This window comes from Panthera onca, chromosome D3, assembly GCF_046562875.1.
Source record: "Panthera onca isolate mPanOnc1 chromosome D3, mPanOnc1 haplotype 2, whole genome shotgun sequence".
Taxonomy (NCBI): Eukaryota; Metazoa; Chordata; class Mammalia; order Carnivora; family Felidae; genus Panthera; species Panthera onca.
In genome coordinates, this window is record NC_138350.1 from 16216364 (window position 1) to 16359548 (window position 143185).

The 143185-nt window shown below is 51.5% G+C and overlaps 1 protein-coding gene and 1 long non-coding RNA gene across 7 annotated transcripts; one reads left to right on the forward strand and one right to left on the reverse strand.

Moving 5' to 3' along the window:
* Positions 1 to 13173: 13173 nt before the first annotated feature.
* Positions 13174 to 63136, reverse strand: CMKLR1 (chemerin chemokine-like receptor 1). 5 transcript variants are annotated; one of them, XM_060612473.3, is made up of 5 exons: positions 63044 to 63136; positions 62068 to 62219; positions 60430 to 60484; positions 16930 to 17004; positions 13174 to 16401 (listed from the first exon to the last, which is right to left on the reverse strand). In XM_060612473.3, exon 5 carries the CDS (start codon positions 16396 to 16398, stop codon positions 15301 to 15303), a length of 1098 nt encoding a protein of 365 aa, XP_060468456.1. In that variant the 5' UTR covers positions 16399 to 16401; positions 16930 to 17004; positions 60430 to 60484; positions 62068 to 62219; positions 63044 to 63136; the 3' UTR covers positions 13174 to 15300. The 5 variants fall into 5 exon arrangements, with proteins under 5 accessions (XP_060468456.1, XP_060468455.1, XP_060468461.1 ...); XM_060612472.2 differs by lacking the exons at positions 62068 to 62219; positions 63044 to 63136 and adding an exon at positions 60742 to 61385; XM_060612478.2 differs by lacking the exons at positions 60430 to 60484; positions 62068 to 62219; positions 63044 to 63136 and adding an exon at positions 60214 to 60234.
* On the forward strand, positions 36297 to 48192 carry LOC132665458 (uncharacterized). 2 transcript variants are annotated; one of them, XR_009604156.3, is made up of 3 exons: positions 36297 to 36535; positions 46575 to 46649; positions 47114 to 48192. It is a non-coding gene; the product is annotated as an uncharacterized LOC132665458 (long non-coding RNA). The 2 variants fall into 2 exon arrangements; XR_014135855.1 differs by having other exon boundaries at positions 46575 to 48192.
* Positions 63137 to 143185: the final 80049 nt, after the last annotated feature.

Here is a 143185-nt window from a genome sequence, read left to right on the forward strand (position 1 = left end):
CAGAATTCTTTGTAAACAACTTACACAGAAACACACGTTCCCTTTTATCTTTCAGAAACCTTGACTTTTATTTTGCAAGTGGTAGGGGTGGGAGGGACACTATTTGGGTTGGTACTCAAATCTGTGTTCCTCGAATTGTAACTCCGAGACCCCAAATAAATGCTTTTGGTTTTGTTTCAGCTTCTGCCTCTTTTCTCCGTCGACAAAGCTGTCTCCTGGGTCCTCTTGGCTGGGTTAGTTGACCCTCTACTTACCAAATATCATACCCTCTGGCTCCTTTACTTGGCTGGGACCCGCCCTCATCCTGACTCTGGCTATCAGTGGCTGCCACCTTGGGGAACCTTTTAAGTAGTAGGCAATTGACCAGCATGTAATTGTCACGCTAACCCTACAGGATAAACACCACCACGATCCCCTTTCACAGCTGAAGAAACTGAGGCTTACAGATTTAAATGAATTGCTCAAGACAAACATGGAAGCGACAGGGATCTGAACTTGGGTGGGTCTGAGACCAAGCCAGAGGGTGGTACCACCTGTCTCGCAGCACACAGCAGCAGGTGGGGAAGCAAGGGAGGTGGTGGGGCGGGTGGTGGTGGTGGGGAGAGACTTCTGTCCGGTGTATGGAACAAGGCACGGACACAAATACCTCAGCACACGGTGCATGAGAAGGGAGTCAGTGCAGAGTGCTCTGGGGACCCCAGGAAGCAGAAAGTCTGAAATCCGAGTCCTTTTTTCTCCAGCTCCTCTGTGGTTTGCCAGCCCCAAGCCAAGGCTTCTCTTAATCCAATTAAAATGGACTTGTTTATGCTTATCAGCTCTTTATTTGGTTTGTTAGAAACGTGCAAATTACCCAGAAGCCTCTTTGTCCCCTGAACCAAAAGGCATCAATGAAACTATTAAGTTAAATCCAATTAAATGCAGCTGCTGGAACTTGAAGGTGGCAGAGCAGAACAGAAGCGAGGGAGGGGCAGGCGGGATTTTGCTGGGAAAGGGAGGAATTCTTCTGGCCTCCTCGCTTAGTGTGGTTCCTCTCAAGCACCCCCTGACTGTAGGCCGGGAAAGAGCAGGAAGAGCCACTCTGTACCATGAGCCTGACAGCGGACCTGTAGCAGATCATTAATTATCTCAGGAAATCTGCAAGACGGATCCGATGGACCCATTTTGCAGATAAAGGAACCGAGGCTCAGATAGGTTGAAGCATTTTGTCCAGAATATCACACAACTGGGGAGCGGCAGAGGAAGGATTTGAACCCTCATCTGCCGAAACCCTCTGCCTGGAGTCTTGGAATGTCAGGGCTTAAAGGGTCCTTAAAGGCTGTCCTGCCAAGGGCAAGCCTCCGCCAACATGCGGACCTGAGTCTCTGCACCCGTAAAATGTGCATGATAATAACCATGCCGACCTGCCAGGGCTTGGGGAGGGTCCCGTGAAATGTTACGTGTCTTAAGTGCCCGACACATGGTTACATGCTAATTGCTGATAACTGACTCTTGGCAAAACCCATCTCCTTCCCCTTCCTATTTTTCAGAAGGGAAGGCTGAGACCCAGAAAGGGAACATGACCTCAGGGTTACACGGAGACCCCATAAGAGAGCTGGGACTCAAGCACGAGTCTCTTGCCCCCTGATTTGGCATCTCATTTCAGCCCCTGAGCTACCCCTCCATTTTGTAGATGAAAACACTGACGCACACCAAGCAGCGGGCACTCAGTGGCCAGGGTCACCCAGGTGGGTGCTGAGTGCCAGAGCCCCGGACTCGGGTCTTGGCACCACTGTTCTTCAGCTGCGTCGCGTGGGCACGTGCCTTGACCTCCCTGAGTACCGTCTCTCCCTGCCCCTCCTCCGCTCACGCTCTCTCTCTCAAAAAAAAAAAAAACTTAAAAAAATGGGGCTCGTCACGCCATCCCGGTGGACACTTGGGGTGGTGTAAGGTCAGCAGGTGGTGTGAAAGCCCCGTGTAAGCCAGAACAACGGCCTGCGGACAGCACCGCAGGGGGAACGTGTGGGGAGCGGCCGCAGCATCTGTTCTCGTTGTCTGCAAAGGCCCAGGGTGGGTTCCTCGTTCCTGGCAACCCTTAGACCCAGGGGATACAGATTGCTCAGGAAGGGAGGGCAGGCCAGGATTCCAGGCAACGCTAATCCCGTTACAGATACATTGTGAACCGTAGGGGATCACACGAGCACCACCCTCCGCATGGAGATTTTCCAACCCCCACCCTCGCTGCTGGCCCATCCCCAGCTTCTCGGAAGTCCGGTAAGCAGCAAGAGGGAAGTGAGCAGAAAACGACGTGGGACTGTGCACTCGAGCCCGCTCATAGCCGCGCCCCCCCCCCCCCCCCCCCCCCCGCCTCCCGGGCCGCACCGAGGCAGCGATCTTCAAGGTGTGACCATAAGAAGCCTGAAGTCAAATGTGGCTCCCAGCCGGCTCACCCGGGGCAGGTGCCTCACCTCTCTGAGCTTCCATTTCCCCACCTGTGAAGTGTGGAACCGTCAGTGGTTCCTGACGTCCTGTGAATAACCGTCTTAATAGTATCGTTCTGACTTTTTCATTCCCACTCTTAAGCCCCAAAGCCTGTTGGGAGCCGCAGAAGGAGTTGAGAAGCAATGGTAATGGGGGGCTTTTCTGGAAGTTATGGAAGCTGTGCTTGATAGTGTTCTGAATACAAGATCTTTGACCCACTGGCCCGGGAGAGCCTGTGCGCACGGGAGGGGGTGGGATCTGTGACACGAGAGGAAGGAGGGGGTGATGCTCCGCTCTGGCGGGCTACAGGGGATGATGCAGCCAGCCGGTGGACTCAAGTCAGGCCACTGTCCCGAGGGGGGATTTTTCCAATTTCCTTTATTCTCTTCCCTTAGCACACAAAAGCTGTGCCTGGAAGCCCAGCTCCCGGGTTCTGCCCGGGGTGAGCAGCAGACCCCCTTTCCTGTACCACCCCGAGGCTTACCACTGGATGATGGAAAGGTAGAGAAGACAGAGGAGAAGAAAAGCTGCTTCTTTTCCAGAACCAGCATTTGTAGAGGAAGCGAAGAGGGGTTCTGGAGAGAGGACTGGCCAGGCATTTGCTTGGTCTCCCCTGTTGCAGATTTGCTCCTGACATACCGCGGGCAGGGGTTTTTCCAGACCACAGCCCCGCCTCGCTGGCCTTGCTGGGCACTCTCAGGTCTCGTGTGGCATGGGTGTGGGTGAAAGCCAGCAGGCAGCCATGGGGCAGGATGGGTGACCTTCAGACAAGCTGGGATGCCTCATCCCTATCCAAGCTGGGAGGACAGCAGACCCAGGGTACCCGGGCTGGGGGGGGGGGGGGGCGGGGGTTAGCCGAGGAGACACTAGTCAGCCACGCCCAGAGCTGGGTTCTCTTTCCATGGGTTTCCACTTGTACGTGCAGGATCAGGGAGAAAGGAGACATCTATCTCTCTGCACTAGGAGGCACAGGGTCCCGGCGAGTTCTACACTTCACCACTGTCTCCTGAGACGTCAGAGCAAACCCTACCCGCCCCCACCCCCCCATGTGCTCCAAGCCACCCCAGGAGAAAGGCAGGGGAGGGCGGCATCTGGGAGAGGGTGAGAATGTTTATCCAAGGGAGACTGAGCTCAGGAACCTGTAAAAACAACATTCGAACAGAAATGTTAAGACTGGTTATATTAGTAGCAAAGCACCGCAGACTGAGTGGCTTAAAGGACAGACATGCACTTTCTCACGGATAATGGCGTCTGGAAGGCCAAGATCAAGGTGCCGGCTGGGCTGGCTCATTCTAAGGCCTCTCTCCTTGGCTTGTCGATGGCTTTCTCCCAGTGTCTCTTCATACCCTCTCTCTCTACGTGTCTGCACTCAAATATCCCCGTTTTAGAAGGACACCACTCATACTGGACTAGGTCCCACCCTGATGACCCGATTCTAACAGGATGATGTCTGTAAAGGGTCTGTCTCCAAAGCAGGTCACATTCTGAGGTCTGGAGAGGTTAGGATGTCACCATGTGAATTTTAGTGGAGGGGGGGGGATGCCCAATTCAACCCATAACATTAGTAAAGCTTAACTTTTTTTGTTTTCGGTTTTGTTCTCTGCCAGTGCGGGGTGACGGAGGGGAGGGGTTTGGAGCCACGGCATAAGCAAGACCACGTGGGCTACAAATAAATTACATTTTCTTCCCATAGCCAAATTGTAGCAAGCACTCGCTGTGCAACCCCAATATATAATTTAGGCAGATTTGTGCAGCCTCCTGAATCACTGGCCTGGATTAGGCATGGCCCCCGGAGATAACAAAGCAAATGCAGTCTCGTGGCTCCAGTAAAAGGGAAAACTGGAATTGAACATGACAACAGCGAGCGCCAGCAACTATTTAAGCACATAATATTTTCCAGGTGCCGTGATAAGCTCTTTACACAGATTATTTTATTGAATCCTCCTGCAACCCTACAAGGCGTTTCTATTCCACCCTGGATCTTACAGATGGGTAAAACCAGGGCTCAGACAGCAACAGTCATTTGCCCAAACTGGCCGGATTCCAGAGCCTAGGTGTGTGATCGCTGCCCATCTAGCCAGCCCCTCCTTCCTGAGCTGGCGGACCTCTTCTTAAAGCCTCTTCCCTCTGCTGCTAGGGATAGAAGAAGGGAGAAGAGATAGAAGGTATCCAGAGGCTGGGCTAGTGGGCAGAAAGCTCCCGTTAGCTCTGTGGGCCACGCAGGGCTTGCGTGCCTGGCGTCAGAATCTCAGCTCTACGGTAGCTTCTCCTGGGCGAACCCATCAGGGAACCACAAGAACAAGAGAAATAATGCTTCTAAAAAGGAAACAGCATAAGTGGCCGTCAATAGGGGGTTGGCTAAATTAACTGTGGTGCTTCTTCCGGGTCAGCCTGGCAATCGCTTGAGTAATCAATGCCTGATTTTTAAAAAATGGATAGAAGCGCCTGGGTGGCTCAGTCAGCTGAGCGCCCGGCTCTTGATCTCGGCTCAGGTCATGATCCCAAGGTCATAGGGTGGAGCCCCGAGTTGGGCTCCACAAGGGGCGTGGAGTCTGCTTAAGATTCTCTCTCTCTCTAAGGGCGCCTGGGTAGCTCAGTGGGGGAAAGCATCCAACTCTTGATCTGGGCTCAGGGACAGAAGGGACGGGGCTGTGCTTTGTGCTTCTGGAGGGTCACGTGCCGCATTCTGGAGCCGCTGGCAAGGCTCCAGGGCCACACGTGCCCCACCCTCGGCCAGGGGTCTCCACACGGCGGGCTGTGTCTGTCTCCCGTGTCCGTGCTTCAGCATCTGTGGGGCTCAGCAGTCGCGTGGGGCCGGAAAGGGAGGTGGGCCTTCACCGCCACCTACCCACGGGCACCGGGCACGATTAGAGGCCCAACGCCCTGCCTCCCTGGGGCAGAGGGGAGCCGAACCCAAGCTCCCCGCTTTAGGTCCAAAAGAGAGAGACATTCAGAATTCAGGTCATTCATTGAGACAAAAAAAAAAAAAAAAAAAAAAAAGAACAAGTCTGAAAGCAGCATGTTTTGGAATGATCTAGAAAATTTTGGATTTTTTTTTTTTTGAAATAAATCCTTAACATTTCATACTGTTAATATCTTGAAAATGTGTCCGATGCTGTCGAAAGCCTTATTACTATTTTCAGATTCTCTCAATAAACAGACTTGTTTAAAAGGTTAAAAAAAAAAGTTGCTGAAAGCATGGAGCTGCTTGGGATTCTGTCTCTCCCTCTCTCTGCCCCTCCCCTGCTCTCTCTCTCTCTCTCTCTCTCAAAATAAATAAATAAACTTAAAAAAAATCTCTTTCTCTCCCTCTGCCCCTCTCCCTCTCTCATGTGCTCTCTCTCTCTAAAATAAAAAATAAATAAAAGATTTTTTTATTTTGGAAATGGATACAAATGTTATGGAACAGAATATATATACATATAAATCTTTTCGCTGGACTGATAGATATTGAAATATAAAGACACACAGACTAGGCTGTAGATCATAAGCTGAAATACTAATAGTGATTATACCTGGGTGATCTCTGGAATTATAAGTGATTTTCCTTTCATTTTGGTCTGGAAAAGGGGACATTTCAGAGCCCATTAAGCTGAAAGACCTACTGATCCTATAATGAGTCTGGAAGGGGACCATGGAACCCACTCCATTCCCCATTTCTTGTTCCGTCCATCTGCCCCAACACCTGCGATTTCACCTTGAAAAGCTCGCTCTTTTGGTTTAAGTGGGACAATCTCCGTGCCGGACTTTCAAAGGAGAGGAAGAGTGGCATCAGCCACTGTCCTATTTTGAGGCGTCAGGGAGGGAAAGCAGTTGCTGCCGGCTGCATCCTGGTTCCCAGAATCCATCCCAACTCCCAGCCAAGATGGGAGTTTTCTCTCTCTGACTCCCAGGAGGTGTGAGGCATTATAACAGAAAGCTCTTCTCTCCATTCTGTACTAATCCCTCTGGACCTAAGTTGTTTAACTCAAGAAGCAGCATATCTAGTGGGAGAGTATAAGGAGTCACAAAGCTAGGGGCCCCTGGGTGGCTCAGTCCGTTAAGCGCATGACTCTTGATTTCGGGTCAGGTCATGATCTCACGGTTTGTGAGATGGAGCCCTGAGTTGGGCTCCATTTGGAATTCTCTCTTTCCATCTGTCCCCTTCCCCCATGCTCTCTCTCTCCAAATAAATAAACTTAAAAAAAAAAAAAAAAGCCAGAAAGCTTTATGGATATGGGTTCAAATCCTATCTCTTTTATGTATTAATGTGTCATAAGATTTCATGAAAGTCAGTGTGGGAGCTGCTGATGTAGCCCCAGAACCCAGCACAGTCCCTGGCACATAGTAGGTGCTCAGTAAAAGTCAATGGGAGGATGTCAGTGTGATCCCGGGAAACATGCTTCCCCCCTTTGAATGTCAACGTCTTCATCTCTAAAGAGAAGGTAGTTTTACCCTGCAAGGATTTTTTTTTTCTGGTTTTTTTTTTTTTTTTAAGTTTCTTTAATTTTGAGAGAGAGAGAAGGTGCTTGCACATGTCCGAGTTGGGGAGAGGCAGAGAGAGAGAGGGAGAGAGAATCCCAAGCGGGCTCCGGGGCTGTCAGCGCAGAGCCCAATGCGGGGCTCGAACTCGCGAGCCGTGAGATCATGGCCTGAGCCGAAATCAAGAGGCAGACGCTTAACCGACTGAGCCACCCAGGCACCCCATACCCTGCAGATTTTTAATGAGGATGAAATGAGGTGATGGATGGACATGGCCTCTGGCTGCTTGTCACCATGCCTCTCGTGCCATCATGAGTCCCTGCTTCCCAGCCAAGCACTGGGGTCTGGGCCGTGGCCTGGGCATAGTAAACTGTCTGAACCAGGAGCTCGCCAGCTACTACCACCCCCCAGCCGTGGCTGAGAGCCCCCTTTCCCACGTCCCCGTGTATGTCCTTACTCCACAGCTCCAACATCTGGGAGCCAACCAGAAACTCATTCGGTCATCCAGATATTTGCTGTATGGGCACCAAACATCTGCACGGTGGAAACCAAGGGAAAGATAATCCTGGGGTCCCCCGTTCCCAGAGCTAGGCATCTGGGCTCCAGGGATACTTGGGCATCAGGCATCTAGCTGTACTTCCTGCCGGAGCGTCGCCCGGTGCCCAACCCAGACCTGGCGCCCAGTTGGTTGTTCCATCCATGATTTCTAAGTGGAAGGATAAACACAGGAAGTTTGTGGTCATGGTTGTACCAGCCAAATCCTTAACAGGGTCCGGGTCCGGAAAGAACTACAAAACAATGCCCGGGGGGGGGGGGGGGGGGAGGGGGGGAGGGGGGGGAGGGTGTGGAGGGTGGGAGGGGAGGCATCTGGTTCCTTTATTTTCCGGCTGCAATTAATCAGACAAAGGGGAAAGGAAAAGGCCAGGGGAGATAAAAGCACTGAATGGAACTCGCCTTCATTTGGGAGCCCTCCTGATGGTGCCAGGGCAAGAACCCTGTGGCGGCCTCTCCATTTCTGATACAAGTGACCTGGGGTCGCCACATCTGGGAAGTGGGAGCTAGCTCCCTCCTGCAAGCTTCACCGGGACAGGAAAAACCGTGAAAACACTTTGGAAATGGAGTATTGTAACAGCGATCGTCTTGAAACTCGATGATGGCGATGATGATAAAAATAACGTCAGCCTGTGGTTATTTCCCCATTTGTCCCACAAAGGATCGTGAGCATACTTCCTGGGCTAAGCCCTGCTCTGGGTGCTGAGGCTACAGAGGTGGGCCAGGCAGACGCGGCCCCGTCTCCCCCCTCTCCCCAGGGCCCTGATGGAGCTCCCCACCCAGGAGGGGGACAGACTCAGCATAAACTTCTTCCAGATGAAAAGGAAGTAGTATGATGAGTAGAAAACAGGGGATCTGATAGACAGAGAATGGGGACGGGGCTGCTTTACCTGCAGGGAGGGGTCTGCAAGGGAGAGGCTGAAACTTGAAAGGAGAGGGGACAGTGGTCTGGGAACAGCCAGTGCAAAGGCAGGGAGAGGCGCTGGGCTGGGGAGCAGCGAGAGGTGAAGGTAGGGGGGTGGTGTGCTACTCCTCTAGGGCTTTGGATGCCACCGTAAGGGACTGGGATTGCTGCGCTCTGTGAGGGGAGCTCACTCAGGCTGTTTCGAGGAAGGTGGGTTGTGGGGGGCAAGGCCGGAAGCGGGGAGACCAGTGGGGAGGCTGATGAGAGTGGGTGCTCCACGCGAGCCCGGCAGCTGCTAAGTGCTTGTGCGCGACATCTCATTTAATCCTCCCAGTGACCCTGGGATGCAGGTTCTTATTAGGCCCATTTTACAGATGACAAAACTGAGGCTTTGGAGGTGTTGAGTGGCTTGTCCAAGTCATAGAGCCTTCACCCTACCCCTAACCCTAGACGCTGTAAATGGTGGAGCTGGGATTCAAGCCCAGGCATTCTGACGCCCGAGCCCCCGTGACCCTGTGTCCTAGCCATCAAGGGCCCTTTGAGTCAGGGGAAAGGGCTGGGGCGACCCCTGGGAAGGCTCAGTCCCTCCTGAGATGCTGCCACCCTGGAGGGACCCTGCCGGGACCGCCTCCCTCTGAGTTGCTCTCTTGAATCAGAGAGAGGCTCCCAGACCCGGTTCCGTCCAGAGTGCCAAAGGAGGGGGGAGGTCACTCCTGCAGACGCCATAGATTAGTTCATTTTCAAATTGTATTTTAAGACGTATTCTTCAAAATACTTCTATGGAGGCCTAACTTCCTACAGTGAAGGGCAGTAATCACCTATGCATAGACAAATGAGGTTTTATGTCTAAGGACGGACGCGTAACTGCTACCTGGATCCGGACAGACAGCATTGTCACCCACATCCAGGACAGCTGTGAGGGATGACGTTTATGTCCCACAGTCTGTCTCTGCCCTGTACAAGGGTTTTGCAAGGCCTCCTGCCTCCCCGTTAGCCAGGATTCCGCTGGAAATGCCCCAGTGACCCCTGGATCCTGGAGACGGGTCCTTCTGGGCAGATGGGCACCAAAGCCCCTATCGACAAACCATGAAGACCGCAGCCCGTGAGTGCCCAGGTCTCCGGAATGCTGGTGTTCAGGAAAGTGGCTCACGCGGGCATTTCCCCACACACCTCACTCACAGCGGCCAGTGAGGTGGGGGGAGAGCTTGGGGGGGGGGGGTGTCCCCATCTCATTTGCAAAGAGGCCTCAGTTTTACCATCTGTAAATGAGGAGGATGGGAAGGGATGTGGTTTTTAAGATTCCCAGGGCTGTGAGGAAACGACAAGCCCACCCAGACACCGGCTCCTTCCTCTGAAAGGAAAAAGCCAGATCCCGCCCCCCCGCCCCCCACTCCCACCTCCTTAAAATCTGACACCGGACAGGGAATGTACCTTCCCCTCCCCCTGGAGGAGTCTCTTGAGAGGACACTTGGCACTTGAAAGTTGCTTTAGAATCGGACACCCTGGGGTTTGCTAGCAAGCTCTGTCGCTTACTGGCTGTGCAACGCTGGGCAAGACACTTCACCTCTCTGAGCCTCCGTTTCCTCGTCTGGACGTGGGAATAGTAATGGTTCCTACCGCAAAGGCTGTTGTTAAGGATTCAATGAGAAAATGAAACCAAAGTGCTTGGAGGAGACCCAGACCTGGGGCATGCTCAACTGACATTACCCACTATTGATGTTGTTGGTATTGCCGTCTTTAAGCTTGGAGCACAAGGGAAGCGTCTCGGATGCCTGCGTTTCTTCCTTCGTTCACCACGGGTCTCCTTGCCCCACACACCCTCACCCCCTGCCCGATGACCAGGATTCTAGAGCGACAGCTGCCCGACTCCCAGGGGGAGCGACTTCCGGAAGATCCCGGGGACAGAGATCAGATGACCTCCAAAGTTAAACCCCAGTCCAAGCACCTAGCGTGTTGTCTGCATAAATCGCCCCCCGGCCGCCGCCCGCAATTGTGGCACTAATGGGCCTCTCTGTTCCTCGTAGGTTAATATATGTATTATTTATAGGGTTTTATTATGTGCTCAGAGGGCTCCCCTGAGAAACGTAATTGTGCACTGGGAGGTAAATTTGAATAATATTTACAATTAATTTCCATCAATAAAAAAACGCACCGAGGCCTCTGTGCAGCTGAAACGGGCCCTGGGTTGGCTTTCCGCTAACCGCTCCCCTGAGAAAGCTCGGGTAGCTGTTAAGCATCTCTAGAATAGTCCACTTGTCTCAAGCTCTACCTCTGCTCCCATTGCACGCATGTGGACGCTGTAGCCGCCTCCTGGCTTTCCCTTCTGCCCTCCTCCAACCTGTCCTCCCCAGCTGGGCCCCGGGCATCGGGCATCATTGCAAATATGCAGGGCTGAGCGTGGCCCTGCCCTGTGCCTGGCCCCCTCTGCCCTGCTCGCCACCCTGTCTGCTCTGTGCTCTCTGCTGCAGCCCCCAGCCTCCTTCAGTCCCCGGCAACCACTCTCTCCTCCCACACTGTTCCCTCCCGCTGAAGCACCCTCTCCCGCACCCCACCCCCAATCAGCGCCCACCCATCCTTCCCGTCTCAACGCCAGCATCTCTTCCCCGAGGAGGTTTCCCCGGTCTTCGGACAGGGTCGGATCTCCCTGTAATGTGTGTGTAGCACTTAGTGTGGCTGTTTTCCGTTGAGGGTGTGGTTTTTAAAAACTCGTTGGCTGTCTCTCCCACTGACCAATGAATGAGCTCATGAGGACGGAGACTGTATATGTCCCGATCACTCTTGCATTCCTGGTGCCTAACACAGGGCCTGGCAAGGAGAAGCTATGAAATAGATTTTCACTGAATGGATGAACGGGTGGCTACAGAAATGGTTATGTAAATGGATGGGTGGGTGGATGTTGGGGGGGATGGGTGAGTGTTATCTTAAGTCCCTGACAATCTCCCGTCCTTGGTTGCTAAGGAACTGAGAGAAGAGGAGGGAATGCTTTTCAAAATGCAGTTTCTTTGAAGTCCTAAATTTAAGGAATGATAGGGAATTTGGGGGTTCCTCCAGCCGCCGCGCAACACTGCTGTGTGGCTTTGGGCAGCGTTCTCCACTTCTCCGAGCCTCACCTGCTCCTCTGGGAGGTGGATGGGGAAGGCATGGGGGTCTTGGGGGCCAGGAACATCCAGCACGGAGCCCACTCTTGCTTCAGTCTCTAATCGAAAGCAACTTTGTCCTCAAAGGGAGAAAGCAATTCTTTCACGGTTGGACAAGTGGCTTCCTGGTTCCTCCTGGTCCTGGAAGGCATCCCCAGCAGGAATTTTCCAAATCCAGGGTTTGGCAACCACGGGCCCGGGGTGCCCCAGCTCCGGCCAGGGCACAGCACGCTAGGGCAGAACGGGAGGGGGAAGAGCTGGGGAATTATAGACCACTTCCAAGAGAGCAAATGCCAGCTCGGTCTGCAGCAAAGGGCGGCTCGCGAAACCTCAACTCCCTTATCTGTAAAATGGGAGAGACCCTGATGGCTCTCACTGTTGGGTTCTTTTTTTTTTTTTTTTTTTAATTTATTTATTATTTATTTTGAGAGAGAGAGAGAGAGAGAGAGGCAGAGAGGGGGGGAGACAGAGAATCCCAAGCAGGCTCTGCACTGTCAGAGCTGAGCGCAACGTGGAGCTCCATTTCACGAAATGTGGGCACGACCTGGGCCGAAATCGAGAGCGGGACGCCCAACTGACAGCCACCCAGGTGTCCCTCACTGTTTGGTTCTATCCTCTCTCACCCGGCCTGGCCCCTAAGCCCTCCGGAGCTGACTCTGCGGGCAGGCTTAAGGCAGACTCCTTCCTCAGCCAGCACAACATCCGGGTCACTGTCCCCTCCTGAGCCCCTCCCCCTCATCCCTTTGCTTACCCCCCTCCTCCGTCCCCTTTCCCCTCCCTCTCTCTCCTTCCTCCCGTAGGCCCAAGACGCTGGGATTTCAGGGCGCAGACCTGGTTCAAAGCCCAGCTCCACCGTTTACCGGCCGCGTGAGCCCGGACAGGTGGGGTCTGCAAGCCCAGCCTCCCGCCCTGCTCACCCAGGCGGCTCTGATGGTCTTCTTCACATTGGACCGTTGTCAGGGTCTGATGAGATTGTGAGCCCGACACCTAGTAGGTGCTAAATAAATGCCGGACCCCTTCCTTTATCTTTGTTCTGCATTTCCTCCGTGCTTCCCTCAGCCCTCCCTCTCAAATACCACCTTCAGCTCCTGTCCCTGTGCCCGCTTCCCGGACCCCCTTGGCCCACCAACCCCACCCAGGAAGCAGCGCTGACCCCCCCCCCCCCCCATCGGCCAAGTCCCGGCCCCAAGAGGAGGCCTAGTCAGACCCAGAGCATGTTGGCTGCCTGCGGAGTCACGCAGGCACGCACGCTGTGTGAGCCGCAGGACCTTTGCATCTGTGAGATCCTTTGAAGAAGCTGTAGGGACAAGATTAAGGAGGATGCCGCGGTTGCATTTAAGTATTTAATGGGGAACAACTGGTGGGGCAGCCAGAAAGAGGCCTAACCCTAAGGAGGAAAACAGCTGGTTTGAATTCTACTCCCGCTCATCAGCTTTTCCAACAAGCTGGTTTCCTGGCTTGTCTCGCGGCCCAGGAGGAGTGAGGGACCCGCCTGAACAAGTATCACCTGGGGGTCAGAGCCTGCGTGGCTGGTGACCGTCTCTGGGGTCTGGAAGACGTCCCATGCCATCTCGTTGCTTCACTTGTGAAGTTGGGGCGGGGGCGGGGGGATGACGAGGGGCACGGGGCAATATTTAAAGTTCCCTGTTTTTGCTCTCAGCCGGTCCAAGTTCAGATTTCTTGCAGCCATTGGGCGCCCTGGCTTAGGGTCACTTCAGAGCTGCCTCATCATAAGCACAATGACCCAAGAAGGGAAGGAACAGTCTGTCTCTTAATGAGGTGTGATTTCCAAACAGCCCGGGGCCTCGGGAACTTGCCCAACGCCGTGTAGACATTACATCTGTTCATTGCATCTTGTCGGAGGATTGGCTTCACGATGATGGCGTTTGGGAGAGAGTGTGGACACTGGGAGGCCAAGGGTCCCCGGCCCACCGACGACTACCTCCTGCCCATCCTCTCTCTCCCCACTGCCTTCCCGGAGGCCTCAGGGGGCGCAGGAGCTGGGAACCACGGCGGGCGCGTGTGGATGGATGTCGAGGGAACTGGAGGCCAAGAGTATTTTCTCTGCCATGTTGGGTCATTTTCAAAAACTATTTGCAAAGCTGATGTATAGGCCGAGGAAATGTTTATATTAATCTGCTGACGAATCAATATTTGTGGTCAAAACCCCAAGCCTCTCTCAAAACCCTGATCCTGCGGCCTTATTTGAGTCAGATAGACCTAGTTTCCAATGCTGGCTCTGGCAGGGACCAGCTGGACGCCCTCAGGGAAGTTACTTAACCTCTCTGAGCTTCAGATACCTCATATGTAAAAGGGAAGTAATAATTGGAAGTCAAGGCTGCTGGGAGGAATAAGTTTAGCATAGGGAGCACTAAATAAATGTAGGCTACCATTATAGTCTAGAATATTCTCAATAGATACATTAGCCATTGAAAACAAACAACAACAAGACAGAGCTTCCGGAGCCAGACAGAGCTGGGTTCACATCTTAACTCTGCCTCTTGCCGGCTGTGTGTCAGTGGGCGAGTTACTCCCCACCCTCCCTGAGCCTCAGCTTTGCCATCTGTAAATGGGACAAGGACACCATGGCACAGGGAGGCGTCAGTCCCAGGTGGGAAAAGACAGCATGGCCGCGCCAGGAGGGGCTCCGCGCCTGCCGTCCCCACAGCCCACATCTCCAGAGCACGGTTCAAGGGGCCAGGCTCCGGGCTCTGCGATCGGTGACCGAGCCCTCGGACATGCCCTTCAACCTGCCAGGCGCCCCCAGCTTGTTTCCTGAAGCCGATTCTGGCAAGGCTTTGAGAAAGCTGAGGAGCAGGGGAAGGTGCCCTCCTTCCCGGGCCCCCTGCCCTCGCGTGTTTTAATCCGAGCACCTGCAGCCAGAGGCGGTGGATAGGGAAAGGAAGGGAAAACCCCCACGATGGGGAAGAAGCTGAGAGTGAAGCCGTTGCCATGGCCCGGCCCCCAGGCAACAAGTGCAAGGTGAGAGCAGGGCCGGGGGTGAGGGGCTGACACCACCCCCACCCCCACCCCCAAAGTAGCTGCGGCCCAAGCGGCCTCCACCTGGGAGGTTCCAGGCCGGGTGCCTTCAGGCCGCATCCTCTGAAAGCCCTTTGCTCCTCTCTCTCCACCCCTTCCCCCAGGCCCCACATGTCCTGCCCTCACAGAGCCCACAGGGCTCCTCAGGACCTGTTCTCTGTCTTCCCACCTGATCTGAAAGCCAAGTGCGTGGTCCTGGCAGTTCGCGAGTGCCTGTGTCACCTTCCTCTCCCAGGTAACCTGTGCATCTCCACTTGCCCTCACCCGGAGGAATGATGTGGGCGGGCGGCAGGATTTCTGGCTGGCCAGTGATACAGGCATGTGGGGCGAGGCGGCGGTTTGCATCACACTGGGTTGGCCCTGACCTCTGCTGCTCAGGCCAGGAACACGCCCCGTGGCGTGTTTGTGATTCCAGGGGAGCGCGGAATAGGTAGCTTAATCCCTCTGTCTTATGCTGATCCCGGTTCATGGCAGCGCTTTTAAGAATGCTCCCTTTTTTGCTTTGGGTCAGCCAAGGCAGGTCTCCCAAGAAGCATGGGATGCCGGTCCACGGCCTGCCCGGTCAGCCACGCCCCTCGACGGACGGAGTTCCGAGCCCTGGACTCCCAGCTCAAAGCGCTGGCCAGCCCCAGGTAAACTCTAGCAGGCGTTGGCGGGTGCTGAAGGGGGTTTCTGCGGTGGTCTTTGGAAGGCACAGCTCTGGGCCTCCGAGGCCGGAGTGCCTGTCCACCGGGGGTTCGCGGATGAGGCTCAAAGCATGCTGGTCTCCTTCTCGTTGATGGATGACATCTTGGTAAAGCTCCTGTGGCTGGGGTAGGAGGAGTGGCCTGTGTCCTCGCTCAGCGCGTTAACCAGGCGGGAGAAGAGGGCCACCTTGAACTTCTTGAAGTCCTGGCCCACGAAGACGTACAGGATGGGGTTCATGCAGCTGTTGGCAATGGCAATGGCGGTGGCCAGGGGCAAACCCAGGCTGAAGACGGAGCCCGGCACGGTGGCGTGGCGGAGCTCCAGCAGGTAGAGGGTGTGGTAGGGACACCAGCAGAGGAAGAAGGTGGTGATGATGGTCACGATGATCTTGAAGGGTTTCTTGGTCCTGGCCAGGCGGTTGCGTCGAAGCTTGCAGACGATGGTGAAGTAGCAGGCCGTGATGATGAGCACGGGGACCAGGAAGCCACAGAGGAAGCGGGTGACCGTCACCACCACGTGGCGGCTGAGGCCCGTGGGGTCCAGCCCGGAGCGAGGGAGCCACGGGGCGGAGCCGGCCGCGGACAGGCTGAAGTTGTTAAAGCAGGACGTTTTCCCGTGCACGTGGGCCGTGTCCCGGAAGACGAGGGACGGAGAGCTCAGGAAGAAAGCCAGGACCCAGATAACCACGCAGGCCACGCAGGCCAGCCTCACGCCGCGGTGGTTCTGGGACCAGACGGGAAGGAGCACGGAGATGCAGCGGTCGAAGCTGATGACGGTCAGCAGGAAGACGCTGGTGTACATGTTGTGGATGAGCAGGAAGTTGCTGATCTTGCACATGGCCGTGCCGAAGACCCAGTGGTAGTCCATGGCGGTGTAGGCAATGTGGATCGGGAGGAAGACGTTGAACAGGAAGTCCGCCACGGCCAGGTTGAGGAACCAGACGGTGTTCACCGTCTTCTTCATCTTGAAGGTGGCGATGACGATCACCAGCCCGTTGCCCAGGATCCCGAGGAAGCAGACAATGCTGTAGACCGCCACCAGGAAGATCCTGGTCACCTTGCCTTCCAGGGGAGAAGACTCCTCCAAAACCATGATGGGTTCAAAATCATCCGAGTACTCCTCGTCGTAGGAGAAGGAGGTGTTGTAATCCTTGTCCCCCATTCTCTGTGAGCAGAGACAGGAGTCGTTAGGGGAACTGGCTCTAAGAGGTTGACCAACACCAGCAAGACCGACAGTGTCCTGCCCGACTCTGAGCCGGGCCGGCGTAGTATCTTGACTGCTTAACTACCTGCTTCACAACAAAGCCCATGTTACAGATGGGAAAACTGAGGTCTAGAGCGCTGAAGTCTCTTACCCAAGGTCATACAGCTGAGAAGAGGCGGGGCCACCAGTCAGACCCCAGCTTCAGGGTCTATCCTCCTGACAACCATGGTCGCTGCCTCTCGGGGACCCTCCCCTTCCCCTTACAGTTCACTGAGGGAGAGAACATTCATCAAGCTCCTCAAATCATGGCAGAACTGCAATGACGCTAAGGGCCATGAAGGAGGGGTGGATAACGCTGTGGACGTGGCTCCAGCCATGTTTCCAAAACCCAGGAGACGGCTGTGCTGGCATCCTCCAGTGCCCCTACCTCGTCACGGGTCCCCCACGGGTGCCCTCTGGACATTTGTTCAGACCGCAAAAGTCCCTCACCGTTCACTGTTAGGGTGTCCAAAGCTCTCCAGTGGGGTCCTTGGCCAATCGGTCCCAGGGCACAGCTAGGAACACCTGCAGGAAAGACGAGGAGGCAGTGGTTGGATCCAGGTCCAAGAGCCAGGGGTTGGGTGCACTCAGAGCCACAGATACAATCTATTGTCATTACTCCCAGTTTACAGAGGAGAAAGCAGAGGTTGGAGGCTGGAAGGCGACACAGCCCCGTGAACCCAGATTAACGGCTGGACCCTTCATCCCAACCCCCACCTCCTCCCCACCCAAGCACATCCACAGATGAGACTCTGAGTCAGGGGTGGGTGCGGGGAAGGCACGGGGGAGAGCGTGTGGATGGTTCGATGCAAATCTTCTGCCAGGGCAGACCCAGAACACTCGAGGCACCCAGAAGACAGAAAAGGAACGGTCCTGAGCACCCACGATGTGCCAAGAACTGTGATTCCCTTAGTTTCTCTTTGCAGGGGCTCTTTGAGGCAGGTGTTGTGATTCTTGTTTGCGATCTGGGAAACTGAGGCCCAGAGGGAGAAGCGTCCTGCTCACTTGGCATTCCCTGGGCCCTATGGGTGTCGTGGATCACACACAGACCTGCTGTCACAACAGCCCGGTGAGGAGACAGATACAAATGCATTCACTGAGCACCTACCATACTTCCCATAACAACGTTGTTGGGTATTTTCCCAACCTAAGGAAGAACAGACTGAGAGTCCGGGGAGTTTGCAAGTTTGGGAGGTCTTGGAGGTGGTCACACGGGCATGGTTCAAACCCAGCTTTGGCCGCCTACCAGCTATGTGGCTTTGGATACACGACTTCTCCTCTCGGAGCCTCAGTTTCGTCATCAATAGAATGGGAATACTCACTACTAAACAGAATGGGTGTAAAAATTACAGGCATCAGAAATACGGCACGTTGCTTCAGTGCTGGCACATGATCAAAAAATATTAGTGATTCAGTTAGGGCCCGGGGTAAACCGTGGGATTGGAACCCAGGGCTCCGACAGCCCAGAGCCCATGCACTTTCCACCACCCAGGCTCTCCCCATCCTGACGAATGGGAACCAAACCAGAAGCTCAGCTGGTGAGACTGCCAATCGATGCTTTGTTATAAATAACGCCGACCTTCCACCATATAAACGCATTACTGGTCCTTAATGGGTTTGAGGTGGTATTTCATTGCAGAAAAGTCATCTTTAGCTTTCATTAAATAAAAGCCACTTGGAAAATCCCGTTGAGGGCCCTGGGCTCAAGGGATTCAGAATTAAAGCACCATCCTGCTTGGGTGTCATGCCATACTGCAGGCTGGGAGAATATTCCAGAGGTGCCCAGTGAGGGGTCCCGGGGGGCTTCCTGTGACCCTGGAATGCAAACAGAAGATGGGCCGAATACGGCTCCCCCCGCCCCCCATAACTGGGGGGAATGTGACTGGTGCTCGTGATAACGATGGAGGCCAGGGACCGTGCTGAGCATTTGCTATGGATGCCCTTGCTTTGGCCCCATGACGGGCACCGACAAGGCTGAGGGAGATGAGAACGCTCGCCCAAGACATCCATCCAGGCAGGGGGTGGGGGAATCAGAATTTGAACGAGGTCTGCAGAACCAGGGCGGTCACCATCTCTACACGCTGCCCCGGAAATCACGGTCTGATGACAGCCACCAAGCGTGTCCTCGAGGAAGAAATGACCATGTCCACATTCCCTGTGCCGGGCTGTGCAGGCCCCGGGGACAAGGAAATGGCTTCCCCCAGGGTCCCGTCCCACAGGAGCTCACGGCCAATCACAGGGCACAAGACAGAGGTGAGCTGGGGCAAGGCCAGGAAGCCCGAAGAAGCCTGGAGGGGGTGCTCCCCAGCCTGGGCACCAGTCCTGTGCTTCTCAGGGCAGGCGGGATCTGAGCTGAGTTTTCTAGGACAGCTAGGAGTTCAGAGAATGAGGGAACGTGCCAGGCCGTCTCTGCACCCCCTCCCCCGCTGCCAACGGGGGAGGCGTCTGAGCCCCAAGAGGAGGGTGGAGAGGAGCAGGGACCCCGCACTTTGCATCACGTCTCCAGAAAGGCACTGGACACAGATAACGTCATGTCTGGCTCTCCGGCTGGGCTGGAGCGGCTCGGGGTCACAGGCCGTGTCTCACCGTCTCCGGGCAGGCATGGGGGTTAGCCGGGCCAAAGCAGCACAGAGTGGTGCTGACAACCTCTGGGCCTGTCTGTCCATCCGCCCCCTCAGTCTACTAGGAATTGAGTTCATCAGTGTCCCCCGTTGACGTGTGCCCTCCCCCTGAGTCCTCCTGGGGGAGTGTTTCATCACAGGTCAGCCCTCGGCCCATCCGGACACACACCCTTCCTGCCCTGAGCCCGTTTCTGTGCCAGCCCAGGCCGTACAGCAGAGGAGCCAAGGACACAGACTCTGGGGCCTGGCCAGGCCGCCAGCTCCCTGATCCTGGGTCTGCATGAACTTCCTGTGACCACGGGCAAGTCAGCTATCGGCTCTGCGCCTCGGTTGTCTTATCTGTAAAATGGGCCGGATCATGCGATGGTGGTGAAGTTTCAACGTCACACGTAAAGTTCTTAGAACAGGGTAAACACTATGCTGTTGTTGTTGTTGTTGTTGTTGTTGTTGTTATTCTGTCCCAGGCTTCCACTCTCTCCTAAAATGGCCTTTGCCTCGAAAGGTAGAAGGGGGCCTGGAAGGCCGCAGGACCCATAGGTCCCCCCCACTGGCCTCCCCAGTCCTGGGTTCAAGGGCGGGTCAAGGGAGACACAGGCGAAGATTTTGTTTCTCTTCGTCTCTCAAATAGGGGTAAGAAAGCCCCCCTCATTTTGTTGGGAGGGTCACATGTAGTGACAATGAACCCTTGGCCAACTGTAAATTCTAAAGAGCCATAAAATTCTAGCTATTTGTAGTCCTTAAACAATCAGGAAGCTTCTGAGAAAAAGTGTGTGTAACTATATATCCACGATAGGCGTATATGCATAACCAACATTTATTTGAACGCTCAGCATGTGTGAAATGTGCTTGGCGAGGCATGTTCCCTACAGCCCTGAAAGGGTAGCTCTGACTTACAAGTGCAAAAACTGAGGTTCAGAGAGGTGAAGCAACCTGCCCAAGGCCACACAGCTGGGAAGTTGGACCTCCAAGGATCCCAAGTGAGAAGTGTCTTGGGCTCCCCCTGTTTCCCCGAGGGATTAGCAGTCCCCAGTCCTGCCACTTACGACTCCCAGCTCTCTAAGCCTTAGCTCTGAATCCTAAGAGTTCAGACCTTCATTACATTCTTTTTTTTTTTTTTTTTTTTAATGTTTATTTATTTTTTGAGAGAGGGAGACAGAGCATGAGTGGGTGAGGGGCAGAGAGAGAGGGAGACACAGGATCCGAAGCAGGCTCCTGGCTCCGAGCTGTCAGCACAGAGCCCGACGCGGGGCTCGAACTCACAGACGGCGAGATCATGACCTGAGCTGAAGTTGGACACTCAACCGACCGAGCCACCCAGGCGCCCCATGTTCTTGACCCTCCTATGGAGCTGCCTTCCCGGAGCCACCTTCCCAGGCTTCCCTTCGCCTTTCCTTCAAGGCCCCTAGAAGTGGCTCCACATGAAAATCACATCTGCAATGCTGTGTATATCCTGGTCCATGACACTGCCCACTGCCTCCCTCGGGTGCCCCTTATGAAGCCCCCTGCTTGGTGAGAAATGCCCAGGAGAATTCAAGGTAAGGAACAACGTTGTTTCCCCCGGGGGAACTGGGCTGTTTCCTCATTCTAGGTCATCCAGGTTCTACAACTGATCATGTTTCCCTTTTCGATGTGGCCACAAGGAAGCTCAGAGTCACATTCGCAGGTCAGAGGCAGCAACCGTATTAACCCAGCTGGTCTGGCTTCTGCGTTGGTTTGGTTACTCTTCATGCCTGCATCTAGTTATACTTTCTATTGGTTTTAGTCCGCGGTGATAAGTGATAGTTGACTGGGTACCTGCAACAGCCCGGAACGCTGTATAAATACTTTCATTGTATCAGCTCACACAACCCCCCAGGTCCCCAGAAGTGGTGCTGCTGTCACTCCCAATGTAAGGGTGAGGAAGTGAGGCTATTGTCCCACAGTCAGCGGGTGGCCAGCTCACATTGCTCAGACTTTGAGCCCTGCTCTTAACCGCTTTGCTTTCCAGAAAGTGGAGCTCATCTCTCCGTGTCTGCACCACCCCTCCTCCTGCCCCCCCCAGGACACCTACTCATTGTTCCCCTTGTCCTAGCCCCTCCAGGGATCTACCTCCCTGCCCTTCTTTTCAGGACATCTGGTTGAGGTCTGGGGCACATGGTTCATCACAGCCCAGGCAGGCAGGTGAGCCTGTGGCCAGTCTGTCCCCCTTTCTGCCCTCGGCTCCCCCAGAGAGCCCAGGAAGCCCAGGGAGCAAATGAACTCCCCTGGCTGGCTCCCAGATTCAGCCTGTGACCCTGAACTTACACCCATTTAGAATAAGGCCTGGAGTTGAGCTGTTCTGAGGCCCCTGGGACAGACTCTCCAGGTCATCGAGACAGTGTCCTGCCTCCAGGCCCCTTCCTCCCTAGCATCCCTGCCTGGACATCTACGGGACACATATGAAGCAAAGGATGCCTTTGTTTCTCTTTATGGCCTTAGCGCACCTTCCCAGCAGTCCTGAGAAGTGGGCAGGGCAGGTATTATCATCCGCATTTTGTAGGTCCTGAAATTGAGGCTCAGAGAGGAGAAGCAAGTTGTTCAGGTGTGACCTTGGACCTCTCAGCCTCCAGAACTGTGAGGACAGATGTCTGTTGCTTAAGCCCCAGAGTCTCCGGCATTCTGTTACAGCAGCCGGAACGGGGACCAAGGCCTCCGGGCCCCATTGCAATCCCAGCGCGATGGGGCTGGTCCGAGGACCTACCCCCAGGCTCTCGTGAGGCTTGAGGAGGCGGTGTTTGTTCCAGGGGCTCTGGGGGCACTGCCTGGGGCATGGAAAGTTCACCACGGATCATTAAACAGTTCCTGTGACTGGACAGCGGGCCACACACATCTTACCCACCTCTTACACGACAGCCTTCCGGGGCCGGGACACGATTGCACCCATTTTCAGATGGGGACGCTGAGGCACAGGGAGGCGAAGTAATGTGCGTGAAGCATTTTACATCCCTGTAGCGCATAAGGCCACTCTTGTCCTTGTCGTTGTTGTTATTGTTTGGGGAGGGAGGGGTGGACGTAATCCGCGTCCACCAGTTTTCTATCAGTACCCGGTTCTGACCCCACTGCTCCCTTCATCTGCGCTCTGGCCAGCTCCCAGGCCTCTCCCTCTGATGCTGACTGTGTCCCACCTGCTGCCCCCAGCACCCCCCAAAAGCCTGCTGGATAACAGACACTCCTCCTTCACCAGTCTCCGGCTCAGTGCCCGGTGCACAGTAAGTGCTCAGTAAGCACGTGTGGCATTAACTGCTGACATCGTGATTTACTGGACACTTCTATGTGGTGGGTGCCAAGCCCATTAGAAGTGTTGTCACAGACGACTTGCAAGGGGGGAGGTGTCGTCCTCCCCCGAGGCTTTGGAAACATGGAGCCTGACGCCTACTGTATCAGTCAGCCCGCATCGCTGTCACCGGGGACCACAGGCCGGGCAGTTTAAACAACAGACGTTGATTTTCTCATGGCTCTGGAGGTTGTAAGCCCAGGATCAAGATGCTGGCAGGCTTCCTCTGAGGGTCGCTCTCCTTGGCTCCTACACAGCCGTCTTCTCCCCGTGTCCTACGTGATCTTGCCTCCGTGTGTGCCTGTGTCCTGATCTCTTCTTACAAGGAGCCCCGTCATGATGGATCAGGGCCCACCCAGATGGCTTCATTTTACCCTAACCGCCTCTTTACAGGCCATATCCCTGAAAATACAGTCCTATTCGGAGGTGTCGGGGGCTTGGGGTTAGATTCATTCGACGTATGAATCTGGGGGGATGCGATTCAATCTCTAACACCCACATGCTGCCATCATTGGTATAACCCAACACGGCTATTTACGGTTCCTCCAGATGGCTCACTCTGGGCTTGGGGGAGTCTTACCCCCAGCTCTCTACCCCATGGCCTCACCCGTGCTGGGACCCAGGCCCTATCCTTACGATGGGTTACTCGGGCACACGCACACACACACACGCCCCGCCTCCAGTGGAGGAAGATATTTACCATCTCCACACCCATCAAGGGAGTGCCATCTGCAATGTACGAGAAATGTACGAGAAATGTACAATGTACAAGAAATACCTTCAAATCCAAACAGGCAGCAACCCCAACAGAACAACCTCAAACCATCCGAACAGGTAATTTACAGGAGGGAAACCTCCAAACATGGGCATGTGACAAGTTCATGCTCCAAGACTTGCAAATGACAACCGCGGCTGGATGAGACTTGGTGCCTACCGGGCTGTGGCAAGAATGCAGCGCTGGCACGGCTACCCCTCAGGCTGGCAGGATGGGGGCACAGGCTCTCAGGCCACCCTGCGGGTACCCGTGAACCCCTGGGCACCCTCCAGCCCCGGAAGGCACCAAGCACCAGGGCACTCGTGTGTGCCGTTTGCGGGGACATGCCTCAGCTTGGGCTCTCCAGAAGCAAACCTCCAATGCGGATCCCTGCAAAAGTGATTTATTAAGGAAGCGTTCCGGGAAAAAATCCTTACGGGAGTGGAGAAATCGGATCAGGAAGGGGAGGAGGCTAGTCAAGGGTGCAGAAGGTGCCCTTGGCCCTTGCTTGCGCTCTGGGAACAATGGAGGTCGTGATCCAGGAGGCCGAGCATTTGTATCCCTCCACCCTGCCCACGTGCATTCCCAGGCACTCCCAGGCACTCCCAGCCCCGGAGGTCCGGAGGTCGATCCTCTAACAAAAGCCAAAGGTGCCGGCCCACAGGGGCAGGAGACCTCGGGGAGATTGTGTGCGCTAAAACAGTCGAGGATCTGGGGTCTAAGGAGGCACACACATGCGTCTGCTGACGGCTGGAAGCTGGAGACCCCTGAAGGTCCACTGTGGGAGAGGGGACCAGGGAATGCCGTAAGCTGCTAGAAGTGACAGATCATGCACAGTACACACGGCATTGGCATTCGGAGCATCTTAAAACCACCTAACCATAGGAGCACTTAAGGGCATCGAAAACACGCACGCACACAAAACGGGAACAAACATCTGGCAAGAACACCACCAGATAACAAGCTACACACTGAACGGATTAGGATAGTCCCGTGGGAGCAGGGGTGGGAGGGAGAAGTATAGAGAAATGAATGCCAGGAAGAAAGGGAGGTCAAGTGCGGGGGGGCTTCGAGCGGCCAGTGATGCAAATGAGAATGGACGGAGGGGTGTCATTATGTGAGCCCTCTTTCCTCTCCTGAGGTCCAGAAAAACCAAGAGCAAACAAACAGACACTCCAAATCCCTGCCTGGTGCTCATGCTCCGACGGTGCTCATGCTCCGACGGTGTTCAGCCCACGCCTGGATCCCTGATGAAGCCACACTCGGCCTGCCAGCCTTGGCCCTGCCCAGGGGACTTCGGTGCCCCCCCCCCCCCGAAGCCTCTTTTCAAACTGGGAATGAACTTGGCTGAGCCAGTGGAAACACTGGCCCAGTTAAGCTGGCTCTGTGGCACCCAAGGCCTCCGACCTCCTCGGCAAGCCCAGCCCTGGCCCAGGACAGGTCGGGGCTCAAGTTCACAAAGGGTTTCTCCTGCCGTCGAGAGCAAAACCCTCAGGTGGATGTCATTCGCTTAATTTTTATTAAGCAAACAGATGGCCCTCACTACAGGCTAGGCACTGTTCTAAGCACTATTACAGATGAGGAAACTGAGGCCCAGAGAAGGTAAGTAATGTGCCCACAGGTAGGTCAGCCAGGCAGGTCAAATGAGTCATTCTGGACAGAGGAGGAAGCTCCAAGCAGGCAGGTGCCATGCAGGGTTTCAAACTCAGAGCCTGCTGAACTGCCCAACCCACTCTCTTTCCTTGTCTACCACCTGGCCTCCTAGGAACATTCTGGAATTCTCTGGTCTTTGCTCCCCGGGAACCTCCCGAGAGCCCCCACGAGATTTATCTGGCGGGGTTCACGGCATGCATTTTGCAGATGGGGCCAGACGAGTTTCCAGGTTCCCTGTGATTTTTCTATGGGGTCCCTCTGTGTCCAGTCAATGGCCCGAATGGGACTGTGTCACGACCCCAGTGCCATGGGGAAAGTCTCCCGGAGATGGGAGCTCATCCATCCATCCTGCGAGGGAGTGCGGAGCCTGCCGCTCCCTGGCCCTGGCTGGGAGGCTGGGTTGCACCACCTGGACCTCCCCCTGTCCCGCTCTGCAAGGGTGTCTGTCCTCCATCCTGCTTTATCAAGGGGACATCTGAGGCCAGAGGGGGCGGGGGCGGGCTTGCTTGCCTGAAGCCACACAGCTGGTTAGTGGCAGTGCAGGGATTTGAATCCGGTCCGTATGAGTCCGAGGCCCCACCTTCTCCAGCTGCTCTCCGCTGGCCCGTGTCCCCGTGGGCTCAGGGGACGGCAGGGCTGAGGGGCATCTGGGCAGCAGCTGTGTGCCTTTCGCTTCCTGTCTGGGTCTCTGTTGCGGGCCCCTTTGCTAAAGGAGGGCCCCAAGTCTGCGAAGGACTCGGCTCCCTTTCTGTCTGTCGTCTGTCTGTCGGGGACTCTTTCTGCTGGCTTCTTCCTCGGCCTCTCTTTCTCCCTGTCCGTGTGTGTAGCAGGGCCCGTGGGTGGGGGAGCCCATCAGGGAAACAGGAAGCTCCTTCCTTTGCGTTTGGCCTGGCTCTTGCCCTCCCCACGGCCTGCTCCCAAGGTCCAGATGGGCGGCCGCAGATGCCTCTCCTCTGGCTCTCTCCAAGCTCTCCCCCAGAGGGCATCCCATTTTGTGGCCGGGGAAACTGAGGTCCAGACAGAGCAAGTGACCCTCCCTAAGCCACAGAGGAGACGGGCTCCGTCTGTCTCGTGTGTGGCGTATCCGCAGGGCCTAGAACTCTGCCTGGCACGTCACCCACCTTAGGGCTCCCCCCTCTGTACCTTCCCTGCACAGATTTGCCAATGGAGGCTCACTCAGGTGAAGTGGCCAGGCCAGGCTCACCCAGACCGTAAGCGTTAGCCTAGGATTTGAACCAAGGACGCTCTGCCCCCCAAAGCTGCTATTTCTGGTTGCCCCAGATCATAGCCTCGGCCACTCTTCCTCCACAAATGTCCCTCCCCGGCCTTATCCTCACCTCCTGCTGGCCCAGACGGCCTCTGCAGGTTCTGAGGTCTTTGCTGCCAGAGTTCCCGGTTGCTCCCACCTACCAGTCCCCCGCCCTTCCGGGCAGAGAGACCGGGCAGATGGCTGTGAGAGACACATTAGGGGTTTCGGTTGCTGGATCCCCAGCTCCGAGGACTCAGGAACCTCGAAACCACCAGCACCGCAGATACTCCAGCCACGGGCTGGCAGCCAGCCCCCGGACGGAATTAGCTCGGTGTTGGGAGAGAATTTCCTCCCTGGTCCCACGCCCACACTTGGAAGCTCACACTGAGTCACTGCAGTGAAGCTAGAAAGTGCTGGCCGCCTGACAGCCTGTCCCATTTTCTTGTGGTTTGGATGGGGCCATGTTTGAGCTTAGGGCTCCGTAGGCGTGGGCAAGAGCCAGGAGCCTATAACCCTGGACCCGGACAACCCACTTGCTCAGAGACCAGAGGCCCCAGGAAACCTCCAACAGCAGACGAGTGCACAGAAGCAGGAGACCCCCCCCAAATATCCATTCTACTGCCTGGTCTCCCCTCCCCCGCATTAGAACACCACTCCTTCCTCCCGGGTGTGCTCTGTCTGTCCCCAGATCCACTCCCCCCAGCTCTGTGTCCTACAGGCGGACCCACAGGAATGACATCACAAGGCTCTTTGAGAGCCCGACAGGGGGGACAGGGCAGGACGAGAGGGAGGTCAGGCTCCCTCCCGGCAGAGTCTCCTGAGTCGGTCACAGCCATGCCACCTGGATCGAAGTACAGACCCCTCCTCTGGCCCCCAGCCTGGGGCACCAAGGTCTCCATGCAGGGCTGGCCCTGGGCTGCTGGAGAGAGAGAGACAGAGAGAGAGAGAGAGAGAGAGTACATCCCCTATACTGTCCACCCCTTTCTGAGCCCTCCGAGCCTAGGCTGTCCTGTCTCCCTGTTTGAGCCAGTCATCGGTTTCTGGCTATGACCCTAACCACACTCCCTACCCTCTACCCCCAAATCTGTCAGATCCTGCCCGTTTTGTCCATCAACAGCTCGCAGACCTGCCCGCCACTTCTGCCCACCCGGATGGTGGTGACAGGCCCCCAACCAGCCACTCGTTTCCATTCGGATTTCATTCCCCACCTGGTAGCCAGAGAGAGCTCTTCAAAGCGCAAACCACATTGCAACGCTCTCTGCTTACGAGCCCTCCTTAGAAGCAGCACCAGCTCCTTACCGAAGTCCCTAAGGCCCCTGCCTCCGCTACGACTGAGCCCAGGATGGATCCCGACCCCAAATGAGACCCTGCCTTGGCCGCAGGCCCTGGGGCCCAGGTAGAGTGTGGACACTTCCTTGCAAACCCGGCCCCCCTATCTGATTGCAGACCCAGCAGTCATTCCCAGCCACCTAGGCCCCTAGCAAGAGTGTTTGGGTGGACGTCTCTCCTTCCAGGCTGAGAAGCCACTCTGGCCCCAACAGTGGGTCTGACGCACAAACACTGCGTGTCTTTGCAACTACTCAGCTTGCATCCAAAGCCGCCAGGCAGATAGCTTGCGCCTTTTCCCACAAACACGGCCCCAGCCCCTGGAGGTGACCTGTAAACAAATTCCCCCATGCTTATATCCCCCTAGACTACGAGGCCCAGCACCCGACTCGCCTAATCCCCTAAAGCCAGCCTTGTGTCCGCTCACGCAAGCAATCCCCGAGCTTATCCGGAAGGCACTGGGCGCGATGACACGAGCTGCTCAGGATGTGGTCTGAGACGGCTGCCAACGGGGGTCGCCGTCCCCCCCCCCCCACCTCCGGCCAGGTGCCGCCCAGGGCATGTGCTCAGGGTCCTGCTCACAGCAGGGGCTCGGAGCCTAGACTCCGAGGCTCTCAGGGTTAAATGTTGTTAAATATCATCATCCAAATAACTATTTTACTGAGCACGATATGCGTCAGGACACTGAGAAGCTCTTCGTGTACGTCCTTCACACGAACCCCATGCGACGGTGGGGTCATTACTACGGCCAATTTAGAGTTGAAGAAGCAGAGGCCTGGGGGGTGGAGTCTCACCCAAGGTCACATGGCCACTGAGAGGCAGAGGTCTTTATACTTTACAGGGTCTACTTGACAACGCCCTTAGGTAAATCCCTGACCCCCTGGGGGCCTGGGTTTCCCCGTCTGTAAAACAAGGTGGTTGGAGTTGACGGTGTCGAAGGCTCCCTTCCAGCTTTAAAAAATGCCACGGTTGAGGGGCACCTGGGTGGCTCAGTCGGTGGAGCGTCCGACTTCGGCTCAGGTCGTGATCTCGCGGTTTGTGAGTTCGATCCTCACGTCGGGCTCTGTGCTGACGGCTCAGAGCCTGGAGCCTGCTTCCGCTTCTGTGTCTCCCTCTCTCTCTGCCCCTAACCCACTCGCATTCTGTCTCTGTCTCTCTCAAAAATAAATAAGCATTAAGAAAGATTTTTTTTAAAAATGCCACGGTTGAATGGGCCAAGCGTCCATCGACTGCCAGCCTCGTGGCACTAAAAAAGACAGTATGGCCCAGCTCCACGCTGTGTGACCCTGAGCAAACTGCTTTACCTCTCTGAGCCGTTGTTGAGTTGCCTATGGAATGGCGATAATAAAATCTTCCTTTGAGAAAATCACGGAGTCTGGATAAAGTGATTTCTTGGGACCCCTTGCAGTTCTAAGATTTCTGGCCCAGTGGCTGAAGGCTGATTTATAAACCTCCCCTTCCTCACCCGGTCAGCAGGTCTGGGGTCCTTACTAACTATGACAAGGTTGTCTCGGGCTCATTCCCCTGCTCCAAGCTGCCCAGTGGCTAAGCCACCAGGTTCAAATGCCCTTCTTAGCTAAGCAACCATGAACAAACTCTCTCCTTTCCAAGACTCAGTGTTCCCATCTGTAAAATGGGGCTGATATTATGACCTCCCTCCTAGAGTTACCATGAGCCTGTCAAGAAGCAATAATGTGGGTCCACAGAGTGCCCCACGCACAGCGGGTGCTCAGCAAACGTTTGTAGAGAAAAATCGGATGGAGATTTACTTGGGAGAACCAGCAGCAGCCCTGTCCCCCGCTGAGGAGAAAGCTGGGCTGAATCCACTTAGCAGATTCTGAACCAAAGCAGAGGGCCTGGCTTCCAGAAACCGACAGAACTTGAAGATGAGCCTGGAATGTGTCTGGAGGCAGCGGAGGGGATGGGAGCCAGGCCGCAGCCAGTGGTTCCTCTGAGCCTCCCCCTCCCAGACCAGACGCCGCCCTGGTCGGATGACGAAGTGTGGCCACTGCGATCCCTGCCCTCAGCTCGGCCCCCTCTCCCTCCCCACATCCTCTGCGAGGGCCTCCGCGAAGCATTTTTCAACTTGGTTGAAACCCTCGGCTGAGACGGAGCTCTTGTGCCCGCTCTGTCCTCACAGACGATCCCGGCGTAACCAGGAGCTGGCCCCGGCTGTGCGGGCTCTACCCCGTTTTCTCCGCATCTCTGACCCCCCGTTTCTGCTCCTGGAACGCGGAGCTCGCCCGACGGGCTGTGAAATGGAAGGAAAACGGCCCACGGGATGCGCCTAGCAAAAGAGGCAGCCCCTCGTGGGGTCTCCCCCAATGCCAATTCCCCCTTATTCCCATTTGGCGGAGAAAACTCAATTTCAAACAAGTTTCATGATCCTTCCCCAGGTTGCCCCACCCCCAACCCCAAGGGAGCAATGGGTAGAATGCGGCTTCTCTTCTGGTTCTTCCTGGAATCAGGTTCGGTAACCCCAGCTCCAGCACTTGCAGGCTGTGTGACCTGGGATGAGTTACCTCACCTCCCTGGGCCTCGGGCTTCTCCTCCCTAGCGTCTACATCCAGGGGCCGCGACCATTCGGTGGAACCCTCGGCGGAGTGCCTGTCGCAATCACGATTACTGGGGAATGTCATAGGAAAGGACCTGGGAAATGCGTCCCCGCGGCTCCCTCAGCAGAGCTACTGTTGGAGGGTCCCAGGAGAAGCTGGCAGGGCACCGGCCTTCTCTGGAACCTCTCGGATTAGGGTCAGAAGTCGGGGCACGTTGGATACATCAGAGGCACCGGCAGGCTGCAGCCTCGGGTCCCAGGCCCCTTTCCAGCCTTCTGACGTCCTCCGCGGCGCTGAGGCTCTGGCACATCTGGCCAAGGACAGCCCCGCCCCGGCCCCGTTCACCCCAGGCCACCTTGTTTCGGAGACTTCCTGCCTCCGGCCTGGAACGTTCTCCTCCGTGGCCCCGTCACGGGAGGAAGTGTGCACAGCATGGGCCTGGGGCTTCAGGAGTGCGGTTTGGCACCTTTGCCTGGAAGAGGTCAGAGAACAGAGGCCCTATTGGAGGACGAGGGAGGGTGGGCCGGGGCCTCGCCCAGACAAGCTGACTCAAACCCTCCGGGAGGCTGAGAAACTTCCGGCAAGATGGCCTTGACATCGGGCTCATGGAAAGCTCCAGAGGCCAGGGATTCTTCCCTCCACGTCTCTGATCCTTGGGTCTCCTTTTCTCCATCCTTCCAAGAAATATTTATCAAACATCCATTAGGCTCCAGGCCTGGGTCTCGGTCCTGGGGATATAGCAGGGAACAGAGACACGGCACTTGCCTCAAGAGGCTGGCATCCTCGGAAGAGGAATGGGAGCAAACAGATAAACGAGTAGGTGCCAAAGAAGGCAAATGCCTCTGGAGCCAGACTGCCTGGGTTTGAGTCCCTGCTCTGCCACCCACCCGCTGTGTGACCTTGGGGGAGTCATTACACCTCTCTGTGCTTCAGTGTCCTCAGCCAAGAAACAGCCCTGGTGAGTAGCGCCTCCCACCACAGGGCGACTCTAAGGATTAAATGAGTTTACACTGGTAACGTTTTAGAAGCATGCCTGGTGCATTGGAAGCATCGTGTAAGTGCTGGAAAAAAAATCAAATGATTATAGTGGCAGACGGTAGTAGGTGCTACAGAGAAAATATAAAGAGGAACAGGGCATGGGGAGGGGGGGGAAGAGCATTATTTTAGGTGGAGTGCCCAGAGGAGGCATCTCTGAGAAGGTGACCTCTGAGCAGAAACCAGAACATAGGAAGAGGGAGACGTGTGACTATCTGATTAAAGGCAGGAGGAACGGCAAGTGCAAAGGCCCTGAGGTAGGAGCACATTCGATGGGTTCAGGAAACAGCACAGACCTGTGCATTCAAGCATCTATTCAGATGGCTGCTAGTGGGCCACGCTCCCCGCTAGAAGCTGTGGGCGTCAGATGGCCCAGTCTCTGCCGTCATGTAGGGGAGGTGGGTGCAGGGGCATGGTAGATGCTCTGAGATGTCACCGAAAGTCCAGGCTTGCAGCGAACTGGTCATACTGCATCACAGACAGGATGGGCTTCTCCGCAGTCTCCACCCCTCCCTTTTATAGTCTTGATCCCCACACTAGTCATTGTGTCTCCCTCCCGGCCCCGTTGGCCACTGAGACTGTGACCCTGGATCTGTACAAAGCAAAGGGAAGTTGGTTGGGGAAATCAGGGGAAACTTCTCGGTGGAGGTGGCATTGGGGCCGAGCCTCGGAGAGTGCAAAGCCTTTGCTATGGGGCGCCAGGGAGGCAGGAGGCATCCGCGAAGACAGATCCGTGCGTGAAGGCACACAGGCTTCATCGAGCATGGTAAGTGCGTGTGTGGAGAGTGGGACGGCAGGAGACCGGGCTGGGAGAAAGACCCTTGCAAGGCACTGACTTTATCGTGGAGGCAATAGGGAGCCACTGATGGCCTTTGAACAGAGGGATGTCCATCATTCTGAAATGAGCCCAGCTCTAACCCACACCGCTGATATGGGGGCCATGCTGGAAGAGGGAAGACTGGAGACAGGAGGCCAGCAAGGGGCCCCGCGAGCTGAGCGAGGACCCTTCCGCCAGCTCTGGGTCCACCCAGAAGTGGCAGTCCTCGGAGGTTCCGGGAGTCGGGGCCCCCTCAGAGCGCCAAGGAGTCTGGCAATCCCCCCATTTTCTTGAGGAATATTTCCTCAGCCCACGTGGGCAGTTTTGCCTCAAGAGCTGTTTCCATGGTAACTGCCAATGCTCTAAGGTCTTAGATGACAGACGAGTGGGGACCACAGACACCCAGATGAGGCTTCACGGGAGAAGCCAGGTCACGGAGAAAGGCCCACGCTGGCCAGTCCTAGGGGCCGAGACTCATCTTCTGCCCCCAGAGGCCCTGAAACCACAGATGAAAATTGGTTGCCATGACAATGCTGACTCCTCATTTCTGGGTCTCACTGGCCTGGGGCCTTTCAACACGGGGGTGTGGGGAGAGGGGGGAGAGAGAAAGGCAATGCCAACAGGCAGCCGGAACCAGCCGCTTCCAAAAGATGCGCATCCTGGGACAGGTGTATGAAGCAGGTAAGTCTGAAGACGACCCTCCCCCCCCCCCAGGAGATAAGCACGGATGCAAATGAAGGAGCAGCCTCTGGGGGGTCTGAACTTTGGATTCCAGAAGGGCATCCTCCGCGCCCCCAGAACCGGTGCCTGGTAAACCCTGCTGCCATGTCTTGAATTCCACCATTAAATCCACTTTCTACTCCCCTCCTCCAATGAACTGCAGTAAAGGAAGTAATGATGATAATGACCTGTTACGAACTGAAGGTCTGTGTCGTCCCCCCTGCCCGCCCCCGCCCAATGTTCATATGTGGAAAGCTCATCCCTAACGTGAGGGTGTTAGAAAGCGGGGCCTTTGGGAAGCAATTAGGTCATGAGGGTGGAGTCCCACGAACGGGGTGAGTGCCTTTATGAGAGACCCCACAGAGAGATCCCTGCCTCCACCATCTGAGGACACGGAGAGAAGATGTGAACCAGGAAGCAGGCCCTCTCCAGCCCGGAACCCTGATTTTGGACGTCCCGGCTTCCGGAACTGTGAGAAGTCAATTGCCGTTTTGGTTACAGCAGCCAAGACGGGCCAAAACCATGACTAACATTTATTGGAAGTTTACAGTGCACCGGGCACTGTTCGAAATACTTTAGCTAATTTGCTAATATAGCATGATCTAGCTAATTAATCTAGACAGGAGCAACATTGGGTATTATCGATCCCATTTGAATATGGGTATTGTTAAGGTGAAGAAGTTGAAGCACAGAGAGGTCAAGCAATCTGCCTAAGGCCACACAGTGAGGAAGTGGCAGAACCAGGATTTGGATGTAGGCGTCCGGTCTGTTCCTCCTCGCTTACCTCTCTGGAGTTTCTTTCCAAAGCCCACGCTTGCTTCTGGCGTCACAAAGCATGCAGAGCTTAGCCCAGTGCGGGGCACCGAGCAGGGGCCTGGCGATGTCCCTTCCCTTCTCCTTCCAGGCGTATGGTCCCAGAAAGGAATCCAAATATAAGTCAAAATTGTGCACCCACCCCCACAACAGCAGAAATGCTGGCCTTCTCTCCAGAAGCACCCCTTCCTCGTAGCCATGAGCAAACCCCAAGCTTTTGGTTAGCAGCCCCTGGAATCCAAAGACACCTTCTGCCCTTCCACGTGCTCCCAGACAGGGCCCATTCGTGCATCCATTTGGGGAGGGGCCTGTCCATTGCTTCTTTGTCAGAAGCCACCCCACCCGACTCGTCAGGCTGCAGGGCTTGGAAGGAGATGACCCCACCCCCTGCTCTGAGCCTGGCCAATGAGAATATCCCACTCCGCTGGCCACCAATGACTGCTTCAGGAATGAGGCACAGGGCTTAGAGTGGGCCAATGAGAGTCTTCCCTGGGACTCTTGCCACCACCTAGGCAGATTCTAACAGAGAACGAGACCGACACAGAAGAAGGCCGACCTCAAAGATGCGGAAACACCAACCACACCCAAACCCTTGCTACACGTAGGGGTTCCCTCAACCAATGGATTTCCTTTACTGCTTTAGCCAGTTGGGTTGGGATTCTGTCACCGGCGACATGCCTGCCTCACACGCAGCTGTTCCAGCTCCGGGATCCCCCAGTTGAGGAGGGACCTCCCTGCAAGAGTGCGCAGCCCCCTAAAGGGGTGGCAGCTTGAGAGAGAGACTGAGGGCCTCGCAGACTTTTTTGCCTGACCCTACAATGTCCCTTGCCCTTGAGGGGCTCCCTCAGGTGCCATAACCTCTCCAGGGAAATCAGGAATGCCAAAGGAATCCCCAAATCAGAGAACTTGCCTTCACTTTGCAAACAACGCCAGCCCCCGAGCCGGGTGTCTGAGGCTCAGAGGAACCGGACGCTGTCCCACCTTGCGGGCAGGTGGAAAGAACAGTCACGGAAACAGACGCATAAATCGGAGCTGACATTTACTGAGGGCAGAGGCTTCGGTCTGTTTGTTCACGGCTGTATCCCCGACCCCTTCAACAGCGTATACGACACCACGGCGCACACGCCATAAAATTCGTTACGTCCATTCCAGGGCTTGTCATGTGTGTGGCGTTTACACATTAACAGACTCGGTCTCCACGTCAGTCTTGAAGTTAGAACTCTTCTTGGCGCCATTTACGGATGAAGAAAGAGAAGCTCGGTGAGGTTAAGTAACTTGCCGCAGGCTGCCCGGCCAGGAAGCTGCAGAAGTGGGTTTGAATGGGGTGTTCGCCCCTTATGGGGCTGTGGCAGGAGCAGGGGAAGAGGGGGGAAGCAGTCTCAGCGGAAGGGGATATCCTGGAGGGGTTGGGGGACAGCAGGGACGAAGGCGCGGAGGTGGGACACAGCGAGAGGGGGAAAGGCGGCACAAAACAGGAGACCCGGTGGAGAACAGCCACAGAGAGAGGAAAAGAGGGCCCCGGTGTGTAAGCAATAGTATCTGTCCCCCTTGGCCAGCCTGGGTGATGTCAGCAACCTAGGGGCACTGACCCAGGACAGGGCTGCAGGGCCCAGGGCTACTGGGGGGAGGGGGTGGAGGGGGGGTACTTCAGAGCCCAAGTCCTTCCAAACCAATCTGCTCCTGCGTGCTCCAGGAGCCCAGTGCCCCCCTAGCATGGTGTTCGAGACCTCTAGGCTCTGACTCTGGCCGATCCCCTCTGCCTGGGGTGCCCCTGTCTTGTTCCCTAAGCTCCTCCCAGCCTCACTGAGCACTCGATGCGGATCCAGGCTGCCCTGTCCCCAGCAGTGACAACGAGAAGAAAGGACACTCGTGCTGGGACGGCCAGGCGTCTGGCTGGGCTTGGCCTTCCTCTTCTCCCCGTAGCCGGACAAAGCCCCCAGAGGAGAGGGAATTATTCTCCCCACGCAACAGATGTCGAAACTAGACTCTGAAAGGAACAGGGTCGGGATGAGCAGCCACGCCTGGAGCTTGGTTCTGTTCTAACGGACCCCAGCGGCAATCCACAAGACTGGTGAGAATGTCCCTCTGTCCCATCACGGTGCGTCCAAGCCCCCGAGGGACTGACGGCCCTTCCACTGCAGGGCTGTGATGAGCCTTCGAGCCTCAGACTTGCCTCGTGTCTCACTAGCAAGCTTCTCCAGGGTGACTCAGAAGCCCTCACCTGTCTCTGGGTCTCTGAGTTCTGCCCTCGGCAGAGAGGGACAGAAAGTGAGAGGCTGGGGTGACGACATTAACCCCCACTTCTCAGGTGCCAACCTCTACTTAGAACAAGCCGTCAACAGGGCAGGCTTTTCATTCCCATTTTGCAGAAGTGGAAACTGAGGCTCAAAGAAGCAAGACCACTAGCCCCAGAGCCCCACAGCTAGGAAGGGGCAGAGATGGGATTCGAGCTTGGGCCGCTCTGACATAGGAGCCGCATCTTCAGTCACGGTGACTGTCCCTGGAGTCCTGTGACTTGCCTGCTGGAGGTCCCTCTGGGCACAGAGCACTGTTTCTTATGCCCGCTGACCCCAACTGTGCCCGGGGCTGGCAGGGTCACCGCGTCCCACACATCCACCGCCCCACCTCCGAGAGCCCTCAGTGACTTGACTCACCCACCTCGGACGGCACAGTTGCCACTCGCTGGGCTCCTGGGCAGGCGGGTGGACCCCGGAGAGATCCGGGAGCCCTGAGCCGCACAGCTGCACCCTGCCAGGCTGCCAGCCCTGGGCACGGGGGTCTTGGGGGCCCCTTGGAACCCCCTGGCTCCAGCCCAGGCGGCTGACAAAAGGGCTGGCCACTGCTGCTAGCAAACCAGGATGGTGGAGTAGGAGACCCCACCCTGTTCCCAGGCGCGGGGGGGAGGAAGCACGGGCTGCCCTCCCCCTCAACCCTGTCACTGCGCGGTCACCTTTCCCAAGGCAGAGCTCCAGCCTTGCCCTACGGAAGGGTCCTGCTGGGAAAACTACCCCTCCACCCTCAACGGAAAAAGCAGCTGGTTGAAGCCCAGAGGAAATTCCAGAATCTTAAAAGCCGTTGCTGGAGAGGCTTCAGGCTCGAGGGGGCTGCCGCCCTCACGTTACAGGAAAAAGAAAGTAACTCAGCGCGCCGAGAGCTTAAGCCTCGCCGGGCAGACGCGGAGCCAGATCCCGGGGCCAGGGAGCAATGTCCTCATCCGCAAGGTGGGTCGACGTAAAGACCCACCTCGGGATCCCCAATGCAGGGAGACCAGTCATCCAGCTTGGGGGTATCCCATGAGGCGGGGCTTCCAGAACGTTCCAGGCAAAGCAGGATGGGCTGGTCAGCTTTTGTAGGTGAAGATCCTGACTCGACAGACGTGCCCCTGGGCTGTTATGTTTACAGACAGCTATTTCTGGAGGGTGACAATATTGAGGTTGCATTCCGGCTCGGCCACCGGAAGCTGTGGCCTTTATTCGATGAATGTGACAAAGCTCGGTGGTGTGCCAGGCGCCCGGCTAGGTGTGGGGATGCCACAGACAGCGAAGCGTGCGAAGACTCGTGTCTGGTGGCGCTTACCTCGTGGGCGGGTGGCGGTGGGGGGTGGGGGGAGACAGGCAGAAGACAGCATCACACGGGCACCACCAAGGGGTGCCCTTCGCCAGCCAGATCGCCTGGCCTTGAAACGGGGGGAGCCCACGCCCGGGCCCTCCGGTCAACGCTCCGGAAAAAGAACCAGAAATAAACTCTCCCTGGGTTCTGCCATGTTCCAGAACAGGTCACTCCTCTTTCTCCTCCCCACCTCCACCGGCGGAACTTCGAGAAAGACCCACGGGGCCGTTAGAAAGCTCTTCCTTTCTGGACTCAGCTGGACTCCGAGTGACCTGACATGGTCACCTGGAGCCCGGTTCAGCCCCCCGGAGTCACACAGGGTCAGCCGGCCACCTCCTGCCCCGGACGAGGGCGGCCGACTTCCTCACTCTCACGTTGGTCACCGCTTCCTCTGCATCGTTCTTAACCTCGCGCCTTCCAGCCCCCCACCCGCTGGGACCCTTGTGTCTCCAAGCAGAAGGAGGAGGGCTACAGGAGGCTTTGGCTTGCGGGTTTGTCTGTTTGTTTGCTCACACTTTGGCGTGGTCCAGAAGGGATGGGGTGGGGTGGGGGGGCGGGTGGGGGAGAAAAGTCTCCCAAGAGGCTCACGTGTACAGGGGAACATAAATTAAAAATGAGAGCGAAAGGAGGAAGGGAACGTGGGTGGAGACAGAAAGCGGAGCCAGGGCTGAGGAGAAAAATGCAGACGATAAGGAATGTCCTAAATACGGAGCTTGGGTCGGCCACCCAGGGGACGCCCAGACTCCTAATCTCGGAAAGGGAAGCCGGCTCCGGCCGTCACGTGCCCCCGGTGAAAAACAAACCCAGCCGGCGGGGAACGGTGAGCCCTCCTGGGGCCGGAGAGCAAGAAGGACTCTCTCCAGCGGTCTGGGCAGAAAGGACGAGGTGTGATGGGGCGATCGGTGTCCTCGTGGACCCGCAGCCTCGAGGTCTGCGTGTTTTTGGACGGGCGTCCGTCAAATGCTCGCTGCCTCGAGACGGCGGCCCCCGCGCCAGGGTGCTGTTCGGCAAGAGCCACTTTGCCCCGCCGTGCCCGGGAAGGAGTGGCTAGACGTTCAGGCCAACGTATTGCTGGCTTAATCGGAAGACGTTTCTAGGATGTTTGGGAGTCTGGACTGCGCGGCCTTCAAGGCCTTCTCGCTGGTCGTGTTTCCCTGACGTCCCGACGTTGTTAGCTAGGGCGAGGGCGACGCCATTCTCTGCGGCAAATGCTAGAACCCAGTCGTGCGGTCTCCCAGCTGGAGGCCAGCCCAGGGCGTGGTTACGCCGGCTCCCCGATGCTCGCTCCCCTGTTACCACGTTCAGGATGCTGATAAAGGCACTCACGACCCCTACATGGTGACCCTACACCTCGGCCTGTGCCTCGGATCTCAACACGCCCCTTTCAGTTTGGACAATAAATCATACGGTTTTCCTATTGACAAATCACCCCCTCCTCCGCCCCAGAGGGAGGGAAGCCAGAAGCTCCTGAGTGCTGGCCTTGCCCGCCCACGTATGCTGGGCCCCGTGCTGAGCACTCGTCTGGGTCATTACATTCCCATGATCCCCATTTGGCAGACAAAGAAACTGAGGTCCAGAGAGGCTGTGGCTACTCTTTGAAAAGGTCCAGCCAGGGGCGCCTGGGTGGCTCGGTCGGTTAAGCAACTGACCACGGCTCAGGTTCGTGGGTTCGAGCCCCGCGTCGGGCTCTGTGCTGACGGCTCGGAGCCTGGAGCCTGCTTCGGGGTCTGTGTCTCCCTCTCTCTCTCTGCCCCTCCCCTGTTCATGCTCTCTCTCTCTCTCTCTCTTTCTCAAAAATAAACATTAAAAAAAAAAAAAAAAGAAAAAAAAAAAGGAAGTACTAAGAATTTCAAGACCAGTAACGGCAGAACGTTAAACCAAGCGCAGGCCCTACTGAGCCCCATGTGGCTGACCCGCCCCTCCACTCTCGGGGAGATTTGGGAGAAGAGTTTCTCCACTGCAGGCCCAGTAGGGCAGGGGTTTGGTGGGGTGGGGGTGGGGGTAATCTCAGTGGGGAGGAGGGAGCAGGGGATCGCAGCAGACACCCAAGGAGTTGCATGGAGGGAAGGGCGGCCAAGCAAACCCCAAGGGAAGAGGACATAGAGGGAAAAGGACATGGAGGAACAGAGAGGAGGGGAGGAGGGGGAGACAGAGAATGACCGAGAAGGTAACAGAAGCCTCTAAACTGTGAGGGCGGGGGAAGAAGGACTAAGGCAGAGCAAATACAGAGATTCAGAGTCAGACACACAGAAGCACACAGAAGGGGAAAAGGTTGAAAGCAACCTTTCTGCCTGACTCCTGAGAAAGTCCGTGAAGTCCTGACGGGCCCACCCCAGAGTGGGCCAAGGAGGGGACCCCACGAATGGCCATCCTTCCGGGGGGTGGTCCACAGCAGCCTTGGAAGTAGAGGGCACGTGGGTGTTTTCTGGTGTATTTGGGTACATGTTTAGGAGCGTAATAAGGGCAGCCTTGGGGTATTTCCAAACTTCCCAAAGACCAGAGAGCTACAGAGCGAGGTGTGAGCCTCGACTCTGGGATAGAAATGTGAGGGGCCTCGGCTTTGGGATGGAAGGCTGGAGCCACATAGAAACACGCTGATCAGAATATGCAGTGGCAGCTCATCAATGTCTTCGGTTAATTTTAACAGGTTGGGATGAGCACTGGGTGTTGTATGGAAACCAATTTGACAATTATATATATATAATTTATTGTCAAATATACATATTGACATATATATGATAATATATATATATTTGACTATATATATAATTTATTGTCATATATATGTGTGTGTGTGTATATATATAAATCTCAACAGGAAGCCGTGTCTGGGGAGGTCCTGGCAGAGAAACCACCGGCTAAAAGCCCTATAAGATTGTTTTCTTGACTGAGCATATGGCTGTTCAGTTATATTCTCTAGAAGGTCTCTCTGCTCATTGGATATGAGGGTCAAAGAGAGCCCACAAGGGCACATTTTTTTCCTACAAACATTTCACCAAGTTTGTTCTCTTGGAAAGAGACACACAAGTCAACTGGCTTGACCACCCGTGTCCACAGGAGGCCAAGGGCACCAGGAACACATCCCAGCATCCAGAATGAAATGGACGCTACAGGGAAGGGCGGGCCCTGCATCAGACACAATTAGGACCCTCTCAGGCTAGGTTCAAAGTAGGCCAGAAGGAACCCTCTCCTTGTGACACTGAGGAAGTTGGAGTCAGGCAAAGCTCGGTTTAAAACCCTACGTGTGTTCATGTGATGGTCAAGGGGATCATGACGGTAAAAGTCACAAGGATTACAGTTTAAAGAATACTTTATAATAACCACTAGCCTAATGGGCAACTGTGCGTGATTGTCCCTTGGCTTTTGTAACTTAAATTTTTGACTACGCAACACAACTCCATCTAATTGGTGATATTCAAAACCATCTAAAATTATTTAAAAGTTGGAATGCGAATGAAGGGCACCTGGCTGGCTCAGTCAGTGGAGCATGTGACTCTTGATCTCGGGGTCATGAGTTTGAGCCCCCTGTTGGGTACAGAGATTACTTAAAAATAAAATCTTGGAAAAAAAAAAAAAGAAGGCAAATCCTCATTCCTACCCTGTCACCATCCACTCAGTCCCCCCTGGACCTATCGTCGGCTTTTATTTGTTTCTCCTATCCCCTTCTGGTTCCTTTAAGCAAATATACATGTGTATTCTAATTTCTCTCCCATTTTGCACGAAAGGCAGTATATTACACACACTATTTTTGCAAGTTGTCTATCCTAGCAGTACACCTTGGAGATCATTTCACATCAGTATAGTGTCTATCCTTTTTGATGGCTGCATAGTACTCCATTGTTGGTCTTGCCATCATTTACTGAACCAGTCTCCTGGATTTGAGCACTTGTTTCCAGTCTCTTTACTACTACGATTCATTGTTGTATATGTGTTACATAGTATTGCAATCAATCGTGTGGGTGTGTGTGTGTGTGTGTGTGTGTGTGTGTGTGTGTATCATTTGCTACTTATTCCCAAAACTGTCTGGGGCTCTCAAGCCCTTCCTCCGTGTCACAAGGAGAGCAAACAACTTTTCAGCCGTCCCTTTGCACTGGCTGTGCTGTGTTTTAGTTCATCAAGAAAATGCTTCAGAGCTACTTAGACTGTTAGTCCCCAGAGAGCCCAAGCCATGTCTGTGGTATGAGAAATCTTGGTTTTTCTCCTAACTGTCCAGCTGTTCCAACTTCTGGTCCTCCATTTCCATGTTTATCAGAGGGAGGGAGAAACCATCCGCAGGGCCGCTGTGGGGATCAGGGATCAGGAATATATTTTGCAGATGTATGAAACGATCTGCAGCGTGAGGGAGACAGATTTGTGCCCAAGGCCCCCCTGCCAACCCCAAAGGATAGATCTGGTTTCCCAGAAAAGAAGCCAGTCAAGCTGGAGGAGGCAGGCTCCTCAGAGAACAGGGTAGTGATGGGCCAGCTGGCACGTTTCTGCTGCTATCCCCAATCTCCGAGGCTGGAGCCTGAGCTTGTGAAGAGTCGTGTTCTAGAACTGGCTAGGCAGCCATGAGCGGCCCCAAGCCACCATCAACTTAAAGTTGTTTTCTGCTTCTATTCTGTTTTAAAATAAAACTGGGATCGCATTCCTGGCGGGTAGAGAGCCCTCTCCCCTCTGTGGACTGGCCCTAGCCTTCCTGCCCCCTCAGGAAAGAATTCAAAGTAATTTTCCACCCATTGCTCATGAAGAACAAATCCTGGCAGGCAACATGGCACCCGCCCCACTCCCAGGCGGGAGTCCTCGTCTCCCCCTACGGGGCTCTCATTTCTTCCTAACTCGCCTCCCAGAGGAAGGGCCCCAGGTGGCTCACAGAGGGGCCTTTGTCTCCCTCCTCCTTACTTTCTCACCCTTCTGACAAGAACCCTGGCAATGTCTCCACTGGTGCAGGTTTCCAAGAGCCCCCGCAGTGTATAACCACCAGCTGGCCGTGGGAACCGTCACCGTCAGCCCTCAGGACCCTTCCCCTCGCTCACTTTGTTCCAGCCTCCCAACAGCCCTGGTTACCACCCCCGTCTCCCAGTTGCGGCAACAGAAGCCCAGAGGGGTCAAGCAACCTGCCCAAGGCCACACAGCTACCGTATGGAGGAGTGAGGACTTGAACCCAAACCCGTGGTCAGCACCTCAGCGTGACGGGAGCAGGCTCTGGAGCCAGAACATCTGAGCTCAAATGCCGGCTCTGCTACCTACTACCTAGGTCGCTTAAATATCGCGTGCCTCAGTTTCCCTCTGCAAAATGGAGCAGTAAGAGTACATACCAAATAGAGTCGGTACTAGAATTAGATAAGAGGAGTACGTTATTGAATACGATTACGATTCTTAGGCTATATTGAATTATATTGCCCCAGACACGAATGTGGGACAGTCATGAGGGAGTAGGATCATAAAACAAACAAAAAACTCCTCTCGGAGCTTCTTCCACACTAGGGTATAAATATCTGACGACAGAGCACACATTTCTCATTCATACATTCAATAAACCTTACTGAGCACGCACGATCTGCCAGGTATCAGCCAAGAGCTGGGAATACAAAGATGTAGTTCCCACTCCGGAGAAACCCCAAGCCAGGGGGCGGGGGGTGCAGATAATGAGTAAAATCACAACACAGCAAGCCCCGTGTGCTGGGAGAACACACAGGCATGGTACCCACGCCAGCTACCAAGTCAGGGAAGGCTGCCTGGGAGAAGGGAAACTTGGACAAGTGAGAGTTAGCCCAGGCACAGCAGACGCCAAGGCTCAGAGGCATGAGAACTTGGCACGTTCGGGCCAGGTGGCTGGAGGAGAAGGTCACGGATTAAGTTCGGATTTAAAGCTTTGACGGTGTAAACTCAGGCACTGTGTGAAGCAGGGGCGGAGTTTTAGCAAGAACGTGTGGACCGTGGTGTCACCCTAAAATCCCAGAAGGAGCCCCTTTTAGGGAACAAAGCCTGTGCCTCTCTCTCTCTCTCTGAGCCCTGGGACTTAATGTCACATCTAGTCTGCAGTGCTTTCGCCGGCCTCAAGGGTCTACAACTCCTTCAGCTTCCCAGTTGAGGAGAATCCAGAGTGCCAGGCTACCTCCCGGGACCCTCGCTACTTGCCTGCTTCACCAGGGGCAAAGCCCTCTCCTTCCTACTTTATCCTCCCCCTGCTTTTCCTTCCTTGGCCAGGATCACAGACACTTGACCCACTGTGGCTTTCCTCCAGCCTGCTCCCATCCTCCAAGCTGGAATGAGCTCATGCCTCAGGCCACGCCCCTACCCACGCTAGCTCCGCCTACCTTCCCCTGCCCCAACCCAGGACACCCTCCCTGCTCAAAGCATTCATTCATTCATCTGTTCTTTATTATTATTATTTACTTGAGAGAGAGAGAGCATGTGTGAGCGGGGAAGGGGAGGGGGAGAGAGAGAGAGAGAGAGAGGGAAGGAGAGAGAGAGAGAGAAAGAGAGAGAGAGAGAGAGAGAGAGAGAGAAGAGAGAGAGAGAGAACCTTAAGCAGGCTCCACGCTCAGCACTGGACACAACATGGGGCTCGATGCCATGACCCTGGGATCATGACCTGAGCCGAAATCCAGTCAGACGCTCAACCCACTGAGCCGCTCAGGTGCCCCTCATGCACCCATTCTATAACAGGACTAGAAGCTGGGCCCTGGAGGCTTTAGCACAGTCATCGCCAAAGAAACACAGTCCGACAGCCAAAAGCACCTAAAAATGACTCAAATTTTTTACTGGCGTCTCTCAAAGAAAAACAAAGAGTACTGTGGTGGGTGTTGGGTGTCCAGCTCAGATCCCTTTTACTAGCTGAGGGCACCCATCCCACCGCTGCAGAGAATACTAGATGCTCACGGCTCACAGCTGGCCCCTTCTCCTGGGAATTGCCCTCGGCTAAGCAGGGGCTGCCTCCCTCCAACTGACGGGGGTGCGATTCAGGCTCCAGAGCTCCCCATGGGATCAGGCTAAGAAAAGTCTCCACCTGAGACCACATCCTTGCTGGGTTCCCGCCCTGCTCTGTCCTTGAACATAAATTTAAGAGTGTGCCAAGCAATTTACTAATCAAGATAAATAATACTTTAGTTCCATATTTTCACAAAGCGAAATTAGGGACGCCTGGGTGGCTCAGTTGTCTAAGCATCTGACTCTCGATTTCTGCTCAGGTCATGATCTCCTGGTTTGTGGCACTGATCCCCGTGTCGGGCTCTGTGCTGACACCGCAGAGCCTGCTTTGGACTCTCTGTCCCCCTCCCCTCTCTCTGCCCCTTTCCTGCTCAAATGCACGTGCGTTCTCTCTTTGTCTCTCTCTCTCAAAATAGATAAACTTAAAAAACATTTAAACTAAAGCATAAGATACAAGATGAGCAAAATATCAAACTTTTAAATGAAGATGGAATCCAGCTCTAAGCTTGCGTGACCCTACCTCGTTCGCCTCTCCCTAATCCCAACCCTGTCCGACAGCACATCCTCAAAACCTCACATTCACCCAAATCCTTGCCTCAGGCTCTGCTCTGGGGAAACCCGACCGAAGACAGATATCCAACTCAGAACCCAGCCCTCTCTCCCTCCCTCCGTCTCTCTCTCTCTCTCTCTCTCTCCCCACTGCCCTGACTCTGAGTCATGTGCTGAACACTCACATGGGAACCATTTCACCCCGTTGCCCAAAATGGGCAACTACTCCGTGCCAGGTACATTCCCGGCTCTGCGGTCCGGCTCTGGCTCTAGCTGCCGGAACCCTCACCTCCATGCCCAGGGCCCAGTCTCTTGGTTCTTTCCAATCACATGACCTCAGCCACTCCTACGCCTACCTGGCTTGTCCCTGAGCTCAAAGGAGCCCAAGAGACCGCGTTAGTTCAGTGAACTGCAAACTTTGGGGTTTCGTGAGCCAGTTACATCTCCCGAACAGTTGTGAGACTGCCTTAGAGTTCCCACCTTTCCGTGTTCGCCAAGTGAGGGTACCGCAAAATTAAAATTGCCCTTTACCACCCCCGCCGTTTCGGAAAAGAGACGGTATTTAACGCCAACAAAAATCGGTGGGACAAAGACTCATCTTCCTCAGCTGAAAACATCTCACTTTCTGAAAAAAACTCATTCTGTTGTCTGCATTCTCTCTCTCTCTCTCTCTCTCTCTCTCTCTCTGTTTGGTAAAAACTTCACCACATACAGGTTCCAGTGGGCTGGGGTTGTCAATCCCCCTGTTCGACATCAGGGGAAACTGAGACCCGAAGAGCAGCTCTGTCTTTCCCGCCCAAACCCCGGTCCTCGAATGTTCCCCTGAGGGCGACAGGGATGAATGAGGTGCCAGGCGAGTGGGAGACATGGCTTCCGGTCACACTCTGCTCCCAACCTTCTGAGAACCTACACCAATCTCTTTCCCTCTCTGAGCCACGAGCGCGTGGATCCTCCAGGCGACCATGGACTTGGAAGGCGCCCCCTGGTCCCGCAGAGAAGAGGCAGGGCAGAGGCCCCACCTGAGCTCCTGAGCCAGGGCGGCCAGACACACGGGATTGGACACCAGCCTTCTTCCTCTGACATCATGTTTGGGCCTCAGTTGCCTCTTCTGGAAACGAGTTCTCAGATCCTTGGCAGCCCACGGTTGGCTCACAGACAGCGGCACAGGCGCTGAGGGTTGGACGCTCAGCAGAAGCCAAACCACCTGGGGCAAGAGGCTGGCCAAGCGCCTCAGACGAGAGGCACACAGACTGTTTCCTTCCAGAGAGACCCAGCCCAGACCAGAGGTCCGTGACTCCAGCCGGGGAACCCTAAAATTTGTGCCTTTGTGCAGAACCTTCCCTGTCCCCAGTAGAAGGGTTCTTGAGGCCCCAGGCGCCATCTGGGCCCTTGGTGGTTCTTCTCTCTGGGAGCCGACCGTCATCAGAGGCGATGCCGTGGAAGGAAGTGGGTCTCAGTTGTCCGGGAAACTGCGCCAGCTGTCTAGCCACAAATGCAACAGGGTAGACAGGAACAGGGCTCACCCAAGTGGCAACTTTGCAAGCGTTGTGGTGAAAGCTGTCTGGGTTCAAACTCTGGCTCTGCTGCTTACCAGCTGTGTGACCTTGAGCATGTCACTTAACCTCTCTGTGCCTATATTCTCACACAATATAGAGATGGGAGGGGCGGGGGGGGGAGGGGAAGACTCAACTGTCCGTGAGCACCCCCCTCAAACCTGACGATCCATGCGTTTTCTACCCCAAATGTCGCTGAATGAGCCACAGAGACAGGAAACCAGAACACAGATGAAGGTCCTTTCCCTGGAGCTGACCCAAGGTTTTCTGAGGGCCACAAGTTTTGTCTTTAAAGGCAGGGGCATATTATGGTGCTGAATGCAAAATTCCCATGCTTTTTCTTTTTTAAATAAAGCGGATGCCCTCAAAATAATCTTGTGTTTTAAAAATAAGCACATACCCTCAAAATAACTCTAGTGAGGGTTCGGTTTGCCCTAAGGGAAGGAGCGGGGCTTGAGGCGATGCTCCAGATCCCGGTCCCCAGAGTATGAGGGTGTGGGGTGTGGGCCTCTGCTGGTCATCCCCTCACGAACATGCACTGAGTGCCCGTGCTGTGCAGGGTGCAGGGGGGCTGGGTGCCCGGGGTACGTTTGCTGGACAACTGAGGCTCACTTCTTTTCATGGCATCTCCTCTCAGCCAGCTCCCGGGGAGAGGAAGCCACTGAGAAGCCAGCCGGCCCCGGGAGCTTCGAGGACCCTCCCTTTCCTCAAGGTCAGTTCTTGCTTCTGCCCGGAGATGTTCCACTCAACTTCTGGAAGAATTTAGAACACTGGCTGCAGAAGAATGGAGAGAGGAGGAGGGAGGAGGAGGGGGGAGGAGGGAGGGAGAGGAGGGGTGAAGTGGTCACAGGGCAGGGAGGTACACTGAGAAGACAGGGGCCAGCCAGCCTTTGACCCAGCTTCTCATAGTGGCCTTGCTCTGTGCCCTACCTCTGGGGGTGGAGCCCAGAACCCCACGAATGCTGGAGCCCCCTCGGGAACTTGAGCATACAGAGATGCCCCCAGCTTCTCCATAAGACATCAAGGGGAGAAACCAGCTGGCCACCCGCCCCGCCCTGGGGGAACCAGACGACGCCCGGGGAGGCCTTTCGGATGGTTCCAGAAACTTACCACTGACCTGAAGCCAGGAGTTCGTTGTTGGTTTTTTTTTTTTAAGTTTATTTATTTATTTTTGAGAGAGAGAATGAGCCAGAGAAGGGCAGAGAGAAGAAGAGAGAGAGAAAATCCGAAGCAGGCTCAAGACCGTCAGTGCGGAGCCCAGCGCGGGGCTCGAACTCCCGAACCCGTGAGGTCATGACCTGGGCCGAAACCAAGAACTTGATGCTCAAGCCGCTGAGCCGCCCGGGTGTCCCATGGAGCTCTTCTGACCTCACCCCTACACCCTCTCCACCACCCTCGCTGCGCACCCCGAGTTTTCAAGAACATGACCGTAAACAAGGTGAAACTACGCCCCCAAAGCCCCCCTCCCCCCGCCACGGCGAGAAAGCAGAAAGGGGCAGAGCTTCGTACGAATCCACCCCGTCGCTAGGGACACGGACCGGCTGCCAGGGGCAAACGCTTGGCACTCACTGCTCCCTGGGCCCCAGAGCCACACGCACTCCGTGCGCGGACCCCCAAGTTCCAGCTTCTTGCCTTCAAACAGCTGATGGTGGCAAATACCAAACAAACAAACAAACAAGATATAAAACGAAATAAAACGTGCCCTCCCCTACATTTATCTCCTTCCACCCCCAAAAGCCCGTGAGGCAATGCCATTCTGGCCCCCCTCCCCCCTCCCCCGTACAGATAAGGAAACCAAGGCCACGGAGCCAGGAAGTCAAGGAATGGGAAACCACGCAGCTGGATTCCAGAAGCGGCAACATTCGTGCCATCCTGCCTCTCCAAACACACCCTGACCAGACACCTGACCTGCCTCTCCCCACAGCGGCCCAGTGGCACAGCCCCGGGCCTCTCGCAGCGCCCCCTCCAGTGCCCACGTGAGGAAGGAAGGAAGAAGGGCCCCTGAGCGAGAAGACAGCGTTACCAGTTCGGCAAAGGGTGACAGGGACACCTGTCCTCGTCCAGGGCCCAGGACATGGCCGTGGTAAGCACCTCTGTCCTCTGTGGGAAAGTGGCAGGCCGGTGGGCGGGCAGTGTAGACACGGGGTGTGCCAAGATTGCAACACTCGTCCCCAAGGCCTCCGGGGCCTGCCCTGTTTCTCTGAGCTCTGCTGGAGTGCAGCCTCATCACATTAAAAAAAAAAAAAAAAAAAAAAGTCAACCCAATTCGGGCCACTCCGTCTACAAGAAACGGGAGGAGCAGAGAGGCGCTGGTGGAGGTGTGAGGGAGTTGGAAATACAAACTTGTATGGAGTTGGCTCAGTAACTTCCTGCCCTCGGGTCTTTATAGCAGGACCGGGCCACGGCTCGCTCGCCTCTGGGAAAACCCCTGGCCCCAAGTCTCCCCTCACCTTGTGTCCACGGTGCCCGAACGTCCGCCGGCACAGACATTCTCTGCTGACTCTGGCCATCGTGTTCGCAAGCCCCCACTCCCGTAAGCTGTCAGCAGCTGCAAACACCTCAGTGTGAACGAGTTGATTGCTTTGGTTTTCAGCGGGACATCTGGGTGAGAACAGGCTTCTGACCGAATGGGGCATTTGATTAAAAAAAAAAAAAAACAAAAAAACAACGATACAGGAGATAGCCCTGATTGGAATAGGGAGGGTCTGTGGCAGAGGTAAAGCAGAAAGGTCTAGAAATCACAAAAGAGGAGGATGTGTAGACTCTGGACAAAGGGGCCAGGAAAATAGGAATAGCCCTTGTGGTTTACGGTCAAGTGTACAGGCAGGTACGGGAGGAGGTATCAGGAGCCTGTCTCCCTTTGTCAGCAGCTGTGTGACCTTAGGCAGTCGACCAGCCTCTCTGAGCCTCATCCTGGACAGGAAAGTATGGCTGTAAACAGGCTAGGGGGCTGGAGCAGAAGGGGTAATTCAAGAATTTAGTCTCATTTCAAAAAGCATTTACCAGGGACCTCCAGGCACCCATCTTGTTTTAAAAGCCCAGAAGTCTGAGGCACGCCCCCTTGACAGGGACCCACTCAATGCAGGGCCCAGGGCCAGGCCCTTTACATGGATTATCTCATTTAATCTTCACCCTGCAACGCAGGGCTGATCCTGTTATCACTTTCATTGGCAAACGGGGAACCCGAGGCCGAGAGAGAGCAGCCAACCGGGACGCTGTGCGAGAGAGCACCCCGCTGGTCGCCAGGGGATTCAGGAGTGGAACCCAGGTCCGTCTCGTCCCAGACTCCAAATCATTTCCCTGTGTGCCCCATCACAGGGCCCCCCAAAGGGCAAAGGGTGCATTTCAAAGGCAGAGAGGGAGGCCGGCTAGAAAAGACCTGGTAAATTACAGAAGGAAGGAGCCGGCGAGCACACACCCTCTCTCTGGGCCTCAGTCTCCTTGGCTGTAAAATGGGACCCTTTGCCCTAGCTCCACACCAGAGAAACGATGAACCTATGGCCCCGGAAGACAACCTTAAAGCAGGACAGGGCAGAAGCCCAGCAGGGACTCAGCAAACGGAAGCTCCCTGTCCTCTGTGGGCAGTGGAAACAACACACGAAGCTCTTAGGAGGAGGAACTGTGGGTGATGTTGGCTTCCTGGGAAATGCAAGACGCCAGAGCAGGGAGAGGGCCGAGACTGCGGAGGGAACAGAACGCCAGGAATCGGTGACGGGGAGGTGAGCGGCATCGCCCAGCCCAGCCAGGCTCCGGGGAGCCGCCCTGCCCTGCCCTGGGGCCTGCTCCTGATTCCCGATTCCCTTCACGTCTGGGGTTTTTCGTGGCGGGGGAGGGAAAGGCCAGAAAAAGAAAGGCCCATTGAGGCCAAACAGGACCCGCGCCCCCCAGGAGAAGAGAGGCTGGTGATTCAAGGTCCCCACCCCGTCCTGCCAGGTTTTGGGGCCAAGGCAGGAAATGGAGGGGAAGGCTTGGGGTGCAGCATGACCCTGGGAACGGCACACTTGGCCTTTCTCGGCCCCTCCTGGCTCAGGACCTCCGGCCCCCACAGTTCCGCACCCCTGGAGCCAGGCCCCCTCACGCAGAGGCCACGGTGGTTTTCAGCCCCACCTCCGAGCCACACAGGATCTCACGGAAGCCACACAACACCCCTGTGAGCCTCATTTTACGGAGGAGGAAACCGAGGCACAGAGCGGTCCAGTGAACTTTTCCGGGGTTCACGGCCGGCGTTTCAAAACAGGTCTGGGAGCTGGCGGATCTTGGGCTTCTACCCGCCGGGTGGCCGTTCCCCTCTTACTCAAGGGACGCCCTTTTTCTTCGTGACCCAAATCCCTGACAGTCGAAGAGGCCCCTTGTGAGTCAAGCCTGCCGTAAAAGAGACTGCAGACGGCCTGCCCTCCCCGAAGGCTCTGTCTTGACGCCCGTCGGCTCTGTGTCCCCAGCCGCTGGGAAGCCAGTGGGCCCTCCGGTGCCCGGCCCGGCTCCGTCTGGCTCCGAAGGGCAGTGGCAAGGTCTCCCCACAGGAAAGGAGCCCAGGCCAACCGCAGGTGCCATCCGAAATCAGCCTTCTTTAGCCCTGGAGGAAACATCTCGTTTCTCCCAAGCTCCGTGTCCTCATCTGGCAGCAAGTCCCGGGCATGGGAGGAGAGGGGACCCCGTCATCCAGTTAAGAAAGCCACCAATGCAAAGCAACGCTGAGCTGGTTCATGGACCAGACAGGCCGGGAGACAGAGCCACAAACCGACATGCCCTCTGCCAAGTTAGAAGTTCAAACTCAATTAGTTTGGGGCTGCCTGGAATCTTCAATTGTGCAAACGTCTGAGCTTCAGCTCGATGGGAGTTCGGAGACATGGGCCTCAGGACAACAGGATGCTGCAACGGGGCAGCGCTGGACCACCCAGAAAATTGCGTGGGATCTTCAAGACCCCGCAGAGCGTCCAGACTCCCTCCGGCCACTCCCTGCTCCCACCCACCACACCACACACCCCTCGCTCGTCCAGCCTCCGGATCTCCGCTCGTGCTGCTCTCCCCACCTGAAGGATCTTTTCTTTCCGGCCAACTCCTGCTCCAGCCAACTGGAGGCCTCCTCCAAAGCCAATTCATCCTTGGCACCAGTTCAAATCCGCACTTCCTTCTCAAGGCGCCGTTTCCTGACTTCCCCTATCAAAGCCATCCCCAGCGAAGCTCTTTCCCCCCCGAGGTACTTTGCACACTGAGTGTAGCGGGCAGACATTAATCTGAGTGTATTTAGCAATACGCTCTCGGGGCTCCCGGGCGGTCCGGCCGGTTAAGCGCCCGACTCTTGATTTCGGCTCAGGTCAGGATCTCAGGGTTCGTGAGACCGAGCCCCATGTCGATCTCTGCCCTGACAGCACAGAGCCTGCTTGGGATACTCTCGCCCTCTCTCTGCCCTCCCCCCTACTCTCTCTCTCTCTCTCTCTCAAAACAAAGTTTCAACAAAACAAAAGAAAAATGCACTCTCAGTCAAATGGCCGGGGTTCACCCACTTTACTGAGTGGACGATGGACGGAAACGTCATGGGTGATTGTGACCCGGGAGCAGCTGGCACCGTGCGCCCTGCCATTAAAGCCTAAATCTGGCCACACGGACACCACTCTGCATACACGCCTGTCTTCCCGCTTGACAGGGAGCCCCCTGAGGGCAGGGCCTGTCTCTCCCTGTATCCCATGCTCCTGGCACACAGTAGGCGCTCAGTAAATGCTGGTGGGGTGCGTGGAGGCTGTATCCTGGCTCTCTGGCTCCCTTCATGGGAGTCCCTCTCCCTTTCTAAAGCTTATTTCCCAGCCGACAAGTGAAAGCGTGGACTAACTCACTCAGGCCACGGTCTGAACGTTCGTTTCCCCTCCACCCCCACCCAGCCCACCCACCCCAATACATACGTCATGTCCTAACCCCCAGCTTGATAGTATTAGGAGGTGGGATCTCTGGGAGATGATGCGGGGGATTAGTGCTCTTATGAAAGAGACCCCAGAGAGCTCCCTTGCCCCTTCCATGGTGTAAAGACACAGCAAGGACGGCAGTGTGCAGCCCAGAAGAGGGCCCCCACTAGAACGTGACCGTGCTGGCACCCTGATCCGGGACTTCCAGACTCCAGAACCGCCAACGGTGAGTTTCTCTGTTTAGGAGGCACCCAGTCTCTGGCATTCTGCGATTGCAGCCCCAACAAACTAAGACCTCAGGAATGACAAATGACCATCTCAGATGACCATTGTCATCCGTCGAATTTTAAGGTCAAATCCGGTTGACAGACTGTCATCAGGGATGGGCTCTACCATCACCCCCCCCCCACACACACACACACACACACACATCAAGAGGTGGCCTCTGCTGCTTTTCCCTTTGAGTCTGGGCTGGGCCGATGACACGCCGCGATCAACGGAATGTGGCAGAAGCGATGCTGTGCCAACCCCAGGCCTACGTCCTCAGAGGCCCAGCAGCCTTGGCTTTCACTGTCCCAGAGCCCTGAGGCCCCAAGTAGAGAAGTCCAGACAGGCTGCGACAGGGGGGAGAGACAGCCCGAGTCCCAGCAGGATGTGGGGCCATCTTAAGCGGCCCCGCCCGGGTCAAGCTCCCAATTGCACGTAGCCCATGAGTGACCCAACTTTGTTCCACGTGACTTCCACGTGGGCCATCGCTGCAGAACTCTGCCGAGCTACAGAACTGTGAACAAATACGTCATTTCAAGCCACCGCATTTTGGAGAGGTTTGGACCACAGAGTTAAATAACTGAAACATTTGGGTTCGGCTAGAGGGAAAGGCATGATTGGGTTCGTGTCTGCCATGGCTCGTGAGTGAGGACCGTGGAACTCCGTCCCTGGACTAGACAAGGTCGAGATCAATGTCAATTCAATCCAGTGTCAATTCAAGATTTTTCCTGGGCCTACTAATGTCCATCAACTGATGAATGATGAAGAAGATGTGGTTTACACACACAACGGAACACTACGTGGCAATGAGGAAGAATGAAATCCTACCATCTGCAACAACGTGGATGGAACCGGAGGGTGTTATGCTGAGTGAAATAAGCCGGTCAGAGAAAGACAAATCATGTTTCCACTCATATGTGGGACTTGAGAAACTTAACAGAAGACCATGGGGGAGGGGAGGAGAAAAAGTAGTTTCAAATAGAGAGGGAGGCAAACCCATAAGAGACTCTTCAATACAGAGAACAAACTGAGGGTTGAATGGGGGTGGGGGGGCAGGGCAGGGGAGAGGGGAAAATGGGTGATGGGCATTGAGGAGGTCACTTGTTGGGATGAGCACTGGGTGTTGTATGTAAATAATGAATCACGGGAATCTACCCCCAAAACCAAGAGCATACCGTATACACTGTAGGTGAGCTAACATGACAATAAATCATTTAAAAAAAAAAAAAAAGATTTTTCTTGGGCCTGTTGGACATGAACATTCCAGATTGAGAGGGGATCAATCTATCAGACCTGAACCCCACTAGGACTAAACAAATCAGATGATCCCTCTTAAGATGTTTAAACAGGCGACCCAGAGAGGGTCGGGCAGTCCTCAGCAGAGCCAGAAGCAGAAAGAGAAGCTCAGGAAGAAAGAGTATTGTTGGAAACTGAGACACACGGGGAGAACAGCAGAACAGGAAGTTGCAAGGTCTTGCAGCTGAGGGGACGAGAGAGCCCCTCCCTTGAGCCACCTCAGATCCTGAGAACCTTCTAGTTGAACACAAGCCTGGCTGGGCATCTGGAGCAGGACCCCGCAGGTTGGCACCCACACATTCCCAACCATGAGCCGCCTTTCTTCAAGGGTACACACAGCCCACGAGCAAGGCTCGGCCCTTCTCCCCAGCATGGGGCAGAAACAGAAGAGTTCTCATGTCTAGAAATCACTAGGGTCTGACATAGAGGCTCAACCACCAGGAGGATCGCTGGTTCATGGGGAGCCCTTTACCAGGTTCCAGCCACCATGTTCCACGCTTAACTTGGGCACCTTCATTTCTTCCTAACGACCACCCTATCGAGGGCATACTGCCGTCTCGTTTCATAGATGAGAAACTCACTTTGCTCAGAGCAACAGGGCTTGTAGGTAGTGGGGCAGGAATTTGAATCCAGTCTGAATGACGCCAAAGCCTGGGGCCTTCGTCGGGCCTGATGATCACCCACACGCTTGGGTACAGCCTCATGGGCTGTTCACGCCCACATCTGCTCTGACTGGCCAGCGCCCTGCTGGGTCAGCTGTAACTCTAACAGTGGCCATCTGAACTCTGAATTTCCAAATCTAGGAAACAAAGAGACACAGATCAGTGTTCGAGATATCCCTCACCGTGACGGGCAGAATAATGCTACCCCCGCCACACCAAAGATGCCCATGTCCGATCTCCCAGAACCTGAGAGTATGCTACCTGACACGGAGAAAGGGGCTTTGCCCATGGGACTGAGTCAAGGGTCATGAGATGGGGGAGATTCATCCAGGGTCCTCGCACAGGTCCTTCAAACTGAAAGAGGGAGACAGGAAAATCGGAGCGATACGATGTGAGAAGGACTCGACCCGCTGCTGCTGGCTTTGGAGAAGGAGAAAGGGACCATGAACCCACCAGTGTGAACAGCCTCTGGGCTCTGGAAAAAGACAAGGGGCTGCATTCTCCCCTGGAGCCTCCGAATGGAGCACAGGTCCGCCAACACCTCGCTTTTTAGCACAGCGAAACCTGTTGTTGACCTTCCGAACCGGAAGGGAACACATGTGTTACTAGGCCACCAGGTTCGTGGAGGTTGTTACAGCAGCAACGAGAAACTCATACGCTGGTTATTTGAGCTCTTCCTCTCAGACTCAAGAATTCACAGATGCTGATGACCCTTCAAGCAAATTCGGATAACCAGGGACGGGTGCGTTCTGAATGGCCCCCTGCCCTTGAACACCACCCCTGATCATCTTCTGAGCACTGCAGACACACTCTCCACCCTCTGAGACAGGCGGACACGGAGACTCGACAGGGATGGACTTAGCTGAGCTCGCCCAGGTGGCTGGTGCCAGACCGAGCTCTCTTGTCTCCTGGCCCCCGACTCTCAGAAGGAAAACGTAGGAGTCACGGGGTCTTGCACCAACAGCCCTACCCAGCCGCCTCCTTACACAAGAGCTTCCCCCAGGGCTGGGATCAGAGGACCCGAGTTGTGAACCTCAAGAAAGCAGAACCGATTCCCACAGGCTGCCTACGTTGCAGCTGACCCCCCTGCTGAGTCAGCTGCTGGTACTTCCAAGTTTACAGAGCGTCCGTGGTGGATGGAACGAGGCCTGAGCTCCCCCCCCCCCACCCCCCACCCGAGCCCGGGACTTCTCCACGGGGCGAGGCACGAAGCCAGGAGACGGGCCCAAATGATCTTTTCCAGCCCGGGGACCCAAGATCGCACGGCGCCAGACTCCCACGTCAACCCAGACACGCGAGGGCGAACTCCAATGCCCACCTTCCGGGGGATAAAAGTAGAAATGTCTTCCCTGAGCTGACCGTGCGCTGTACTGTGCCTTGTGTAGATGAACCCATTTTATCCCCTGCCAAGGCCGTGAAGGAGGCACGAAGAGGGTACCCACTTTATGGATGGGGATGCTGAGGTGACAGGAGGCTAGGGGACAGAGATGTTATCTGAACTCTAGAGCCACGGGCTGTGGAGTCTGTGACCATGTTATTCCATCAACTGATGCCAACCAGATATTCTGTCTTCCTGTGACAGCACCGTGTAGAATTACCACCCAGCAGGGCAAGAAATCCTACTTCCTCTATCACGTTGTGCCCATCACTACAAGACGGTGCCAGACACACAGCAGGTGCTAATAAAAGTTTGTTGGGGGAATAAATAAAAGAGCGTGTTACTAGCTTGCCTCCCCTCCCCCAAGGGCCTCAAGCACAGAGTCTGGGTCTAATTCCATTCTATGGCTGCCACCTCTCCCTAGGCTGATTCACGCGGGAGATTGTCCCCAAGCACCCACTATGTGCCTGGCCCAATCAAGGCCTCAGTGTCACCCGCACAGCCTCAGTCTGTGTCCTCGCACGCTATCCCCTCCCCTTTTCTCTGGTCGGTCGGTGGCTGTGACATTCAGTGACGCCGGGCTTTCCAGGCCAGGACACCCACCCGGCTGCCTCATGACCAGCAAGCTTGGACCATTCTAGGGATACGGACAATGACTCCTGTACTCCCACCTCCGGATGCCCAGACCCGGGGGAACACAGCCCGAAGAACGCCCCTGCCCGAACGACACGCACGCACGCACGCACGCACACGCACGCATACGTGCTCGCACGCGCACGCATCCGGCGTGCGACGCGACCCTAGGACGGGACTGGGATTTCCTCCGTTCAAATCCCAGCCGACGCGTGTGACCTTGGGCGAGACCCTCTACCTCTCTGATCTTCTCGTTCTTCGTCTATAAGACGGGGACGAGTATCGTGAAGCCTTTCCAGGTAGGGCTGGGAGGGGGATGCAGGAAGACACTGGATCTGAAAGCCTTTGGCTCAGTGAAGGGTGCTGTGCTCAGGACAGCTGTCCTTGTTTGCTTTCTCCAGGAGGGAGGGAGAATCGCTGTCGCCTGAGTCCCAGGGAAACCCCCCTTTACTGGGTTGGAATGTGGGGGTTTACTCAGTATATCTGGTGGGGATTATCTTGAGGGCAGGAAAGTATTTGTGGAGCAACATCACCGTGTTGACGCCATGGGAGTGAGAATTTAGACTTAAAATCAGAGCGTGGAAGAGACCCCAGAGGTCACCATATTTGGGGCAGAGACAACTAGCTGTCCGCAAAAATCCACCCCCCCCCCCCCCCCCCGGAACACCGTACAGCTGACATCGGGAAAGAGTCGCCTTGCCAAGAACTCTATTTTCCAGCCTCCTTTGCAACTAGATCGGCCACATGACTCGTCCTCTCGTGTGGCAGCAGGCACTGAAGAAGTAAACGTGCTACGTCCATGCTTTCTTCCATCAGTGGTGATGTCCAAGGGGACCGTAGGGACGTGCACGGAAGAGGGCCGTCCCCGTGCAGAAGCACCCGCCTCATAGTAAACGTCTGTTCTGTTTGAGCCATTACACGTGCTTGCGTCTATGTATTCCAGCAGCTACTACCCCGACGGGTGCAACGCTCAACCTCCTTGATCACAAATGAGACGGTTATGGCCAGAGGGTGAGAGTACCTTGTCTAAGCCCATGCGGCCAATCCCACAATGTTCAAGAACGTTGGTCTCTTAGTTTGGAGGAGATTTGCCGGCTTCAACCCGCCCCACCAAGCTCTAAGAGTGAGTTTCGGCGAGTCCCCCACTTCTGTTTCGGCTAGCCTAACACGTCTGTTATCTGTTTTCAGATTGCAGTCCTCCGTGTATTTTCATTGGAGGGAGAGAGTTCGGTGGCTTAAAATAATTCCAAAGCCCACACGCTGGGTGATTGCTAGCACACTCTGACTTTCCGCGGCACTACAAAATAAAGTTTCACTTCTTCTGCGCCATGCCTCCCGGCCTCAACAGCTGACGCAGGACATGAAAACGCACAGAAGTACACAGATATTTGCTTAGAAAGGGAAAAACATGAACCTCAGTGTCTGCGATAAACAACCCAGAAACCTGGACAAAAGGCAAAAAAAGAAACGATGTTCACACACTCTAGCTCGGGGGCCCTCAAGTTTTGGGAGGCGTCAGAATCATCTGGGGGGGGGTGGAGGCTGGTGCAAGGAAGAACCCCCCCCCCCCATCTCACCCTCAGAGATTCCGACTCGAAAAACTGGAGCTTCAGGAAATCCCCATGATTATTCTGCAGGAATCATATTATTCATGATTCTTCTGATGCCAGCATTCCCACGACGGTACTTTGAGAAGCCCCGAGTCTGCTTTGCAGCCCTGAAGCTGGCAGTAATTCCTGGCGGTAAGAACCACGCTCGCGCAGCGTAGCCCAAAGAGGGCGAAATAGGCTTTTAGTATTTTTGTACTCGGACGGGAACCTGAGCATTGCTAATCCTCTGGTAAAGACATCAATAACCATTTCTGTTCGGCTCAGATGGGTGGCAAAGGTCTAGACGGCACGGTGGCCTAGAAGTGATAACAGAACCATAGCTGATGTTTACAGAGCACCTTGGGACGCAACAAGCCGTCTGCTAAGTGCTCCACGTGTGTGATCTCGTTTCATCTTTATAATATTCCCATTTCACAGACGAGGAAACGAGGCGCATACAGGGAACTCGTTCCACGTCGCTTAGCCGGCAGGGGGCAGGCCAGGCTCGAACTCACCCAAAAGAACCAGCTCCACAGCCACGACGTGCTGGTGCCTCTCATGGAGGTCTCCTGTCGGAACCCCTCTCTAGGCCTCAGTTTCCTTATCTGTAAAATGGGCATGTTCATAATATCTTTGTCACACAGCCACGGTGAGGATTCAAGAAAATCACGGGAGTGGGGCGCCTGGGTGGCTCAGTCAGTTGAGCATCCGACTCTTGATTTCGGCTCAGGTCGTAATCTCACGGTTTCGTGGGTTTGAGCCCCGTGTCGGGCTCTGTGCTGACAGTGAGGAGACTGCTTGGGATTCTCAATCTCTCTCTCTCTCTCTCTGCCCCTCCCCCACTCACACTCTATCTCTGTCTCTCAAAATAAATAAACATTAAAAAATACAAAAAAAAAAAAAAAAGAAAGAAAGAAAAAGAAAAGAAGAAGAAAGAAAATCATGGCAGTAAAGTGGTTTGCAAACCGAGAGGAGTTAAGTAAACACCGAAGGGATGAGCCTTTGACTCTCCCAATCCCATTTTACAGATGGTAAAACCGAGGCCTGGTCACTTTATTTATTCAATGAACATTTACCGAGCATCTACCGTGCACTAGGGCTGGTGCAGAGGACTGAGGATACGGAGAGAAAAGTACCCCGAGTCTGGCCTCAAGGAGCCCCCAGGTTAGCAGGGGAGACAGAGGAAGCTGGGCCCTGAGAGAGGAATCTCTCTGAAGGGGTCAAGCCAGAGAGAGGAGTGACTTTGCCAAAGTCGAGTTCACCTAGTCCGCGGAGTTGTGGCAGAGAAGGTTCCCGGGTACCAAGAGAGAGCTCTACCCACAGGCTTCTTATGCTTGGCACCCCACCACCTAAGCACCCCTGGTGACAGTTAAGCCTTCTTTTATGGAGAAAGTGCCAGGTGGCCCTCCTCCCACCCCCAGAGGGCTGGATTAGCCAATCACATTCACCTCAGCAAATGAGGCATCTGGACGAGCCTCTCCTTTGAGTGAGTGTGGAGGGAGTGGGAGAGAGCAAGAACCGCAGGTAAGATCCGGCTTCAAAAGGAGGTAGGGGCCGCCGAGTAGGAAGTTGGCGGCCAGACCTCTTGATGGAAAAAGGAAGACAGACCCGACGCCCGGCTGGCCACTTCCTCGCTGGCCTATCTGAACCACAGGCCGGTCTGAGTGATCAGACTTACATCAAACAGCAGTTCCGTGATTATAGCGTGTGGTTTGTCATTGCGCCCGAAGCTAGCCTTTAGAGCGAACTCACGTGAACGGTAGCACACCGGGGCACCTGGGTGGCTCGGTCGGGTTAAGGGTCCCACTCTCGATCTCGGCCCAGGTCACGATCTCACAAGGTTCGTGAGTTCGATCCCCCACGTCAGGCTCTGTGCTGACAGTGCAGAACCTGCGTGGGATTCTCTCTCTCCCTCTCTGTCTCTCTCTTTCTCTGCCTCTCTTCCACTCATGCCCTCTCTCTCTCTCAAAAGAAATAAGTGAAGCTTAGAAAATAAATAAGTAAATGGTAGCACCACCCGTGCGCTAGTCTGGAAGCAGAGGAGGGCGTGGGGCACGTTCCACAGCACGGCCAGAGGGTCCGTATCCTTCGTATGCGAAGAACTCTCAGATACCAACAAAAGGGAAGCATGCCAGCAGGAAACAAGTGGGACCACACAATCATAAAAAGTGAACAGTAAGACTGTCAGGAATAATCGGCCTTAATAGAGCGAAGTAAGGGGGAAGGCGGCCAGATAGAATTCTCACCAGAAGCCTCACAAACCTCAAAACCCGGCAGACCGTGGGCTCAGCGATTTAGCCTTTGAGAAAAGTATCCACAGGACCCACACACAAAGGTGTCGCGCAAGAGTGGCCCTCACAGCCCTGTTTGTGAGGACAGAAAAAAAGGAGGAAAGAAGAAAGAAGCAACCACCGCGAGGAATGGTCACATAAAGCCCAAGACGCGTTTTCCGCACCGTCCTCGGGAGGCGCACTGAAGGACTGTGGTTCGAAGCTGACAGTCCGGGGTCAAGGACGAGGTAGGTTACCCCACGAGACGCCGGGTGTATACTTACCTGCGTCTGCTACATCGTAGGCACTCGACAAACAACAGAGGTAAATTAGTGAGCGAGCGAGGGTGTGAGTGATAGAGCCACCGAGAAGGCCACCCCTGGGTGAGGCCCTCCTCCTGAGTCTATACCAAGAGTCCAGCCCGGGCGCGGGGGAGGAGAGCCGTGCAGACGCTCATTTGGTTCCCATCTCGGGTCCCCCCAGCCCCAGCGCCGGCTTACCGTCTCTGCAGCCCTGAGCCAGTGGCTTGCCCTCTCTGAGCCTCGGTGTCCTCACCTGGAAAACGAAGACAACCTGTCAAATGGAAGCTCCCGCCGCGGCGTGGCCTTGCCGTGAGCGTTAGCAGAGTCAGGAAGGAGAGACGCTGACCCCGCTATGTTTCACAACGAGCGCGCGTGAAAATCTGAAAATCATCACAGGACTGTTTGCATTTTGACAAAAGTGAAATTTCACGCCGAGCCACGGGCCTCCTCTCTCTCCTAGGAGCCCCCTTTCCTGAGCCCTCCAGAGGATGTCAAAGCCAAGCGTGATACCTTGTGGCTGGTTTCCGGCCAGGTCCTCCCAAGGGTCCCCCCTGGACTTCGGGGCACTGAACGCTGGGCAGGGGACCCGTGTTGCCGGACTTCTTTTTCTCAATCACCTCGTTCTCTGGCTGTGGCTGTCAGCCCAGAAAGCCGTCCGTCCGTTCGTTCGTTCAAGATCTCCTGGAACCCTCCCCCCGCCCAGGTCACAGCCTCCTCTGGAACCCCCTCATCCCTCAGGAGGCCCTCCGGGAGACCTCATTCAGTCCCGAGCTCCTGGCGCGCGCTCTCTCGCTGGGGCTGCTGTCCTGAATGGGACAGAGCTCTGCCAGAGAAACAGCTGGAGGGAGGAGAGAGGGAGAGGGAGGGGCAGGAAACTGGGCTGGCCGAGGGCGGGGGCGGCCAGCTGCGGGGAGCGGGGACCGCCAGGGGAGGCTGCCCCTGCCTGCCAGCGGGGGACCGGGCTTGTGGGTGGTGGCTGGTGGCGAGGCCTGCTGGGGACGACCCGCTGCCGGGAGTGGTGCCCACCATCCCGAGCACAAACCAGGAGCATATGGAAGCCCCAGGCAGCCCGGCTGCTCCCTACAAAGGGCCTCGGAGCTGAGCCGCCTGCCGGATGCCCTACCGGGCTGGGCCACCGCCTCCCTCCGCCCACCGGGATGCCCTTCCTGGCCTGAGCTGAGGCTTGATGACCTTCAGCTCCCTTTTTCCTTTCTTTCCTTTTTTTTTTTTTTTTTGGGGGGGGGGAAATGAAAACAGCAATGAGGTTTTTTTTTTTTAAGTATCAAACGAACACAGGTTAAAATGTTTTCTGTTCACTTTTAGCAAACGTTACAGGGCCAGCAAAAATCTTCCACGTGGTTGGCATAGGCATCGATGGGCCGTTTCTGGAGAGCCGTCTGCCCGAGATGCAGCAGAACTTTTGTCACTAAGTTCCGAGCCTGCGTTGTTTGAATGTACATCCTGCTCGGAGCGCCTGGGTGATCTCAGGTCATGATCTCACGGCCCCACGTTGGGCTCTCTGCTGTCAGCGTCGACCCCGCTTCAGATCCTCCGTCCCCCTCCCTCTGCCGCTCCCCTGCTCACGCTCTCTCTCAAAAATGAATAAACACTAATGAATAAATACATAAGCGTAAATCCTGCTTTCATCCCTAAACCCTGCTCCCCAGAGATAAATATCACTACCATTTTGGTATGAACCCACACATATACATTCTATATATAAATGTCAAATGGCTCGGTCACATTCCGTGTACCATAGCATAACCTGCTTTTTCATTCCCTGATAGGTGTGTGAGTGTGTGTGTGTGTGTGTGTGTGTGTGCGTGGACATCTTACCCTGTTTCAATAGCTGTTCATTGTTTCGATCAATTGATGCACTGGCTCCTTTCATCAATACTTTCTTGGTGGTTGGTCAGGTCATTTCCAACTTGTTGACTATAATAAATACACCAATCACACTTGTCCAGTTGTCTTCTTAAGTCGAATTCCTGCGAACACACTTATTATTCAGAGGGTCTCCTGGTCCCTTTTCAGGTCTCGGCTTGGAGACCAGCTTCCCAGAAGCCTTCCCTGCCCCTGGGGGGCCCCTGGGCTCCCTTTCTATCCACAGTGGCGCCTGTTGCCCTTTCCTGTTAGGGGGTCTCTCTCCCTTACACTGGAAACTCATTTGGGGAAGGAACTACATTTTTGTCCCCTGCTCTGTCCGCAGAGCTAAGTGCCTGACTCCTTGTCTGCATCATTAGCAGAATAAACAAGATTAGCAGACAACCAGGCAGCGGGTTAGTCTCTGGCTACTTAATTCTCGGGACAACCCTGCCAAGTAGGTACTGTTCCTGCCCTCCTTCTACCAATGAGGAAACTGGGACACAGAAAGGTTAAGTCACTTGCCCTAGGCCACACAGCTGATAGGTGGGAGAGCTGGGAATCCAACCAGACTGGCTCCACAGCCCGGACTCTTGGCCCCCAGACTAAAGAGCTAACAGAAGTGGCCACTTTGTGCATGGCCCTGTGTCAGGTGCTTTCTCTGGAGCAAGGCACGCAAACTTCCAGCAACGCGTGTGACATCTCATGTTACAGGTGAGAATGCTGGGGCCCCGGGGAGGAGTTATTTCGCGAAGAGCACCCAGATGGGGCCGACGGAGGCCTGCTCGAACCCAGATCTGTGTGATCCCATAGCTAAGGCTACCAAAAATAACTTGTGTAGAAAGGAAAAGAGAAGGGGAGGAGAAAGGGGAGGGAAAAAGGGGAGAGAGAGAAGGAGAGAGGGAGGGAGGGGCAGAGGCTTGGGCAGGTGTGGGAACACGTCTTTCACCATCTGACCATCCGTAGAACCTCTCCTTCCTCTCCCTACGTTCCTCAACTGTTAGTTCAGTGAGATTGACACTTGGAAACGACCGTCTCTTTCATTCCCTAGATACAAACTGGAAGCACAGAGAGGTTAAGTCACTGTCCAAAGTCACACAGCATCCTAGAGTCAGAAGTCAGACCCAGCCTGACTCCAAACCTCTCTCCTCCCCGCTCTGCCAGTCTTGCCCAGAGGACTTAGAGCGTCTCATCCACGCCTTTACTGTACAGATGGGACCATTGGGCCCAGAGAAGGCAAGGGATGCCTCCAAGGTCACCCAGCAGTTACCAGCAGAGCAGCAGCCCCAGAGCATCCTGGTCCAAAGGTGAGGATATTCCCACAACGCAGTACAGATGCTGTGTGTCCCGTACATCACCACCTAAAGGTCTGTCATTAACAGAGACCGGTGCTTCTCAAAGTACGGGTTCTGGACCAGCCGCTGCTGCCTTGCTGCAGAGCTTGTTAGAAACGCAAGCTCGCAAGCCAGGCCCATCCACAGCCCTGGGGAAGCAGAACCTCGGCAGGCTGGGCCCCGTGAGCTGTGTGTTCGAAAGGCGCCAGGGGATACTGATCCTGCTCAAGTTTGAAAACCACCCATACGGACATTTCCAGTAGGAATAAATCCTGGATCCCGGAACGAGTTACCTTGTCAGTCTCCGGAATGGTGGTTAAGAGCAGGGGCCCTGAAATCAGACAGAGCAGATTGGACTGAATCCCTCTCTCCTACCCTGAGCTGTGTGACTGAGGCATGTCCTCTCTCCTCTCAGAGCCATAGTTTCCTCATCTGCTGGGGACTGAGGGGGACTGGGAGGGGGGAGGAGAGGAGGGGGAGGGGAGGAGGAAGTAGAGGAGGGAGAGGAGGAGGCAGTGGAGAAGGGAGAGGGGACAGGGGAAGGAGACAGGGAGAGGAGAGAGAGATGGAGGGGGAGGGGCAGAGAAGGAGAAGGAGGGGGAGGAGGGAGAGGAGACAGGGAGGCAACCTCTGAGGAAGATCTGGAACACTCAGGATATCCAGGATATCCCGGAGGGGGAGCGGAGCCCGGTGAACCCAGCCTCTGGATGGATTTATGGAAATTGCCTCTTCCTCCTTCACTGGATGTTGGACGCCCTTAATGCACGTCCCCTGGACGCCTCTCACCTCCCAAGCCAACCCCAGGCTGTGATGAGGTTTGGGTTTTATCGGCTGGGAGATCCGACAGAGCGAGGACTCCGGGTTTCAGGCCAGCGGAGCCCCCCACCCCAAGCCCAAGGTAGAGGTCAGAGCACACAGCCCCACGCGGACCCCCAGTGAGAAGTCAGAGGAGTCTGGCTGACCCCGGCCAATCAGAAGCCACAGGTCTCTGGCCACCATTCTGAACGTGGCTGAGGAGTTTGGCCATTTCTTCCTTGGAGTAAAAAGCGTTGCGGGTTGGGGGGGGGAGGAGTTGTTTGTTGTTGTTGCTTTTAAATAGGATTCTGAAATCTAAGGCCTAACATCAGGATCCTGGGACCTGCGAGAGAGGTGGTGGCAAAGAAGCCTCTGTTTATCCCCTTGGAAACTGTGTGGTTCCAAGATGGCGGGTCAAGCTTCATCTTCTACCCAAATCCAGTTGGTTGACCCTGGAGTCCTGGAGCTCTGCGTTAAAGGAAACGTGAGGCCGCATCTAGGACTGGCTGGAAAGAGCACCGTCACCCACTGGCAGCGCCTACCTTGCACCTAAAGGAAGGGTCCCACTTTCTCATCCTACTCTGTCCTCCAACGAAAGCCCATCCCACTGGCCGCGGAGGCTGGGGGGCTGGTGCCAGCTCTGCCTTATCTTATCCCATGTGTTGGCTGACCCTAGTATAGATAAACAAATCTTTTAAATTTATTTTTTTAATGTCTTTTGGGCTTTTTTTTTTTTTTTTTTTTTTTTTTTTGAGACACAGAGAGACTGATTGCAAGCAGGAGAAGGGCAGAGAGAGAGACACACACAAAGAATCCTAAGCGGGCTCCGGACTCCAAGCGGTCAGCACAGAGCCCAAGGCGGGGCTTGAACCCACGAACCATGAGATCGTGACCCGAGCCAAAGTTGGACGCGTGACCGACTGAGCCACCCAGGCAGCCCTCGATAAACTTCTATCTTAATTCCCACAGCCCTTGGTATGTTTCCGGGTTGATTTTTAGTGTTCACAGATTCTCAACGCTCTAGTTAAAGCAGATGGTTTCCTTGTTCCGATTAACAGCTGCAGAACTAGGTTTGCCAGAGAGGCTCTCAGACCACAGGAGGCCCGGGAAGACGCTTTCTATGACACAAAGGATTCCCTATAAATCCAAACTGTGCCTACTTTGGACTTTAAGAGGTAGACAGACCATACCGGAATGAGAGCTCCATTTCAGCCGTGTGGCCTTGGGCGAGGCGTTCATCGTCTCTGGTAGGTTCGCTGCTCCGGTGACTCGTGAGATGGGGAGATTATCCAGGATTACCCAGGTGGACCTAGAGTAATCCGAGCATTTCAGAGGAGGAAGGCAGGGAATCAGAGCTGGGGGAGGAAGGAAGCAGACGTCTCAGTGTGTGGCCACAAGCCAAGGAGAACAGGCAGCCTCCACCTGGAAGACACAAGGAACGGATTCTCCCTGAAGCCTCCGGCAGTCTTGATCGTAGCCCCTTCAGACTCATTTTGGACTTCGGACCTCCAAAACGGTGGGGGTATAAATCTGTATTGTTTTAGGGCCACTAAATTCGTGATTATTGGTAGGGCAGCAGTAGGAAGTGAACACAAGGGCTGTTCCAGAGACCAGAACGCTGATCCTGGTGGCAGACAGATCTGGGTTTGAGTCCCCGCTCCACTGGCTATAGCTGTGTGACCTTGCACCATTTCCTACCCTCTCTGAGTCTCGGCTCTCTCCTCCGCACACGGGAATAATAAAAGACCTACTAGCTCAGTCTGCTGTTGGAAAGATGCAATGAGTGGATGCACACAACAGGCTTAGGACAGAGTCTGGCACGCAGCACTCAATGAATGTTGGACCGTTTTCCTCCTCTACTGGGCACTGAGAGGCCGACATTCCCAAATGCAGGCCCTCTAATCATCCCTGGGGCACTACCGGAGCCACCTTCCTGATGTTCCCTTTTGTTCCATGGCACTCCCCCGCTCAACAACATTTCATGGCTCCCCAGTACCTAACCTCGTCTCCCAGGAAGGAGAAAATTAAAGGGATAGCAAAGCTGGAAGACAGCTTGAGACCCCAACCCTTTCAGATGCTGATTGAAATACTGCTTTCTCCGGGCAGGGTTGGCAAGACGGGAGAGGGGAACACTGTGCAAGGATCGCCAGACGTTTGTAACACCCTCAGCCAAAAATGGTCCCGGAAACGTGATGTGTGTCTGTGCGGTAGGTGTTCAAGCAACAGTGGCAAGAGTTAATCCCTCTGTCCGGTAGACCAGGCTCAGGGACGGAGGGGGGAGGAGGGTTCCTCGAGCTCCTGGGGTTTGTCTGTGGTGGAAGGAAGGAACACAGAAGTGAGAAGTTGACTTTGGGGAACCGAGAAGGAGGAGGAGCTAGGGGGGAACTGGCAGCCCAGGAGACTTTGCCTGCTTGGCAAGTATCCAGCCCCCTGGGCTTCTGTCCAGGCTGGGAAGGGTTAACAGCACTGAAAGGAGTGGCTTGTGGGGGCGGGGAGGGGATAAGGAAGGGGGGGGGGTGGACAAGGAGTGAGGAAGCCTTAAGTCTGAGGCCAGGGGAGGGGGCTTCCTGGTGGGGGTGGATGAGGCTCCCCTGTGAGCTGGACCCTGCCGGCACAGCTCTTCCTGCTGAGACAGATTTGCAGGAGCCGGAGACTACCCTGGACGCCTGGGAGGGGTGGGGCACCAGCAGGGGTGTTGCAGCCCGTGTCTCCAGGACAGGGATGGGAGGGCTCGGAGCCAGCTTGAGACCCCTTTTCCAACCCAAGCTGGCCTTTCCCCAGTTCTCAAGTGAGGCCTGACTGCTCGCAGCTGTTGCTTGGGTCTGGGAAACCTTCCCTTTCCCAGGGAGTAGAACAGAGAGGCCCAGAGAGGGTTAGCAGCCGCTCAGAGTCACACAGCAAGTCCTGAGCAGCCAACTCTCCCAGTTCCCAGAGAACTCCTCAGCTTCTACACACACACACACACACACACACACACACACACGGATGGGTTCAGTGGCCTTGCCCTGCCCATCTCTCCAGCTGCATAGCCTACCTCTTCCCCTCCTACTCTGACCCCATCGTGTACTTTCGAATCTCCCACCTTTGCTCCCGCTGCCCCTTCTGCCAGAAATACCCTCCCTCGCCACCCTGTGTGCAGCCGCCTGGTATCCCGGTCACCTTTCAAAACTGAGTGCCGATGTCGTCTCCTCCAGCGAGCCTTCCAGGGTCGCCACCCCCCCTCTTCCCACCTACCTGGGAAAGTTGGTCACCCCTTCTGCCAGGGAGGTCAGTACTTGGCCAACGCGTTCATCTCTTCTCAAATCGCACTGCCTTTCCAGCCTGCCATGTATGCATCTGTCTCCACCCCTGGATTGCCGTTGTCCCGGCGACTGGTGCTGGACCTGACCCGCACTGGAAATGTTTGGTGAGTCGAGCCAGCCTCCATGCCCGCACCTCCCTCTCGGGGGCCAGCTGTTCCTGTACTCCTGGAACTAGACCAGAAGCACCAAAGCCACTCCATTTTAGGGCAGTTCAGCCTGGCGGTCAAGAACACAGACTTTTGAGATCAGAAAAACCTGGGTTTGAATCCCAGCCCCTTCCACTGTTGTCGCTGTGTGAGCTTGAGTCAGGTACTTGCCCTCTCTGGGCTTCTGTTACCCTTTCTATCAAATGGCGATGGTAATTTCCGCCCCGCAGAGCTACTCTGGAGGATTCTCTGCGATGAGGCACGTAGTGCATGTGACAGAAGGCTGACAGTAAGCGCTTCATAAATGGGGCTGGCGGAACTCCGTGGGTCATTTCTGAAAGCCTGTCTCCCCCGCCACCCTCCCTCCTGGCTCTGCCCCGGCATCATTTACCAAAGTCTAAGCTGTGTTCTTTTTTTATATATTTCTTTGAATGTTTATTTACTTATCTTGAGAGAGAGATAGAGAGCGAGTAGGGGAGGGGAAGAGAGAGAGAGAGAGAGACAGAATCCCAAGCAGGCTCCGGGCTGTCAGTGCCGGGCCAGACGCGGGACTTGAACCCGGGAACCGTGAGATCACGACCTGAGCCGAAATCAAGAGTAGGTCGCTTAACTGACTGAACCACCCGGGAGGCCCCTAAGCTGTGTTCGTTCTTAACACACGGAGGAAGTAAAGCCACGCTACCAGGTGCCCAGATTTGCATCCCAGCTCTGCCACTTGTGTGAGGCTGTGTGACCTTGACAAAGTGACTCCCCCTCTCTGAGTCTCGGTTTCCTCCTCTGGAACACGCGGACAGTAATAGTACGTGCCGGGCGGGGCATCGTAGAATTAAGAGTTGGCACTCGTGAAGCTCCCAGAGCGGCAGCTGGCCAGCCAGCAAGGCAGTAGTAATGAGACTCGAATTCACCGTCTGGGCCGCTTCTTCCTCCGCTCTGTTTCCCTCCCACCGCCCACCTCTGGCCCCTGCCCCCCCACACCAATCTACAAGCGAGGACTTGGCCTCTTTTGCCTTCGCGGTTAGAAAAACCCAAGGCCTCTGGGATCAATGGAATGAGATCCTTCCTTCGACCTGCCTTTGCCCTCAAGCACTTGCAGGGACACAAGTCTTTAGCTTCCTTTTGAGAAGACCCCTTTCTTCCAGAAGGATCTGTAGGGATCCCCCAACATATGAGAGCATATGGAAAAGCACCTGTTCGGCTAGAGGAGACTAGGAACGTGGAGCCACACCCTTCGAGCCCTTGCTGCCCCCGTCTCCCCCCACCCCCCCCAGGTTCCCATTAATCCACTGACCCCTCTCACCACCACCACCTTAGGTGGGGGGACTTTTTCACAATATCGTTTTAAACTCACAGAAAGGCAGCAACGGTCCTACCAGGAACTCCTTTCTACCTTCTCCCAAAGTCACTGATGATTGCTCTTAGGTCCCATGTGCTCTGTCCCCTCCCTCCCCCTTCTCTTCTTCTCTCTCTTCCTAAACTGCTCCCATGTTGCATATGGGAACACTGAGGCCCTGAACCCCCAAGCCCACAGGCTCGTCGAGGGCCTCCAGAGATATTCAGAACCTGAACTCACAAGCCAACCGACCCCAGGACACCGAAGGGCAACTGAAAACTCAAAATTAATGAATGTCTGATGAAATGTCTACGGTACGTTCGCGAGTCAACTGCCATTTCTCAGGGCTCCTGTCTTTAGAAATAGAAAAGCCCAAGTCACAAGAACACGCTGAATAATTCAGGCTTCAAAAAAGCCCTTACTGTATGGCTTCTTTTCAAACCTTTTCAGATATTTTTATAAGAAATGCAGATGTGTAATGGGATCTGTAGGGACATTTTGAGGTTTGCCATGACGTGGGGTGGGGTCCCCCAAATGTCAGAGATCTTGGAGCCTTCAAAGCCTTTACAACAAGCTCTCCCGGCCCCAAAGCTCCTTGAATTGCACTCAGATCGGGGCACAGGATGGAGATTTTTCCGTGTATTTTTACAAGGAGGCTGTATGTACCTTTTTATGTGGGTCACAAAAAAAAAAAAAAAATGTAAAAATCTCAAAAACATGGAAGCAACACAAGGAATTCGTCATAGCAACAGGCCTGCCTCTCCTATTTTTGAAAAGTGAGCTTCTCCCTCCTCCCCTTAGTACAGAAAGTTTATTTTCCTGCTGGGGCCTCTGACTCAGACGCAAGCCCAGAACTCAGCCGCCTCCAAGGAGAGACAGGAGGCGCGGGGGTGTCGTGGACCCGGGCGCGGGTGGGGGACGCCCGAGGGTCCCAGGCCTCAGGTTCCCCTCAACTGACATGTCCTCGAGGCAGCCCGGTGCCCTGGCATTTCTGGTCACCACGCGGGAGCATCACTCCGCACTCATCCGCGTACTTCTCCCTAACGTGGCCCTTTAGAACAGCCCCGTGTGTAGGGCTCCAGCTCTGTAAATATCCGGCCAGCTGGTAAACCCTAGCCAAACAAGACTCTCTGCTAGGACCACGCCATGACCCAGGGGCTACAGGGGTACCAACTGACAAGTAGGGCGCTCGGGAGTCTGACTCAGGACCGCTCTCTAGCTGGGGCTGTCCCATCAGATGATAAGGGGGACACTGCCGCGGCCTGAGGGCTTCAACAGAGCGACCGGAGGTGGAGCACAGTGCGGGTTTGAATCCTGCCCCACCGATCAGGGAGCAAAAGGCAAGCTGAGGGCAAAGCCCAAGGTTAACACCCCCCCCCCACTTCCCACCACCTCCCTCCACCCCCAGTGCACCCCCCCCCACCTCTGTGGGTCATGTGTGACAATCCTCAGGCGCTCCTGGCTGCCCAAGAACAAAGGAAAGGGAAACACCAATGGTTAACTGATAGAGATCACAGTCCTGCAGGACATTTGTCTCCATCAGTTTGCAACTGTCTTAATGATGTACAAGAAAATAAAGCAATCTCCGGAAACCTATAAACTCAACTTCCCGCAGCCCTAACATCACCCTCCCCTCTATAGGATAGAAAATCTTCTGTAATCTAGCCACTCCTCACAACCCCAGTGCAGCTCTTTCTGCCCATGGGCCCTGTCCCTGTGCTATAATAAAAACACCCTCTTGCACCAAAAAAACGTCTCAAGAATTCTTTCTTGGCCATTGGCTCTGAACCCCAACACTTCAAACCACATCACCACCACTCACCAGCTGTGTTACCTAAGGCAAGTGCCTTAACCTCTCTGTATCTCAGTTCTGTCTCATAGATAATATCAGTACCAGTGCGCTGTGGCAGAGATGACGTGTGTTAACCCATATCATTCACTTAGCATAGCACCTGGCACAGAGCAGAACCTCGATAAATCTTTATCATCATCTCCTATCCCCTCTCCTTTGTAACACTTTTCGTGACCATCCTGTACAATCAAAGCAACGAAATCAGAATCCAAGCTTCAGCAATTACCAGCTGAGTGACCCTGGGCCAGTAGCAAAATGTCCCTAATGCCGATTTCTCATCTGTAAAACGGGGATAAAACTATAAACACATAGCTCGCCTCCTGGCTCACGGTAAGTGTTCCTAAACACTGGCTGTTATTATCATCAGGGCTCAGAAAGCTAGAGCCCACGAGCCAAATTTGGCCCGCTGTCTATTTTTGTAAATAAAGTTTTATTGGAACACGGCCATACCTATGTAGCTTTCTTGCTACAACGGCAGGGCTGAGTCGTTTTGTTTTTTTTAACGTTTATTTTTATTTATTTTTGAGACAGAGAGAGAGCATGAACAGGGGAGGGTCAGAGAGAGGGAGACACAGAATCCGAAACAGGCCCCAGGCTCTGAGCTGTCAGCAGAGAGCCCGACGTGGGGGTCGAACTCACGGACCGCAAGATCATGACCTGAGCTGAAGTCGGACGCTTAACCGACTGAGCCACCCAGGAGCCCCAGGGCTGAGTCGTTTTGATGAGTCACTGTATGGCTCACAAAGCCTAAAACATCCACTATCTGGTCTTTTAAGAAAAAGTTTGCCTGATTTTTATCATGATGACCTTTAATGGCAATAATCGCAGCACATAGACATTTCAGCTCCCACAGTAGACCACACAAGTTAACATTTGCTTTCCAGGAACCTCTAGCAACCCACAGTTGAGCCCCAATGGTCCAAAACCTTCCTCAAACGATTTGCAAAAGTAGCGTGCAGAAGAGGGGTCTGTAGCTTTCTTTGGCTTCCTAGAGGTGCCCACGACCCATGAGAAGCCCATAAGCACAGGAATGTAAACAGCAGAGGAGCTGGCCTATGTCCAAATCCACACCGTACTCCGTTTCCCGGGCTTGCCCACTCTGGGACAGTCCCACTCCAGGGCACCCACCACGATATTGAGGGTTCGTTGGTGAGCTTTCTCTTTGTGCTGCTTTAACATCCACTGGAAAGCAGCTGGCTGCCTCCTGGTTCAGTACGCTTCACATTCCTTTTGTGTGATGTTGGGGCGAGAGAAAGGACACGGTGGGGGGTGGGGGGGGGGGCGCGGCAAGAGCTGATCCGGAATTCAGCAAAGGAAACCTGTGAATTATTCACCCCAGAAAGATGGCTTCCTGTCTGGTCCATTCCTTCCTTCGGGAGGCAGGCGCGACAGTCTGCCCTTCCTCGTCGGCCTGATGGGGTCTTTGTCGTGTGGTACAGAGAACAGAGCAAAAAGTAATTTGCGGGCCTCCCAGATCCTGAGGATCTCGGTGGCCACGCTTCTTGGCTTCGTCCCATGCCCGCAGCTGCCTGCCTTGGTTTCCACTGTTCCAGGAGTGTTGGTTCTCAAAACCCTAATTGGCCCTTGACGTCACCTAAAAGACCAGGCTGGACTCAGCCACAGGGACAGGACACAGTCCCTGTCCTGACTGGGGGCCACCAAGACTGGTGAAATCCAGGCCCCCTCATGCCACCGCCCTCTGTCTCTTCAGCTCATTCACTCTTATTTCATTCATTCTTGTTCCTTTGCTGTAGGCGAGGGCCAGGGGACAACTGCCCTGCGGAGATTCGGCAAGTGTTCCCAGGGTAGGTCAGGTCAGGAGAGGATAGGCATTCCTCCCTGGACTGCGGGCTCCATGAGGGCTGGGACCAGCCCTGTCCAACTTTCCACTGAGGCTGTAATCCTTCAGGGACACGTTCAAATGTCAGAGTCTACAAATCCTGTAGTGGGGGAAAGGACATCCTTTTAGGAGTCAAGCTTTTAAGGTGTTACGTAATTATAATGATACAGACGTGAGAACGGCACCTTTTTTTTTCCTGGTTATTAGAACATGGGGCACCTGGGTGGCTCAATCAGTGAAGCGTCTGACTCTTGGTTTCAGCTCAGGTCATGATCTCAAGGTTTGGTGAGTTTGAGCCATGCATCAGGGATTCTCTCTCTCTCTCTCTCTCTCTCTTTCTGCCCCTCCTCCACTCACACTGTCTCTCTCTCTCTCTCTCTCTCTCTCTCTCTCTCAAAATAAGTAAACTTAAAAAAAAAAAAGAATAGGGGCGCCTGGGTGGCTCAGTCGGTTAAGCGTCCGACTTCAGCTCAGGTCATGATCTCGCGGTCCGTGAGTTCGAGCCCCGCGTCGGGCTCTGTGCTGACAGCTCAGAGCCCAGAGCCCATTTCAGATTCTGTGTCTCCCTCTCTCTCTGACCCTCCCCCATTCATGCTCTGTCTCTCTCTGTCTCAAAAATAAATAAACGTTAAAAAAAAAGAGAATAAAACAGTGATTCTGGGCACCTCCTAGGAAATCCGTGGATGGTCTGTAAAGACACTATACACAAATAAAACCACCTGCGTGAGTGCACAAGGTTTTCTGGGAAGGGAGTCCAACATTTTCATCAGATTTTCAAACGACCTCCAGGACCTCAAATGGGTATAAACGGGAGACTACAAATTTGCGTCCCTAATGCCCTCGTACAATGGCTGGTGCCTGACAGGTTCTCGAGAAAGGTTTGCTGGGTTAAATGGAGGTTTGAAACCACAAAGCACCACACTGCCCAATAATCAGACTTCCTGGAGGGCCAAACCCCACTAATCTGGAATCTGGTGATAACTTGAATGGATTCTTTTCTTTTTTTTTTTTTTAATCATCGGGAAGGAGGAGGTAAATGATATAGACAAGGATGAGTGGCCACGGCCACCCAAGGGCATCCACCGCTGGCCAGCAGTGTTCTCACGAGCTGCTTCTGCCGTGTGCGTTGAAGCGGCCTCCCCAAGGAACTGTGTAAAGGGTCCCGGACAGTGGTTGTCTGTACGCAAAAGTACTGAAACTTCTTCTCCCGAAAGATATTCTGGGATCGAAATTAGTAATCCCTTCTGGCCGGACTGACTTCTCATGCACCTTAAAATTCTTTCCCCAGACCAGCACAGCTGAGCCCAGACCAGCTAGAAAACACATACATCTTACAATTCGGGGAAATTCAGGGAATTCGGTAAAGGAGTCCTTCTTTCATAAATAATAGCACCAGAGGATACAGTGAATGGCACTCGAATGCACCGTAGGGGTGGGTGGTGGGCAGAAAAGGGCACACGGGGACATGAGCTTTTTGGTAAGCAATTGGCCAAGAGTCGTAAAAGCATTCACACCCTCGGCTAGAGTAGTTACACTGCTAGACTTCTGTCCTAAGGAGACCATGAGAATTGTGCACAAAGATTTATTCATACAGGTATAGAGCTTAACATGATGAACGATATAGCAAAGAAGCTGGAAACAGTCCGGGTGTTCGACAGTAGGCATTAGGTAGGAAAATCGCGCACGCCCATGTGCAATATTAAATCTTGAAACTTCATAAACATTTAAAAACTTCTGCGCTTCAAAGGATCTCCTCAAGAAAAGGAAAAGACAGCCCAGAGAACGGGAGAAAAGATTTGCAAATCACCTATCTGATACGGGGCTTGTATCTAGACTATTCAGAGAACTTGGGTAACTCAATATAAAAAGACAATTCAATAATCCACCTAAAAGCAGGCAAATGATCGGAACAGACATTTCTCCAAAGAGAAATGGCCAATACACACAGGACAAGAGGCCCAACATCATTAGTCATTAGGGAAAATGCAAATCAAAACCACAGTGAAATACCACTTCCCACCCACGAGGATGGCTGTAGTAACAAGTGCTGGTGAGGATGTGGGGAAACGGGAACTCTCGCACGTTGCTGGTGGGGATGTACGATGACACAGCCACTCTGGAAAGACAGTCTGGCGGTGCCTCAAAAGAAGAAAACAGAGTTACCCTACGACCCAGCATTCCACCAGGGGTACACGCCCAAGAGAAATGAAAACATACGTCCGCGCAAAAACGTATACGCAAATGTGCATGGCAGCGTTACTCGTAATCGTCGAAAAGCGGAAAAATTTGGGAGAGTCATAGAACAGATTCTCCGGCCATAAAAAAGCAACGAGGTACTGATGACACGCGACAAACACGGATGCACCTTGAAAACACGATGCCGAGGGACAGAAGCCAGGCGCAGAAGACCACATATTGTGTGATTCCGTTTCTATGAAATACCAAGCCGCGGCAAAACTACAGAGACAGAAAGTAGATTAGCGGTTGTCGGGGGCTGGGGGGAAGTGAAGAATGACTGCTCATGCGTGCGGGATTTATTTAAAAAGATTTTTTTAACCTTTATTTGTTTTTGAGAGACAGAGCATGCGTGGGAGAGGAGCAGAGAGAGACACACACAGAATCCGAAGCAGGCTCCAGGCTCTGAGCAGTCAGCACAGAGCCCGACGTGGGGCTCGATCCCACGAACTGTGGGATCATGACCTGAGCCGAAGTCGGACGCTTAACCGACTGAGCCACCCAGGCGCCCCACGGGATTTGTTTCTGAGGCAACAAAAATGTTCTAAAATTGAGCGTGGTGATGGCTGCGTGCTTTTGTGAGCATACTAAGAGCCACGGGAACGTACGCTTTATTTCTTTTTACTTCATTTCTATTTTTTTATTTTTTAACTATTTTTTTCAATTTTTAAATTCATTTTGAGAGAGAGAGAGAGGCAGAGAGAGAGGGAGAGAATCCCAAGCAGGCTCCATCCTGTCCGCACAGAGTCCAACGTGGGGCTCAATCCCATGAACCACGAGATCATGACCTAAGCCGACATCAAGAGCCAGGTGCTTAACCACCTGAGGCACCCAGGCACCCTGGTCTGGTGTTGATTTCAACATAAAAATTTATTTTCTCCAAATCCGTGAATTAAATTGATGCTCTAGGATAAAAGAAAAAAAATTAACTAACTTGGGAAATGGCCATAATAGTAAGTGGACATAACATAATGGTGAGCCGATACGAGGCTCTGTTTGTAGGATGTGAGTCCAACAGGGGGTGGGGGAAAATACACATAGATGCAGAATAAAAAGACTAAAAGGAAATATGCCAAGATATTATCAGTGGTTTTCTTTAGGTTGTGGGATTGTGATTTTTTTTTCACGTCGCGATACTTTTTTTCCTTTTCCATATTTTTAATGAAGGTTGCATCATATTAAAGAATAAACATTTTTTAGCCCAAAAGAGGAGACCCAGGAGGGAAGACATCAGGCAGTGTTTTTCTGGAGCCGACTTAGCACGGCCCTCCCAGGGGTGTGAGTACGCTCGGGCCCCTGGGATCACAGCTGGGCCCTACGTGGAATGACGTGTGTGCCCATGGAGGCTCCCAGCGTCCCCTGCTTTCTGCGGGTGCTGGCGGAGAGGGCAGATTTATTCCCAGAGGGGAGATGAGGCCAGAGGCTTTGCAAAGTTCTGGGAAGGATGACAAGCAGATCAAGTCTCTGACAACAGTGAGTAAGGACTGGATATGATGTGGATGAGGCTCTGGACTGGGGTGGGTATCAGGAAGCACGGGTTCAAGCTTCCAGCCCAGCAGGGTGACCTTAGTCAGGTCACCTCCTTTCTCAGGCCTTAGACCCCCCTCTAAAACGAGGGCACTCGGTCCTTCCGTTTCTGGTGGCTTATGACTCTGCGATGTCACATAGGCTGCCTCTGTTTCCACCGTCCCTGAAACAGCTGGTAGTTCTTCATGGACCACCCCGCACAGCGCCTGTCCCCAGAACCCCAAGGGCCATTCTGCCCCCAAAGGCAATCTCTAAATTGACACAGCACGTGTTTCAAGCCACCTCATCAGAGAAGACTTTCTGCCCAAGGCCGCGTGAGCAAACAGCATCCCCCACCCTCTGCACACCTGAACCTGGTCAAGAGTGAGCATATCTGCTGAGCACCGAGCAGGTAACAGCCACTGCTGTTGTGGCACAAATAAGACACTGCTCTGCTTTCTGGGAGCTTACGGGATGCACAACTACCACCAGTTAACAGACCATCTGTCCCTTGACAGGGGGATTCACACACGCTACTTTTTTATAAGCTGCACACCAGTCCTTTGAGGCTGAAGCTATAGTTGCGTTTTACAGCTGAGAAAATGGAGACCAAGAGAAGTGAAAAGTGCCCGAGGTCACAGAGCAAACAAGTGGTAAAGTCAGGATTCCAGCCTCGGTGGGTGACCCCTCCAAGTCACCTGTGATTTGGCAGTGGTTCTTTTTTTTTTTTAAATTTTTTTTTTTAACGTTTATTTATCTTTGAGACAGAGAGAGACAGAGCATGAACAGGGGAGGGGCAGAGAGAGAGGGAAACACAGAATCTGAAACAGGCTCCAGGCTCTGAGCTGCCAGCACAGAGCCCGACACGGGGCTCGAACTCACGGACTGTGAGATCATGACCTGAGCCGAAGTCTGACGCTTAACCGACCAAGCCACCCAGGCGCCCCTGGCAGTGGTTCTTAACTCTACAGTTTAGGCAGAACAGAAGACCTCAAGAGCCACCCAGTCTCCAAACTTGATTTCGGGACATCAAACTTGACATTGACTTTGTAGGAGCCAACTGGGAGCTCATACAGATGAATTCATATGATAAAGCAATATCCTATAATACGAACAAGACATCAAATCTGTAATGAGTCACAACATGAGGAAAATATTGGTTTTTCAATTTTTCCCTCCAATTCTGATAATTACACCCAGGAAAAGGTCTTGCTTTGGTGCTCACAGGTCTTTAACACCTTCTCCAACACTTGCAGATCTCCCTTTGTAACAAAGAAAGAGCCAGCAAGCATCAGGCTCAGAGCCTTGTGTCTAGCTAAACGATATCTCCCTAACGTTTAAAAACACTGTTTTATTTTCATTGTTCATCGGGGTGATGGTTGCTGGGTATATCACATTTGAGGAAAGTGAAAACTGATCTTCTATTTACTGTCGCCATGTAAATCTTCCTTTGGAGCTACATTTACCGATATTTAAGGAGCACATTTACTGACATTTTTAACGAGTAGATTTAAAAATATATATTAAATTCATGACACCATCAAAGTGGTATACAGGCAGGGCAAAAATTTTTTTTAAAAAAGTGGCGCTGAAACGACTGAGGCTTGAGACATGCTGCCCGATGAAATTAAAAATAACCCAGCCATGTAATTATATTGTCCTGAAAGTATATTGCAAGTTACCTAAATAGCACACATTCATAGTAGCCCATCACTATTGAAGCACATTTCTGAGGGTTTACGTATGCAGTTACTTTAGCAACAGAGATATAACTGAATCATATTCGAACCACAAGACATATGCGCCTGAAGGTCTAATTATTGGAAAATTATAGACCTAAGAAACACAGCTATGCCTCACTGCACATGACAGGGTTGACAGAATACCTGATGGTAATTGGATAAACCATGTCTCCAGAAGATGTGTGGAAAGGAAGAACCCTGCCCCAACTGTGGCACGCTTAACTACGTGTGGATGCAGAATTGCATGCATTCATCCGTTCACTCGTCCAACCACTCCTCGAAATGTTTACTGAGCACGGTCCCATGCACTACGACAAAGGACCCCGGTGAGCCTCCCCTCCAGAAGGGGGCGCCAGACATCATGCTCAACGTCACGCGCCAGGGTGCCCACCAACTGGGCTCTGAAAAGAGCACCACTCTTTGAAACCATGTAACAAAGGAAGCTGCCTACCCTGGGGGTGGTCAGAGAAGGCTTCCTGGAGGAGGTGACCATCAGGTTGAGGGCTAAAGAAGTAATGGGAATTAACCAGAGGAGGTGGGAGAGGAGAGGGAGGTAAAAAGGCAGGTGCATCCACCTAAGCGGATGGGCTTTCACGTCCCGTGCACCTCTCATAAGTGAGCGTCTCACCCTGGTGACATCACCCTAGCGTGACCTTTGCATTCAAAAAGGTGTATGTCATTGATCCCTAAATGCAAGCCAGCACAGGGATCCGTTTCTTCAGGGGGTAAATGGCTATCCGATCCCAACACGGCGGGAAAACAGAGAGGGTGAGTGGGTCTCCGACATCAGCCTCCCTCTGGGACTTGAAAGACTGATTTTGACCGTGAACTCTTCTCACAGGCACCAACTGTAGAGGTCCTCAGCCGGGGCCGCACTTAGGACTCTGGGGAACTTCCGAGCCTGCACGCCCAGGGCCCCTCCAAGACCACAACCGGCTATTCAGTTAGGCTCTCTGGAGGTGGGGCCGGCGACTAATCACGTCTAAAGCTCATCAGAGGAGTCCAGTGTGTGGCTGGGGCCGAGAACGACATCGGGAACCTAACGGCGGTGGAGGAATCACATCTGCAAAAACTTACTGAGCACCTACCTACTCTGCGCCAGACAGCGGGCTGGGGGTGGGGGCGGGGAGCGTAAGAATCACTGTGGAAGGCTGCACCCACTCTCAAGGATCGCGCTGGAGGCAGGGTGAATATGAAAAGTGCTGTGGTGCGATGAATTGGCTGGGAGATCTCAGCAGCTCTGGGTTGGTGCCCCAGAGTCTGCATTTCTATCGAGCTCCCAGGGTCCGTGCGGGGCCAAGAAGAGCTGCATATGACGGGCAAGGTTCTGCGGGAACCTTGAGGTTCCCTTGAGGGAAAGCTCTCCGACCCGGGCTGCTGCTTCCCACCATTTCTCCACCCCTCTGACAGTCCTGAGCCTCGCCGGGGGCGGGGGGGATAACAAAGTGGAAGGAAAGAACAAAACGCACCCTGGCAGCCAGCCCCGGGTGTGCACCTGTGCTTCCTCCGGGCTCCAAAGCCCCAGGGCAGCGCCCCGTTCCCCCCCCTACACGCACCCGCAGAGCGTGGAACAGATCTCAGGAAGAAAGAGAAGGGGCTGGGATGGGAGACGGGGTGCTGGGTAGGTGGTTGTCATAAATAGCACACCATCTGCACGCCCCCGCTGCCTAAGGAGTCCCCCATCTGGGGCCAGAACAAAGGCAGCAACATTCTAGAGGCATCGGAGATCAAAACGGCCTCCGAGGCTCTCCTACAGCGAGTCCTCGCTTCTAATTAATCACTCGTCCTTGGCAAATCAATTGTGTCTGTTTTAAAATCTATGCTCCAAGGACAAGGGACGGGGTGGAGGTCGGAAGCAAGAAGTTCTCTGGAGCTGACGCTCAGGGCAGTGTATTCTTGGGGAGGGGACACTAAGGTCAACCCTGACCCACTCAGCAGGGCCAGGAAGGGACCGATCAGGGAGCACAAATGCTTACAGAGGACAGACTGGTCCCAGAAACCGCTGAATGAATGAATGGGGGTTAGAAGAGGAAGCCCTGGGGACTGGTGCCAAGCGGGGACTGTGGGCCCTGACCCAGTAGGCTGGCGACCCCTCAGTCGCAGTCCCCCAACTCTTGGCAGTCTGTCACTGCCAAGCAGAAATGCCGTCCCGTTTCTGCATTTCTGGAAGATTTGCTAGAAGATGTGGGAGTCAGACCCAGGCAGTCTGGCTCCAGAAAGCATTCTCTTGGGGCGCCTGGGTGGCTCATTTGGTTAAGCGTCCGACTTCGGCTCAGGTCCTGATCTCGCAGTTCGGGAGTTCGAGTCCCGCGTCGGACTCCGTGCTGACAGCTCAGAACTTGGAACCTGCTTCGGATTCTGTGTCTCCCTCTCTCTCTGCCCCTCCCCCGCTCACACTCTGTCTCCCTCTCTCCCGGAAATTAACATAAAAGAAAGGAAGCAAGAAAGCATTCTCTTAATTGCATGCAGCCCTTTCTCCCTTAACTCCCACAATGCCCTTCACAGAGCTCTGCACACAGTAGGTGCTCAGGAGAGGTCAACTACCTTGAAACAAGGTCTCTGCGAATTGGATCCACTAGAATTCGATGCTATCCTTTTGACAGATTTTTTTTTTAAGCTTCTTTATTTAGTTTGAGAGAAAGAGAGCGCGAGCAGGGGAGGGACAGAGAGGACCCCAAGCAGGCTCCACGCTGTCAGCGTGCAGAGCCCGGGGTGGGGCTCGAACTCACAAAGCTGTGAGATCATGACCTGAGCTGAAACCAAGAGTCGGACACTTAACCGACTGAGCCACCCAGATGCCCCTCTTTGGATAGATTCTGTGTTCTGTTTCAAGAACGGGCTCATGGTTTCTGCGGGGGCCGGGTCCTCACCCTGATGACGTCCTCATCATTACGTTGAGTGCGACATCACCCAGGCGCCATGCGCAAAGAGGAGGCGCCCCCAGCCCCTGCTCCCCTGCTCCCCCTGACTCTGCAGCGTCTGTCTGGTCGCCTTCCGTCCGCGTCCAGCTCTCGGACTCATGCCTCCCTCCTGGGACCTAGTTCAAACGTCTCCCCCAGAAACCTGTCTTAGTGTTTGCCCTTCTCACGCAGCGCAGTTCACCTGAAAGGGGAGCAGGGGGGCTGTCTCCCCCAAGCTAGGCGCCGTGGGGCACTATTTAACCCTTCCCTGCCCTAGGACCTGTAAAACCCTCAGAAGGTTTCCGAAGTCTGGGAGGTGGGGCTTTCACCCGTGAGAATTCCGGTTCCCCACCGGCTTCTCATTACCACGCAGGACATACACCAAGTAGGACGGGCACACGGCCTTGAGACTGCCCGTACCGAAGCTGGCCACCGAGCCAAAGGCAGGCTTTTCTTCCCTTCTTTCTCTTCTCTTCTCTTTTTTTAATGTTTATTTATTTCTGAGAGAGAGACAGAGCTCACGTGTGCACGCACGTGAGTGGAGGAAGGGCAGAGAGAGAGGCAGAGAGAGAACCCCAAGCTGGCTCCACACTGTCGGCACAGACCCCGATGTGGGGCTCGATCTCTTGAACCCCGAGATCATGACCTGAGCTGAAACCAAGAGTCAGAAGCCTAACTAACTGAGCCACCCAGCCTCCCCAAATGCAGGCTTTAAATCACACGGTTCTAGTTCCGGATCGTCTGATAACCATTCATTTGTTCATTCATTCATTCAACAAATATTTATTGCACCTGTTATGTTCTCAACACTGACATGGGTGCTAGGGAAACAGTGCAAAGCTGAGGGGTCCCTGTGAAATCCCTGCGAGACCATCAGGAGGGCAGGAGTCCTCTCTGAACCTCGGCTTCTTTTTCTGTAAAGTGGGGGTCCTTAGGAAGATGCAAGGCCCCCTCAAAAGTCCTAATCCCCACCTCTGGCAGAAAGGCATCCTGGTGCCACAAAAAGAGCACTGGAGAGAGAGTCAGGATGCAGCCTGCTGGCTGAGTGGCCCTGATGAGGTCATTTCTCTGGGTCTAATTTCTTTGTTGGTATATTGACAGGGCTGCAGTGCATAATTTCTAGAACTCGTCTGTCTGTGACTCTCTGACTCACAGAGTCTATGATTCCAGCATGAGAATAGCCCGTGACCCCAGAAATGGACATCCTCCTGTTCTGCACGCAAATCTCCTCCTTATGGGATGCTTTCCATCATGCAAAGCAGCAGAGAGGAGCTCACTTCTTGTCAGATGAGCACGGAGGGGTCTGGGGAGCCCTCCTAGAAGCTTCCCTCCCAGGCTCCCCAGAATCACTCCATTTATCTTCCCCATCATGCTTTTAATCTCTGCAAATTTAACGGCACAACCATAAGCTGCCTTAAGAACATAGCTGACCCATCACCAATAAATCAGAAGCTCTCAGTGATGCTTCTGAATAAATGATAGTCCCTCAGATCAGTGGGCAGCGGGCGGGGGGTGTTTAAGGTGCCTTGGGAGAGATTTCAACCCGCCCCCTATTGGGGTGGGGGGACATTGCAAAGGAACAGGGGGTGTGGTGAGATCAAGACGCCCCTGGAGTCATCCCTGGGTGTTTGTGCAGAACCAGACCTTAGCTTTCCCAGTCAGGACTGGCTCAATCTTGTCTGAAAGGAAAACGTCCCACAGAGACAGGAAAAAACATCCCAGGGTTAAAGAAAGAGATGTCAACTCCAAAACCTCAATTAGAATCCCTGCCTTTTTTTTTTTTAAATCCCCTGCTTGGCCAGTTTTCCCATCTACAAAGTGGGGATCCCAGTAAACGGAGACATGTCCTATCTTGCCCTTGCACCTTTCGATGGTAATCACCTACTGGCCCCCAGTTTTCACAGAGAAGGAAATGGGCTTGGAATGGTGAAGTGACTTGCCCGAGGTCTCACAGAGAATAGGGGTTCGATCCAAGGCCTCACCCCACGACACTGTGCCTTCTCTCCTGCAGTGGGAACCCTGGGCCCTATCTGGCTGCTTTTCCACTTTGGGCAGCTGAAACCCACATGGAAATCCCAGCTGCACAGCGCACCTAGGTGTCCCTGAGGGCCAGCGGCAGTGGGTGGCTCTGATGCCCACAGTCTTCCTACACACGCCCCCGTCCTGCATTCCATCCCCTCTGGCGACTCCGAGAAACAAGCAGATGGGCAGCCCTGGGTACGGCTGAAGATCCTTTGGAGTCATTTCCTGGTGGGTACCGTATCCAAGGACATCCCACGCCCTGCCAGGAGCTGTTTGGAAATTCTACCAGACCCTGGATCATGGGAAGCGGGCTCTGCTTGTAAATGCAGTTAGGGGCTGCTTGTACTGAGCCTCTCAGTGACACGGGGTCTAGGAGAGCTTCTAAGTATGTTAGGCTCCCAACTGCTGTGCCTCAGAACTCAGGGGTCCCAAACCCTAGGGGACACAGACGGCCACTTCTGTGCTTTCACAACACTCTGCCCAGAGCCCAGGGTCTCCTTCACACCTCCTCACACCCGTAAGGGCACAATAATTGGTCCCTAGAGCTGAAAAGGTGACCCATTGCGATGGGTTTTAAATATTTTAAAATGGTGGTTTTTAAAAAAAATTTTTAAATATTTTTTTCTGAGAGAGAGAGCACACACGCATGAGCAGAGGAGGGGCAGACAGAGAGGGAGACACAGAATGCGAAGCAGGCTCCAGGCTCTGAGCTGTCAGCACAGAGCGCGATGCAGGGCTCGAACTCATCAACCTTGAGATCATGACCTGAGCCAAAGTCGGACGCTTAAGTGACTGAGCCACCCAGGGGCCCCTAAAAATAGTTTTGAAGACATCTAAGCCTTTCTTCAAACAAAATCTTAGTCAAAATCCCAGTTATGCAGAACGGATAAAAGGAGAACACACGGTTGATGACGATCCCAGTCCCCACCCTCCTGTCTGCCTCCTGCCTCCCAAGGCAGCCTCAGGGCCCTTCCATAGAACCCTAGGCCCGAAGGAAGCCAGTTTGCAAACCACTGCCTTGGCAGATGGGGAAACGGGCCCAGAAGGGAAAATGCCTGGCCGGGGTTAGACAGGGACATAGTGCAAGGGTGAGGCCCCTTCCAGGAGGGCTGAAAGCCCAAACAAGAGGCAGACAGCCCTCTCCCTGGCCCGAGTCAGAGTCTCTTTGTATGGGCTTGCCCCCAAACCGGTATATTTTGGTTGACTTGCTAATTAGTGGTTATTTGATTGGTTAGTTGGTCTGCATTTTGGTTGGGTGATTGGTTAGTTGCTCACTGGATGATTGAGTGGTTAGTCGGCTAGTTGGATGGTCAGCTAGCTAGTTGATGACATGGTTAGTTGTTTCTTAATGGCTGGTTGAACAAAGGAGTGAGTGGATGCCTTAGTGATTGCGTATTCCAGTGCTTTGGAGAAGGCTCCGAGACAGGGTCGTGTCTGATGTTAGAGGCACCGAGCAGATGGCCTGGGACATGGAAGGAAGAGGGAGGTGCATTCACCTGCTGTCGATGCCCGTGCTGCTGTTGCCCGTGCTAGTTTGAACCCTTCTTGACCTGGGTGGTGAGTGGCTACACCAATGAATCTGAGGGTCCTGTATAAACTGTAAAGCCTCGTACACAGGTCAGTGGTCCTCTCCCACTGTCTTGGGGCTCCCAGTGCCCCCTGGTTTCCTTCACCCCTTCCCCCAAGCAACCCTGCTCTCCAATCCTTTACCTACCCTGGGGTATCGGTGACAGATAACAGCGCAATGTGTCTGAATAAGTAAATTTTGAGTGAAGGAGCATTCATGGGAGTCTTTCAGCCATCTTACAGCCCACGGGACTGGGGTTGGAAGGAAAGATTCTTCTAGGACCCGGTAGTCACCTCCCATGAGCAGCACTCACTCTGATGGAAATGTAATGGTAGAGTTCATGTGACCCTCCCAGTAAACTTCTGTACTGAGCATTCGTATAATCTCCAAAGATGAAGAACCCGAGACTCAGAGAGAGGCAGTGACCCAAGTTCCAACAGGCGGAGAGTGGGGGGCCCAGACTTGAACCCTGTCCCTCAGGTACAAACACCACACTCTTTCACAGCCTTGAGATCACTCAGGTGTCGAAACCGTAATGGGTCCTCCGCAGCCTCCTCTCCCTCCACTGGGGCTTCTGGTTGTCAATCCAGGTGCCAGTGGGGAGCCCAGAGCATCCCCCACCGACAGGCCAGGCACAGCAGTCCACACGATGATGTGCTCCCGACTCTGCCTAATGAGCTCGGAACTCCATTCTGAGGCCATAATCAATTAAGAGGAAAACCCTCAGCTATGGCCACTTCATGCATTGATTTGCAAGATTAATGGCAATTACAGAATTGCTTCTTCACCATGGGGCATTCAGGGGAATCTGGAGACAAGCGGGTGACAGCCCTCTAAATATTCCTCAAGCTCACTCCTGCCTTTTGCCACCTTTTCACCTTTTGTTAGCAGAATGCAGTGTTTTCCTGGCCGTGCTTTGCAAGGCCGAGGGGGACGTGCCGAGGGATGGGCGCGATTGTATAGCTGAGAGGAATTTCAGGCCTCTTCCCTCCTCCCCTCTCCCTTTGCCCTTCCCAGGGACGTGGGAAAAGAAGATGCTTCAGGGGGGCCCCAGGTCAGTTTCTTCAGAGACCAGCTTTAAGATTTAATAAAATAATAATAATAGTACATTAACTTGCCCAGATGGGGGGCTCCCTATGAGCCAAGCACTTCACGTCATCTTACTTCATCTTGGCATCAGCCCTGTGAGCCTGGAACAGTTATTATCCCCATTTTGCAGACGGTACAACTGAGGCACAAGATCTCACGGCGACTTAGTGCAGGAGAGCAGACTTGAATCAGCGCCATGCTTCGCCACAGCCCATGTGATATCTGCTCCACGAACCTGACTGACCCTTCCCTAGGGGACTTACGAGGTGATCCCCGGTCAGGACTAAAGGAGGGAAGTGGGTCTTGGGAGTCTCCAGGGCCTGAACCCTTTGAAACATCACCAGCCTCTGGGGCTCCCCATTTCCCTTCACGTCTTCAGCTCAGCTGCCCGGTGGTCGAGAGCTCGAGCTCCACGTCAGGCAGGAGCGTCCAGCCTTGGGCCTCCCACTTTCCAGCACGGTGGCCTTGAACCTTCTCAGAGCCTCAGTTTCTCCTCTATAAGAGTGCCAAGTAAGGCGTGTTTGTTTTTTGTGTTTTGCCAAGTAGTAAGTGCTCACGATTTAAAACAACGACGACAACAAAAGTTCTGAACACACACAAGAGGAAAGTCTTTCTCAGACCCCATGTCCCCACCATCTTCCAAGTTCTCGTCCCCATAGGGAGCCACCATTACCAGCTTCTTACTCATCCCTCTCCAGCAGCCCGCACCAAACTTCCCCACGACGGAGCTGTTCCACGCCTGCCCTCTCCAAACTCCTGGCTACTGAGCCCTTGAAATGCGGCTCATGGGATGAGAAACCAAGTTCTGGCTTTTCCTTCATTTAAATTTAAGTTGCTGCACGTGGCTAGTGGCTGCCTTCTTGGACAGCACAAGTCTAGAGACCCTGACCTCTAACATCCATGGAGGAATGACCGTGTGCAAGGTCCTACCCTAAGCACGTCCCATGAATGGTTAACCCTTAGTCTGCACGAGAACCCCATGAGTAGGTACGATAGCACCTTTCTTCTCTCTGGAGAAACTGAGGCACAACGAGATTACGTTCTTGAGAGGCCACTCTCCTAGGACTTGGAGGAGCTACAATCTGAGCCCAGGCTGTCTGACCCCAGAGCCCGGGATCTTAGCTACTGTGATGCGGGCGTCACCATAACCATAGGAACAGCTTAGGCGAGAATGTGTACTCTGAGCTTAGCATGTTGTCCGGCATGGAACAGGTCCTGGGAACCTACCCTGACCTACCCTAATCAGGTTCCTCTCCTCCCTGCTGTCTGTTTAGGCCCACTTACCCGCACCCCTGGGCCCTCGCTCATGCTGGGCCCCCTCTCCAGCATGCTCCCCTCAATCCTTCCACTCAGCCAAATCCTGCCCAGCGATCAGGCACCAAGGATGGGATAAAGCGGATCAGAGGTGTGAGTTGGCCTGGGCAAGACCTGAAGAGGTGGGGGAGGGCGTGGGGGGACTGGTGACAGAGCTCGGAGAGGACTGCAGATCAGAGGGTGCTGGCCAAGCCACCTCCCAGCAGGACACCGAGTAGGTGTGTGAGCTGGAGGTTAGGTAAGCAGGGCTGGGACAGGACATCGATTTCGGAGTGCCAAATATTACTTTAGATCTGATTTAACACATGGTAAGGGGCCGGTGTTGATGTAGTCATGCATTTAGCAAACATCTATGAAGCACCTACTTAACTGATCGGTAATCATTGGGGGGGCCACCTGGCAGTTAGCCCCCGTGAGACTGTGCTTCCTGGTGTAGCTCCTCAGTGTCACCTTTTCTGAGGAAGAGGGGCAACCTTGGGTCCTTTGCCTTCATCCTGTTAACAGGTACTTTGTGCATGAATCCACTCAACACCCCATTAAAAAAAAAAAAAAAAGTAAAAACAGTATCGCGATCCCATTTTACAGATGGCCAAACAGAGGCTGGGGAAGTGGAGACGATTTGCTCAAGGTCACCTGACCTGTTCGTGGGCGGGCTGGAATGAGCACACAGGCCCCAGTCTGGATCCCTTTACCCTGTGTCTAATTGTTCCCATGCAGGGCACAGAGGTCTGTAAATTCCATCTGCCAGGAGGGGGCTTGCCAGCAAGAGGCATCGGGTGTCCGTGGCACTGGCTCAAAGGGCTGCCTTCCTTCTGTGGTGGAGAGGAATCCTTTTGCTTGGCATGCCACCTGCCATTTTCCACCTGGGTGGGTTTTAATCTTGCAGATGACAGATACCTAAGCATCTCACCACCCTGGGGAAAGCAAGAGCTCAAAGTGGCCCAGGAAGAAGGAGCTCTGGGCAGTGCCCTGTGCCTGGGCACAAAGGAGCAGCTGTCATGCTCAGGATCTAAGTGCCTCCTGCACAGGGCCTCTGGGGGGCAGGGGGGAAGCAGCAGCAGAGAGGGCATTTCCTGGATCTGGTCTATTTGCCCACTGGAGAAGGAGGGTGGGTCATCTCTATGCATCCAGAAAGGACCTTCTGCTGTCTTGCTTCCCCCGAGCCTGTCTGCCCTCATAACAGTGCCCCTTCCGTCCCTGGCTCAGCTCTGTATCTCGGGGGCTGTGTTTTCCAGCTCCTGGGTCAGCTGGATTCTGTCTGGATTCCACCAATGAGAAGCTTGTGCAGGAGATTCGAGGATGGGGGAAAGGGAGGAAGCCAGGGCATTTCTCCCCTATCCTTCTCTGATTTGGGTGTGAATCCGACACTGTTGGGCTCCTTGGTGGCATCAGTTTCCCCTGGACAAGCCCACTGCCATTCCAAGTTCTGCCAGGGGCCCCCAGCCCTTGGGTGCCGGTCACACCACACCCTCCCTGTGTTTCTCCAGCCCTGGGGGAGGCAGCAGCTTCCTGCTCTCACCAATCCCTGGGGTGTCTCCTTAGTTTGTGTTATCCTCAAAGCAAATCCTGAAACAAAGACTGGGGTGTGTGCAGTCCCTTTGGGAGGTGGTCCCAGAAAACAAGGGAGGGAGGGAGTGGGGAAGTGAGATGGGGAAGGGATACAAGCTCAGAAAGGATGTGTTAATGAGCCTTGACCTTGATAGGCTGCTGGGCGGGCTGCCCACTGGGGCCCTTAGGAGAATCCTTGGGAAATACGCTTCAGAGTCACCCCACTGGGGGAATGAGAAGGTGTGCCATTTATCTACTCGATCCTATCTCCATCGTTTGAGGCTTGCCCCTCTGGGCTACACTTGCAGGCTTCCAAGTCTGGGAGGAAGACCTCACACAGAGAAGCAGAGTCGCGTGGGCTTGGCGTGGAATGGAAAAGATACCGCACAAAAGGACGCGCACACAACCAACGAGCACACGAAAAGATGTTCTACAGCATCAGCCACACAAAAATAAAACCCCAGCGTGATAACACCACCTACCCATCAGGAGGGCGAAAGTTGATAAGGCTGACAATACCGAGTGTTGGCAAGGATGTGGGATGATGGCAACTCTCACACACTCCTGGTGGGAATTGTAAAAATGGTCCGACCACTTTGGGAAAGTATCCGTCTGTTTCTTTTTTTTTTTTTTTTAATGTATTTATTTACTTTGAGAGAGAGAGAAAGAGCAAGCTGGGGAGGGGCAGAGAGAGAAAGGAGAGAGGAAATCCTAAGCAGGCTCCGTGCTGTCAGTACAGAGCCTGAGGCAGGGCTCGATCCCACAAACCGTGAGATCTCATGACCTGAGTTGGATGCTTAACCGACTGAGCCATCCAGGCGCCCCTGTCTGTTTCTTATCAAGCACTTCCTCTAAGGTGCAGCCACCGCTGTCCTAGGTACAGACTCAGAAAATCTAAAATCACACATCCACACAAAGTCTGCTATGCAAATGTTTGCAGCAGCTCCGTTTATATTAGACCAAGACTGGAGACATCCCAGATGTCCATCAGCGGTGGAATGGATGAAGAAATGGTGGTCTATTCATATTCAGTGAAACGCCGCTCAACAATAAAAATGAACAAATTACTGATACATGCAACAGAAGGGATGAATCTCAAAAAATTAAAAATGTTAGTGAAAGAAGCCAATCACCAACCCGATGATTCCATTTTATGTGAAACTCTAGAGAAGACGCGACTAATCTACGATGCTGGAGGTCAGGGTATGCCCTGTCTGGGAGCGGAGATGTTAACTGGCTGGAAAGGGAAATGAGGGAAACGTCTAGAGGTGGAATGTTTCATATCTTGAGCTGGGTGATGGGTCACACCATGATCACAAAGGTAAAAATACATCGTGTGGTACACTTAGGATTCTGTGCCTTTTATAGAAATCACACGCCTTTGTTTTTAAAAATAAAAATGTAAAATAAAATGAAGGAGAAGTTCCATTCTTAAAAGTCTGGCTTCAAGTCCCTAGCCGGCCGCTAAGGATGACTCTGTAGTTGGGGTCTCCAGCCTCATTAGGGGAAGGTGAGGGAGGGCCCGGGCCAGGCTGAACTTCTGGAGCTGCCATCGCAGAAAAAACCACTCGCTCCCGTCAATGACTTATGATTAAGAATTTTCCTCCCGGCCTCTGAGTGTTTTACTGGCTCATCCATCAATCTGTCAGGGCGGGCGTCAAGGCAAGAGCCAGAGAAAACTAACAGCTCACACCCAAACAGCCTGAATAATTCAACGTCCGCCACAGCCTCTGGACACTGGGAGCATGAAGCTAATTTTTTATTTATTTCTCAGGCTCTGCAGTTTGTTTTCATGCCCCGGGAGGCTCAGAGAATGGGCATGGGGCTCCCATGGATCAAGAGAGGATGGGCCACAGCCCCAGAGCGGGGGTATCCCACCCTGACGTCTGGGGCGAGACAAGGGACTCACAAGGGACTGTGGACAAAGCAGGGGCATTGCCAAGTGGGGCCTTTGAACAGGGGGGAGAAGGAGCAGGCACTGGAGTCTCAAGGTTTAGGACCTGGATGAGCCACTTCTCAGCTGTGTGGTCTTGAGCAAGCCAGTCACTTCCCTGAGCCTCCGTTTCCCCGGTTACAAGACGTCCACGGTGATAGGACACTTACATAGCGCTTCCTTTGTGCCAACACCTGTCCTGATCGTTTACATATTTTAACTCATGTAATACTCAAGCGTCCCTGTGCAGTACTTAACGACATCACCCCCAGCGTGCAGAGGAAGGAACTGAAGCCCAGAGCTCATCTTAAGGAATCAAAGCACCGATCTCATAGGATGAGGATTAAAGGAGATATAGATCTTACAGATCCCCCGACATCACGCGGTGGGTGTTCGTAAAACGTGGCCACTGCTATTGTTATTAAAATCTCTCTCAGGGTCATTATGTTGCTTGGGTATAACAACAAATATATGAGGTTGGTGGCACTGTGTAATCGTAGATGAGGAAACTGAGGCAGAGAGAGACGTAAAATGGCTTACCCGAGGCCATATACGTTCACCCTAATGATACTGCTCTGTCCTCAGATCCACATCAGCTCCCTTTATGGAGCTGTTGAGACTGAGTTCCATGTTCTGTAGGCCAAACAGACCCCCAAACACAGACTTTCCTTTCAAAAGAAAGACCTGGATTCAAATCCCACATCTGCCGCTCCCCAGTTGTGTGGTTAGAATAGGATCCCTCACTTCAGCTTCCTTGTCTGTGAAATAGGATGAAATGATCAATTACGTGGGGATTAAGAGCAAACCTGGGGGACGCCTGGCTCGTTAGGTTGGTTGAGCATCTGACTCTTGATTTCGGCTCAGGTCGTGATCCCAGGGTTGTGGGATCAAGCCCCACATCGGGCTCTGCACTGAGCATGGAGCCTGCTTCACATTATCTCTCTTTCTCTCCCTCTGCCCCTCTCCCCTGCTCCCTCTCTCTCAAAATTAAAAAAAAAAAAAAAAAGCAAACTTGGGTGACAGAGTGACCTGGGTTTTGTTACCAGGCTGCCACTCACCAGCTGCAGAACCTTGGACATGCTGACTTCTCTCAGCCTCAGTTTTCCCATCTGTAAAACGGGGACTCATAATCCCAACCTTATAGGGCGGTGCTTAGGATTCCATGAGGTAATGTAGGGAAAGCCCCTTAGCCCAGGGCCAGGCACCTGAACAAAAGGTGCCATTAACATCAGTCCTAGACGTTCCTATCTGCCACCATCATTTTTGCAAAGGATCTTGGGAGATGTAGAGGTGGCCTGAGAGACAGAAAGGTCTACCCGGCCACCCCCCCAACCTAGGAAAGATTTGTGACCTCCAGGAAGGGGTGCCACCACAAACACTCTGGGCTCTTTGGAGATGAAAGCAGTGGGAGACTTCTTGCTTTATGTAACATTACAAGGGATGCTCCCACAGTCCTGGCGGTGAGTCACTTCGAGTGAATGAGGTACTGGGTGGCACTTCCAGGATTTCTGAGTCAGAAGCCATTCTGATAGGGGACAAATATCCTTGTGGCTGCAGCCCCCTGAGCCCCCGGCTGGTCTATTCCACTTGCATCCATTAGTTACTTATTGAACATTGAAGGTGAGCCAGAACTAGTATTGGGCAAGTCAGACAAGGAAGTTCCCAGCCACTAGGGCGCTCAGGCATGGGCTTCTTTCTTTTCAGGAGCTATCGCTTTGGGGAAACTGAGGCAGATCAGTGGCTCTAAGTCTTCTTCCCTCTCAGGACAAGGTGGAGAAAGCTAAGACTCCCAATGACCTCCTAGGAAGAAGGGGTCCAGAATGATCAAACCCTCCCGCCTCAGGAAATACCAGATAACTCCTCATTACTGGCTGCTCATCTCTCCAGCAGAAAGTTCTGGTGAGGCGTAAAAGGAAGGACGCTCTAGATCGGTGGTTCTCAAACTTGAATATGCGTCAGAACCTCTTGCAGAGTTTTGTAAAGCAAAGATTGCCAGGTCTACCCCAGAGTTTCTGGTTCACTAAGTGCAGGGAGGTGCCTGAAAACTTGACCTTCCGACAAGTTCCTAGTGACGCTGATGCTGCTGATCTGGCAACCCCACCTTGGAGAGCAACAAACCAGATGAAAGACGAGAAAATGAGGTTAAACTATAGCCCTGCCATTTCCTGGCAGTGTGACCTTGCACAATCTGAGACCCAGTTTCTTCATTTGAAAATGGGGTAGGGGCGCCTGGGTAGCTCAGTCAGTTAAGCATCCAGCTCTTGATTTCGGCTCAGGTCATGATCTCACTGTTCGTGGGATTGAGCCCCACATCATGCTCTGCACTGACAGTGCAGAGCCTACTTGGGAATCTACCCCCGCCCCGCCCCACCCCCCGATCCTCCTCTCTCTTTCTCTCTCCAAATGAATAAACTTTTAAAAAATGAATAAAATTGGGTAAGTAATGTCTACCTGACAGACTTAAGATCAGAGACAATAAACATTGATACTTAGTAGGCCCTCAATAGAAGGACACCCCAGGTGACAGTTCCAAGATCGATGAAAAATAATGCTTTCAGGGAAGACCACCACCAACAAAACAACCTCCTGGAATTCATTTTTCTGAACCAATGGTTTCACAGAGAAATGAGTGATTTCACAGAGCAGAGTTCCATGAAGTCAGAAGCGAGAGCCAGGGACTGAAGAATTCACAGGAAACGCTCAGCATCACATTAAGCAGAAGGGATGCCCAGATTTGTCTGTGCACACAGAACAGTGTTAACCTAAAGAATCAATTAACTCCCTGGAAGACAGGCCGTCTAACCCCAGGGCACCCAGCAAGGGCCTGCCCACCCCAGCTGCCCTGAGCACCACGGGAGCAAATCTTCTAAGTCCTTTTCTTTCTAGTGCCCTCATGATTAAGAACAAGATGCATCACTGGGCTTCTCAATCAGGGGGCAACTCCATTAATGATCTTCAGATGGCAAAACATCATTGGCCATGTTGTCCTGGGCAGGGAGGACAAATGATAGCTGCATTTCATAAGCTGCAGGTAAATGATGTTCCGTTGCAATGTCATCTTTTATTGCAATGCCAAATCTGAGCTCTGGGCCTCAGTTTGACCTTACTGCTCCGATGTTGTATAATGCTTAGTACGATATTCTGAGGGGAAATCAGGAACAGGGATCAGAATGGGATCCAGAAAGGCTGGAATTTGGACAAGCTGTAGGGACTGAGCTAGGAGGGCAGGTCCACGTCAGCACCACAGACAGCGCCAAGCAGCTGGGCTTCTCTGGGGGAAATTGCTTGACTCTGTGTGAAGGCCAACGTCCATACAGTAGTAACATTCACCCTGTAGTCTGAATCAGGGTTTCTCAACCTGGGTACTATTGACATTTGGGGCCAGGTAGTTGTGGAGGGCTGTCCTGTGAATTGTGTTTAGAAGCATTCCTGGACTCTACCCACTCCACCCCCAAGTTATGACCGTAAAAAATTTCTTCAGCCATTGCCCAATGTCCCCAAGGGGTGAGGACAAACTCATCACTGATCTAAGTGAACAGTATTCCCTGGAGTTTTACAGTACGCACGTGAGACCACCCATCCATATAGCCCTAATCCTAAAACTGTCTTTCCGGACTTAGAGTGTCCAGGCACCTCTATTCTTTTCTCTTCTGGTAGGAAGTCATAAACAGGTTAAGAAACATGTAAACAAGTAAAATAAGTGAATAAAATAAAGACTGCAATAAGTGCCAGGAAAAAAAATAACAAAACGGGGATGTGATCAAAAAGTAATGGGAGAACATGTGCACTGGACAAGGGAACCCTCGTGCCCTGTCGGTGGGAATGCAAGCTGGTGCAGCCACCAGGGAAAACAGTATGGAGGTGACTCAAGAAATTAAAAATAGAACTACCCTATGATCCAGCAATCCTACTTGTGGGTATATACCCGAAGAAAGTGAAATCACTAACTTGAAAAGATACACACACCCCTATGTTCATTGCAGCATTATTTACATGAGCCAAGACATGGAAACAACCTAAGTGTCCATCAATGGATGAATGGATAAGAAAATGTGCTAAATATATATATTATCATTATATTAATGTATATAATTATATATTAATATATTATATTATAATTATATCATCATTATAGTCACCATCAATATATCATTATATTAATTATATATATAATTAATATGATATTATGTACTAATATATATAATGGATTATTATTCAGCTATTAAAAAGAATGAAAGCTTATCATTTGTGACAGTATGATGGACCTTGAGGGTATAATGCTAAGTGAAATAAGGCAAACAGAAAAGCAAACACTGTACAATCTCACTTATATATGGAATCTAAAAACAAAACAAGAAACGAGCTCATTGATACAGAGAATAGATCGGTGGTTGCCAGAAATGGGATGTGGGGATAGGAAAAATGGGTGAATTCAGGGGGACAAAATGTACAAAATTCCCAGTTATAAAATGAAGTAAATGGGGATGTAATGTACAGCATAGTGAAGGTAGTTAAGAATACTGTATTGCATGTTTGAAAGTGGCTAAGAGAATAGATCTTTAAAATCATCACTCTGGAGGGCAGTATGGAGGTTCCTCAAAAAACTAAAAATAGAACTAAAAACTAAAAAAACCACAATCCAGCAACTGTACCATTAGGTACTTACCCAAAGGATACAAAAATACAGATTCGAAGCTATACATGCACCCCGATGTTTATAGCAGCACTATCAACAATAGCCAAAGTATGGGGAGCCCAAATATCCCTCAACTGATGAGTGGATAAAGAAGAGGTGGTACGTATATGTGTGTGCGTATGTGTGTGTGTGTGTGTGAAAAAATGTATCAAGCCAACGGCTTGATTCCCAGGGAATCTCAAGGAAGAAATGGACATGACTTCAGACCTTGGCAAAGGCAATGAACACTAAATTCCAGGGAAGAGAATTACAATGGTAACACCTATGCACTGGAGCTCTGTAGTCAAACAGAACTGGGTTCAAACCCCACCTCTCCCACTTGTTAGCTGTGAGATCCTAGGCAGTTGATTTTACCTTATTAGCTTGAGTTCCCTTATACGCAAAATGGAAATAATAGTCACATCTATTTCATAGGGTTCCAGAAGGGACGGGAACAAAATAAGATTCAGATACAATGTAAGCATCATAAGAACAGGTCCTGAAATTATGTCATTATTGTAACCACGTATCTTGCACACATACATATTGGCTATGTTAATGATTTGATGAGTGAGTGTCTGGGGCAATAATTGATAAACCAGAGGAAAGGGGATGCTTGTTCCACAGCAGCAGAAAGGTTAGTAACACTTTCCCCTGGGGTAACAGGAAAACTGGATAATGTGTGTAGTCACAGACGACACCTGTTTCTTCTCGATGCTTATAGTAACATGCAAGAGGAGAGGGGCAAGTTAAAGGAATGGCCATTAAACCGAAAGGGAACCAGGGCTTGATAGTTCTGGAAGCTGCCTGTATCTCCAGATGGCAAAGGATGCTAAAATTACATGTTTCCAGACAGAGATCAAATCCAGGAAATAGGGTATAAAAATGAGGTTGGGGTGTGACTGTAAAATCCCTTACCAATGCCCCAGAAGACCTAAGATAATGCTGCAAATAACTCATCAGTTGAACCACACAGATTTCATAACCTTAAGGGTACTGTGCCTCAGCTACCTTGGGATTTGTCAGCAGATGCTCAAGGTAGACCAGAGTTTATCTCAATGAGATTCACGGGTGTGGCGGCTTGTTTTTGGTTTTTGGCTTTGTTTTGTTTTTAACGGAATGAACCTGTCATAAGATTCACAAAACTTTTAAGAGAAATGTATTGGCAACAACACAGGCAGCTTGGATTGAAAGAGACGAGAATTACACAGATTAAAAGGAGGCCTTTGGACTCCCACACTTCTACAGAAAGAAAGCAGGACGAGAAACCAGTTCGTCTGCAAACACGCGCTTCCTGTGTTTCACGGGGAAGGAAGGATGAATCAGAGAGTGAAACCAGGAGCTGTAGAGATCTGTCCCCAGACCTTGGGTCCCAATTTTAAAAACTCAATTTTGGGGGGTCCCAATTTGGGTCCCAATTTTAAAAACTGTGCCCTGGATTATATTTAAGAATTGCAATGGACCAGTAATCCCTAGGTGTTTCTTTCATCACCCCCTACCTTTGGAATAGGAGTTGTCTATACATTTTATCCCCTGCCTTCCTCTACTACATGTCACGTATAGAAGTCAGTTCACGGGTCTCAGAGAGAGGGAAGCAATACTTAAGGAGCTGTACCAAGGAAACCACATCTGGGAGTCTTCATCCAGACCTACACTTGATTTAGACGATGGGATTCTGATTTTGAGCTGCTGCTGTAACGGGATGCAAGTTTTAGGAGCTGTTGGTGGGGAGGCGGGGGGGAAGGAGTGTATTTTGCATGTAGGAGGGACGTGAGTCACCGGGGACGGGAGGGCCCACTGTGTGAGCCACTCTCCAAGATGGCTCTCGCGTAGGCCTCTCCTACGCCGCACAGGGCTGACCCGCGTAACCACTAGGATATGACAGAAATGACAATGGGTGGGTTCTAAGGTCAGGTTGTTTTAAAACCTGCAGCTCCCATCTGGCTCTCTCGTGGGTCACTCTTGGGAGAAGGAAGCTACTCTGCGGTGAGGGTCCTGAAGCGATCCTGCGGAGCAGTATGTGGCAAGGAGCTGAGGTCTTCCGCCAACAGCCAGGACCAACTTGCCAGCGGTGTGAGTGAGCATTTTGGAAGTAAATCCTCCCCCTATGGTCAAGCCTTCAGATGACCACCAGCCCCAGATGCCATCATGACTGCAACCTCATGAGAGACCCTGATCCAGAACCACCCAGCTAAGCCGCTCCTAAGTTAATAACCCACAGCACCTGTGAGATAATACATGTTTACTGCTATTTTAAGGCGAAGTTTGGGGATAATTTCTTGAGTGGCAACAGAGAACTAATACAAAATTTCCAAAGCATGCAATCCATTTCTTGGAACAAACTGAGGCATAATAAAATACATGCCTGATGTCATTATTAATAGAGATGAGTTTTGCCCTTGAACAATTCAAGACTTAGCACCCTCCTCTTGCATATTACTTTAAGCATTAAGAAGAAACAGGTGTCATTTACAACATTCTGCCTGGGGATCTCCTTATCTAGATTACCCAATAGACTACACACATTATCCAATTTCTGTGTTACCCCAGGGGAACGTGTTACTTGACTCTCTGCTACCACATAGCAATCACCCCTTCCCTCTGATTTATCATTTATCCATGCATGCACACTCTCATGAAATCATTCACAATGTTCCTGGCAGAGGGAACAGCATGTGCGAAAACCTTCAGGTGACAGTGGGCAAAGATTAGTCAAGAAAGTGAAGACACTGTTGGCCTGAATCAAAGAGCCTAAGGGGCTGGAGCAGAGGTGGAGAGAGGAGAGGCCAGGGCCTGGAGGGCCTCGTAGATCTTTAGCAGAAGTCTGGGCTTTATCCAGGGCAATAGGGAGCCATAGAAGAGAATAAACAGGGGAGGGATAGAGGCGCGTCTTAGGAAGATCACCCTGGCCGCAGTGGGGAGCATGGTGGGAGGGGGCAACAGCATAGACAGCATGACCAGGGAAAGGTGGTCAGCCTGGAATGGTGACTGGCTTGAAGGGTATGGCAAGGTAGACAGAGGATCCCGCCTTCAACAGCCAGTACAGGGAGAGTCAATTAAATTCCTGGCTGTAATTATTTTTATAAATGAACACATAAGCAAGGGGGAGGTTGGAATCAGGGACTTTGGTCTTATGTCCATTTTCATGTGTTCCCCCTCCTCCCAGGGCTCTGCCTGGAGTGGACAAGGGGACAGGCTGGCCTGGGTCACCCAGCTCCCTCCAGCCACCTGGCCTGGAAATAACTGCATTTGCCTGCTCCCAGAGGCAGCCCCGACCCAGATGAGGAAGACCCGGAGGCGGGGCAGCCACAGCGGCTGGGGGTGCTCCTGAGTTAATTGAGAGCACACGGGATGAGCCGCTGCCCTGTTTTCATCTTGATGGATCTAATTAGACAAGCAGCAATCGTGCTACACGGACTGGCCCAGCGGACCAAGGCCACGGCTGGATGCCTGGGGACCTAGGCACGAGGCACAGCAGTCTCTGCTGAGACCATTGTCTTTCTTGAAAGAGACTGGGGTGGGAGGCAGTGTGGCCAGGGCTTGTGGGACACAGGCGACTAGAAGAAATCAGATTTCCACGGACGCAATCGTGAAGTCATGCCACAGTTCCCCAAGATCTACTGAGTCTTTCTAGAGCTCCCACAAGGGAGCCGGGTACTGTTCCGGGAGCTGGGGACACAGCTGTGAATGAGACAGACCTGTCCCTGCCCTCCTGGAGATTACATTCTAGCAGAGCGACAGATGTTATAGCCAAATGATCACACACGAAATGAGATAATCATGGCCAAGCAGCGAGGGAGATTGCCCTGGGGCCACGAGAAGGAGTCGTTAAGAAAAGATGCCTACGGAGTGCTTATGATGCACACATTTTAACTCACTTAATCATTACGACAACCCTGTGTAGGAGGGTTTATTATTGTCAGTTCCATTTTGCAGATGAGGCCATTGAGGCCCAGAGAGGTGGAGTGACTTTTTCAAGGTCACCCAGCAGGGAAGTGGCAGAACTGGGATGTGAAGCAGAGATGCTCGGGCTCACCAGGCAGAGGGTTGCACAAGTGTCCTGTGGCGGGAAAGAGGCTGAGTGCGGGAGGTACTACTAGGAGGCAGGGGGGCCAGAGGGCAGAGATGGGGGGTCCGGGCTGATGCTAGGAGGAGAGCGGGTGGGAGTTGGAGCCAGACTACACAGAACATGTCAGACGTGTCAGGGACATATGTCTTTATTTTGAGGGCAACAGGGAGCCACAGAAGGGTTTTAGGCACGGGAGGGATGTAATCAACTTTGATTCTAACTCCGCCTAGCAGAAATAGCAAGTCAGTACCAGGACGGACATTTGACCAATGAGGAACCCGAGGCCAAAAGAGATGGGCTGACTCAACAGAAGAGGCTGGGAGGGTTTGGAGGGGCACACGGGCTGGGGGACCTTGGGCAAGCCCCTTGATCCCTCTGGGCCTCCATTTGTCTATCTGTAAAACGGAAAGCTAGGGTGATCCCCAAAGACCATTTTAGCTCTAACCTGCTAACATCATGGGGCTTCTTTCTTCTTCTTTGTGTGCTTCCTTCCATCGAACGGCATATAAAATCCCCACTAAGTGCTAGGCACCTGCTAACATCACTGGGCTTCTTCTTCGTGTGCTTCCTTCCATCGAATGGCATATAAAATCCCCACTAAGTGCTAGGCACCGTGCTGCTTCCAGCCCCACCACGGGAGGAAGATCGCAGACCACTGCCTGCTTCTTTCTTGTCCCTGCACTGTGTCCCAAACCGAGGGGGTAACCTACGCCTGCCAAGCTCGCCCAGGGCTCCCACCTAACGCCAGCCCCGAGCCACACGCTCCAACAGCTGTGGCCACAGCAGGCCTTCCGTCTCCACTCGGGATCATTTTTCCCTCCGATGAAAACAGATGGAGAGACTTGGAAGGAAACACAGCCCAGCCCCTAGCCCGGAGCTCAGAGTTCTGGGACGGGAAGACAGCCAGAGCTAATTCCGACACCAGCTGCCTCACTTGGGCTCCAGGTTCCAAGGCCAGCTCCCTGGAGACTTTTCCTGCCTCTCCGCAGGCCATGGGGAGCTCAGATTTCATTTCCTCGAGCTCTGGCCGTTCCAAGCCCAGCTCCTCCTTCCGTTGCCACAGCACCATCCCCCTGGCAGGTGCACTGGAGAGGCCTCCCCTCAGCTCTTTCTGTGAGGACTTCAGGAGGCAGATGAAGCCCCCGCTGCCCCCCCCCGCCCCCCCCCACACACACAGACCTCCATCCACCCCGGGATCCAGGAGCCATGGCCTCCACTTCCCCTGGAGACCTGGCTCAGAACTAACGCTGCTTAGAGGACAGTTTGGGACAGGAATTTATAAACAATTATTAAAAAGCTTGGAAATGTACAAGCCCCTCATCCCAGCAACATCTTTTCTAGAAATGTATCTTAGAGAAAGAGTTGCCCTCGTAAAGTCTTGTATTTCTCTGTAATTCAAAAATCCAAGAGACTTTGAACGTGTTTCCATAAGTTTGGAGCCAACCCTCGTTTGACTGCAAAACCGACCCTGAACTAATGCGAGGCTATTCACGGAGCTCACTTTATCCCACTCAGTGGGAATATTTATGAGTTTCCCTAAGAATGTATTAGTATGTTTGATTATATGGTGCTGCCCTGAGCCCCCCTAGTGGTATCACATAGAATATGCTGTGCATACCCTATAATCTGTCTGAAACCACTGAGTCCCAAAACGTGGGTAGCCCCAGGGGGGTTGGATACGGGATCGTGGACCTGAACTGGCAAAAAGCGAAGACAACCCAGAAACCCACCCACGGGGGACTAAGGAACACGTTGGTACAGCAGTAACAGTAGCAAGATCAGAGCCAACCTTCCAGACAGGACCTCTCATTATCCCGGTTTTGCAGATCCGAACATCGAGGTTCTGTGAGGATGCGTCGCTTTGCCTAGGACAATGACCCTGACGGAGAAAGCATAAGGTAGCACTGACGCGAAAAGAAATGAGAAACCGCCAAGCTGCACAGTTGATTTTTTTTCTTCATGTTTGAGAAAGAGAGAATGTGCCCGTGAGCCGGGGAGAGACAAAGAGAGAGGGGGACAGAGGATCCAAAGTTGGGCTCCGTGCTGATAGCAGCAAGCCCGATGTGGGGCTCGAACTCACAAACTGTGAGATCATCGCCTGAGCGGAAGTCGGACACTCAGCCTACTGGGCCAACCAGGCGCCCCGTGCATTGCTGATTTTTTTTTTTTATAAGGCAAACTGTCTGAGAATGGAGTGCGAACCTGTTACACATGTGTGTGCATGTAATCTATGCATACACGATATATGATACACAGTAGCGGTTTTCTGTGTCAGTTTGGCTGGGCTACGATACCTCATCATTCAAATTCAAACCTGGCAGCACCATTTTCGGTGATGCTGTGAAGGCATTTGCTTGTTTGTTTTATTTTTCTCCTTTCTCTATTTATACATAGTAAAATAAGGGCTCTGGGAATAATTTCCTTTCTCTTTTAGCAGTAAACTCTTTTTTTTGCTTGTGTCTTGCTCTAAACTGAATCTTACCGGGCAACCTGTGTCGGCCTTTGTTTTTCAAAAGGACTCTCCCTCCCAACCCCCGCCCTGTGTTCGGTCCTGCGGCGAACCTGTCAATCGAGAGGACCCCCTGCCTTCCCTTGGTTCCAGGGTGGCAGGTGTTCCAAGCTCAGTCTGTCGCCATGAAGGTATTTTGTAGATGTCACCGATGTTTATAATCAGTTGGTTTTTTTCATTTTGAGAGAAATGGGGGTGGAGAATCACAAGCAGGATGCACACTTAGCACAGAGTCCGATGTGGGGCTCGAGCCCACACACCATGAGATCACGACCTGAGCCAAAATCAAGAGCCGGACGCTTAACTGACTGACCCACCCAGGTGCCCCATGATCAGCTGATTTTAAATAAAGGGGATTATCCTCCGTGGTCTGGGTGGACCTGATTCAATCAACTGAAAGGCTTTCAGAGGAAAACCGAGGTTTCCAAGAAGAAATGCTACTCATGGACGGCAGCTTCAGCTCCTTCCAGAGAGTTCCAGCCTCCTCTTCCCGATAGCCCGCTCCATGGAGTTCAGACTTGCCCAGCCAGTCCCCACAATCACATGACCAATTCCTTGCAATCAAGCTCTCCCTGTAGATCTCCCACCGGGTCTGTTTCTCTGGTTGAATCCTGACAGATACTCCGTGTAACTGAACGTTTTCTTCTGTCTCAACTCCTCCCACCCATGGGGTGTATCCTGCCCTTTGGGAGATACTGGGAGGGTGGGCCCCCATCTGAATGGAGCACGGGACTACCTTGGAGTGGGCACTCTGTGCAGGACCCTGTACCAAGGACTGTCCCGATCCATTCCGACTACCACCCTGCGAGGTGGGTACTGTGATTAGTCCCACTTTACAGATGAGGAAGCTGAGTCTCAGAGAGGTCAAGTCACTTCCCCAAGCACACACAGACACTTATGACTCTATTCTGCCTGACCTCAACACGTGTGCTCTTAACTACCAATTCACCAGCTCAGAAATATCTCCCTAGACAAAACAGGGAAGACAGAGGAGGACTTTTGACTGTCCCCTCCAACCATGTGATTTGCAGATAAGCTGAGAACCAAGGCAGATGACCAGGGCTTGTATCTCAAGGTGGGGGCAGTAGTTACCATCACCAACCAGCTCTGTCTCCTGCCTACCCTGTCCTTTAGTCTCCAAAAAGGGTCAAGCTAGTGGCCATGTATCCATTCTCCTGAAACTGACCTCTCTCCCCAGTCAGCAGCAATGGCAAAACAACCGTACTGACAATGCTCCATTCAGCACCAGCCTCTGACAGATTAACGAAGGGCCAGGAGTCTTCGTATGGGAGAAAGAAAGCTGGACGAGGACCCAGGACACCTGGCTTCTAGCCTGATTCCACCACAAAAGAGTTGTGTGGCCTTGGTCACGGCACCGAGCCCCTCAGAGGCCAAGACTGGGAGAAAACAAGAACCAAGCACTTTTATACTAACAAGTCCCAAGACTATTACCTCCATCTCACAAATGAGGAACTGGGCTGGGAGGTCACATGGCTTGTTCTCCTCACACGGCCAGTAATTGGCAAGGCTGAAATGCAAACCTCAACCCACTGACTCCAGAGCCCAAGGTTACAGGGCCCCTTTGCAATTCCATGGGCCCCAGAGGACCTTCAAGGCAGCGGGAATTCTGGCATATGGGAGCCAGCTTGGCTTATTTCCCTCTGAGCGGAGGGTTTATTGATCTCACTGCAGCTACAGAATGGCCCACAGTTGGGGAATTACTAAACAAGAAAGCACAGCAGCCTCTGATTTATGAGATGCATGGACCCACACCAGGCAAGCCAATCAACTGGCAGAAATTTGCATATTCATGAAGCCTCATAAATAATGCAGAAATGACAAGCAGGATTGATGCTTGCCACCAGACATCAAGTCCTGGCCCTTTGAGCAGGGGGTCTCAAACTTGAGTGTGGGAATCGCATGTGGGGCTTGCTACAATGATGCCTTCAGGGTGTCCATTCAGACAGTCTGGAGTGACACTCAAAAAGTCACATTTCTAATCACTTCCCAGGTGGTGCTAATGTGGCTGATGGTCCAGGAACCGCAATTTGGGAACCACTATTCTAACTCACTGCTGCTGATCTCACTCACCTTTGCTCCCCATCGGGAAGGAACTGACCTCCCCACCCCTGTGGGATGCCAGGTGGAATCCTAGATCTGCTACCCACGAGCTTAGTGATTCCAGGCAAGTTCCTTAAGTCTTTGGTCCTTAGTCTCTGTGTCTGTAAAATGGGACAACAGTACCCACCTCAAGGGGCTTCTGGGAGGACTGAGGGAGAAGAGGCACAGAAAGGGCTGGCCCAGGGCCAGCAATATAATTTAAAAAAATGTTTTAAAAATGACAGCTTTTACAAAAGAAATGTCCAGCCATGACTCACAGTCTAAGTCCTTTTTGACTATCATATTACTGCTTTCAGTTAAAAAAAAAAAATCCAGACATACAGGACAATTGCAAAAAAATAAAAATAAAGCTCCTGGAACTCTCATATAGTTGGCAAACACCAAGTGCTCAAAATTAATGTGGGGACAAAGCAACATCATGTACCTCCTGATATGACGCACTGAGAAGGACACAGTGTCATTCTGCGACATTTTCCCCCAAAATGTACAACAACTTGAATCTCATCCCAAGGAAATAACAGACAAATCCACACAGAGGGTACCTTTTGCAAAGGAACTGGACTGAAATCTTCCAAAATGTCAAGGTCATGAAAGACGATGAAAGACTGAGAAACTGTTCCAGACTGAAGGAGACCAAAGGAGCATCAGGAAAGGAATACTATACTTATATGTGTATTTACATATACATGTATACCTTTAGAGAGAGAGAGAGAGAGAGTGATAAAGCTAATATGGGGAAATATTAACATTTGGGGAATTTGGGTAGAAGAGCATGTGGAATTTGTCACAAAGCATAGTGATGACAAGTTGCCATGGACCTGAAGTTACTATAGACTGAATCCTGAGGTTAAGTAAACCCAGAAGAATGGGAGCCCATGGGAATGCATGGTGCTATTCTCATGTCTCTATGGGCCTTTTTTTTTTTTTTTTTTTTTTTGAGAGAGAGAGAGAGGCAGAGGAAGGGACAGAGAGAGAGAGGAGAGGAGAGGAGAGGAGAGGAGAGGAGAGGAGAGGAGAGGAGAGGAGAGAGAGAATCCCAAGCAGGCTGCACGTTCAGCATGGAGCCCAATGCAGGGCTCGATCCCACGACCCTGGGATCATGACCTGAGCTAAAATCAAGAGTCTTATGTTTAACCAATGGAGCCACCTCTACAGTTCTTACACATGGGCTACTGTCTCATGGTATTGTCAGCTCAGCCAGCATCTATGCATCTAACACAGCCCAAGTAGGCAATTAATACTCACTGAAGTCAGTTCAGCTAAACTGGTATTTACCCAGCAGGTGCTGTCCTGGACACTGGGTGAACAACAGTAACGAGAATAGACACTGTCACTGTGTGTGCACCCCGTGGGCAAAAGGGGACATTCTTCAATCGATAGCCTATCACTCCATTTCGACTGTGGTCACAGTAACCAACATGTTAGGAGGGTGGAGTATATCACTGTTTTCTAAGATTTAAAGATCCTTTTGATGGGGGGGGGAGGGGGCACACAACACACGAACAGTCAGATAGATGAAAAACCAAAGTCTTCGTTATTACATCTCCAAATGAGGAGAAGCATCACACAGGGCTACGTGGGGAGTTGCACCCAGAGGCAGGTAACAGTAAGCTGGAGCTATGGGAGCTTATGTGTAGCAAGGAGGGTTGAAGGTAGCTAGTTTCCAGGCTCCCTATGGGTTGTCTAGTTTGAACAGTTTTGTGGACTCTGGGGCATAGAGGCTGCCCCTAGTTGTCTGGTACCCAACTCTGGCACGATTAGGAGGTGCAGGGTGACCACAGGCTGTGAAGCCTGACAAAGGACTGGTTGGAGTGTGAACCTAATTATCTGCTCAAGAAGGAGAACTGGCCAGCCTTTAACCAGGGCCTCAAAACTGATAAGGATAGCATGAAACAAACACACAAAAACCATATTATAGTTATGTCCTCTCTGAGCCTCATCTGTAAAATGGAGACATAACACCTACCTAATAGGATAGGATTGAATGTAGATGAGAAAGTACCTGCACATAAGTCCAAAGAGGAATCATCCCTTATGCCAGCACCTAGGCTAAAATAAAACAGGGGTGTCTGGGTGGCTTAGTCAGTTGAGAGTCTGACTTTGGCTCAGGTCATGATCTCACAGCTTGTGAGTTCGAGCCCCACGTCGGGCTCTGTGCTGACAGCTCGGAGCCTGGAGCTTGCTTTGGATTCTGTGTCTCTCTCTCTCTTTTCCCCTCCCCTTCTCGTACTCTCTCTCTCTCTCTCTCTCTCTCTCTCTCTCTCTCTCTTTCTCTCAAAAATAAATAAACATTAAAATTTTTAAATAAAATATAAAATAAATAAAATAATAAAATAAAAATTATATATATATATATATATATATATATATATATATATATATATACACACACATAGTTTAAAATTTACTGTTGGAAATACCTAAGGAAGGTGTATACCCCTCTCCCCAAAACCACACAGTTTTCCTCTAATGTTAAAACAGACTGATATTTATCTTGAGGAACAGCAGATGTGGTTGACTTGCATTCAGCTCCCATCCAGGATAAACACATGAGACTCTCCACAAGGTGAGATGTTACTCTGAGAGTTATCACACAGCCTTAAGGAACAGCCATGCCCTGTCTCCATCCCTGCCTCGCCATGGGGCATTTGCTCTGTGAGTGGGTTTCAGTCTTTTTCTGTCTTTCTTTGTCTCTCTGTCCCCTTCCCTCCCTTCCTTTCTTTCTCCTTCCTCACCCCAATGCACACCTAGGGAACACTTTCCATCCCAGTAGCTAGGCACTATTCCTGGTTGAGGAACCACCAGACATGGTGGCTGAGCCACACCTCCCACTACAAAAACTTAAAGGTGGAGGACAGTTCCCCTCCCACCAGCACACACCAAGAGCATGGCCAAGGGACATAACTGGACTGATCACTTGGCCTTTCCTCGGCTCTGAAACTTGTGAGAGAGGCATAGCTGTCCGAAGAAGCATTTGGGTCAAGGGCCTATTGGTTGGCATCATGTATCTATGGTATTTGTGCCATGTGTGGCCCCCCAAACACGTCATCTCGGCGACTGATCTTTGGGTGTGCTTGACTGTCTTCTTGTCTGGACTTGCAAACTTCCCACCAATTTAGCAAGCCACCCAAAGCTCTTCCAATAAGTTTATTTTCTGTTTAAGGTAACAAAAGTCAACTTCTGTCTCTCACAATCAAGATGCCTAGCTTATCCCTTCAAAGAGTTGAATTTCTGGAGGTTAAATAAACAGGGCTGACTCCACTAAAAGCCATGGAGGAACACCTCCCTCAGGGTGTTGGGAAATCTGGGGTGAGATTTTCTTCACTTTGCCATTTCTTTTCCTACAGATACACTCACCCGTGAGCCCCACGAACCACCTACTTTCCAGCTGTTAGTAATGATAAGAAAACTTTACTGAGTACTGAATGATGCCAAGCCCTATCATGGTTGGTCCCCGTTATTCATAGATTCCGTATTTGAAAATTTGCCTACTTGCTTAAATGTATTTGTAACCCCAAAACCAATATTTGTAGTGCTTCTGCCAGCATGCACAGAGTAGCAAGAAATTTGAGTCACCCAACGTGGTTCCCCACTGACATGAACAAGATGACATTCTGCCTTCTTGTTTCAGCTCTCTTTGTAAACACGTATCCTTTTCGCAGTATGTTTACTGCAATTTTTTTGCATTTTGTGCCTTTTGCTGGTGATTTTCCTGTTTCAAATGGCCCTCAAGGGTAGTGTTGAAGTACTGTGCAGGGTGCCTAAGTGTAAGAAGGCTGCGTGTGCCTCAGGAAGAAAATGCATGTGTTAGACAAGCTTCACTCAGGCGTGAGTTACAGTGTTGTTGGCCATGAGTTCAATGTTAATGAATCAACAACATATATTAAATATGGAGTCTTTAAACAGAAACACACATAAAAGAAGGTTATCTATCAACTGATTGATGAAAATGTGACCAGAGGCTTGCAGGAACCTAATCCTGTATTTCTCCCAGGAGCAATGGTTCAGTGTTCCCTAATTGAGTGTTGGTACTGACTTACAGAACATAACTACCACAAATAATGAGAAGTAAGTGCATGAGAGCATATGTTTGAGAAAACCCGAAACGCACAATTCCAGAAGAGACTGCGAAATTTCCACGCAGTTTAGTGCTTTGCAAGACACCAAGGGAAACGCAAGTGAGGAGGAAGCCCCAGATTATAGACCACCACCCTCAAAAAGGAGACTAAGAAGAAGTGAGGGCCTTGAGTTCACGGGGTATTTGAGTCCCCCAAGGAAAGCTCCAGCCAGAGGATAGAGCATTTGCCACAAACATGAACACGAGGGGCCACTGACATTAGGGTCTTGGTGTGTCTTCATAGCAGCCTTCAGGCCAAATGTCCACCTGCTCTTTGTGCTCCCAACGATCCCTACCACTATCCATGCTTCCCGGTCTGTATATCCTGGCGCCCTCTGGGGGAGGATCATTTCCAGGCTTCTCCAGATGCTCCTGACTTTTTCCTCAATGGCTGCAATACCCAGATAACCCATTTCCTACCCTCTGCTATGTCATTTGCTCTAAAACCCCTAGCAATGGAGTTTTCCTGCTAACATCAAGAATCAGTTATGACCCCACCCCAAAGCACCACATCTTCTTCGACACCCTAGTTCATCCAATTTATGTCGGTTGGACCAGGACTGGGATTGAACATCTGGCTCTACCCTTTAATAGCTGTGTGATCTGAACAAAGACATTTAACGTCTCTTGACCTCCATCCCTCATCTATAAAATGAGATGGGACTGGAGTAAATATTTTGTAAAGTCATTGCCAGGGCAGTTCCACAACTCATCTTTCCCCACAGATTCTAGATGTTACTTAAATACCAATGCAGATGGCTTGTAAATATTGTCCTTCTATTGAGGACAGAAACTTAGAGTAGGGCTGGAGAAAAGAGATAACATGGCTGTTGACATATATTTCATGCCCTCTAAACATTTCTTTGGCTGATGGATTGGCCCACTATGTAGGAAACCGCAAACAATAAGTCCTCTTTATGATTGACAGGTGGGATGTGGAATGCAAAAGAAGAGAGGAATCATCTAGAATACAAAAGTCCTCTTACCTTGGAAGGGAGGAGTCATGTTAGAGTTCCTTGAAATTATGAGAACACAGCTTAATTCACTTCAATTAAAGCTTAATGTTCTATTTTGTGAGCAAGTCACTTGCATCAACTAATAAGTGAAGTAGATCTCCAACTCAAGGTTTTCAAGATGCAGGGATCCCAGGATTGATGTCACCTTACGCTAGATTTTGGGACTTCAAAATAGCAAATCCCAATCATCCAGGACCATGTGAAGATTGATGAGTGAATGAGATAAGTCTAATCCCAACTGTGTGATGGGTCATCTGTCTCCCAGTGCACAACCAGGGACAGTAACTTACAGTCTCCTCATTGCCTCTTTGATCTCTCAACTCCCACCACACTTCAAAGTAGTATGAAGCCCAGCAGGTTTACAACATTGTGGGTAAGCTCTGGAGTCAGACTCCTGATGGGTTTGAGTCCCATCCCTCCTCATTCACTCTGTGACCTTAGCCATTTTTAGCAGCTTTCTCTTTTTTTTAATTGTTTTAAGTTATTTATTTTGAGAGAGAGAGAACACAGGAGGGGCAGAGAGAGAGAGAGAGAGGGAGAGAGAGAGAGAGAGACAGAATCCCAAGCAGGATTGATGCAGGGCTCAAACTCACAAACCATGAGATCATGACCTGAGCTGTAATCAAGAGGCAGTTTCTTAACTGATTGAACTACCCAGGTTCCCCTTAACTAACTTTCTTATGCTTCAGTTTCCTCATCTATAAAATGAGAATAAGAGAAGTATCTTCCTCCTTGGGGGGTGTAGAGCAGTGTTTCTCAACTGCATCTGAATTATTTGGGGATCTTGTTAAATGAAGATCGTAATTCAATAAGCCCAGGGCTCTGTTTCTGGTATGGCAGAGCTAGGTCCTAACAGACTAACAATACCACATATAACAATTATAAACTCTGAGCAAAATACAAAAATCAATTATTCTAGGTCTCTGGAGAGTCGGCGGTTGGGGGCGGGGAGGGAACAGGTAGCTTTCAGAGGGAAGTCAAATCTTGGGGAAAAAAGGGACTAGCATTGGATGACCTTCTCATTTTTGCTACTCTTGTCTGAGGGCAGGCCACAGCTGTGGTTCAGTGCAGGACAGTTACAACTCTCATAGACATCTTGCCAGCTTTCTGGCCTGACAAGCCAGAGGAAGCAGCCCAAAGCAACCATAGTCATAATGAGGGACAATCCTAGAAAGGAGAAAGCAGAGAAAGGGGATCCCAAATTCTGAGTAGAGGCTCAGTCCAAATGTCTAGCTGACCCCTAGACCATGCATGCATAAGAGACTTAAAGCAGCTTATAGCTAAAGATTAAAGACCTCAACCAGGATTTTGACTGCTTCCCACACAGGTGAGACAATCTTCAGTCTATTAATTGCCTGCTAAAACAAAATCATCAACACTCTTTGCAGCAATATAACAGAATCCATAATCTCTACAACAAAGTATTCACAACATGCAGGATAAAATCCAAAATGATTCAACATGCAGAGAACCAGGCAGATGTGACCCATTTTTTAGGAAAAGATAATTAATAAAAACCAGCCCTGAGATGACCCATAAGGATTTAAAGCAATTACTATAACTATGTACTCTCATGTAAAGAAAAATATGAAATAATGAAAATATGGGAAATCTCAGCGGAGAAGCAGAAAATGTGAGAAGGAACCAACAGGAAATTCTAAAACTGGAATATACAAAGGGGTGCCTGGGTGGCTCAGTAGGTTAAACGTCCAACTTTGGCTCAGGTCATGATCTCATGGTTTGTGGGTTTGAACCCCATGTTGGGCTCTGTGCTGACATCTCAGAGCCTGGAACCTGCTTCAGATTCTGTGTCTCCCTTTCACTCTGCCCCTCCTCCATTTGTGCTCTCTCTCTCTCTCTCTCTTTCTCTCAAAAAATAAGCATTTTAAAAAATTAAAAAAAATAAAACTGGAATACACAAAAAACATTCAGTGAACTTGAAGATAGATCAACAGAAATTATCCATTCTTGAGAAGGGGGAGAAAAGATATAAAATTAACAGAGTGTCAGGGACCTATGGAATAATATGAAAAGATCTAACATAAGAGTAATTGGAATCCCAGAAGGAAAAGAAAGAGAGATTAAGGCAGAAAATATAACATCCCAAAACTTCCCAAATGGGTGATTCAGTAGAGCTATAGAAAGATTCTATATTCTAACAGAAAATATCTCCTAGCTGATATTGTTGGTGCATACTCTGACAAGGTCTAAACCTGTACTGTCCAATAGAACATTCTACAATGGTGAGAATATTCTATTTCATCACTCTCCAATATGGTAGCCACTAGCCACATGTGGCTATTAAAAACTTGAAATGTGGCTAGTGTAATTAACAGAGCTCGACTTTTTAAAAATTTTTTAACATTTATTTATTTTCAAGAGATAGAGAGAGACAGAATGCGAGTGGGGGAGGGGCAGAGAGAGAAGGAGACACAGAATCTGAAGCAGGCTCCAGGCTCTGAGCTGTCAGCACAGAGCCCGATGCGGGGCTCGAACCCACGAACCGTGAGATCATGACCTGAGCTGAAGTTGGAGGCTTAACAGACTGAGCCACCCAGGCGCCCCTACAGAGCTTAATTTTCATTTTAGTTAATATAATCCTAAATTTTAAAAAGCCACATGTGGCTAATGGCTGCCATATTGAAGGGTACAAGTCCAGGGAATTCAATGGGATGGTTGGTACTCATAAAGAACTCACATGATGCCCGGCACGGAACAGCCCTCACTACGAACTAACCATCGTCATCAACCTCATCGTCAAGATGACTTCACTGCCTTGCTCAGGATCATGCCTACTTTTCCCCTAATAGGAAAAAAAGTGCCTTGTTCCCTGCTCCCCATGGCCCCCCAACTCCTTTTATCACCTGACGTAGTTTTTTTTTTTTTTTTTTTCAGTCTTTTCCACCATTTTCATCTGGTATGGGCTCTGCTTATCATGTTAGCCCCTTTGAAGAAGCTGGGACCACTCACAATATATACTCTTTGTACTTTAAAGGCCTCTTTAGCCCGAATGCTGAAATGGCCGGAGGTTTTTATTCTTTGCTTAAAGAAAGATTTGTGGAGACACGATAGCACTCGGGCTTTGGCGAGCACTTCTCCGTCTCTGCCGTGCTCTTGTCAGGTCTCACACCCACGCACCCTGCACGCTCACGAGGACCAAGCCTGCATGCGAACGTCTATTAGCTTTATGGGGAGGAGGGAATATCACCATAATCAAGCTGTTTCTGTACGACACTGGGGCAACGACTGCTGGCAGTTGGCGTGTTCCCACTCCAGATGGAAAAAGTGTGGACGGAAAACAGGGAATATAGACTAGCCACATTCCCCTTCCCCTAGAGTGGGAATAGGGAAGGGTCTGGAGGCTACCTCCTGGTTCCAAGTAAGCGAAAACCAGAGGAGGATATGCCAGAGCCCTAGAGCAGGCCTCAAAAGACTGTCCTGTCCAAGCTGTGTAACCGTAGGCAAGTTCCTTCACCTCTCTGAGTCTCAATTTCTTTGTGTGGTCAGTGAAGGTAATGATAATACTTATCACATAGAGATGTTTTGAGGCTTTCAGTGTGGCACTGGGGGTAGTCTCAGAGAAGTCAACATGAGCACCCCAGCCATCCTACAGAATGATTTTTAAAACTCCTTTGATCAGAAATATCTCCTTATCTCAGTGCCTAAAATTTTACCACCCAATACCCTGGTTTAAGGCTACAGAGGACAATTGCTAACCTCGTGTGGGGCCCTAGGCTCAGACTATCCTAGTTCAAGGCTTCTCAAATTTTACAGAGGACGCAGGTCACCTGGGGACCGTGTTAAAATGCAGATCTGGGTTTACAGGCCCGGGGTGGGGTCTGGGATTCTGAATTTCTGACAATTTTGCGGTGATACAGATGCTGCTCTTCTGCAGACCACACTTCAGGTAGCGAGGGCCCTCGGGATTTTGCTGCATATCATAAAATCCACTTTCCCTCATAAGGTTATCTTGTTCATAGTGATAAACCACGTTTCTAAATATTCAGATAAGAAATTGGAAATGCTGGATAATACTAATGATAATATCAACCACAGCTTACATTTATTGAGGGCTTATTCTGTACCAGGCATCATGCCAAGTGCTTCATATCCTCTAGTTCATTTAGTCCCAATGGCACCCTTCTAAGGAAGGTTCTGTTATTAACCTGACTTTATAGACGAAGAAGCTACATCTCAAGGAGGTTAAGACATTTGCTGAAAGGCACACAGCTAGTGAGAGAAAGATCCGGGATTTGAACCCTGGGCTATCTCAGAGCTCTATAGGCATATGCCACTATGAAGGAGTTCTAAAAGCCCATGACAAGATTTCTATCCCAGAATCTTCATTTTACTATGGGGGTGGTGGCATGGTGGAGTGGAACCTCATAGCCTAAAGTGCTACCCATAACCCATCAGTGGTTCTCATTCCTGGCTGCACAGAATTACTTGAGGGGGCACTTTTTTTTTTAATGTTTATTTATTTTTGAGAGAGAGAGAGAGAGAGAGAGAGAGAGAGCAAGCTAGGGGCAGAGAGAGAGAGGGAAACAGAATCCGAAGCAGGCTCCAGGCTCCGAGCTGTCACCACAGATCCTGACGTGGGGCTCGAACTCACAGACTGCGAGATCATGACCTGAGCCAAAGTCAGACACTTAACTGACTGAGCCTCTTTTATTTTATTTATTTATTTATTTATTTATTTATTTTATTTATTTTATTTTTTTGAGAGAGAGACAGAGAGAAAGAGAGAGCATGTGAGCCAGGGAAAGGGGCAGAGGGAGAGAAAGAGAGAGAAAGAAAGAGAGAGAAAGAGAGAGAAAGAGAGAGAGAGAGAGAGGGAGAGAGAGAATGAATGAATGAATGAATCTCAAGATGAGAATCAATCTCAATGAATCTGACGCGGGGCTCGATCCCACAACCCTGGAATCATGACCTGAGCCAAAGTCGGATACTTAACCGACTGAGCCACCCAGGGACCCCTTTTATTTATTGTTATTTTTTAATTTGACAGAGAGAGAAAGAGAGAGCATGAGAGCCAGGGAAAGGGGCAGAGGGAGAGAAAGAGAGAGAGAGAGAGAGAGAATATGAATCTCAAGCAGGCTCCCCTCTCAATGTGGAGCCTGACGCGGGGCTCGATCCCACAACCCTGGAATCATGACCTGAGCCAAAATCAAGAGTTGGACGCTCAACTGACAGAGCCACCCAGGTGCCCTTGAGGGACTTTTAAACATACCAGTGCCCCAATCCCACCACATACCAAGTACACTGGAATCTCTGCGGGGGGGGGGGGGGGACCCCAGATCTCAAAATTTTAGGCTCCCTAAAGCATTTCGATCTGCAGCCGAGGAAGAAAATCTTTGTCTTAGAGCCTGAGCTCTGACTGCTAAGGACTCCGAAGGGGCCAAAGGACTCAGCAGACAGGCGGCCAACATGAGAGAGGTGCGATGTGGCCAAGCAGGCTGTCCCCAGTCCAGACACATTCCAGAAGCCACTCTCCCTGGCTCATCAACATCATCATTGTATACTCCCAACGTCTCTTTATTATCTGTGCATAATGAAGCCTGACGAGGATTAAGATGGGTGTGCGACCGTGGAGGGAAAGAAGGAAGGGGATTTCTATGGGCGGATAATTACAGCCACTAAATGTCCGATGTCACAGATCCTCGTCCCGCATCTCATCAAGACGGCTAGGGAACAAAGGGCGAGCGGGAGTGCCAGGTATGACAGCTGCAGCCGTGTTTCCCGGGACCGCACCTGGGCAGAAGTCTGGGAAACGAGCACTCCTTCAGTGAAGGAGCCAGAGGGCCTCGGTGGCAAGAGAGGGGAAAGGGACAGAGACCCTTGGGGTCTCTGTACTCTAACGTGGTCATTCTACAGATGGGGAGAACCAGCCATCGCTACCCCAGCTCCCAAAATAGCTGCCCTAGACCCCCCAGGCATCCTGGCCATCCCGGGGAAGGCCTCCAGGGTGGGTCTCGGCTGGGTTTTGCCCGGCGGGTGCCCTTCCTCTTCAGCCGCTACCAGCACCTTCATTTCTATACAGGGATCTGTTCCCACCGACCCCCCACCATTCTCGTTGAAGGCAGTTCTCTGGGAGCTGTCAAAGTGCCCCCCCTTCTCTTGGCTGAGGGGGCAGGCACATGCCTCAGTCTGGACCAGTCAGCTCTCTCCTAGGCATCTGAATCGGAAGCAGAAGGAAGGCAGGAAGGAGGCAGGAAGGAAGGAGGAAGAAGGAGGAGCTGACGCCCTGAGGCCATCCGCTTCTACTGCATCCCCAAAGGAGCCAAAGCTCCTTTCATTCCTGCTGCTCACCTACTGCTTTGTTCTAGGAGTTCTTCCTATCTGTTCGTGTTTGCCCAAGCTAGCCAGGAGCTTGAGGATATGGCGTCTGCTGTTTCATGGGCAGTATGAAAGTGGCCCAAACGCTTTCCTTCCATTGCCACGGGACTTTGAATTCACAGAGTACAAGGAGAGCGGATTTTACTGACCAGCTCCCTCCCTGCTAGATAAATCCTGTAGGCCCCGCCAAGTCAACGTCCAGCCTTCTATGGGAAGTCCTGTGTCTCCCGATGAATCTGTTCTAATGGGTTTTGACCAGCTCTGCCGCTTACCAGCTGTGTGATTTTGGACAAACAACTTAACTCCTCTGAGCCTCAGTTTGTGTGTGTCACACTGTGGCGCGTTCTAAATGAGATAATGTGTATACCACACTTTGCGTGTAGTAAGTGCACAATTAAAGGCAGTTATAACTTGTATGGAAATGAAAACTCCCCAGTCCCAGAGCCCCCACTTATCCCATAGAACCAAAGGTCTTTGACAAGGGGAGCACTTGTGGCCTCTTATGTTACTAAGAAAACAGGCCCAGAGAGTCCTGGGAAATAACCCCAAATGACACAGAAAACAGCTGTGGTGCAGGGCCTGCATTTCATAGACTCTTGCCAGCTGGCTGATCTTTAAGCCACACCTCCCATGTTGTCTCCAGGGACCAAAGGAAGCGCAGAAACCACCAAGACAGTCAACAGGACAGAAAACCGTTTCTTGCGGCGGGAGAAAGGAACAAGGAACTCATTTGGTCCAGTGGCTCCAGATCCCATCCTGAACGTGTCCATCACCCATCACCTCGCTGGGTAATTGCACACACAGTTACTAAGTTACAGCTCAAATTAGATGCTGTGGCCTACATTTGGGAAACAAAATAATTCACTTTGCTAAATTTGGCATCGGGATTCTGCGTTTATAAATCCAGCCCAGCGTGGGATCCAGGACAAATAAAACTCTATTCCCTGGACAGGTTCAGATGAGGCATCCATTCTGATTAGCAACCCAATTAAAGCTCCCTGCCATCTCAAGACTTGTGAAAGGGTGATGCGGCACGTCAGAGATCTCAAACTCAAATGCCAGCAGAGGCCAGGCAAGTGACATGATTGAATGAAGAGTGCCAGGTGGGTCCCGTGATCAACTGGACCCATACCCTGTCTAAAGGAGGCAGCTACTAATTAGCCCGTAACTGCCACCGGGAGCCTGGGCCCAGGGCTGTCAGTCTCAGGTCCACACCTTAACAGCTGTGTGACCTTGGTCTAGTGACTTAACCTGTCTGGGGCTCGATTTTCTCATCCACAGAATGGAGATGATGATAAGAATGCCTTCCTCTTAGGGCAACTGTGAAAATTAAGAGTCACTACATCGAAGGACTTAGCACACAACCTACCCTATAGTAAGAACTCAATAATGTTGCTGCCGTTACTAAGTTGATGGTTTTGAACAAGGGATTCTTGGGGCGAATAGTGGGAACAACAGTATCCAAGCTATTCTCAATACAGACAGGCTAATGGCATGGGATAAGACCAGGTTGACTAATGGATCTTTTACTTTGGCTGGAATGCTGGCAACCCTATATATTCACATTGGGGCTCGCTGTCCAATCATAACCTTATTCAACTCTTGCTTATTTATTAAAATTTGGGCAACTAATTAATTCTTATTGTATGCAGTGGAGTGAGGGAGCAGAATATTTGGGGGTGAAGTAGCAGAATTCTTAGAGGAAACTTAGAACAATGGGTGCCATTGTCCTAAAACCAAAATACGGATCTAGATTGGACATCAAATATGCTCAATTCCTTGACTTCATAATGATAGACGAAAGGGAACTCACTGGTCAGGGGTGGAAAATGCTGATGCGTAAACTATCCATTGTGAAAACAGAAAAAAAAAGAAAAAGAAAAAGAGGTAAGCATCTATCCGGACCTGCACCAAAGACTAGCCAAATAGCAGATGATACTCTAGAGATATATTTCGGATAATAGGTGAACACAGAATTACAGAATTAGAATATCACCCTTTTGCAACCCCTACAGAATTAACAGATTTAAGTATTGAGCACCAATAGCTACTGCTATCTCTCTCTCATACATGCACGCGCACACACGCGCGCACACACACACACACACACACCTGCCATGAAGTAGTCTTACAAAAAGAAATGAACGTAAATCTGATAAAGCCCTAGATCCAACCACCAATGTACAGAGAACAGAAGAATACTTTAAGGGAACCATGAGGATACAGCAAAATCAAGACTCGGGGAACCCCATAGGAAAAAGAACTCAGTTTCTTTGATAAACTGCAAGAACAAAAAAAAAGTTATAGCAGAGGGACCTATGGCTTTAAAATGACTTAAGGGATCTATCAACCAAACACAATATGTGGACTTTATTTGGGTCCTTCAGTGGCAAAATTATAGTCTCCAAAGATGTCCATTTCCTGATCCCTGTGACCTGTGAATATGTTACCTTATATGGCAAAATAGACTTTGCAGATGTGATTAGGGCTAAGGCCTTTGAGATGGAGAGATTATTCTGGATTAGACAGGTGGGTCCAACCTAATCACGAGTCTTTGAAAGTGGAGTCTCCTGGCTGGAGTCAAAATGAGATGTGACAACAGAAGAAAGGTCATAGAAAAAGGTGAGGAAACATATTCCCCCCTAAAGCCCCTGGAAAGGAGCACAGCTCTGCCAAGGCCTTGATTTTAGCCCCGTGAGATCCATGTCCAACCTCTGACCTCTGGAACTATGAGATAATGAATTAATATTGCTAAACCACCAACTTTATGGTGATTTGTTACAGCAGCAATAAAAAAAAAACAACTAACACAGATCCAAACAAGTAAGCTATATTTTAAAAATTATAATCATTGGGAAAACGTTAACACTGGTTATTTGAAGTTATATATATAAGAAGTTATATGAGATTAAGGAATTCTTTGATAATACTGAAAAAACTACCTGATGTGATCAGGACTTTGGTTAGATTAATTCCTAGATTTCGTTTGCTTTTTGGTGCTATTCTTATGTGAGTGACTTTTTAAGTGATACTCTCAGGAGGAAGGGGGTGAGGGAGGCAGGGCAGGGATAAAAACTAAGCAAGAACATGATCTCAGCTACAGGCTACCCTCAGTTGGATCCCACAGAGTGCTCCAGAGCATGGATTACATCATGGAAATTGTCCTGGAGCCTGGATTTTATTCCCCTGTGTCAGTCTATCATTAGCTACCAGCTGTTCCCAGGTGGCAAAGGGGTTCCCACTGGCTGAAGTCAATTCACCAGAGAATGAGGCAACTATGAGCCATGCAGCCAGCATTTCACTGCACCTGACAATGGGTCCATCAGCCCATTAGGAGGATCTGAGATGGACATCCTCTATTACAGTCCACCCCTCTGAACTGCTCTGATTCATTGCCTTTTGCATTAAGTTCACTCCACGTAGGCACAGCCTCTATAGAACTCTGGTTGGTCACAATTTGGGGGGGAAATTTTAACAAGAAGATTAGTGGGATGAACTAGAGCCCCCACTACAGTAGTTGGTCTCAAGGCCAAGCTAATACTCATCATCTCTCTCTTCCACCACTCATTCTAGATTGCCCTCCCCTGTTAGCGCTTCTGCTGGCCTAAGTGGCCAATCTAATGGGGTGATACAGACCCTTTTCCTGAAGAGTCTGAACCCCTGGTCACCATGCCCTTAGCAGGCAGCAGTTGTTTACTGCCCATTTTCAATTATAGTTAGGCATGGGGACCTCAAGAGATAACCCAGATAATCCATCTGAGCAACAAGAATATGCTTTATTGGGATGCCTGGGTGGCTCAGTCTGTTAAGCATCTGACTCTTGATCTTGGCTCAGGCCATGATCTCACAGTTTGTGAGTTCAAGCCCCACCTCGGGCTCTGTGCTGACAGCACAGAGCCTGCTTGGGATTCTCTCTCTCCCTCTCTCTCTTCCCCTCCCCTGCTCATGCGTACACACACACACTCTCTCTCAAAAAATATAAATAAACATTAAAAAAGAAGAAGAGGAATATACCTCACTGTGTAGCTGCAGCCCTGACTCCCCATGGTGATCAGGGCCAATTACTTCTGCCGGGATGGTGATTTTGCCTTCTGGTATACCTAAAATAACCAGGTGGCAGGCATAGTTTTAGGTTAACTGAGACTCTTATTGTGTACCCTGATGGAAGCGGACCCCCTCTGGAAACTAGGACCCCTAAATTCACAGCACCTGGGAACAATGCACAAAGCCTCCAAGTAGTTCACTGGCAGTTATGAAGGATAGGGCAATTCCTACTTTTACCTCTTAGTTCTAGACCCATATACTCTACCTCTTACTGACATAGCAATACATAATGGCCACTGATTTAGGGAATATTCTGCATCCTTAAGGATAGTGTGACAACCCTTCAGGGTGTCATCTCCATGCTAACCTATCAGCTATGCCTTCCAGAGGCCGTTATACTCCTCTAACAGATACAACCACTGCTGGATTGTGTAGGATACGGTAAGACCAGAGGATCTTGTGCCCGTTGCTGCATCATTTTGCCCAAGTTGTATTTTTCAGTATCACATGGTGGTACATATATATGAATCCTTAAATAGTGCTGCTAGCTGAGGTCCTAAGAGCCAGAAAGGCAAACACATACCTAGAATATATGTCAATTCCAACCATGGCTTCCATGATGTAAGGGTCTGATAGGATCACTTTGTTACAAAGTGATGTGGTTCCACACTGGGGACATAGAATCATTCTCTGTTGTGGGTAGGTCAGATACCCAGCAGTGGCAGTAACTAGATCAGCCTTGGTAAGAGGAATCCATGCTGTTTGGTTCCATGGACAATCTCCAACTCTTCCACCATGACTACTCCACTGTGCAAGCATCAGGTTGGCCAGGGATTGAGGCAGGCTGACATCTACTGACTGAGTTACTCTGTCCATACAATTTTTTTAGTGTCTTTTTTGCAATGATTAACATTAACATACAACAGAAGAACTTCACACTTTGCGCCTGCTTTCATAACTCTATCTACATGCCTCCATCATAAAACTCTTTATCCCATTTTCCAAAATTTCTCCTTCCAGGCCCTTGACCAATCAACCAAACTATTCATCCTTTCCTATGATTCCATGTATATTCTCCACTTGGGCCATTTCTGTCTCCATACAGAGTGAATGGCACGGTGCATGCCTGAAGATTCAGCCTTTAAGAACCAACCCTAAAAATGGCTGTCGTGCTGCCAACTTTCCATTTTTGGCTTGCACACACTGACTAGGTGCACCCATTTGTGACCTAAGCTTATTCCTCTTCCATCAGTTGGAAGCTCTCCATGTGGTCACAGACGAGAGCTGAGGGACAGCTGCTGGGACAACGGTAGTGGATAAATGGGAGTCCTGGCTGCATGCCCATGCAGCTTGTTTGTGTTCCCTGAACCTGTGTGAGCCCAGTCCAGTATGTACGACCTCCACTTTACAATGAACTGCGACTGGATCCACCTTGCTTAGGCCCTTGTGTGTCTGACAGGACCCCGTTCATGATGAGACTAGCAGCTCCTGACTGCATGGTCATTTGATGTCACATGGCTACACACTCAGTTGCCACTAGAACCCAGGAGCAAGCTAGGCACTTCTTTGGAAATGGTGTGCATTGACATATTTTAGATGGGGTACGGTTCTAGGTTTTAGAGGCTGTATTTGTTTCCAAGCGCTGCCATAACAAAGTATCGCAAACTGGGTACTTAACACACAAGAAATTTATTCTCTCACTGTTCTGGAAGCTAGGAATCCAAAGTCAAGGTGTCAGTAGGGTTGATTCCTTCTGGAGGCTTTGAGGGAGAAGCCATTCCTTGCATGTCTCCTAGTTTCTGATGGTTGCTAGCAGTCCTTGGTGTTCCCGGGCTTATAAATGCATCCCTCCAATCTCCGCTTCTGTCTTCACAAGGTATTCTCTTCCTGTGAATGTGTAAGTGTGCCTCCAAATATGCCTCTCCTTGTAAGGACACAAGTCATTGGGTTTAATGTGCACCCTAGTCCAGTATGACCTCATTTTAACTTGGTTATATGTGCAAAGTCCATTTTTCCAAACAAGGTCACAATCGTAGGTACCAGGGGTTAGGACTTCAGTACATCTTTTTGAGCGACAAAATTCAACCTACCACAGATAGCAAGGCTTTACTCCAAGCTCCAGCATCCACGTCTACCAAAGATGCCTCTAGTTCAATGATCTCTGCCAGATCATATGGTTCATTCAGCAGCTTGGACCCACTCCAGAGTCCTTTCTTGCCCTGGGCTCCCCTAAAAACACTAGCAGCCTCTTATGTCATGCAATAAATGTGCTGTAGAATTATTTTCAAGTGCACAATATCCTGTCTTCAAATACCCAAAGAAGCCCACCAAGCATTGTGCTTCTTTTTTAGGGGTAGAAGTTGCAAAATGCAGTAACGTGTCCTCAGCTTAAGGAGAGAATGTACTGGCCTGTCTTGGATCATTGGATCCCTGAAAGCTTCACTGATATGGCAAGCTCCTGAATTTTAATAGGCTTTGTCTCCCACCTTCTGGAACAAATTTGTCTTAGCAAGGCATCCAGAGTACTTACCCCTTTTGTTCATCAGATCAGATTAAAACAAAGGCATCAACGTAGTAGACCAATGGGAAGTTCTGCAGAATTTCTAAGAGGTCCAAGCCCCTTTGGACTATATGGAGGCAGAGAAGTAGAGACTTAATGTAGCCCTGGGAAAAGGAATCTATCTGCTGTCTGTCCCACATAAGTGGAGACTGCTTCTAATCCTCATTCCTGACAGGTATTGAAAAGAACACATTCGCCAGATCAATAGCTGCACGTCTTCACAGCACAGGCTGTGATACTCCCCTCCAGTAAAGATCCTGTAACTAGCACAGCAGTACAATCAGGGCTATTACTTGATTGCATTTGAGATTATCCACTGTCATCTGCCATGACTGCTTGGTCTTTGCAGGGGCCGGACTAATTAATTAGAAAAGAATTGATGAGACCAACACTTGTGCTTTCTATAAATCCATGGGGGTGGCATTTATCTCCATCTTATCCCTAGAATGGAATATTTTTTATTTACTCTCTTGACTGGGAGAGAGAAGTGTCAGGGCCTTCCACCTGTCCTTTGGAAGGGTGAAAGAGCTCTTATTTCACTGGTCAAAAACCCCACATGAATGTGAGAGTCATGCCAACAATTAAGAACATTCATTCCAATTGTACTTTTGGAAATAGGAATGACCAACAGATGGTCTGTAAGACATCACATTGGTCTATCTCCCACGTAAGCTCTAGGAGAGGAAGTTAGTAGAGAACTCCATGGATTACCTGGACTTCCTATGCCACCACTCTAACATGGGAGCCACACCGGTGCTTCGGGTCTTTGCATGTCAGCGTCAACTCATATCCTATATCCATAACCCTCAATGGCCCCGTATTAATTTCTGTATTAATCACTGTCACAACAAATCACCACAAACTCGATGGCTTGGAATGACCTCCACTTATTTCTCATAGTTCCATAGGCCAGAAATCTGGGTATAGGATGATTATCAAGTCCTCTGCTTAGTCTCATAAGGGTGAAATCAAGGTGTTGGCTGAGCTGGATTTCTTTCTGGAAGCTCTGGGAACGAATCTGCTTCCAAGTTTATTCAAGTTTTCGGCTCAGTCCCTTGTGGATGTAGAACTGAGGTCCTCTCTACTTGCTACATGTCAGTCTTCACCCTTGGAGTCCACCTGCATTTTTTCTCCTGCGTCCTGTGGCCTCTTGCCAGCAATGGCAGAAGGGGCCACATGCTTTGAATCTCTCACATTTCCTTCTGCCTTCTCTCCTGCCTCCAACTAGAGAAGGTTCTCTGATTTTAATGGCTCATATGATTAGTTTGGACCCACTTGGAGAATCCAGGATAATCTCCTTATCTTAAAATCTGGAATCTTAATTACATCTTCAAAGTCCCTTTTTTAAAATGTAATGGAAAAAGAGGTTAGAGTGGAAGAGAACCAAAGCATAAGAGACTCTTAAAAACTGAGAACAAACTGAGGGTTGATGGGGGGTGGGAGGGAGGGGAGGGTGGGTGATGCGTATTGAGGAGGGCACCTTTTGGGATGAGCACTGGGTGTTGTATGGAAACCAATTTGATAATAAACTTCATATATTGAAAAAAAAATAAACAAACAAACAAACTTTTAGAAAGTAAAAAAAAATAACCCTCCCCCCCCAAAATAAATAAAATGTAATGGAACAGATTCCTAGGATCCAGAGATTATGGCATGGACATCTTTGCAGGGCTTGGAAGAGGCCGTTATTTTGTATCCCAGTATACATACCTGAGTAAATGGCCAGAGATCGTTCTTCTGGGGAAGAACGAGCTAAATAACTACCGTATACACTGCCATGATGTTGCCATGTCCTTTCTCATAGAGACTCTGTCCTCTCTCTCAGCCTATGGGAACTGGTTTGGGAACCAGTTCCAAGCATGGAAATTAGGATCATGGTTTTCCTTGGGGAAACTGACTTTAGTCTTCTGCTCATCCATTGGTGATCTTCTTTGATTATACATATTTAGCAACACATTTGTTAGCTGCCTATCCGTCCTACCCAGGCACACCATGCTCTGTTAGCCGTCTGTATGGATCCCAATGGATCAAGTCCCTCTGGCTGCCATTCTGACTTGCTGCCCATGACAGTCATTGTGTCCTCTTTGCTTCTGATGGTTAAGAGCTGCCAGGTGGCTTTGGCAACACCTAAACCCCACCATTCCCATTGAAACCAGGATACCAGTTCTGTCATGGCAGCTCTACCAGCCAGCCCCATCCTCAGAGAACACCACCACCACGGAGCTTCTTAATGATGCTGGTGCTCCCTCATCAGCATATTCGTTGTGGCCTTGATAAAAGAAGGGTCCACCAGACTTTTCCAAGGAATCTAGTCAGCTGGTGATTTTCTGATCTTAAGCAATAGATCCCCTCTAGCATTTCCACTTCTCTGAGCCTCTTGATCCCTTCCTCTAGTCTGCTGTCTCTACTGCATTCAAGGTGAGCCAGTTTTCTAAGCCTTCCAGCAGCCAATCAAGACTGATGCCTGGGGCACCTAACAGGAAGTTAGATTCTATTTAGCAAGATAAGAAGAATACCCTATATTAACAAACCCTCTTTCTATCTTTCCCCCTTGATCCAGCACCCTCAGGAGCCATACTTCTCAATTCCTCATTCTGCAATTCCTTTGAAGTTTATTATCTCTCCTCCCTTAGCAGATCCAGCACTTCTGTGGTGAAGCCATGCTGGTACTTAACCCTTCTTAGAGGTCTGATGTCCAAATGGGGAGGAGAGGCCCATGCTGGGAAGGGAAAACATTATCTTGTAGTAGCTGTTTCGCTTGGGGTTTCTACATAATTTTCAAGAAAAGGGAGGTTGAAGCCTTCTAACAAAGGGAGGCAGCTGCTTCTGCAGGTTCAGAGGGCTCAGGAAAATCAGGAAACTTGAGGTTCTCCAGGGCATCTTCCCAGATATCCTCACCCCAGGTCTCGGGTCCTCCCTCCCTCCCTATCAGGGCACTGACTTTGACATAGCAGACCTGCCAGGCCTGAGAGTTCATCTTCTCTGAGATTCAATAACTTTCACAGGTAAGTCTTTCGCCCCGTCTTCAGCTCGGTCCCTTTAAATGTTCCCAAGGAGCTTCTCTGACTCTCATACTTGGTTTTAAGTTATAATAAATAGATCAGAGCCTGATGTTTTCTCTGTTCAATGAATCCAGGGATTCAAGGGAACTTACAACAGCCACTCACCTCTATAATTCTTATAGTTATTATTTCCCCCATGTCTTTTTTTAAAAAGATTTTATTTTTAAGCAATCCCTATACCCAACATGGGGCTCGAACTTATAACCCCGAGATCAAGAGTCACATGCCCCACCACTGACTGAGCCAGCCAGGCGCCCCTCCTCAGCATCTTTCAAATGCTAGAGACACTTTACAAGTTATTGCAGCTCCTCCTGCCATAACCCTGCAGATCACCCTGGGTGCATCTTAGCCGCTGTCCTGCTACCCCAAGCCAAAATCCATCAACACCCCACCTACCCCCAGTGATGGGTTCCTCATTCCCTTAAGGCAGCAAGTGCTCCGACTCCAGAATCCCATGCTTAGAATTGGCTTCCTAGGGCCATTTCTAGTCCCAACTGTCCTAGGGTGGATTCTTTAGAAGCAGAGCCTGAGCCAGGCGTTTGTGCAAGGGATTTGTTAAGGAAAAAGAGAGTGAGGGAGGCAGGATAGGGCAGGATGCGGGGGAGCTGAGCTTCAGCCTAATCCCCATGGGGAGCCTGAGAGCACGAGTTGAACCACAGCTTTTTTTCCCACCTTGATCAATTACTCATTGGCTGCCTGCTGCCTCAGTGGGAGAGGGTAACCTCCCAGGGGGAGGCAGCTATCATCCAACAAAGGCAATTCAGTGGAGCATGGGGTGGCTGTGAGCCATCAGCCGCTAACAGCTCACAGCAGTTGGGGATGAGTATACCCAAGGAGGTGATGAAAAGGGATTCACCAGGGAAAGAAGTGGGAAGGGGGATAGATATTTTAGGCAGAAGGTAGTTTAAGAATTATCCTGTATAGCAACTATGTGCCTTTATTATTTAAAAAATATTTCTCATACCTATTACTTCATTTGAGCCTCACAAAAATAACCCCTGTGCAAGAGTGTTGGCATTAAAGCACACATCGGCATGGAGAAATCTCAAATAATTATGTGGGGTGAAAGAAGGCAAACAAAGAAGCACATACCTTATCATCCCATTTAGATAGCATTCTAGAAAATATAGTGGCAAAGAGCAAACCAGTGGTTCCTTGGGAGGAAGCGGGGGGGGGGCCTCCTTGGGGAGGGCAAAGAGAGAGGACAAAGGGGCACAGAGACACTTTTGGGGCCGGTGGATAGGCTATCTTGGTTGTAGTGATGGATTCACGGGCGTCAATGTGTCAAAATTAATGAAATTGTACACCTTAAATATGAGCAATTAGTTGTATATCAGTTGTACCTCAATAAAACTGTTCCTGAGATATACACACTCTCACCCCCTCCTTCGGGGGGGTTAAAAACAGGAATTCCTAGGGAGATTATGCTAGTATGGGCCTCTGTTGCAAGTACAACCAGTGTAGGCTAAAAGGGAATTAACTGGCCCATATATCCCTATCGTGGGAAGGGCAGGGATGGGGCTGCCTTCTTGATACTGAATGAAAGCAACAGGAGGGGCTAAGCTCCAGTCTCTGTTCCTCTCTCTCACCACCTTTCATCTCCGATTGCCTCTGCACTGACAGCTGACTTCTCTCAGGCTGGCTGTCTCCATAAGGTTCACCGCAGGCCACCAGCAGCTCTGGGGCACAGCCCCTGTCATTGCAGATCACAGAGGGCTAGGTTCTTCTCATCCTTTCCTGCCCCCACACCTGTTCCAAGGGAAGAGCTCTGATTCCCTGGCTTGGGTCATGTGCCCACTCCCAGACCAATCACTGGCTGAGGATGGAAAGAATATGACCTCCCCCTTGTCAACTCCTTATCAGTGGGTGGAGTGAGGGAGGAAGAGGAAGACCAGAAATGCCCAGAAAGCCCTGTCTGGATAAAAAGAAGATAGTTGGACAAAAGAATAAATGTCCACCGCAAGAGGTGCAGACATGATTGACCAAAGAACCCAACAAAGTTAATGTACCCAGTTGAGGCTCAAACCCGTGATCTTGACTGTATCCTATCTGGTCACCAAATCAATGAGCCAACAAGCTAGACTGCTATTCTAGTGACCTCTCTCTCTCTCTCTCTCTCTCTCTCTCTCTCTCTCTCTCTGGGAAGGGAATCCCAGGACCCCATGAAAAGTAGAAGAGAAAGCACTCAGCTTTGGGTCCTGCAAGAAACAGATGCCAAGAAAGGATTCAATGTGCAATTATGAAGGAAATGCCTATCAAGCCTGAGGAAGAGAGAGCAAGGCAGACGGGGGAGACTTCAGACCAAACTCCAGATCTGATGCCTGTGAGAAGAGGCAGGACAGTAAGGACTGGATCAGTAGAGCCTTGGACTAAGAGTCTCATCTAGAAAAAAATGGGGAGTCCTAGGGCAAAATCTGCCTGGTACAGGGTGTGGGAGACTTAACCACCCCCCACCAAATGTCCACATTGAATCCCTGGAAATGTGATGAAGGATCTTGAGATGAAGGGGCTTATCCTGGATTGCCCAGGTGGGCCCTAAATCCAATGATAAGTGTCCTTTTAAGGGGAAGATAGAAGGAGGCTTGAGACAGACAGGAAAGGAGTAAACACAGAAGGAAAAAGAGACGGTGATGTGAAGATACAGGCAGAGGATGGAGTTACATGGGCTCTAGGGATGCTGACAGCCATTGGAAGCCAGAGAGTCAAGAAAGCTTTTTTCTCCCCTAGAGTTTCCTTAGAGAGTACAGCCAACACCTCAACTTTGGATTTCTGGCCTCCAGAATACATTTCAGTCGTTTTCAGCCCTGAGTTTGTGGCAATTCGTTACAGCAGCCTCAGGAAATGAATGCAGACAGGCCTCGGGTTGAGCTAGACTAGCCGGGCTCTATCACTCCATGTGCTCAGTCTTTAGGACCATTTGGGAGAAGCACAGCCTGGCGTGCACATCTTGGAGGACCCAGAGATACAGCAATGGAAGGCTGTTGGTCAACGAAGCTCCCTGAGAGGGAGGTCGGAGCGGTAAGTCACCACAGCCACCATGGAAAGCCCGCACAATGTCTAGCACACAATCGGTACTCAGTGACGATTGTTGGATGTTGACTGTAGAATGAGTAAATGTTCATTCTGTACAGGGCAGACCAGTGGATGAGGAAAACAGGGAAGCAGATTTTGGCCTGGTGTAATAATAACAGCCCACACTAGGTAGGAACTATTTGCCATGTGCTGTTTTTGCACGTACTTATATGCCACGCGCATAAACACAGACACATGTATGTACCCGTGAAGGTGAATGTATGTACACACAGTTAAATCAGTTTAAACTTAATTTAAACTTCATGGAAGTCCTTGGAGAGAGGAATTACTAGTCACCTTTGAGGAAACTGAGGCAAGTACAGTACAGCCATTTGCCCAAGGTCACATACAGCTTACAAGAGGTAGAACAGGAATTCAAATCACCACCCTTCACTGCTCTTGCAAATGTGATGGGAAGAACATAAGGGCCCCGACAATTAGTCAAGCAACGAAGCCCTGTTACAATTCAGCAATTCAAAGAGCTTCTTTTGGGAGATGGAACTAAATGGCCATCTTGTTGAAATTGTTCTATCGTTGAGTGGCCAGGAATGGGGGGGTCAGAGAGGAGCAAGAGGGGAGTCAGGCAAAGGGTAGAAGTGGCCCCAGGCCACCAGGGCTACTATGTATTGAGGATTTACTAAGAGCTGGGCACCTTTCTAAGGCTGTTATCAGCACCCACTCATTTAGATCACCTGACGCATCTACGAGAAAGGTGAGCATTACTGTTGCTGTATAAAGACATTCTTATTTTATAAATAAATAATCTCAAGTCAGCCGGCTACATCAACCCAGCTCTGCCTCCAAAGCCCTGCTCCTAACCACAACCCTGTCCTGCATATATGATGATTCTGTTCCAGGATCCCACGGGCTACAAGCCCACAGAGACACCAAATGCACCTTTTCCCCATTTCTTTTGCTGCCTTCTGTGTCTGAGATGAAAAGGCATGCCAGTCCCCACTTGGGGCAATCGAAGGGGCTCCTGGGGAATGCCCCCCACCCCAACTATACTCAGCTACCTGGCCTGGACATGGAGCCATCGTTGACAGCATCCTCCCAAGCTGGCATGTTCTGACAACTTGCTGGTAATCGGACGCCATCGGCAAATCATTAGCCCCCTCCGTTCCCGCCGCACGCAGTCAGGCTTGGCTTGTTGCTGCCGAATGCCTGACACATTTCAGCTCTGGCTGGAAATTGGATCCGATCTGGAAAATTACTCGACCACGGCAGGGGTCTGACGGGAACAGCTGAAACCCCCACCCCGACTCCTCCTTCTGTCCTTCCCTGGGGGCTTTGAAGGGATTCCAGGCACAGTGAGACGGGCTTCAGTCTGCACAAGGGAGGGCTGAGTGGCGGAGAAGGCAGAACTGAGGGAAGGCAGCCTGAGTCCTAGTCCTAGTCCTAGTCCTGTCTTAGTGCACCCCTGCTTGCTGTGTGACCTTGGGTGGGGCATTCACCTTCTCTGGGTAATGGTGGTGCAGCCAGACGTTCAGACTTTGGTGTCAAACAAGACCAGTGGGAATCCCAGCTCTGACACCACCGGATAGATGATCTTGGGCAAGTTCTTTCACCTTTACAAGGCTCAGTTTATTCATCTATGAAATGGTAGCAAATAATCACACTTATTCACAGGGCGACTTTGGGCATCCCATGAAAATGCATGTAACATTTGGCAAGGTGTCTAACACGTAAGCAGGGCTCAGTCATTGGCAATGATTCAATGATTCTTCACCACTTGATGGACAAGCATATTTCTAATCCACCTGGCATTCCGCATCTCCACTGAGTCACTCACATGGAGCATGAGGTTTACAATCAGATCTCTCAGTGCCTATTGGATGAAGGCAATCAGTGGTCACATACCTAGAATATGTAACATCACTACCTACTGAAGATTTAATAGGTACTAGGCAGAGAAAAACAGCTATCACCCAGCATCTGCCCTTAAGGAGTTCGCTGAGGCTCAGTTTTCCTATCTGTGAAATGGGCACAGAGATCCTGCCTTGCCCTCTAGACTCGTCGTGTGGATCTAAGAGATAACCGGTGTTACACAGGCATTGTTTCATTTAATCCTTGTGGCAACCCACTGAGGTAAGTACAATTCCATCCCCATTTTGCAGGCAAAGAAACTGAGACTCAGAGAGGTCGAGCGGTTTTCCTAAGGTTGCAGTGCTGGGTAGGGGAGAAGCAGGGAGTCAAACTCAGGCATTCTGGCTCCAGAGCCCAAGCTGTGGCTACTCTAAGCTAGAATCAAACATAACCAGAGGCCAGTGCGCCCTTTTCCTGAATTTGCCCAGCATCCTTCCAGCCTGGCTTGGCTATTTCAGTCAAGCACAGCAGCCAAGGAGACTCCATTGGGTCCTCGCTCCCAGAGCTCGCTGAGTACCGCTCACGCGTCCTGGCCCAAAGAGCTGCACTGTCAGAAGCACAGGCCTTGGCTTACTTTGCCCACTGAATTGGATGCATTTAAACATCTCTTGGGGCTGCAGAAGGCTTGCCCGAAAGAGCTTCTGACCCTTACCGCCTCGACAGCGGGTCCTCAACACCCCAACATCCCTTTGCATTTGGTGGCTCTCGCTTCTTCCTGACAGAATCATCATTCCTACTCATTCACCCATCTCAACCCTTGCTCCCTTCCAGGGGGTACTGAAGTGAGAGCTCTGTTTAGAGGGCCTGGCACACAGATGTCTACACCCTAGTCAAAGGTGAATGTGTCAGCCCCTGGGTGGGATGGCAAATCCCTGTGGCCTGCTAAACCCCCAGGGTTCAGGGTCACTGCTAAACCCCCAGAACTAAGCACAGGGTGAGGCCCCTAGGAGGCACTAAACACATAACCCGCAAAAGAAACATCAGACTAATGCAGGTCATGGTAATATCAATTATGGGTGTTCACGTTTACCAAGTACTTACAATGTGCTGATGTTTTACATACACTGTCCCGTTTACTTGTTTTTCCTCTTTACAGACAAGGCAACTGAGGGGTACGGTTGTCTATCATCCTTCCCCCCACACAGGGAATCGGGGACAAGGAGCGGCATCAGCCCCTGGAAAAATCCTCCTACAATACCAGCGGCATTTCTTGGGAATCTCTCCTAATCGCTTTACACACATCATCTCCAATCTACACTGTAACCTGCGGAATAGACCGTACCATACCCATTTTACATATGAGGAACCTGAGAGCCTTGGAGGTTAGGCAACTTGCTTTTATATGGCAGAGCAGGATTCAAACCTAGGTCAGTCCAAGTCCAAAGTCTGTGCTCCTTCATGACATCACACTTGCCTCCGCTCTCCCTTCCCAAGGCCAGCAGGGATACGAAGTTCAAAGGAGGAATGCCATGGTCAGCTTGTGCCTGGCACTTACTTAGGTCACTTTATGGCCAAGGATTCCCTGATCGGTATCCAGCACCACCAGAGAGCGAGTCTGGCTTCCACCCTAAAGCCCTGTACACCCTCCTCCTCCATCGTCCCAGACTCCCCTGGCCAAGACTTCGATGTCAACCGTCCCTCCTCGGGGACCTCAGAAATGAGTAGGAGGGGGTGTCGTGAGGAGGGAACAAGCAGACGACTCTCTCTCTGGCAACTTGAGTCTTATTGGACTGAGAAAAATAGTCCCAAACAAAGAAGTGGAAAAAGAGAAAGACAGAGACGCAATGGTCCTTGACACTGGGTTGGAGGATGGGCTGTTGCCAGGGCAACAGCAGAGAAGGAGGGTATCAGATAGCAGAAATCACCGGCTGTCCCACCTCTGTTGAGAACCACTGTTCTGTAGCGTAATGGGGAAAATCATGCACTTTGTATACTTATCCAAATAGAAAGATGGTCACAATATTTGAAGCAAATATCATAGGTTGAAAAAACGTTACGGACAGTTTGTTAGGACTCATCGAGTAGTTTACTGGTGATCCTCCCAGCACCATTCCATCCCTCCCCTTCTTCCTTACTCCTAGGCCTCGGATTTTGCACTATTGAACAAATTTGTCTGGCCCTGGAGGATGAAATAAGATTTGTCTAAATCAATCACAGCAGGCCCCTTCCCCTCCCTTCCAGGGATTGGTCTGGAAGTGGGCAGGTAGCCGAGATCTGACCAATTAGACAAAAGGGAAATCTGCTGAGAGGCTTCCAGGAAGTAATCCTCCCTCTGTCTCCCAATAAAAGAAAGGTGCGTGCAGAAAAAAAACTCCTTTCCTGCTCTAGTTATCTTCTCATCCTGGTTTGGGACACTATCCTCTGAAGATGTGATTCTTGGAGCTGCAGCAGCCATCTTGTGACCATGAGGGGAGTTACTGCCTATACCCCAGGGAAGGCAGGACAAAAATATGTAAATACCTATGCCTTTAATGACACTGAACCATCCCAGAATTACTCTCCCCCAGCCACCTTGGTAAATAAGTAAGTGTCCTTACGTGTTAAGTGGCTGTTAGATGTTTGGTGTTGTTTTGTTTTTTTTTTTTTTTCCTGCCACCTGCTACGGATTCTTGCCTGCGAGTAACAGAAACCCTTGCAAATCTCTGAAAAAGGGAGGTTTGTCATGAGGATAGTCAGAGAACTCAAGAGCACGAGATGGCTGGATTATGGGTGTCATCTCCTCTGCACCCTCACTGCAGACCTCTCTCCTCCAAGCCTACATCACAATGCTGTCTTGCCCATTCCAGACACTCACCTCTCCACCTCGGGGATCAGCAAGTTCGAGGCTGGAGCCACTTGGCCTCCACTCCAAGTTCCCCATCAAGGCACTGGCTGACGTGATGTGGGTCAGGTGCTCACAACCTAACTGAATCAACTAGAGCTGGGACTGGGGTCATGTTGCCCAGGCAGAGCTTCCAGGACCCTGCCATAGAGCAACATGGATGGGAAGATGGCCAGGTACAAAGATGGGAACAGGCTGGCTCAGCAGACAAAAAAAAAAAAAAGCCCCCTAAAAATTCCAGAAGTCCTATGCACCAAAATTTAACAGTGTTTACCTATGTGTGGTTGCATTATACCTTTTTCTTCTTCATGCTGCAGTTTCTTGTGTCCCCACAGGAAGCATGCAGAAGGCAGTCTACCCACCGTGCAACTGCACCTTTCTGAACCTCCGCTTCCTCGACTCTGACAACGAGCACCACCCCGCCTATTTCAGCGAGCTGCGGGGAGGATTCAAGGGGGAACATCGGGTCACCAGCCTGACATGCTGTACGGAGGGAGGAGCCTAAGTATTTGTGTTTACGAGTCAAACATATTTGTTTCTCTTCTCTCCCCTACTTGCTGTTAGCCCCTGAGGAGCAGGCCCTTATCTCCAGTGTTCTCCTCACAGTGCCAGTCATTGGGTTGGATAGTGTGTCCCCAAAGTTCATGTCCACCCAGCACCTGTGAATGTGACCTTATGCGGACTTGGAGTCTCTGCAGATGCTGCCGGGTTAAGAAGAGGTCATGCTAGGTTACGTTGGGTCCCAAACCCAACAACTGATGTCTTTATAAGGAAAGGGAGACCTAGGGACACAGGAAAGATGGCCATGGGAAGACAGAGGCTGAGACTGGAGGGATGGGGTCACAAAGCAAGGAATCAGAAGCTGGAAGAGGTGAAGAAGGACCCTCCCCTAGAGCCTTCAGAGGGGACGTGACCCTCCAACACCTCAACTTGAAAAAAATGTTTTTAAGGTTTATTTATTTTTGAGAGAGCGAGAGACAGAGAGACAGACACAGAGTGTGAGCAAGGGAGGGGCAGAAGCAGAGGGAGACACAGAATCCGAAGCAGCTCCAGGCTCCGAGCTGTCAGCACAGAGCCCGATGCGGGGCTCGAACTCATGAGTTGCGAGATCATGACCTGAGCTGAAGTTGGACACCCAAGAGACTGTGCCACCCAGGCACCCCTCAACACCTCAATTTTAGACTTCTAGCCTCCATAACCGAAAGAAAATAAATTTCCGTTGTTTTACATCACCTAGTTTGGAGTCATTTGTTAGGACAGCCCTCAGAAATGAATAGAGTGCTCGACATAGTCCCTTGGACATGGTCAATTCTTGATAACTGTGTGTTGAGTGAGTATGTAAACGAGTGAGTGAAATGAATCGGAAACGGAGTCTGAGAGAGCTTCGCTAAATACCTGTGCTAACCTCTTCGGCAACCACAGCTAACGTTCAACAGTCTCTCCCGATACCGATTCATTCATTCGTTCATTCATTCATTCATTCATTCATCATTTACCACTTATATCTATTGAGTTCCTGATTTAGAGTAGACACTAACCACTCAAGAGCGACCCCATTTTAACTAGAGCAAGGATTTGGTAACTGGTCTCTTTTTCCAGTCCCCACCTCCCCATGTACCTGTGTTTTGATCGATGACTCCCCAGAAGGCACCCAACCGTGCTCACACAATAAAAGGAGGGAAGAAAATTTAATAAGATTCCAAATTGCCTTCCCTTGAATTCAAATTGCTTCATATATTATGTTCATGATAACTACTGTAGTCCCTATTTTTTTCTCAACACCCCCCCACCACTTCTTTTCTAATACAAGACAAGTTCTTGTGTTAATGAATTCTAGATTTTCATTTAATAAATGTTGTGTGGGAAGCTTCATTATTTGCAACCTCATCAATCTAAAGCGGACACATAAATGCCCTCTTTCTAAGTACCTGGAATCAATAGAGCATGATTCTCACGTACTCGGGCCCTATGCACTGCCACCAAGAAGAACTCAGTAATTGAAAAGACCTTATAAATCAATACAGCCAAATTGAAAACTCCAAGAGAACTCCACATCATTCACTGAGGTGCTTGTTAAGACTTCTCTTTCCTTTCAGAGGGGAAAAAAACCAACACTGGGGAAAGGTTGAAGAGGGGGCAAAGGCAAAAAGATATTTCTATTCAATCCTAATCACCGGGCAGAGAGGGTGGGTCTCCTCCTTAGCATGTTTATTTAATTTAGTTTTGATTACTTGTCCTGATTGGGGTGTGTGTGTGTGTGTGTGTGTGTGTGTGTGTGTGTGTCTTTGCCTCTACTCAAACATAAGGTCTCTGCACTCCAGACCACATAGAGGTGGTTTCAGAGTCTTCTCCAGAGAGGCATTGAGAGAAAAGACAGAATTCCAATGTTCACTGCTAAGCCTGCCATAGAACACAGACTCAGTAAGGGCTGTGGATTTCAGCTGAATTGCATTGAACCCAGGGACCGCCATCCCACCAGTCTTCCAGGAACGGGACTAACACAGAACCCCTTAGCCTGATAATTCTCTACCTGCACATTCCCCTTAGCCTGATAATTCTCTACCATGGCTACAAGAGTTGAACAGAAGTTATGTTGAGCGTTCACAATGCATTTAGGGTGATCTTCTCCCCACCCCCACCATTTGCTTCCTGACCATGCTAAGAAAATCAACCTTAGTCAGTGTAAATTACCCACCGTGCAGGGAGAGAAATCATCTGTCAGTGGAGGGCAGCATCTAGATGTCTGGATGTTTCAGACATGCCTAGAACACAACCTGCACAAACCTGAACTGGCCATCTGCACCCCCACTCTGAACCTCCCCCTACACTTCACTCAGAAAATGGAGCCTCCAATCATCCATGGAGTTGAAGAGTTCCCCTGTCCCCCTCTACATCCAATCCACAGCCAAGATTTATCTACCAGTGTGTGACCGCACTGGCTGGTAAGCGATCGCTGCTTATCCACAAGGCCAAACGTTCAACAAGAAAAATAGTCAACTTTAGGAGCTTTGGTTTATTCAGATGTGAGGGGGTCAAAATCACTGAGCTGGGAATGAAGAGCCTGGATTCAAACCCCAATGTCTCCACTTACCTTTCCCAAGCCTCAGCTTCCTCTGGCATAAGGTGAGGACAGTGAACTTCCCTCCCAGACGGCATGTGTGAAGGAATACACAGGTCCCAGTGCGTCATCATTAGGCAACATCGGGCTGGTCAAGTGTTAACCTTGAGGGGGAGGCAGCGTTTGTAATGGTTAAATTACAAGAGCAAGCAGGTGGAGTCCTAGCCCAACCACCTGCCGGCTGTGAGCTCTTCATCAAAGCAGCTCATTCCTCACGCCTTGGTTTGCACATTTATAAACGGATAACACTCGTACCAACTTCATAGGGTTATGCTGGGGATTAAGTGAGGTCACACATTTCAGGTCCTCAGTGTTGTGCCTGACACATGTGCATTTTGTACTATAATAATTGTCTTTTATTTGTTCCACCAGTGGTATTTCACTCCCACCCATTCCGAGGCAGAGGCACCCACACCCACCCTCTTGATTCACACATCTTTCTTCCAGCTTCTGATTGCAAAACCACCGTCAACCCAGGATGACCCTGGGCTCTCAAAGCTCTTCCCCATTCTCTCTGCCAAACCCACGGGCAGAAATCTTGAAGATGAAAGGCCGGAGAGAACACCCACCCTCCTGGAAGCCATCAAAGCCATCTTCCTCATTGCCTTAAATACAGCTCTGAAAGCAACCCAGCTCCTTAGGGAACTCAGGCCTGAGGCCCCTGGAGCTGGGGGTGGGAGAGTGGGAGGGAGTGGGATGGTGGGTGGAGTCCAGAAAAAGGAAGTTGTTTGGGAGTTGAAACAATAAAGGAAATTCAAGTTAAGACAGCAAAAAAGGATATCCTTTTTGCTAACCAGATCAGCAAAAACAATGTGATAGAAGTTGCCCTCCATCGGTGGGGTGGAGCTGGAAGTCACCAGTGATGAAAGTTCAAGCTAGCACAACCTTTCCCAGGGCGGCTGCCCGCTCCCATCGAAAAGCCCAAACCTGCATAACCTTTACCCTCCCAGCTCTCAGAAGCATGTTTTCTACAAAAACACACATGCACAAATATGTGTGGACAAGAGGGTGCATGAAACACACAGAGAAAGCTGGAAATAATTAAATGCCCATCAACAGGGACACGGATCATATTCCACTGGAATATTCCATTGGGGTGTTAAGTATCTCTTTAAAGAATGCAGTAGAGCCTGTGCTCACGAGACCTACGTGCAAGTGACACAAAGCAGGTCACAGATCTCTAAGTACTACAGGATAAGTATTATTAGAAAGAAAGGAAACACAAAACCACATTTAGGCCCATGCGTGTACTCAGGCTGGAAGCGGAACAAGTTAGGGGGCCCCCCGGAAAAAGAAAGATGACGAATAGCTTTCTTGACATAAGAAAAGTCATTTTAGGGGGCGCCTGGCTGGCTCAGTCTGTTAAGCATCCAACTTCAGCTCAGGTCATGATCTCGCAGTTCCTGGGTTTGAGCCCCGCCACGGGCTCTGTGCTGTCAGCTCGGAGCCCAGAGCCTGCTTCGGATTCTGTGTCTTCCTCTCTCTCTGCCCCTCCCCGGCTCACGCTCTGTCTCTCCTCCCAAAAATAAACATTTTTTAAAAATTAACAAATTTAAAAAAAAAAAGAAAAAGAAAAGTCATTTTAGGCCCCCAACATCTTGAGATCTGCAAAAGCATTTCTTGCAGAGTTTTCTTGGGGTATCTTGAAATTGCAGAAGAACAGACCCCAGCAGATAATGATTTTAAGGGTGGGGGGGGGGTCTGGGAGGTCTGGTAAGACTGTAAGAACAAACAGCCACTATCAGGCCAGGAGCCAGGCTAATCATGTCAAGACAATAAATCAGGGGTCAAACCACCAGTGCTGGTTCAAATGTAAAGATTAATCTGAGGCACATTCTTGAGTTATCTTTGCAGGATCTAAACCCCTCTGAGCACTCAGATGCCAGACCGACCAAAGCCAGAAGAACTGGTGATGCTGACTTCTACCTGGACTCCGTCACCTTAAGATGACTTTTGCCCTAATTCCATGCTGAAGCCCCTTCATGAATATGCATGCCCTCCTACCTCAAAACTTGCCCAGTTTTGCTGTTCAAGGAGATGCGGCTCTGGGAAACATCCCTGGTGCTCTCCTTTGCATGTGGCAAGTAAAACCCCTCCTCTTCCTAGTCTTTGGCTAGGTTGTGTCTTTTGGCCTGATGCTCGCCGAAAGGTGCACCCAGTTTTGGGTAACAAGGTGTGCAGATGCATAGGAAAATCCCCGCAAGGGTGCCCTCCACGCTGTTAAAAAGCGGATGCTGACGGTGCGTGGGTGGAACACAGAGGATTTGGGGGCTAGAGAGCCATTCTATATGATTCTAGAACGGTGGATACACGTCATCGTAAATTTGTCCAAACCCACAGAATGCACACCGCCAAGAGCAAACCCAAATACAAACTATAGACTCTGGGTGATCATGGTGTGTGGATGGAGGTTCGTCAAGCGTAACGGGCGTCCGGCTCTGGTGTGGGATGTTGGTACTGGGGGAGCCTGTGCATTTGTGGGGGCGCACGGCATACGTGGGAGATCTCTGTACCTTCCCCTCATTTAGTTTCATTTTACCATGAATCTAAAACGGCTCTAAACGCTAAAGTTTACTTATAAAATAAACATGAAAACATTTTTCAAAAGGGCATACCTCTGGAGAGAGGGGAGAGAGCACTCGTGCTTTCCGTCGTGGACAAAAAAGAAAAAAAAGATCAAAGAAAAAAGAATATAGAAGGGAGGCGGCGCTTTATTGGTTGAAAAACCTCCGCCTTCCAACGCCATCTCCCACCCCTGCCATTCTTGATAAGAAGATAGATTTAGGTCCTAATTTTAAAGATTCAGAAGGCTTTCAGAAATGTGCCTTGCTTTGTCTTCTTCGCCCGTTCCCCCCGCCTGAATCTGTTTGGCATCCGATCCATGAACGCCTCCCTGTGGGGCTGTGCTCCCCGCACAAGGGGCCCTAAGCACAGAGAAGGTCTAGGCAAAATTTATGTATGACTCAGTTACAGTCTTGCATGATTTCCCACTTGTGTCTTTTTGTAAACCTTGATTTAAATTTCGTTCCCTTAGCACATTCCCTTAGCACATTCTCTCCCCTTCCAGATATTGTTGCAATGGATATTGGGCTCTTTAAGACTTTCTCGGTTGCGAGTAAGAGGAGCTAAATTAGCAGAAGGTGGGATTTATTATAGGCATTCAGTAAATGTTTGTTGTTGCTGCTGCCCCTGCTATTATTAAAGGCGGGACCTGGCTGGGTTTCAGGAACAGCTGGATGCAGGAACTGGTACGCCATCAGAAATTTCGTCTCCCTCCATTGCTCATCTCTGGTCCATTTCAGACTGGTCTTTTTCACTGGTAAGTGAAATTCAAGTCAAATCAGCTTTAGCAAAAAAAAAAAAAAAAAAAAAAAAAGGGCAGGGACAGGGGGTGATTATTGGCTCATGGAACCGTGGCTTCAGAAACTGCTTCACATACATGCTAGAACTACACGAACCACATGCTTATCCTGGAAGAGAGTTCTGAAATCAGTCCTACTCTACCCACGTGAACTCTCAGTGAGAAAATGGTGGTTTGTGCCATGGCAAATCAGGGCATTGTCACCAACAAAGGTAGACAGATGCTAGGTAGGCAGAAACAACATGCATCCACAATTCATCTTTTTCCTCATTCTCCTCTCTCTCTCTCTCTCTCTCTCTCTTTCTCTCTCCCTCTCTCACACACACACACACACACATGCAACTGGCTTCTTCAGACACTCTGACCTTTATGATAGGACATGTGGCTGCCAACGGATCTTAAATCCACTTGGCCACACTATCTCAATCCCAAGCCCAACAATCTCAGTGAAGGTTTTGCATCAGTTATCTGCTGCTGCATAACAAATGATCCCAAAACTGAGTGGCTTAAAACAACAACCACATTTATAATCTCATATAGTTTCTGTGGGTCAGGAATCCAGGGGTAGCTTAGCTGAGTAGTCATGGCTCAGGGTCTCTCATATTCCAGAAATCATCTGAAGGCCAGACAGGGGCTGCAGAATCCATTTCCAAAATAGTTCATGCACACGGCTGGGAAGTTAGTTCTGGTTGTTATAGTTCTTCACCACATGGGCCTGTCTATATGCTGCTTGAGTGTCCTCAATCAAGCATAGCAGTTGGCTTCCCCTGAGGTGAGTGAAAGACAGAGAACATCAGCCAGAAACTATCGTTTTTATGACCTGCCTCAGAAGTCAAATACCATCATTCTATTCATTAAAAGCAAGGCACTAAGTCCAGCCCATATTCAAGGGGAGGGAAATTAGGCTTAACTGTTTGGAAGGAAGAGTATCAAAGAACTTGTGGATATATATCAACACCACTACAGAACTGATTAGTCTTTCTTGGGTCAAGTTTTCACCCTTGAACCAATCAACTGTATCCAGAGGCAGGGTCAAGTGCTAACATGGCTGTTCTCTCTACTTGTGTGGATATGAATGGAAAAGAAGTTTCTAGAAAGAGGAGCTACACAACCAGAGAGAGCTCTTTACCTTTACCTCCAGCTCCAGAGAGAAAAATCCCAGAGAAGCGTTTCGATTGGCTCAGCTTGCGGCATATGCCCCTCTCAAGAGCCATCAGTCACAGGGGTCAGGGTGCAGGGTCTGGTGCCAGAATAAGGGAATGGAAGAGGAATCCAAAATGGTCATGGACAATAGTGTCTACACTGCGTGACTTTAGGTGGGCCACTTAATCTTTGTTAGGTCTTAGTTTCAACATCTCCTAAATAGTGATGATAAGGCCTTCCGTATAGAGTTGACTATTTTTTTTTTTAACTTTAAGTAGGCTCCATGCCCAATGTGGGGCTTGAACTCCCGAACCTGAGATCAAGAGTCGCATGCTCTACCGACTGAGCCAGCCAGGCACCCCATAGTTGCTACAACTATTAAATTAGGTGATATCTGTAAAGCACAATGCGTAGCCACATGGAAGTGTAGTCAGATGATCCTTGCTGCTACAAGTACCTAAAACTTACACTGGCATTTTTAAAAAGTAATATGTAATTGGAAAGTCTCAGGACCCACTCTTCTCATTCTCTTGGTTCTTACTTCCTCACTGTGATTGACTTCCTCCACGAGCAGGCTTTCCTCATGAAAGCAAAAGAGCTGCAGCAGTTCCAGGCCTCATGTCTGAAACCCACACAATCCACATACACACAACACACACACACACACACACACACACACACACACACACACAGAATGTCTTCCTTCCAACATCACAAGCAAGAGTCCTGACGTTCACTCTGATTGGACTGACTTAGATCACATTCCCACCTCTGAACCAATCAGTGTCCAGGGAAATGGACTGTGCTGATTAGCTGAGACCAATCAAAACCCACCCTGATGGTGGGGGTAGAGTTGGTCTTCCAGGAGCACAAGGGGCAGGCGGGAAGAAGTGGAATAAAAACCAGGTACTATTAGAAAAGAGGGTCGCCTCCCTTTTGTGTTACAGCAGCAGGGTTGAGCAGTTGCCACACGGACCATGTGGCCCGCAAAGCCTAAAATAGTTACTCTTGGGTCCTCTACAGAAGAAGTTTGCAGACCCCTCCATGCAGGCAAGCATACGATTTCCATTGCAAGAGTGCTAAAAGTATCTACTTCTTTCACTCTCCTCTCCCTTCTCTTTTGAGAGACATCATGACAAACCAGCAGGGCAGGCACGTGTAGGCAGAAGGATCTTCCTAGGGTCCATCAACTCCCACCCCGTTGGCAATGACTAAACACGAAGCCACAGAATTCACATCAGGCAGAGGACTGGGTTGAGAAGAGCTTTCGTGGCTGCTGGAGCGTATAGGCTCTGACACCATTACCCACTGCAGAACTTCACCACTCAAAGATCAATGACGCAGCCTAGATGATGCTGGCAGCCCATGGGCTGCAGACCCCAATTTTCCCTCTGTGATAAATGAGGAGCAATCTCCAGGAGCTCTAGCCTGAGAGACAGCCCTAGTTAAATCACTTTATCGCCCAGCTGAGAGATGGCCAGCTTGGAGAAGAGGTACTCGGGCGGCATATTAACTAGAGTCAGCATCGGCACACAGGCCCTTTCTTGGAGCAACAGACTCCTCCCTCCTCCTTCCCATCAAAGCACGGAACTCCACCCTGCAAGTGGCCATTCTCCCTGCCACTCCCTTGTGAAAAAAGACTGGGCATCTGCGAAGAATATGCCCACCCTCCGTGCACATGTCCAGTGAGAGCGCTGCTTGCATGTTTGCGGAGTGGCAGAGAACGTGCACATCACGGTGTCCCTGCAGACACTTGAAATGCTGGTCTATCAAGCTTAAAAGAAAGCTCCAGAGCAGCGGCTAGGTGCACGGGCAATGGAGAGATTCAGAATGGGTTTCAAATCCCAGCTCCTCAATTCACTATTTATCATGGTCAAGTATCTCAGTTTGGGATCACTCAGAAACCTCCTCTGGGACAAGGGTCTGAGTGCAAGCAGGTGATTTAGGCAGTGACCTCATGAAGCACCAGCAGGGGACTGGAGAAGAGATGGAACTATGCAGGGTATGTATTAAGGAAGCTACCAAGGAGGTCAACCGGGATTGAATTCTGTTGGGGACTCCTGGGAACCAGTGATGTTCCCCATCCAAGGAGCTACCTCATCCAAGGAGCAAGGGAGCTGGGGTATTTATACACCAACTTCTCCTATAAATCATTATTCGAGGGCTGTCCCAGGAGGCATTAACTCCCTGCCACTTCTGGCCTGCTATGCATGGGGACTCTGGTGGTCAGTGGGATCCCTCCGTCAAAGAGCTGCAGATGCTGGGGGTTGGAAGTCTAGCCCATGAACTCTGAAATGGTAAGACCCAAGGGAGTAAGTGTGGAGGGGCACCATTAACATACATTACAACAAGCACTCTAAATCCTCTGGGAGTCAGTTTCCTTACCTATAAAATGTAATAATACCTAATATCATGGGATTGCTTTGAGGGGTAAAGGCAATACCATAAGTTACAAAATTCAACACAGTGCCTGGTGCAAGTAAACATTCAATACGGACAGCTCTGTTTAAAAGACTCAGGCTGCATGGGGCACCTGGGTGGCTCAGTTGGTTAAGCGTCTGACTTCGGTTCAGGTCATGATCTCGTGGTCCATGGGTTCGAGCTGTACTGACAGCTAAGAGCCTGGAGCCTGCTTCGGATTCTGTGTCTCCCTCTCTCTCTGCCCCTCCCCTGGTCATATTCTGTCTCTCTCTCTCTCCAAAATAAATAAACATTAAAAACTAATAATAAAATAAAAGACTCGGCT

Bases quoted from the DNA above. Each gene is read 5' to 3' on its own strand.
- CMKLR1 (XM_060612473.3), bottom strand. From the start codon at position 16,398: ATGGGGGACAAGGATTACAACACCTCCTTCTCCTACGACGAGGAGTAC.